We start from the raw sequence: 144,179 nt of genomic DNA, 5'->3' as shown, positions 1-144,179 counted from the left end.
TATCTGCTGAGGAGCAACGACATAGGTAGTTGCAGCATCTAATATAAATTGTGATCAATGTGTCAAAAAATGATGCTGCAATGTCGCAGCTCCACACAGGCAAGCGCAAATATCCGTGCAGTTATTGAATTAAAGATAATATGTCGCCTGACCTATGCTTCCATAAAAGGTGCAAGCAAAAACTATAATGACAATAAGACCTCATGGAGGATAATAAAGGTTTGGTACAAACAATGAACATTAAGTACAAGTGCTATAAATCATCAACCAACAATGAGTATAGGTGAAAAAAGTGAAGCATGAAGAGAGAAGCAAAGTTCAGGAGAGGAACGGCAGGGCTTACCGGACGGAAGAGTGTGAAGGGGACTGAGGACGGCTGCAAGGGCGCCTAGTTCCGCCGAAGCAGCTTGCTTAATGATAGTTATTTCACGTGTCTTTAATCATGGGGTCTCAGTGTGGCGTATGGGCAGCGATTGTCACTGGATTCCTCCACTCAGTCTGTGGCATGCTGTGTGCAGTGATTGTCACTGTGCATTCTTCCTCTCAATCTGTGGCATGCTGTGACATAGTGTGCAGTGATTGTCACTGTGGATTTCCCCTCTCTGTCTGTAACATAGGTGTGTATGCAGAAAATGGCAGCAAAATTGCTATGCCCAGGGAGCACACTGTAATTTTACTGTTATTTCTGGCATCGAGGTAGCACACATTGTGCAATTAGTGCAACCCATGTTGCCTAGGTAACGCGCACTGCACCAGAGTACCACACACAGCGCACAATGAGTCAGCATTAGAAACCCCAGAGGATTTTGTAAACTTTCCTTTGCTCCAGAAAAAGTATACCTATTCTTGTAGAACCTTGATATAGTGATATGATATACGTGTTAATGCTGAACTGTTGGTTTATAAGCACTGTCAATATTTGTCATTTCAGAGTCTCTCAGTCCCATGATCCCAAGCCCATTTCCTGTCATGCAAGGTTTGTTTCTCCGACTCTTCTTTTACCTCAATTTGCTGGTTTTCCCGCCATTTATTGTCTTGTGTTCCCTGTTATGCATCGGGCCTAAAAGCCAATGGTCACATGACAGACCTTACCTGCGGATACGTTATAATGAATGATGCTACATCCATACCTTAAAGAGAACCTGAGGTGGTAAAATAACGCTAAAAACCCCCCACACTACCTGATTTGGGGAGGGCGTGGGCTAGCCGGAACAGGTAGCATACATTTAGGCTGGATCCACACTATAAGTGCTTTTGTGAGCGCTTAGCGCTTGCTGAGCGCTTTTTAAAAAGCGCTCCAATTCACTTTCATTAAAATCACAGAATAAATTGCATGAAAGTCGCCACGTTAGCTATTGTGCGATCGTGGAAATTTTTACACGATTTTAATTAAATTAAATGGGAGTGATGTTTTAAAAAGCGCTAAGCAATCGCAAGCGCTCACAATAGCGCTTATAGTGTGGATCCAGCCTTAGTTTGTTTAAAAAAAAATGGCCGCGATCCCGGGGTCCTGATGCTGCGAGCTCTGCTCTGTGAGTCTCATCACAGAGCAGAGTACAGGGAGGCGGGGAATGGGCGGAGAAGAGGTAGTGTAGGGCCAATGACAGTTGGGGAAGGGGCGTTCCTAACACCAGAGGGGGGCGTTTTGCAGGAGTGCCTCTCCTTCAAGGGACGCCCGTTCCCCGTTAGTTCCGACAAGCTGCTTATCAGCGTTTTCTGGGGGTGACAGTGCAGCACAGGGGAGGCAGAGAGCGGAGCAGGTGGACACAGAGGCATGTCAGGGATCAGGGAACTTGCCTCTGTGTTCCATCTGCCCCCCTTGCACCACTTCGGGTATGCTTTAAAGAGAATTTGTACAATAACAAACATACCAATCGAGTCACTGTGATCTCCTGGATCCCTCTTTGCCATTTCCGCCGCTCCCCACCTTGCTCCTGGTTCTTAGTTGCCAGTGTTAGGCGGTGTTCACATATATATGCGTGTGTATGTATATACAGTAATATATATATATATATATATATATATATATATATATATATATATATATATATATATAATCATATTACAGAATTCTACACGCTTTTATTACATAGTGAACTATCTGCACTTCAGTCTGGGCTTCTCACAGTTTTTCAGCATGTGACAGGCAGCTCCCTCCCCCCTCAGCCTCACAAACTGCAGAGCAGAGAGTGAGGAGTAAACAAAGCACACAGAGCCTGCAGGGGGCGTGCATAACTTGTATTCATTACAAAAGAGGCAGCCCATTCCATTCCCTGTGTCAACAAAGCTTGACAAAGAAAAGATTAGATATATTACAGAGAAAGTGCAACTAGAAAAGTATGCAGTAATCCAGACCACATTAGAACCGGTATAGGAACTTATAGGGTAGAAGAAATAAGGCTGAAAATTTTGTTAGTCTCTTTAACATTTAAACCATGAATTAGAAGACCTATAGGCTTAACGGGAAAAAAAAGAGTTGACAAGTTCTTAGTACGTATGACTGAGGCATTCAGCCTTATTAGGAACACGTTTGCTTTATTTGAGGAATTGATGCGACATCTTACAGAGGTTCTTGCCTGTACTTTCTGAAACAAAATAACATTTTCTAGTGGCATTGCATTGTTACTGCGCAGGATTATATGAAACTATGGTCAAAAATCTACCCCTTCATTTCAGTTGGTTGTTTTTTTTTTTACTACGCCCAAAAATGTTGCTGCCCTAGGCAGCAGCCCATGTGCCTTTTCTGAATCTAAGCCTAGTTCCTGATTTACATAATCTAGCCTGGTCATTTCAGATTCATCCCTTGTGACTTGATGGCCTGAACGAAGTTACATAACAAAATTTGTTATTATGTGTGTATGACGTGTCTTCTTAAACAGAGCAGAGCATCGTTATTAACTGTTAGCAAGACTCTGCAGATATTTTTCACCCCAGTATACAAAAATCTCAGTTCAGTCAGATGTGCTAAGCTATATACTGTGTAGAGTGCTGCAAGAGATGTCAGTGCTATACGTAATATGAATATGGTAGGACGTTAGACTAATCTATGGTAGGATTAGATTGTGAGCTCCTCTGAGGACAGTCAGTAACATGACTATGTACTCTGTAAAGTGATACAGACGTTAGTGCTATATAAGTACATAATAATATGATAGGACATTAAACTGTTACTATGATAGGGATTAGATTGTGAGCTTCTGAGGACAGTCAGTGGCATGACTGTGTAAAATGCTTCAGGAGATGTCAGTGCTATATAAGTACATTAGGGCATAAGGGCATTAGACTAGAACTATGACAGGATTAGATTGTGAGCTCCTCTGAGGACAGGCTGTGACATGACTATGTACTCTGTAAAGTGCTGCAGAAGATGTCAGTGCTTTATAAGTACGTAATATGGTAGGACATTATACTATGACTATGGCAGGGATTCGATTGTGAGCTCCTCTGAGGACAGTCAATGATATAACTATGTACTCTGTAAAGTGCTGCAGAAGATGTCAATGCAAGGCTTGAAAAAGCAGAATGAATCTGTGATTGTCACTTTTTATCTTTTTATTTAACATTTTTTATTTAAACCCCTGCAGGTAAAGGATGGAAAAAGAAGATCAAAAGGAAAGAGGAGACAAACAACAAGTCGGTGAAAGGAGAGAAAAGTGGAAAAACGGAAGGTAAGCATCCGGCAGGAGATAACAGGGCTTATCAGCGTATGGAAATATCGTCAATATACCCATCCCTGCACTAGATACTGCCCTGGCCTTGTGCTGCTATTATTACCCTCTCTGGTTATCTGACATTGATACGGTATGTACAGTATGTAATCATCTGTGGATGGAATCCCCGGCTGCCAGCTGGCTCGTCAGCAAAAACACCCGACATACCAAACTCCTATCCTAATAAAAGTATATAGATAGTTTGTAATGTTTTAAGGTGCCCACTAATGATACAATTTTTATTATATAATCTTAACAAACCTATGTAGTAGAAGGGTAAACGGAGTTGAATATTTTTTGTATGGGTATCTTAGGTAAGCCTCACATTAGAAGTATTGTCTCGCACTCACTAATGGATCAAACCCATATTCTTTAAAGGAATACTTAAGTAAAAAAAAAAAAATGACATTTACTCACCTGGGGCATCCCTCAGCACCCCGAAGCTGGATGGTGCCCTCGCAGCCCCGCTCCGATCGTCCTGTCCCCGCCGGCGGCTACTTCCGGTTCGGCGGAAAATCAGCCGCGTTCCCAGCCTGTCGGCGGCTGTCGCCGAACCGGAAGTAGCCGCCGGCGGGGACAGGACGATCGGAGCGGGGCTGCGAGGGCACCATCCAGCTTCGGGGTGCTGAGGGATGCCCCAGGTGAGTAAATGTCATTTTTTTTTTTTTTTGACTTAAGTATTCCTTTAAGGGGAGTGCGACAGCTGAAAAGAGGGATGATGCCCTCTATGCAGTATTCTGTGCTGTCAGCGATGTGTATTCATCTATGCTGCTGACCTCAGATGAATACACATCGCTGACAGCGTGTTTAAGAGGAGCCAGACTCCCGAATTCCTATGCAGAATTTTTTGCACAGCAGCAAACAGATCTTTGCCTCAGAGCAGATATTGCCTTGGTAAAGGGGTCCTATGCGGCTCCGAAACCTTGGCCATATTTTTACATGGTACTAATAAAGATTGATTTTGGATGTGCCAGCTTTCTCCCTTGTTGAACCCTAATATTGCATAGAAATGGTAATATCGGACAAAAAAAGATGCATCATTAGTGGCCACCCTTGTGCATATCTGCTTGCCTATCCCTCTCACATGTGTTCAATAGCTGGTATTGGCATCAATCAAGGAAGCAATAATATTTCTATAGTGCTTTTCTCCCATTGGACTCAAAGCGCTTAGCCTCTCTCAGATTCAGTAGTTGGTAGTAGGATGAAGTATTCACACAACAAAAGTTATATTTCTGCAAATGCCAAACTAAACAGGTGGGTATTCAGTCTGGATTTGAACATGTCCAGGGATGGAGCTGTCCTGATCTGCTGAGGAAGGAGTTCCATAATGGGACCAAAAGTTTTCAGGTGGACTCTGGGTTTTTGCAGTCCCGTGCTGGTGCCGTTCAAAACTGTTTTCACAACAGCTGATTGGGGATGCTCTTGATAACCTTACCTCAGTACGTACAAAACAAAAGCACAACTGAGGCAGCATGATGGCTTGAAGGGAACCAAACACCACTTTTTTTTATCCTGCAGTTTCTCCTGGTTACTAATCGCTATTACTGCTACCATGTTTCCCCTTCCCCTTCTAGCTGCATTCATTTATCCAGGGGAAGGTGTGGAGATAGCATCTCTGACTTCTCTAAACTCTTTGAAGCACAACGTCCTATCCCCCCCCCCCAATACTGCTGATGAAAGCTTTTGTTTGCCCTCTGCTAATGTGTGCAATGAAATAATTACAACAGTCCGCATCTGCCTGTCATTTCTGTGGACAAGGAGGCCTAGGAAGTAGAGCAATACAACCCTCTGCTAAACCTTTAAATGTAAAAAGAGGTAAAGTTGATTTTTTTCTTTTTAGTAATGAGCCACCTTGTTAGCATGCATTGTTAATGTGCTATTGAGATGCCCTGGGTGCTAAAAATGGTGCTTGGCTCACTTTAAGCTGGCCATATACAGAGTGATGTGACCCAACAGATCTATCCCTCTCAGATCTTTATCTGATCAGAGAGGGATGTATCTAATTTAATCCCTCCGTATAGAAAGTCGCTGCGCAGTTCGCACTGCCTTGATGGGATTTTAGACTATGATAGGAACATTTAGCTTTTAATAGCATCTTATTGACCATCTTACTCCTAGAGCGCATAACAGGCATTTCGGCCCCTCAACAGAGATACTTGGGTATTTTTGTGTGTTTTTTTTAAACTTGTGTAGTTTGTGGGAGAGAAGTTGTGCATAGAAAACTGTTCATATACTACTGTGTACACCAATCAGCCAAGCACTGGTGATGTGAGTGACATCGACTGTTAGAACGACGCCTGCCAAGGAGATGGGATTTATAAGGAAGGAGGTGAGCTGTTGGTTCGTGAAGATAATATTTTGGAAGAGTCGAAAATGGGCAAATGTAAGGATCCCAGCAATTTTGATAAGGGTCAAACTGTGATGGATAGACCACTGGGCAGATTAGTCACGGTGTAAATGTTGACCCCTGGTCCACCACCAAAAGCACATAAACTGGGCATGTAAGTGTTCAAACTGGACCATGTAGCAATGGAAGAATATGGCCTGGTATGAAGAATCATGTTTTCTTTAGCTTCCGATTGCACCAACATCTCTAATCCTTAATCTCTGGCATATGCTGGAAAAACAAACCTGATCCATCGGGGCCACACCTTGCCACCTACAGGAGCTAAAGCATCTGCTGCTAATGTTTTGGTGTTGAATACCTCAGGACACCTCCAAAGGTCTTGTGGAGCTCATGTCTTGATCAGCAGGTCTGTTTTGGCAGCTAAAGGAATACCCTCGCAAATATTGGAGTAAATGGATTTTAAGCTGCCCATTAACTTTACAATATTTTCATCAGATGCAACTATTCGATTAGATTTGCGGGATTGAGAATGATTGGAAGGTAATTCATTGTTTGCATAAACCATAACGACTTTAGCACTTTCTGTCTTTCGCTCGACAACATTTTCTATTCCAATCAGCCATGAAATCGGTTTAGATCGATTTTCTCCACATACTGAGTGGTTTGCTGTTACAATTTTATCCTAAAAATCTAATAATAAGATTGCGTCTGAGGAAAATATTGTACTGTTAATGGGCACCCTTATGGAATGAGCTCAGAGATAGATTAAGGTGTAATGGGGCCACAGGGGTGCCTCTAGCCTTTTTGTCACTCCAGGCAAGAAAGCACACACACACACACCCCTTCTAACACACCTTCCACTTATTTATAATATCATAGGATGTTAAACTAAGTATGGTAGAGATTAGATTGTATGCTCCTCTGAGGACAGTCTGTGGCATGACTATGTACTCTGTAAAGTGCTGCAGAAGATGTCAGCACTACATAAATACATAATAATATGGTAGAACATTAGACTATGACTATGGCAGGATTAGATTGTGAGCTGCTCTGAGGACAGTCAGTGACATGACTATGTACTCTGTACTGTGCTGCAGAAGATGTCAGTGCTATATAAATACATAATAATAATATGGTAGGACATTATACTATGACTATGGTAGGATTAGATTGTGAGCCCCTGTGAGGACAGTCAGTGACATGACTATGTACTCTGTACTGTGCTGCAGAAGATGTCAGTGCTATATAAATACATAATAATAATATGGTAGGACATTAGACTATGACTATGGTAAGGATTAGACTGTGAGCCCCTGTGAGGACAGTCAGTGACATGACTATGTACTCTGCAAAGTGCTGCAAAGTGCTGCAGAAGATGTCAGTGCTATATAAATACATAATAATAATATGGTAGGACATTAGACTATGACTATGGTAAGGATTAGGCTGTAAGCCCCTGTGAGGACAGTCAGTGACATGACTTTGTGCTTTGCACTGTGCTGCAGAAGATGTCAGTGCTATATAAGTAAATTAATAGTAATAATATATATTTTTTTGAAGATTTTCAATTTTACTAAATATATATACAGAATTACAGATCAGATATAGAAAGAGAAAGACACTGAGCAATGTTAAAAATATATCATTAGAGTGTGAGCTCCTCTGAGGACAGTCAGTGACATGGCTATGTACTCTGTAAAGTGCTGCAGAAGATGTCAGTGTTATATAAACACATAATAATATGGTAGGACATTAGGCTATGACTATGGTAGGACTAGATTGTGAGCTCCTCTGAGGACAGTCAGTGACATGACTATGTACTATGTAAAGTGATGCAGAAGATGTCAGTGGTATATATATATATACATAATAATAACATGGTAGGTCATTCAGCTAGGACTATGGTAGGGATTAGATTGTGAGCTCCTCTGAGGACAGTCAGTGACATGAATATAAAGTTAATACAATCTGTACTGAAGATGAAAGCATTGTAAAATAACACATCATAATCTTAACACGTGTCAGCAATTACTATCTTATGAGAGAAGAAGGTGAGAGAGAAGGAAGGGAAAGACAGCAGTCTTTGAGAGAAGGCAGGTAGGGATAGTAAGAGATAGCAGATGCAGGAGCATCTGTTATCTCTTACTATCCCTAGAAGTGGAAGTGTCATATAAGAGAGGATGTAGAGGAAAAGGAGAGTGGGGAGAAGTAAGGCAAATAGAGGAATGTAGGAGGGACAGACACTGAAAAATGTGTGAGAGTCACAGGAGAATGAATAGTGAGAGAGATGTGTCTCACCATAGGCGGTCCAGTTCAGCAGGGCAGGGGTTAAAGCACTGGGAAGGGGGGTACAAGGAGGAGGGAGAGTGAGAGGAGCATTTGAGAAGCAAAGCAGAACAATAACAGGGCAGCCAGACACAGGAACTTTCAGCGGCAGGTCAGCTTGCTAATGTACAAATAGTATGGACCTTCCACAGTACTTCCATGTCTGCTTCTGTACTATGTGCTGTCCTTATCATTTAGCCTGGACAGTACTATAAAGCTGGCCATATACTGGCCCGATTTGCCACCGTTTCGACAGCAGATTCGATCACTGGGATCGAATCTGCTGCCAATCGTTCGCGCTACACGCCGAATTTCGATCCATTTCGTCCGATCCCGTCGATCGCTCCGTGCGGAAAATTACCGTCGATCGCCCGCGGGTAGGGAGCGCGTCGCTAGCGGCGTTCGAGTGCCTGACGACCGACACAATAGAGCCGCATACATTACCTGCTCCGCCGGCACGTCTACCCCCGGTCACCGCTGCTCCGTGTCCGTGCTGGTCTCCGGCATGCTTCAGTTCCTCCTGCCCGGCAGGAAGTTTAAACAGTAGAGGGCGCTCTACTGCTTAAACTTCCTGCCGGGCAGGAAGAAGTAAAGCATGCTGGACCTGGAGACCAGAGCGGAGAAGACAGCGGAGACCTGGGGACTGGAGTCGCGCCGGCGGAGCAGGTAATGCATGCGGGCGGGGGGAGCGGCGGCAGCACCACCACCACCGATTGTGAACGGTTTCAGGCTGAAATCGGTTCACAATCTGTTTGCAGTAAAGGTAGCCATACGATCCCTCTCTGATCAGATTCGATCAGAGAGGGATCTATCTGTTGGTCGAATCTGATGGCAAATCGACCAGTGTATGGCTACCTTAACTGGCTATTGTGCACCACTGAGAGATCAATCTAATCAGCTGCATATATGCAGATTAGAATCTGTAATCATGCAGCCTGGTGTAGTATTGTCCACAATGCAAATAGATAATATCAGCAGTTGCAGTAAGAGGAGCAGAGTGAGCAGAGTGCCTAGGTTCCTGATAAACTCACTCACTAATTACAACCAGGGAGCCTCCTCAGCTTGCCTGTATTCTGGAAGGGTGGATCAGAGCAGGACCTGTTTGAGGTTGTCTAGTGAGGGCTGGCAGGGGGGGCCAGTGTGGGGATAGATGAGGGACATATGCAGAACAGTAGCAGCACACTTGTTGGATGACAATACCCCATTCTCCTCCTGCAGCCGCCTCCCCCCCTCTCCTCCACCTGTTCTGTATGGGAGAGGAGTCTCGCTGTTTCTCCCTTTACAGTCAGGCAGATGGCAGTGCTCAGCTCACCTCTGTCACACACTCACAGCTGGATCGTGCAGGGCAGACAAGGGGGTGAGTTGTACTATCCGGCACACTGGAGTCTCTGAGAGTCACGCACGCTGGCTGAACAGGCGGGGGGCGGAGTTAGAGGCGGGACGCACGAGGTAATACAAAATATACCCGGGCAGCTCAGCTAGAAAGACTAGAGGGGGCGGAGCGGAAGAGTGGGAACAGCAGTGTATTGAAACGCTGCTTGCTTCTATTGGCTGGGCGGCATCGGGGGGAGTGAATAGAGGCAGACCAGTGGAGAATGGGTAGCACGTGGTGCGCTGTCCGTGCAAGCAATGTAAATAATGCACGGAGGAAATAGTAGCGGTGGTGACCACGGTCCCCCACAATTGCGCTTATCCCCTTCACAGCGCTCCAGGCAATCACCTATAATGGCCTGGTGATAGAGATGGCCCTGTGGGGCCATAGGCAAGGAAGTAGATTTGGGCCCTCTTTTGGTCCTTTTTGGTAAGCTGAAGCAGAGAGAGGTCAAAGAAAGTGGTAGGTGGGCCCCACTAGGCCCCAAGCACATGCCTAGGTTGCCTGGTGGGTGATCCCGCTCTGAATGAGATAAGTGGTCAACCAAGAAGATGTATATCTGGAAAGTAAATTCAGTATGTTATGTATTTATAGTGTACTGCATGTTTGAGCTATAACACCATATAACAGCTGCCCGTTAAATTGGACCTACCTGTGTTCTGCCCCTCGAATTACGAGTCCATTATGAGAGGCCCCTACTTATGTACTGCAGCTGCATTTCATTTTTCACTGAGGCAACCGAGTTGCACGGCTGAGCCAAGCATTCCTGTTTGCTGACAGTTCAGATCACATAAAATGCTTTTATTGTCCATTTTGATCTGGAAGTCACTATTTTAATAAAGAGTATATATGTATGTATACAGAGCCGGCCCTACCATGAAGCAGACTGAATCATGTGATGCAGGGCAGCAGACTGTAGGGGGCAGCATCAGCTCTACTCTCAGCTGATCTTTTTCAGTCTCCCCCCGTGCTCTGCTGCTTCTGCCTGATTCACAGAGCACAGAGTTTGCCTGCTGTAAGTCTGTGTGTTCTGGCACACAGATTCCGCTCCTGACAGGAAGCTGCGTGTGGTGCTGCAGAGCAAAGCAAAGGTCTGCCGCATGGAACGCAAGAGGTGAGTCTGCATTCCCTTTTGCGGCCGCTGCTACAATTTCTTTTTTTGTGCATAATTTTTTTAAAGGGACTCTGAAGTCTCATAAAAGTAATCTTTTTATTTCAAAAATGTGTTTAACATGATGGCCCTAACTAAAACGCTGAATCCCCACAGCTGTAATCGAACTAAATCCCCCCAAATTGACGCGTAAGGAGGCAGAGCTGCAGCTAAAAGCTCTGCCTCTTCCAGCAGCAAAATCCACGACCAAGAAAGTCGTGGCTTTTGCGGGGGAGAGGGAGGGGGGAGTTAGGGAGGATTTAGTTAGATTTCAGCAGCGGAGATGCAACGTTTTATTTAGCTAGGGCTATCATGTTACACACATTTTTGAAATAAAAAGATGATTTTTATGACATTTCAGTGTCTCTTTAAGCGATATTATTGCAAATGCTTATAAAATGGCGGCAAAGCTGTGGCTTTAAATGCTGGCCTTGTGTAGGAATTATTTTCTATACTTATGCGAGATTTATCTTCCAAGGTTATCTGACACTAATACAGCCTAGATAATCACTACATGGCATCGCTCACATTATTACTCTGCATGTCGCAGTTTTCTATAGATATCGTATCGTGCAGCAGAATTTTGAAGGACACCATATCTCAGGACTGAAGTTCATACAGGTATTAAGTTCAGAAGTGGATATTATATAGGATAAGTCCTAAGGTTCAAAAGTAAAACAAAGTTGAGTGTGAAATTAATTTTCTTTGTCTGCGATTCTTTAGTTCGACTTAAAATAACGTTATCCCACTTCTCAGCTATACCAATATTCTCTGCATGGCCACAAGTAAGTGGACATGTCAGCACCAAAACCACCCCATAAAAGATACCAGAGATCTCTTGCTTCATCCAGCAATTTTTTCTAGCAGTGGACTGGCAGAGCAACCATTCAAAGTGTGGACCTTTTCTTGGAGTTATATTCATCGCAAAAGTAGCCTGGGATTGGTTTTCTTCCACCGCCACACTTTACAATTGGCTGTATGCATTCAGGAAGTATTTTGACATTTGACAAACTCCACAAGCAGTCAGCCAGATGGTGCAGCATGACTCATCATTCGCTTCTCACTGCACAAACGGTCTGAAGGTATCCTGCTTTATACAAACTCATCGCAGGGAATTTCACATTGTAATATTAGCCTTGTGCACGGCAGAGTAATTTAGAACGATTATGTTTCACAACCAACAAGAAATACATTTCATGTGTAACATTATTCCACATGTAGCAATTCTGTTCTGTGAGTTATTAAGGCCTCCCTCTCCACGGCTGAGCTTTTATTCCTTTAAGATTTTTTTTTTCATCTAATAAATAGATTATTAAAGTGGACTTATACTCCACAAAATAAAAATTTCAATAAATATTCTTAGTGACATAAAAGAACATTTGAAAGCACTCCCGAGCATTTCCTGTGTGTAAAAATATTAATTTTACTACAAAGGCAGATCAATCTGTCTAATTAGTTCTAATCAGCAATTGTGACTAGACTACAGGAGAGCTTTGACAATACTGCTCTTCTTACAGTAAATACTAAAGCAGGACATTATTTAAGAACCACCTACAATACTGAATACAGGACGTTTTTTTTTTTTTTTTTAGATCAAACTACTCTCTGTGCAACAATATAAGTTCTATATCAGTGATGGCTAACCTTGGCACTCCAGCTGTGGTGGAACTACAAGTCCCATGAGGCTAGTGTGCTAAGGTTAGCCATCACTGTTCTATATGGTGATGTCTCTTCAGAAGTGCAGATTTGGTTCTGCGATATACTCCCATCAAGTATGCATGTATTTGTATTGCTGGATGTCTTGATTTTTTAACCTTTCATGTATCCATGTTCCCCACTGTTTGTTCTGTATTATGTAAAGCGTGGCAGAGCTGGCACGATATAAATACAAAATAATAAATTTTCAGGTCAATATGAAAACAGTAAGGGCTGAAACGCACACTGCAGAGCACTTTTCAATCCATCAGCATTGCATTTGCGTTTTTAGAAAGGCTCCCATATACTTGCATTAAAATCATGGCAAAGTCGCAGCGATCGCGATTTCTTGCAAGTCACTTAGATATTTTTTAAACAATGGCGCCAAAATAGAATAAGTTAAAAACTGTGTAAAAGGGAAGTAGTGGGGACTTGCCTCCCCAAATAGTTTCAAACAGTCGGTGTCCAGTTGAAAAAATTCTCTAAAGAACAGTTGACACCCATGCTAACCTAGAAATAAAAAACACATATATAAGTATATAAATACTAGTTCTGCTTACATAACAGATGTACTGCACTGTCCACGTTACGATTCCTGTGAATTTAATAAAGAAAAAGCGGAGAATCCTATTCTAGGCAGTTTCCATCTTTGTTACCTTAGACCTCCTGACATAATCTCCTCCCTCACTTTTTTTTGTCCTCTTGCTAATTGTGTAATCGTTACCCACCCTCCTCCCAGAGTCTTCAGACACTCCCACTGAGGTCTATACTACGAAGTGCACTGTCTTATGTCATTAGAGGTAGGGGGGAACTAAAGGGAAGAGGAGGAATATATATTAGATAAAAAGACCTCCAGCATGCAACTGTTTGGCAATGGCACTGAAAGGGCCAGTGCTCCTAAGGTATGTGATAACTCCAAACCATAACAGCAGAAAAAGTTTTAAAAGTTTTGAATGCAGGATTAGCATCTTTATCACTTAATACACTCAGACCAGTTGTTAAAATTTGATTTTTATGGTGACAATCAAAACATCTAAACAATGCACCGCGTTTCACAGGCATTCACCCGCTTCATCGGACAACAAAACGCAAGCAACACCCCAATAGATCAAAAAGTGCTCTGTAGTGTAGCTCAGCCATAACAACCAGCTGCTTGATTCTGGCCCAGCCACATGGAAAGCCCTACTGTCGTACGTCTGTGAAGACACACACTTTAATTAAGAGGCGCCCTCCTAATTTTGGCTGCTTATTTGAATATTTTATCTATACTGTAGGTCTTGCCTGTCCTTTGTTAGATTGATATTTTTTGTCCATTTTTAATTAAACAAAACAGTGGATGTGGAGATAGCATCAGCCTGTAAGATGCCAAGAGATATTCTATAACCCAATGCCTTATTATTACAATTACTGGATCTGTGTTGTGCTGTTACAAAGATTTAAGTACGGATAAAGTTTTCTTAGTCAAAAGCTGAGAAATCAGTCAATTCAAACTTTGCTGAATGATTTTCAAACTAACAAACATACTCATGTCAGCCAAGACATCTATGTCTGTGAATTAGATAATCCTAGGAAATCTGTCAATAAAATCGTGACTCCTAGTCAGTAGCAGTTAAAGATAGTAAATGCGATGCTAATAATTTTAAGCTGATGCAATTGTTATTTTAAACTTAATGCTAATTTAAGCAGCTTGCAACTGGACCAATCAAATTGTTGCGATTCAGATAGAAACGGTTGACCCTGTCACTAGTCGTTGGCGTTGGCTCTCCCAAGGGGTGGAGTTTAAGTGATTACAGGTCTTTACCAGAGCACCCTGCAAGGGATGATGGGCCACTACCACTAGTGGGCAACGGACTGCTTTGCTGCCGTCACGACCCTCAGGATTGCCCCACTAGTGACGAGAGAGAACAGCTGATACTGCCATGAGGAGGTCAGGATGAAGTAGCAAATTGATCATCAGAAGCATAGGTTATCCAAGATCGAGGCAAGCAGAGTTCACTCGTAAACGTTGGACAAGCCAAGGGTCAAGGCAGGCGGAGTTCACTCATAAAGGTTGGACAAGCCAAAAGGTCAAGGCAGGCGGAGTTCACTCATAAAGGTTGGACAAGCCAAGGGTCAAGGCAGGCGGAGTTCACTCATAAAGGTTGGACAAGCCAAAAGGTCAAGGCAGGCGGAGTTCACTCATAAAGGTTGGACAAGCCAAGGGTCAAGGCAGGCGGAGTTCACTCATAAAGGTTGGACAAGCCAAGGGTCAGGGCAGGCGGAGTTCAATCGTATTCCAGAAACTAGCTGAGGTCAATAGCAGGAGATCAAACAGGAAACAGGCTGGCAGAGTAACAGGTACAACTGCTGGCAAGCTGCAGGAACATACAGCGCTGGTGTTTAGGGCTGGTGAGTTTAAATAGCCAGTTTGGCGCCAACTAATGAACGCCGCACATGCGCACAAACGAACGCATTGGAACACTGCGTATGCGCGTACAACCATTCGCATGCAAATGGCCGTAAGCATTTGCACATGCGCGCATTCTAATTTGCAATGATTCCGCGCGGCAGGCATAAGAAATAGAGTACCAGTCATTCCTGCGCGAGTTCGTGTACAGAACCCTGGGGCGGACGACCACGAGAAGGGGGCCGGTGAGTGTGACACAAATGTAATAACTATTTGTGATGGGTCTAATTCTAAAAACACAACAAAATCGCATTGCGTTTTGCAGTGTAAAAGAACCAGTTCCATGTCGGGCATCATTGGAGGCCTTGAGGGGTCCACCAAGACTAGAAAACTAGCCTTGGTATTTAGTGGCAATGTTGTTCTCCATCTTGGTGATAACAGACCATAGAGCAGCGTGGCGAAAGAGTCGGGGAGGAATCACACTTGTGTCTGTGGGAACCGCAGATGATTTCCTGCTAATGTCTGGTGTGATTCCTGGTGCCTCCAGGTATCTCTATGAAACGGACCAGGACTTTTCTATAAAGAGCTGACCAGGGCTGGTGGCGCCAGTTAAGAGGCACTCATGACCTTGGATACTGCAGCTAAGGCACTTTCTGTATTGACCTGGAGAAGCGGGCCAGCACGCGTGAAACCAGGGCCAGATAGACCATCAGGCACTGCAGGCACATGCCTACAGGCGCCTGATGATGAAAAGGAGGCGCATTCCCCACCCTGAGCGCCTCCCTCCCTCCTTCCTTATGCAGAGTCCTGATGAGAGTGTAAATGAGAGGCTACTCACCCAGCTCTCGGCATTCCAATGATGAGATCTCCCTTCAGTCGGGGCACCTCTAGCTACTTAATAATGAGGGTACCTCTAGCTATCTAATAATTGGGGACACTTCTAGCTTATTAGTACTGAGGGTACTTCTGACTACCTAATACTAAGGGGCACCTGTAGCAAGGGAAGTAAGTGCGAAGTGACAGCTGGGGCAGCCAGCACTCTGGCAGAGCAGTTTGGTGGGGGTTTGTAGATTCATGGAGGGTAAAGCCTAAGGAGCCAGGACATCTGTGCCTATAAATCCAGGCCTGCGTGAAACGCGTTGTCTTTTAGTGCGTGAATACATAAAATACTTATACCTACCCTAGTGGTTTGTCCTTTAAGGAGGTAAGACCCTTTTTACTCCTAATATACAGGGCTGTGGAGTCGGTACAAAAATCTTCCGACTCCAACTCCGACTCCTCAGTTTCTGAAATAACGACTCTGACTCCAACTCCGACTCTGGGTACCGAAAATTGCTCAGACTCCGACTCCTCGACTCCGACTCCTTAGTCTAATACTTAACAGGGCTGTGGATTTTGTACAAAAATCATGCGACTCCGACTCCTCCGTTTCTGAAACCACGACTCCAACTCCGACCAAAATTACTCCGACTCCACAGCCCTGCTAATATATATATATATATATATATATATATATATATATATATATATATATATATATATATATACACACACACACACCTGATAGTAAAATATTGCCTCCAACTGTGTATTTTAATTTTAGACCAGTGTGATCCCTCCCTCAGAGTTTGTTTTTTATTGGCCAAGTAAATTTGCAAATATGAGGAATTGGATTTGAGTCACTACCAAGACTTGGCTAGGCTGGAAGGGTTAGTGTACAGGAAGTCCCCAGTTACGAGCTAGAGGCTGTAGGTTCATTCTTAACTTGAGGTTCTTAAAGAGAACCTGAGGCGGGGTAAAAGAAATGATACTTACCCGGTGCTTCCTCCAGCCCCATGACCACCGTTCCTTCCCTTGCTGCCGTTCTCCCGGGTGGCTCAGTAGAGCTCACAATCTAACCCCTACCATAGTTACATGTCTATGTCTATATTGTATAGTGTATGTATCGTAGTCTAGGGCCAATGTAGGGTGAAGCCAATTAACTTATCTGTATGGTTTTTGAGATGTGGGGGGAAACCTGAGTGCCCGGAGGAAACCTTCACAGACATGGGGAAGAGCATACAGAGTCCGTGCAGATAGTGCCCTGGCTGCGAACACTAAGAATCCAGCGCAGGAGACTTGGGCGCAGCCGGCGCCACCATAGGCCGTAATAGGAATTACAGCTATAGCAGCACACAGGGAGTAACTTCGGTGCCGTCAGAAGACGGAGCTGAAGTTACATTTAAAACACTGTAATTCCCCACTATCCATGGCGACCTGGAGGGGGAATAGTAATTAACACGGCTGGGAACTTGTGCGGCAGCAGGATCAGCCATATACCGGCTGTATCCTGCGCCCAAGTCTCCCGTGCCGATTCCTCTTGTACGCCCTAGCTGGGATTTGAACCGGTGTAAGGCGAGAGTGCCATCCACTATGCCACTGTGCTGCCCATTTCAATGAGGAATGGCATACATCTTTTTGTTTTTTTTATGCTCTGCAGAATTGTAGATGCCTCCTTAAAACGCAGCAGCCCCATAGACAATCATTATATGTGATTTTGTATTGTGGCTCCACAGTGTGTAGCAAGCACCAATAGGAAAGATTTGTATCAGACGTGCTCCGACCCCTATGGTCTGTACACATCAGACCATATCAGTAGCAAAATTCCCAAACGAGTCAGCACCGGCTTCAGTAGAAAATAGCTCTTTTATTGATTAAAATAGCATGACGTCAAGCATCAATCAGCAACAGCTCCGCTGTTTCGGTCGTCAAGCCCTTTCTCAAGCCAAGAAGCAAAGTCATAAGGACTTTGCTTCTTGAAGCAAAGTGTAATGACTTAGACAAAGTGTGATGACTTTGCTTCTTGGCTTGAGAAAGGGCTTGACGCCCGAAACAGCGGAGCTGTCGCTGATTGATGCTTGACATCATGCCATTTTAATCCATAAAAGAGCCATTTTCTACTGAAGACTGGGCTGACTCGTTTGGGAATTTTGTATTGTGGCAAAAAGCCAGCGAACTGCATAAGTGGGATCCCTGCTTGTTACAACTTTACCACCACTCCCAATCATGCCTCTAGACTAACTGGTCAGAAACAAAGCAGTGAATAGATAAGCAAAGTTGGACAAAGAAATGGATCTTAGTAAGCAGTCTGTCCGATGCAGAAGCCAAGAATAAGGTTTTTTTTTGTTTGTTTTTTAGCCTGGCTTGTTGACAACAAAAAAGAAAAACCGAGCTGTAATTTTCAAGCTCTGTATTATAGCAGTAGAGATTGACAAACCCCAAAACAACCAATCATAGAAACCTACAGGTATACTGTCCCCATTCAACAGGATTTTGCTCAAGCGTGCTCAGGGTGGGCAGATCAAGGTGTCCAATGTGCAAAGAAAGAGGTAATGTTCGGCAGTGCTGATAAGCTTTATTGAGTGTTGAACACGCTGGTGCAAACACACAGTGGTCAGATATGGATTAAGGTGTAATGGAGCCATAGGCAAGGTAATAGATTCGGGGCCTCCTTGTGGATCTTTTGGTAATCTGAAGTGGAGAGAGGTTGAAGAAGTGCCCCTGACACCCAGTGGGCCCCTGGCACCTGCCTAGGTTGCCTGGTGGATGATCCTGCTCTGGCAGTGGTACCTGTTAGATAAACAGACAATGGGTGTAGGGCACTGGCTTATGACTGACGGCCGTTTTGCTCCATAGGAGTGGCAATTCTGCCTCGAAAGAAGGGCCAGTGGAGTGAAACGACCGTCAACAATAAGCCAGTGCCATGCACCCACCTGCCAGTTCATCTAACAAGTACCACTTTGTATTTGCACCAGTGAGTTCAACACTTAATAAAGCTTGCCAGAAGTGATGGACATTCCCTCTTTCCTTGCACAATTTTTTTTTAGGTCTGATGGCCTATGGTCTATAAGGTCCCTGGGATTTGTCTAATACTAGATTACTGGCATGTTGACCAAGGTGATTGAATCTGCCAGAGAAATTTACTTGTGCATGGCTACTTAAACGTTCAGCTTACAATCACTGCTTTTTTTCCAAGGAAGATTGGACTACAGAGGACTAATTTGGCATGGCAAGCAGCTGCACATGTGCTAACCAGATAGCGTTCCCCCAGAATTGTTTTCCAGCTGTGTGTCATGAAAAAGAAGCCTGGTGGGGCGCAACGGGGGGGAATAGAGGATTGGCATAATTTGTTTTACAGCATAGGAGGATGAGGTGAGCTGATAACAGCCGGGTGCTCAGAAAAATTAGCCGGGTGGAGCACCTGGCTAAAAGAGCCTGGGGAGATCACTGAGATATGAGGAACAATAACACACTGATTCAATGGAGTATTCCATAATGTTATTGGATCAAACATTCATTAGGAATAATATTTTGTCATTTGTAACGTCTAAACCCTCCGTCTTTCCAAAGTTTTCTTTTGACTTCTACGTAGATGGTCCGATCCGACCACTGTCCTACTACCAGGGTATCAAGAAGACTCCAGAATGTCTTGGACATTCTGTAGTCTTCAGAGAAACAAGGGCGTTTCAAGGGGCTTTCCCACTGCGTATTGATATTTAAAAAAATAAAAAATCACTGTGACTCCTCCGTGATACGTTTATATAGCCAATTGGATTGTGAGAGCTCTTTTTGAAACCCCGAATTGTTTTCTCACAGAGCCGTACACTTGTGGGGCATGCGGAATTCAGTTCCAGTTTTACAACAACCTCCTGGAGCACATGCAGTCTCATGCCGGTGAGAAGAACTCACAATTCATTGTCATTTTATTTGTCAGTAAAGGTTTTTTATTTTATAATATTTAGCAAAGGTTTGTTGTTTCTATGGTTCGTAGGGAAAAACAATGTGTGGATGGCCCCAAGTTAGCTCAGGGCTCATGCACATTGCTGTTTGTGTTTTGCTCATCCTCCCTGTCATATCCTCCAAAGAAAACAAAATAAGCAATCCCGGTTAAAGTAGAATATAAAACGTTGACGAGTCAGTATAATTTGACCATTAACTGATAAGTGGACAAGAGCAAGTCTGTGCATATTGTACCCGGTCTACCTCCAGCATCAAATATGTGTCCTACAAAGGAAGGCCCCTTTGGGGTGTACCTCTTATGAAAGTTGACCTTTTTAATATTTTTAGACTGCATATTAGTTTTGGGACAGCAAACCAACCTGTTCAGTTTTCCTGGTAGGAATAGTGTGCTGCCCTGTAACTGCTATGCAGATACGGATGTTGAGAATGTCTGCTTCCATGCGAGACGCCTCACTCAGGTTTGTTGGTATTCCTTGTAAATTTTCCTTAAAAAATTACTGGAATCAAGACAAGGTCTATGTGCACAAGCTCATATTCCCAATCCAGTCTCTTCTCATTTATACTGAGATGCAGACCACCAAACAACCATCCTGGTAAGAAGAAGCAGAGAAAATCTCCCAAGAAGGGGTGGTCAGGAGACTTCCCTGGCCTGTATTATACTTGCCATTAAACGTTGGTGTTTGTGAAGGACATAACATTTATACGATCTAACCAACCAGAAGAGGTCCACTAAGATTTTTGTGTCATGTTTGTGTCCATCAGAACATTTTTCTCCATCTGTATCACCTGCTTATGGATTCCAATTCTCATGTCTTTTTGTCTTTCTTTCCACAGCTGATAATGAGAATAATATCCCCACCAATCCGCCCAGGTCACTGCCACCATCAGAGGAGAACTGGAAGGCTCAACCCCAAAGAAACAACATTAATAACAGTATGTTTCAATAAAAAATGAATAGGTTTTCTATGTAAAATGATATGTAAGCTAAGGGTCTTTATTATCAGCCACTGATTTCGTACACAGTATTCGTAGATGACTCCAGTGGTTATATAACTGTACAGGAGGTACTGGTTTTGCCTCTTCCATCCTGAGCCCTCCTCCGGTGGCTTCAGCAAGGGTATCTTTTTTTTTTTTTTCTCTAGCCTCAAATACCTGTTGAAATCAACAAGTCTTCAAGGCTGAAAGTACCCCTGAACTGAGAAGGGTGTTTGATTTACAGTAGGTAACATTTTGTGAATGGTGCTGTGACAGTACCCCCTGTGTCCCTCACTCTAGTCAGACGAAATCTCCAGCTGACCAGAACATCGACTGTGGGTGGAGAGGAACTGGCAGTTATCCTCCCTAGGAACACGCCCACCCTGTAATGCTTAGATCTTTTAAAAAAAAACACAACTCACATACGTCTGGTTCCATTCGCTATCTTTTCTACCGTGTCCTCTCATATTTCCCGGCATCTTCACCGCTATGGCGCTGACCAGGAAGTACTTTCAGGTTACTTCCGGGTCATCGCCTTGGCGATGAGGATACCGGCAGATATGAGAGGATACGGTGGCCGAACTGGAGAGATGACAGGCCGGAAAATATAGCGAAGGGAACTAGGAGTAGGTGAGTTGTTTTTTTTTTTTTGTTTGTTTTTTTAACAGGTCTAAAAATGTCAGTACAGTAGAACTTTAATGTGGAAGATACAGTGACCTACTCCCTGTTTCTGAAGACCCTGCAAAATGTTTACATAATTCTCCTTGAAAGATGGACAATGCAAACTAAAGTTCTAACCCTCGCCATCAATAAAGGGGGTATAAAGTAGAATTGCTGTTTGCTGTAAAGCTCAATAAAAAATGTCTCCGACTTGCTTATTGCCCTTATAGTTATCCTCCCTGTTTTAAGTCCAAAGTAATGTCATCTGTGCAGTAAAACAAAACTGTGTCGGAGTGCAATTATTGGTAGTAACAGACATTTACATGTTTGTTATCTCTTGGGCTACAACTTACAGTTTAGAGGAAGCTCTTACCTCTGGTCAATACATTTGTAGCAATAGGATGCACATCAGTGTAGTCCTTTCTTTACTTGGCAAACAGAAGCATCTCTCCTCTTTTTGTACATCAAGGTAAGAGTAGTAGAGACATTTTCCCGCCAACATAATCGCATGGTAAGGTTCCAGGTGAAAATAAATTGATCCATTTTAACCATATCAGGTACTTGTATATAACATGCTCCTGTTTGTAGACTTTAAGTAAACCTGTGAGCACAAAAAACTAAAAGGTTAGATACTTACCTCGGTAGGAGGAAGCCTCTGGATCCTAAAGAGGCTTCTCCCATCCTCCTCAGCCAGCCTGTTCCAGTGTTGTGAGCCCCGCACTAGCACCATCCCGCTCGTGCTCTAGTGGAAATGGCCTGGCCCGATTGGGTCCATGCTACTGCGCAGGCGGCTCGTGCCTTCACAGTTGCATGGGCCGGATTCAGATCTGCTAGAACAGGAGACATTGGTCCCTATTCAATTACCTTTTTCTACTTAGTTGTCTCTTAGATGATATTTTTACAACTTATCAATTATTAAATGTCCTTCAAGCAACCAGTGGCATGAAAAAACTCAGAATAATTCTGACAGCACTTTTTTCATTTTTATTTTTTGATACTTGTTCAATTGCATAATGCTGAAAAGTGATTTTAAAGAGAAGAGGGAAAATGATCTCCTAGGAGAAAACTAAGAAGAAAATTTGAATTGAATAGGGCCATTGACTGTAATTCTGCTGCAAGGAAAAAGTCCTACCATGGGATGATTGATGCAGATTTTTTAAACTTGTCCTCAGGATTTTCTGATTGGGGTTGATTCACAAAGCTTAATTATTTTTCACCTTAACTGTATTGCATGAGACAAATAAGGAGAGATAATTCATGAGATAAAAAGATAAGTCAATCATGAGTTAAGGTACAGAAGGAGAGATAAACCAAGAGTTAAGTTATTGAAGAAGAGATACAATTTGAGTTAATAAGGTGAGATAATTTAACAAAAAAAAACTTTGTGAATCACCCTACTTTTGAATTCTCCACACACACACAAAAAACAGTCCCCGTTATCCCTCAGGCATGCCAGTTAGTTGAGACTTCCAGTTGCCTGAGTTCCGGTTGACGGGGACTTTGCTGTACTTAGTTCAGTCTCTAGATTACTTCACCTGGGGACTCAGGATTCACCAAGGTACGCTTACACTGATTTCACTAAGGACATGTTTGACTACCTATAGATTAAAAAACACCATAAACAAATACTTTAAATACATTTAAAAAACAAAGACAAACTTTTTGTTGTTGTTGTCTTACCTACAGCGGCACCTACAACAGCAGTGTCTGCAGCTTCCCCACCGGCGGCAACCGTCAACAACTCAATTCCCGAAAAGGAACGTCAGCACATTGCGGAGCGGCTACTGAGAGTCATGTGTGCTGATCTAGGAGCGTTGAGTGTGGTCAACGGGAAGGACTTCCTAAAGCTGGCACAAACCCTCGTCGACACTGGAGCTCGCTACGGATCATTTTCCGTCAATGAAATTCTCGGGAACATGAACAGCCTTGCCATGAAACACTTACCTCGAATGTATAACCAAGTGAAAGTGAAAGTCACTTGTGCCCTGGGAAGCAATGTTTGCTTAGGTATCGGGGTGACTTGCCACTCACAGAGCGTGGGTTCTGACTCTTGTTATGTCCTCACAGCATATCAAGCGGAAGGGAATCAAATAAAACGTTATGTCCTGGGGATTAAGGATGTAGACATTAGAGAGAGCGGGGAATTTATCCATCAGTGGGTGCAAAATGTACTTTCTGAGTTCGTCATGTCGGAGATCAGGACCGTTTATGTCACGGACTGCAAAGTGAACTCTTCGGCATTCGCCAAAGCTGGGACTTGTCTTCGTTGCTCAGCATGTTCATTAAATTCTGTTGTACAAAGCGTGCTAAACAAACGCACCTTGCAGGCCCGTAATATGCATGATGTTATAGAACTTTTGAATGTCTCAGAAGAGCTGGCTGGGTCTACCTGTATCGCTAGGGAAACTTTTGGTTCACTTGAAGAAAGCTCTCCACCACCTTGTTGGAACTCTGTGACGGATTCCCTCTTGCTTGTTCATGAGCGGTATGAGCAGATCTGTGAATTTTACAGCCGGGCAAAAAAGACAAACGTAATCCAAAATCTAAACAAACATCTGCTGAGCAATTTAGCGGCGATCCTTGCCCCTGTGAAACAAGCCGTCATTGAACTTAGCAACGAACGCAAACCAACACTACAACTTGTTCTGCCGACCTATGTCAAGCTGGAGAAACTCTTCACCTCAAAAGCGAACGATGCAGGAGTTATCAGTAAACTGTGTCACCTCTTTCTCGAAGCTTTGAAGGAGAACTTCAAAGTTGAGTCTGCCCACAAAGTTGCTATGATTTTAGACCCTCAGCAAAAACTCCGGCCTGTCCCTCCATACCAACATGAGGAAATCGTTACTAAAGTCTGTGAATTAATTACTGAGGTCAGAGATGGGGTAGAAGAACCAGAGTTTGAGGCACCTCTTAAAAAGTCTAGACAATCTTCAGAGACAACCAAAGTTCAGGAGAATGACCGCATGGGGAAGAATGAAGTCTACAACTATTTACAGGAGCCTCTTTTTCAAACCACCCCCGACCTTTTCCAGTTCTGGTCCTCCGTTACCCAGAAACACACAAGACTTTCCAAACTTGCTTTCTGGCTGTTGGCAGTTCCAGCCGTTGGGGCTCGAAGTGAGTGCGTCAATATGTGTGAACAGGCCATGCTTATAAAAAAGAGAAGACTATTTAGCCCAGAAGACATAAATAAAGTCATGTTTCTGAAGTCAAATATGCTTTAAAGAGAAAGGACATTTAGAATAGGGGGTAAAATACTTCACCAATATAAAACACTGTTCCAAAAATGAAAAAAAGTGAATGACTATGGAACTCTTGTTAAAACACTGTGGACCTCAAACGTGGAGATGCTAGGAACCAAGTGCTTACTTTTTTATATTATAAAGAGACTGAAAGAGGATGTTCTGTTTTTTTTTTCCTTTTCTTTTTGTGACTAATGCTGAAAGTTTTAAGAGTAGTATCTAACGGTGGCGATGGTTCTTTAAGCTACAGGCAGCTGACTTCCAAAGTCACTTGAAATTAATTTCTACGTTTCTCAAACGACTGTTTCTCTCTATATATATTTATTTTCAGGGTATCGACAGGGCCTTACTAACATACTAGGTAAGGCATCTTAGAAAAAATTTCTGAAAAATACACATTTTGTTGGGAAAATACGAAGGAAGCTGTTTGGCTCCTTCAAGCAAATTTATGGATTGAAGTTTTGCATCTGCGTTTTTTTTGTTTTGTTTTTTTTAATTATTATTAATATTTGCTGATCTCTGCTACCCTTTTTGTTATTTGTTGGAAGAAACATCCATAACTACAGTTCATAGGATTGGTTTAACATTACTGAACTTTCTATTATTTTTCTAGAATGTTCATTCTGTAGACTACTGTACGTTAACTTGATTGTCCTAACACATTTTCTTGGTTTGTTAAGGTTTTTTGTTCTATCTGATGCACATAAACTTTTTTTATTTTATTTTTTATAGATTTTTTCCTTAATTTATGAACGGGATATAATGTAACCATTGGGGATTACAGGCAGTGACCGAGATTGTACTTGTGGTGTTTGGCACAATAGGATGTCCTCATCGCATCTGTAGCACAGCTCTCTTTTCACAGCACAGTGAGTCATGCACACTGAGAGATGTGGCGCCATCTGCTGCCTGGAGGGCAGTGTTGACATGGCTATGTTTTGGTTTTCTAGTTGGTATGCTCCTTTTTTTTTTCACCCGTAAAGTTTTCTTTTTTTCCTCTTGGTTAGTTTTGCTTGAGCACCGGTTAATTATACTGATACATCAGATCCACCATCCTTTGAATTAAAATAACGTTACCAAGAAACCATAATGAAAGTGCGCAAAATGTTCTTCAAAAATGTTTAAAAAGGAGATTTCAAAATGTTTGTTGTTTCAGTCATTAAAGGGAAATTGCAGTGTAATTTAGGTTTATTCACATGCTCACAGCACCAGATAAATACCATAAAGGACCATTCCAGTTAATAAAGTAAGCACTTAAAGTCAATGGGAACCGTGCTTTAAAAAAAAAAAAAAGCTAGATACTTGCATAAGGAGAGGGCAGATTCTGGGTCCTAATGAGCCTTCCGTCTCCTCTCCCTGTGCCCCTTCCAGCACAGGATCCCCTGTAGCAGCATTCGACCAATTCGGTCAAATGCTGCTGTCTTCGTTGCCGACAGGCCGCTCCATACTGCGCATGCGCGAGCACACTCTCTCATGCAAGCATTATGGAGCTGCCTGTCTTCGGGAGGACTCGGCTCCCAAAGACATCCAAAGTCCCCCACGGCAGGGGATTCAAGCGGGGAATCTAGCGCTGCTCCTAGGGCACCAGGAGAGGGAAGGCTCTATGGGACCCAGAGCCTTCCCTCTCCTTAGGTAAGTATCTGGCTTTTTCTTTTAAAGTACGTCTCCCAATTGTTTTGAAATCTGACACCATCAAAAGCATTTCCTGAACGGCAGTTTTACTGCCAAAATAATAAGATGCCAGCCTCCCTACTGCCTTGTACACTTTTTGCCAGTTAGACTGAGCAACTGCTGTTCAGGAAATTCATTTGAAAACAAAGAAAACCCTGAGAATCCCCGAGAGGCGATGGACTAGGCCCGGGGATGTCCAAACTTTTTATGCCAAGGGCCATATCTCCGTTTTTGAGAGTGCTAGGGTGCCGAACTAGCGAAACTAAACACAATTTTTGCTGATTGCCATTAGGTGTGACATTTTGCCAAATAAAACCTTTCCACTGGAAATAACCCATAAACCGTGTGCAGTTAGCACAGTGGCAGCTGCTAAACAGTGGCTGCCACTGCTGTTGGCCCCTGCATGCGGCACCCAGCTGTGCGGGCCACATGGAATTAACAACTGTAGAAAATGTTGGGGGCTAACCGTAATAGCTCAGCAGGCCACATTTGGCCCCCAGGCTGAACTTTGGACATCCTAGACTAGTACAAAACCTTTCGGTTCTGTCAGGTTTTAACTGCTTACCTTTTTCGCTGGAGTGGTCCTTGAAGTTTGTAGGACAAGTCACCCAGAGAAGACTGCTTGATCATATCGCTAGTATCACATTGAGTGTGAAAGCACAAGTACTGCACAGCACTACTAAGAAGGAAAGGGAAACATAGCCTGCATATGTAGTCAGCAAAAATGATTGCCCCAAAAATCTGTGTATTTACGAATAGTAAAATGATAAAAAGGGTTTTCAAATTAACTTTTAGTTAATCACATTCATGTGTGTATTTTAGGAAGCTTTAAATAGTCTAGATTTCTGCAGACCTTTTTCCAGAATGGCTTTCCTTTTCGGAATGTGGACCAGAACCCTGCACAGGACATAAAGAAAACAGAGAGAAATCCACTCTGTGTGTTTTTAGAGTCGAGTTATTATGCTTATTAAGGTTATTATGCTGTTGCTTATCTTTTAGAGTAGAGAGGAAGATTTGAGTTTAGGTCCACTTTAAATAACAGTCATTTTGTGGTAGTTCATATACATGAGCATACCTGTTTGTTGTTTGAAAATAGGTTTTCTCATTTGGGAAAGTTTGTGATGGCATCCAGGGAACTTTTATATCAAGAAGATTTAGGAGATTCAATTCCAAATTTTCATTTATGAAAATGGATTTGCTTTCATGAAACGGCAGCCATTTTGAGGCAGACCTAGGTTTTATGGGTTTGCATCGCTTTCTTGGTTTATCAATACAGCTCAAGACTGAAGGGATTCCCAGGAGTTACTGGTTGTTGGTGAACAGGTCTACTGAAGTCATTGGTGGTTGTTGGTGCTCAGCAAGCTACTAAGTCATGACTTTTGAGTTTAGGCCACAGCATTGTTAGATAAGTAGATCATTAGCCAATAAATATGGTGCACAATATGTGGAACTTTGAATGAGCTTGGGTTTAAATATGTTCAAGATCTATGACCTCGGTTAGCTACTTGAGTTGACCCGAGGGCAGCCATCTTTAACAGAAAGGTCTCTGTTAACCTGTGCCAGGGACCTTCTGTGATGTTTAACTCATAATTAACCGTACTTTTTAGGTGCTGACTTCATTAGAGACAGAATTTTTATTTAACCGATACGGAACCACATTTATTCCTTAGACAAACGTTCTTCTCGTGTTAGAACCAAAGCTTTTTCAAACTATGTTTAACCAAAGGCTAAAGATTCTCTCCTAAGAGGACGTGAAGAGCAGTGGAATTGTTTTTTTTTTTCAGCACGGTCTTTGGTTTGATACTTTATATTTTGTGTTTTAGTAGTATGTGAATTGATATCCCTTTTCCAGAAACAAAACAAACAAAACACTGTTAAAACTGATATTTACCTCGTTCGTAATGGTTTCTATATAGGAAATAATCACTTGTGAACTTGACATGTTTGGATTGCTGCAGCCTTGTACCTCATGAATCTAAAGGTGGCTTTGATTTGTGTTCCGGGGACAAAGTCTTATTGATGTCCCAACCTATTTTTTTATAGACGTTGATGGGAGGAAATGCAACCCAAGATCCTGGTTGATATGTCTTGCCTATACCCATCAGGTCTTCAGCTGTCCTTCAAACCAATAGAGAAGGATCTGGCACCATCCTTGATATGTATGCTGTATTATAGCTGTTAATGTTCTTAAAGTGATGACAAACAAGCAGAGATGTTTTGGAAGGAACAGCTTCTCTATCAAGCAGGATCCTGAACCCCCAAATTGTCTATCAAATTGAGGAGCTAAATTGTGGTTTAGGTGCCATTTGGTCATTTCCTCTGCAGTTTTAATATGTCTCAGTGGAGGTAAGGCTCTGGACAGTCCAGAGGCTTTCCCAATTTTCTTACATCCCTCGTTCCTGCGGTTGGCCAAATATGTTGTTCATGGCGGCACTCCCCTTTGCGTACAAGCACAACTTCACTGCATAGTTGCCGGGATTGTCTGTGTCGGCATAGTAGCACAAAGCCGCTCATGCACAACTGTTTCTTCTGTGCACCAATGGCTTTGTGCTACTGCGAAGGCGCGAAACTACTGGCACATGCTCAGTGCTTCTGTGTTTGCACATGGATAGGACTTCAGATTTGCTTTAAGGTTGATCGTTACATGACACAACTTTTTGCCCCACAGATTCATTTACATTGGTTGAATGTGAGTGAGTGATCCCTTTCACCTTATTTTGCATAGTTTGTCAATCAAAAGCGTTATCAAAAGTGATTGTACATTTTCGTCCATCAGCGAATGGTGCAGCAGCGGAGCTTTGGCTGCATAGTTTTGTCATACCCTCGAAGGTAGAAGGGTAGAGTTTTCACAGATTTTCAATCAGATTTTAGCAGATGGTATGGTCCAATGTGGTGCATTGATCAGTACCATCAGATAGTTTTGCTGTAGACCTTTGTAGCAACACAAAGGTAGAAGGGGAGAGGTTTGACTGATATTCAATCAGATTTTAGCAGATGGTATGGTCCAATGTGGTGCATTGATCAGTACCATCAGATAGTTTTGCTGTAGACCTTTGTAGCAACACAAAGGTAGAAGGGGAGAGGTTTGACTGATTTTCAATCAGATTTCAGCAGCTGGTATGGTCCAATGTGGTGCATTGATCAATGTTGTCAGATGTGGTTTAGCTGTAGACCTCTGTTTGACTAGCTTTCTAGTCAAGACCTGAAGCCTCCACATTGGTTGGTTGATGAGTTGGTAATCATTTCAAGCTGGTGCACATTTCATGTTAATTTTAAATAAAGTTACACAGCTTGGAATCGAAATAATGAAAATCGCAGGCGCTGCCTTTGGTTGGTCCATTTCTAAGCTGTATAACTTTGCATAAAATTAACAAAATGAACACAAAAATGATTGGCATCCTATTGAGCGTGTCTGTTCCACAAGTTTAAACTACTCATGTGAAAGTGGCCATCAGAACTGTAGGGGAGGCAGACAAAGTCCATTATTTCATCTAAGCTCCAATAATTGATGTCCAATGAAATGCAAATAATTCCAAGTTGTTGCAATTTTTTATGCTGATCCTGCACAACAAATTGCATCACCTTGGAATTATTTTCCTCTAACTTCATCCTTAGCCCTGATCAAAAGCATTGGGTCAGACTTACTAAGGTTCTGATGGCTGAAGACCACTAGAGATCATATATGATCCAGCAAACCTATTGTGGACTTTCGGAAAGTGGTCAACCTCATAGTTCTCACTGCGACTGCGGTTACATAGCTGCAAGTTCAGAAACCTTCAACTGCCCTTATTATGGTCCAATAGGACCCGGGTGAGGTTTGCAAATTCTTGGTGCTTAATAGCGGATCATTTCTTACAAATCCCAGCCAGACATGTTTTGGATCATTTTTGTTCTCAACTGATCTCCAACTTTAAGAATATCAGTAAAATCAGTCCTATTATACTATATAGGAAGGAGCCATTCTGATATATCTTACTACATAGAAGTTGGCCTAGATTTGAACACAAGGCCAGTGATTTGAAGCCATGCAGTGATTGCTATGTACTATGCGGTTTCTGTTGACAGACTTGGTGCTAGGCCGTATAATGTTTGCCTAAGCCTATTCTTCCCCCCACCCCCCCAATTAACAAAACACACCCATTATGACACCTAACCCTAAACCACTTACAAAGTTTCTTCCTGATGCCTAACCCTAGTCTTTCCCTTAATGAAAACCTCCTTTATCTGATTATTGTTCATCCCTCTCTCCTGCCTAACCTAAATTCTAATTTAAACACTGTTATAAAACGTGCACAGCAGTGCTAGTGCTGACTACCTCTGCACCGCCCTTTAATGCTTGCCGCAACTGCCTTTGGACTGTAGTTCTGTTATCTAATTAAGGCAGTCCTACTGTCTATTTTAGGATTTTTGGAAACTAAATAGCCTTAGCTGCAAAGATGGCGCCAGGAAAGATGATGCTAGTACCTCCAAAAACAGGAAGCGGTGAGCAATACAAGGCAGTGTTGAAAAAGTGTGGTTGTAAAACCCACTGCCTATGGCAAACAGCAGGGCTGGAAAAAGATGCAGGGAGTGCTATCTCTGCTGTTTGTTTTTTAGTTTAGGTTTAATTGGTTTTTAATCATCCTTTACCAATTAGCAGCTTCAGTAGAGTTATCTCATTTGAGATAAGTGCACTGCTTTTGACTTCAGTCTGCAGAGCTCATTGTGCTGTAAATTTTTGGAATGCTTTGATCTCTCTCTACTAGCAGAAAATAAAGAAACTGAAAGCAGAAGTCCTCTAATATTGTCTCACACTGACCCCTAGTGACAAGTGGCCAGAAATACACATTGCAGCAGTACTAATTAGAAGCAAGGAAATGTAACTAAGAAGCAATTAAAAAAAAAAGTGCTGAAATAAATAAAAGCCTGGATTACTTGCAAGCATCTAAATAAATTGGCTGCTAAAGGGTTAATAGTTGCTAAACTGTGACCAGTACTATCCTTTCATCCTCTTTATAAGCTCTTTCGTGCTTCATTTTACTGCTGTGAGCTTTTTGGCACCCAACTGCATAGCCAGAGTAGTTTTGGCATCCATCCCAGGCACGTCATCTTCTGCTGTACAACCAAAACAGGTGGTTATACCAAAGCACCTGCACCCAAACCACCTGCTCTATAGTACCCAATAGGAAGACCAGAAGGAGGAGGAGGACTAGTACCATCTTCAAAAATATCAGGACTGTGTAGCACTGTTTAAAATGTTTCCAAATTTAGCTTAGTCCATCTGTCACATGTCCCCTTTGTCCAGTTACTTGAGAAACTGCAAAATCCGACTTTACCCCCTATCCCAGCAACAATGACATGATAGACCATATTCTATTAAATACAGTTCCACTGTAATGAGATGCAAATAATTCTGTGTGCAGGCTGGACTTGGGCTAACCAAAAAAGGTATGGGTATAGATCAAAACTGTATATAATCTGCAGGAAATTTTCATGCAGACCAGAATTATTTGCATCTGACTGACCATCTCAATTCCACAGTAGGATTTTCTTTCTAGTGTTGAGGCCTGTTTGACACGTTTCAATACAGCAAGGCTGATAACCCGTGGTGCGCTGTATATGGTGGTTTCCAGGTGGTGGTGTCCCTGTGAGACTGAGCATCAGTATAGCTGGGACAGATGCCAGCCATTCAAACCAAAGGTGGGTAATGCTGAAATTGACCTTATCCATCAGGAGGGTTTCGGTGATCCTTGTAGTGATCTTGTACTCAAGATTACCTAGGTGAACAGAGAGACCAGGAGCCCAGTGGTGTAGTATTTATAAATGGGGAGTTATAAGTAAATACAGCTATACTCACAAGAGTGTGCTGCAGATCCCTGCAACCACCGTACAAGCCACTGGGAAATTAAACTTCCCAGCTCGGTTTTCCACGTCCTGCCGGAAGCTGGATGGTCGCTCTCCTGGGATTGTAGTTTGAGGGGGGAAAAAAATGATTACCTCCAAAGGAGTTTCCTCTGGATACTTGTAAGGATGGAGGCGCTGAAGTGTAAACATATATACTGTATAAACTTCTAATAGTTTAAGAATGAGAGGTAATTTCTTTCCTCTCCTAACGACAAAAACAGCAATAGTACTGGAAAAGTATTTATTCAAAACACAAAATATAAATGCGGGTACTAGCCTGCTTCCTCAGGACAAGACACAGTGCCTTGTAGCAAGGTGAATAGGATGCATACATGTGAAATCGCTACCGGGAGACTTGGGTGAAGGATACAGCCGATATACGGCTTATCCTGCTCCTGCACAAGTCCCGGCGGCGTTCATTACTATTCCCCCTCCAGGTCCACGTGGTTAGTGGGGAATGATGTAATTCTGCTTCCAGCTATTGCTAGCGGCTGAATTTCAGTGTTGTAAAATTAACTTCAGCTCCGTCTTCTGACTGCGCTGAAGTTACTCACTGAGCTCCGCTATAGCCGTAATTCCTATTATGGTCTATGGTGGCGCCGGCAGTACCCAAATCTCCTGCAATGTTAATACAGGTATCGGAATAGGATATGGGTAGGAAGTGGGCTAGTACCCATAAAAAGCGTGGTCTATTTTGTGTTTTGATTTAATCCTCTTCCAGTATTACTGATGTTTTTGTCATCAGTAGAAGAAACAGATTACCTCTCATTGTTATTGTAACTATTTGAAGTGTAATACATATATAATTACACTTGGGTGCCTCCAGTCTTACGATTATCTACAAGAACTGTGAGGTTAGGCATACTCATCATTTATTTTTGTTGTTGGCAAACACTGAAATTGTTTATAAATTTACTTTTTTTATATAGCAAATGCTCTGGGATTTTTTTTCCCCTGACTTTTTAATTTTTTTCTGTTTAGAAAAAAAAAGTTTCCACTTATTTTACGTTTTTAATCCAGACACCATCTGCTGTACATATATTAGCATTTAACACTGTAAATATCCAAAGCTATTCTGAACCCCCCTCCATGATAAACACTCCACTGTCTGTTCAAATTTTTGTCTCTTTGGCTGGAAGATTGTTTGTGTAAATTCGTGGACAGGAACTTTTGCAGTTCAGAGTTTTGAGACTATTGACTTTTGCACTGTGTTCAGGCTATCTCCAGATGGAAATATTCAGCACGTGGGGGGGAGATGGAGAAAAACAAATTTTTATTTTTGTATTGTGTAAATTCCTCCCAAAATTTCACATTTAAATATATAAAAATTCTAAATGTGAAGGAATTCTTTGTGGATGACCTTAAGGTAAACAATCTCTAACATTAAGATTTTTTTTTTCCGTGGACAAATTCTCTGTACATAGGAAGGAGTAAAGGCAATATTACACGATCTTTCCGCGTCTCGTGATAAGAGTTTGGCCAGAACGGAGCACCGTGGGCCGACTACGGAACATACACAAAAATAGATTTTCTAGACTGGGTTTTTTCTACAGGTATTAATGAATATTTTCTTAATCCTTTTTTCTGTTTTGTGTTTTAAGATTTCTTAATGCCGGTAGTGTGTTTATTTATACTTTTTTTAGTAACACAATATTTTTCTAAAACTTGCCATTCGCCCGCGTGGCACAGACAGTTAAATGACATGCTGTACGCTGGCTTCATGTACTGTATGTTACGGCAAAAATACTCTCTTCTAGAAAACTTCCTGTTAGAAATAGACTTGTTGGTGCAAATCAAAGAGTTGACAGATTAGCAATACTGCACTTCTGATACAATGCTTTATATGTTCAGTTATATTTCTTGTTTTTGTGCAGCTGTGGGTTGGAGTTTGGAAATTTGGAGTATAATCTTAAAAAAAAAAAAAAATCATTTTACTAATTCTTTTACTGAGTAAACCTTAAGTAAATTGTATTTTTAATGCACAAATTATACTTACTCTTGATTAAATTTAAATGTGACATTAAAGAGCATAGAATAGTATTTTAAAATGCACGTGGAAGTATTTAAATGGTTTACTTTCACTTTTTTTATTAATATAACTTGCGTTAGATTATTTTTTCATTTGTGAAACTCAACCTGTTAGTCTTTCAAGCAGATATAAATTTATTTCTTTATCTGTGCAATAAAAAATATTACAGTAACCGAGTTTTTGGACTGGGTGGCAGTTCAAGGACTATTCTAGCGAAAACATGTTACATTTAAAATGCATGGAAACGCACACAAATAAGAAGCAGGTTTCTTCCAAAGTAAAATGAGCCATAAATTACTTTTCTCCTATGTCACTTACAGTAGGTAGTAGAAATCTGACAGAACTGAAAGGTTTTGGGCTAGTAAATCCCTTCATGGGGGATTCCCAGCATGGCCTTTATTCTTTATAAAGACACTCCTTGAAAAAGATTTATACAAAGATGCTGGCCGGCTTCCCTGCACACTTTTTTTTAGCAGTCGAACTGAGCAACTGCCATTCATTTGGAAATAACAAAAACCCTGAAACCTCCCATGAGGAGATGGGCTAGTCCAAAACCTGTTGGTTCTGTCAGATTTCTGTTACCTTCTGTAAGTGACTGCAACATAGGAGAAAAGTAATTCATGCCTCATTTCACTCTGGAAGAAATGTACTTTGTATTTGTATGTGTTTACACATTATGCGTTTCGCAATAGTGGCCCTTTAATTCCTTTTTTGCAGGATATGGAGGAATATAATGCAAGCAATGAAGCAAAATTGTTATTTAAAAAAAAAAAACTTGCCACCAAAACCAGAGAGTTGGGCCCAAAAAAACGCAAAACATTTCTGTGTGCTGTTTAGTACAAAACCTAGTAAATATACAATTTGACATCCTCTTTAAAGTGAATGGGAACCACATTTTTAAAAAAATGAAGCAAATACTTCCCTAAGGAGAGGGAAGGCTCTGGGTCATATAGAGCCTTCCGTCTCCTCTCTCGGTGCTCTCTATCCTGGGCTGGCTCCCCCCCCATTTCAATCCCCCACCGAAAGGGTATTTGGAAGTATTCGGGAGCCGTGTCCTCCTGAAGACGTGCGGCTCCATACTGCACAGGCGTGAGCGTCCAAGAGAGCGTGCTTGCGCAGGCGCAGTACAGGGCCGCCCTTCTTCAGGAGCACTCGGGCTCCCTCAAGACTTCTAAAGCCTCCTTCGTCCGGGTAAAGCAGTATCTAATTTAGTCAAATACTGCTACCGGGCGAGCCAGCACCGGAACAACGGGACCAGGAGAGGAGCGGGAAGGCTCTATAGGACCCAGAGCCTTCCCTCTCCTTGGGTAAGTATCTGTCTTATTTTTTTAAATGTGGTTCCCATTCACTTTAAAGGACACCTAACTCGAGGCAAAGCTAACGAAGGTAGGCACAGAGGTATGTTCATGCTGGACTTAAATTATTATTTTTTCCAGCAGAATTTTTATCAGTATTGTATTATGGGTTTTAGAGTTTGCTGTAGTATGTTTTTTTTTTTTTTTTTTTTTTTTTTTTTAACTCCCCCCAATCTCCACCCCCCAGTCTGCACCTAAAATATTTAAAGAAGATAATGAGTGTTTATTCATATCTACCGGTCTGGTCTGTTTGCAGTGAAGCAAGCCTAGAGATGTGAGTAGGCACTTTGAGCTTTTCTGTACTTTTTTTTTTTTTCATTAAATTTTGTTATTAAAACTATACTGACATTTGACAAAGTTCTATATAAAAATTATATAAATATATATACAAACCTAAACCGTTTTGTTTTACCAGTCTGTTACTGATTTTAAAAAAAAATGGAAATATTTCTTGTATAGATTCCAAACTACCAGTTTGGTTGGCTATGTAGAAAATCAGAACCTATAGAAAAATTACAAAAAAAAAATCTTTATTACTTGTTGATGCAAGGATATTTTCTGATAACTGATGATGCCAAGATAGGAGACATATTGTAACTGTGAGAATGACCCAGTTGCTTGATGATTATCTTGTCTGTGTTGTATTTATGGTTTTACAATAAAATCCTGTTTAGATTTGTGTCCGTTTTGTGGGTGGGATGATGATGATGGATTTTATAGATTGTTTCAAAAACCCATTTCAGTTTATTTCTTACTAGCTTCACTTGAGCCCTTGAAACACATCTTAGAGATATAGGGTGCCAAAAAAAAATCTGTAATTTGCTGCAGACATTTTAATGGATTTTAACGGGATTGTCAGCCATAAAATCAAATTCCATTTACCCACTGCTCTGTGTTTATTAAGTAGTCTACATTGTGAGCATTCAAATATAATTATAAATGTGTCTGCTGTAAAGAATCTTATCTCAGTCAGCCTGGCTCTATACTGGTACATTGCCGAGGAGAAGGACGCTTGTTCTCTCCCCTCGCACATTCTTGCTCCTCACTGATTGGCTGTGGGCAGTTCAGTGTGACACGGGGCTGAAAAGGGAAATACACCTCACCCCTCTGCAAAAGCTGCTGAAATACATCTATTGCTTTGTAAACACATGCACGCAAAGCAGCTAGATATGACAGTGCAGTTTTTAGTGAAGGGCTCAGTGGGAAATAGTTCTGGCAATGCATACACCACTTCAAGAGAAAAGAGATTAAAGGGGAACTTCAGCCTAAACAAACATACGGTCATTAAGTTACATTAGTTATGTTAATTAAAATAGATGGGTAATATAATCTCTTACCCACCCTGTTTTAAAAGAACAGGCAAATATTTGTGGTTTCATGGGGGTAGCCATCTTTTTGGTTGAAAGGAGGTGACGGAGCATGAGACACGGTTCCAACTTTCCTGTGTCCTGATCACCCCTCCCAGCTGCGCGCGCTAGGCTTCAAAACTCAAATTTTAAAAAAAAGAAAATTGCACCAACACAGAAGAGCCAGAACAACAACATCAGAAATCCCATAATGCTTTGCACAGCATCAGGGAAAAAATGCCTGGGCAGTTTTTCTCTGCAGCTAAAAAATGAGGCTTGGGCATTAAAAACAAAGTTCTAATGCTGTGAAACTGTTAAAGAAACCCCAAGCCTTTTCAGTGCTGCTGAGTAGATTTTTAGTCTGGAGGTTCACTTTTAAGTGAGGAAATGACATCAGGATTAGCTTCAGTTAGAGATAAAGATTGAGAATGCCTGAAAGTTTTTTCATCTTTATTCACTATATAAGATTCACTGTAATCAAAACATGGGCAGTACAATACATACAGTATGTTACGCAAGTAAATCAAGTATTTATCTATTTGTTTTTTTTCCTGGGACAGTATGGCTGTCCCTCTTTCTTTAAAGTCAAAGGGGCCAAACAAGGCGGCTATTTACAACAGTGCTAACAAGCGTGCATGGTGCTGTACATAAACATGTACAATATTACAAATTGCCCCCCATAGCATAGCTCTGACTTGGGCTATACTATGGAGGACAATGTGTACCTAGTGGGATGTGTATGTTGTATAGCACTATTGTATATATGCATAGCACCTTCTGAAGAAGCCGTTTAGGCGAAATGTGATCTCATTAGGGGTTTATGTACAGCACCATGCATGTTTGTTAGCACTATTGTAAATAGCCTCCTTGCTTGGGATGTTTATGGGGACCTGTATATTAGTGAGGTGTCTGCAGTTGTGATACAGATTAACGATCCTATGCAGTCACACTCTGGCCCCACTCACTCCATATAGTGAATACAGCAACTAACCTATGGAATAGCTACCAGTGCCGGGACAAGGTCCTCCAGCACCCAAGGCTGAGACACCAAATTGCCCCCCCCCCCATTCATCACACACTGGTTACTATTAGAGTAAAGGCTCATACACACATCAGACTATAGTCTTTGGAAACTGAAAGAGCACAGACCAATCTTACCACCCTTCATGTAGTATGAGAGCCATACTCTACACAGTCTATTCTATGGAGCTGAACTCCACATCAGATAAAAAATCTTTGCAAGATGCTGCACACACAGATGCTGTACAGACACAAAAGATCAGTATCTGCAAAAGATCTGTTCCTGCCAAAAATCCATTCCTGCAAATTGCAATGATAGTCTATGAGATCTGCAGATCATCATACACACATGATTTAACTGACATTCATCTGCAGATCAAGCAATCATCCGCAGATCTGAAAATCCATCCTGGTGGATCTGATCTGCAGATGAATGTCAGTTAAATCATGTGTGTATGATGATCTGCAGATCTCATAGACTATCATTGCAATTTGCAGGAACGGATCTTTGGCAGGAACAGATCTTTTGCAGATACTGATCTTTTGTGTCTGTGAAGCATCTGTGTGTGCAGCATCTTGCAAAGATTTTTTTCGGATGTGGAGTTCAGCTCCATAGAAAAGACTGTGTAGGTGTGGCTCTCATACTACATGAAGGGTGGTAAGATTGGTCTGTGATCTTTCAGTTTCCAAAGACTATAGTCTGATGTGTGTATGCACCTTAAGAGGCGTCCCAGGGCCCCCAACACCCTAATCTCCAGTTATCTGCCTTGCAGTCACTGCCATGTATCCCCTTTTCTTATTTCTCTCTGCTACAAACACAGTACGGGAATGATAGCTGAGTGAGTTGTGCGTCCCCTCCTACACAGCGCCCTGAGGCTGGAGCCTCTCCTGCCTCGGCCCGGCCCTGATAGCTACACCCCCACTTGCTTACTTTCAAGTGGAGGGGGGGGGGGATCAGCCTGGACCCCCATAGTGGAAAATTGCCACTCCCTACTTAGCGTGTTCACTACAGCTACGCCATCACCTTGTGGCGTTTCATTTTAATCCGCTATAATAAAATGTATAATACTTTTTAATTACCTATAGGGCATGTCTTCTTAGACACGAGTGTATGCAACAAGCAAAGTTGCTGTGCACCATTACACCCAACTCTGCCATAAAAAATGTACAGCATAGTGCTCAGATTTGCTGTGTGTTGTCCTAGGTTGCTGGTAACTTTTTTTTCCAGAAATCAAAGACCGCACTCATTGGAGAGGGCTTGTCACCCTCCCTTTCCCTCTTCCTTTATGGAAAGGAAGTAGGATAAAGTATTCCAATTAGCCACATCGTGTACACACACACACACACACACACACACACACACACACACACACACACACACACACACACACACACACACACACACACACACACACACACACACACACACACACACACACACACACACACACACACACACACACACACACACACACACACACACACACACACACACACACACACACACACACACACACACACACACACACACACACACACACACACACACACGAACACACACAGTTAAAGGGCAACTGAAGCAAGAGGTTTATGGAGGCTGCCATATTTATTTCCTTTTAAGCAATACCAGTTGCCTGGCTATCATGCTAATCCTCCACCTCTAAGGGTACATACCCACATCAGACCATAGTCTTTGGAAAATGAAAGATCACAGACCAATTTTACCCCCTTCCATGTAGTCATACTCTACACAGTCTATTCTATTGTGCTGGTCTCCCCATCAGATAGAAATCTTTGCAAGATGCTGCACACATTCAAAAGATCAGTATCTGCAAAAGATCCGTCCCTGCAAAATGCATTCATAGTCTATATCTGCAGATCTCATACACACTTTAACAGACATTCATCTGCAGATCAGATCCACCAGGATGGATCTTCAGATCTGCAGATGATTGTCTGTTAAACAAGGTGTGTATGATGATCTGCAGATCTCATAGACTATAAATGCATTTTGCAGGGACGGATCTTTTGCAGGAACAGATCTTTTACAGGAATTGATCTGTTGCATGTGTACAGCATCTGTGTGTGCAGCATCTTGCAAAGATTTCTGTCTGATGTGGAGTTCAGCTCCATAGAATAGACTGTGTAGGTATGGCTCTCATACTACATGGAAGGGGGTAACATTGGTATGTGATCTTTCATTTCCCAAAGACTATAGTCTGATGTGTGTATGCACCTTAATACTGTTAGCCATAAACCCTGAAAAAGCATGCAGCAGATCAGGTGTTTGACATTGTCAGATCTGAAAGGTTAGCTTCATGCTTGTTTCTGGCATTATTCAGACACTACTGCATCTTAATAGACCAGCAGGACTGCCAGGCAACTGGTATTGTATAAAAGGAAATATGGCAGCCTCCATATATTTCTCACTTCAGTTGTCCTTGAAAGTGGAGCTGAACTCTTGCACAGGACACAAGGAAAAAAGAGAGAAATGCACCCTGTGTGTATTTAGAGAGAAGAGCCTGTCTAATTCCCCCTCATCTAAGAGTAACCAAGTGTAATTTGATCTCTCAGCTGTGTCAGCGCAGAAACTTGGCAGTGTCTGCTTCCTTACAAAGAAAAAAACCATCAGGAAGTAAACACACGGCAGATTTATTGGTAATCTTTTAAGCCCCATCTACACGATACGATTCTTTATACGATTTAATTACGATTCTATTTACGATCCGATTAAATCCGACATGTCCGATCAGAATTCGATTCAATTCAGTTCGATTTGCCATTGCAAACAATAGCAAATCGAATTGAATCGAATCCCGATCGGACATGTCTGATTTAATCGGATCGTAAATAGAATCGTAATTGAATCGTATAAAGAATCGTATCGTGTAGATGGGGCTTCAGAGCATAGAGGTAGTTGAGTTCAGGTTTGCTTTAATAGAAAAGAACACCACAGGATAATGCTTTAAACAATTCTCAATACAAATACTATAAAGTGTGGGTTGTCAGAGTACAGAAACCCCAATCCATGCTTTGAGCATCATTTCGACACTGGACGGGGGTGAGTTTCATTTAACTCCGATACTTCCTCCTTCCCGCTGCTCCGTGAACTGTCCAGGCGTGTACAGGGGCTACAGCTGAACAGTTAACGGACCCATGTCACCGCTAGAGATGGTCAGTGAGAAGCTGTCAAATGTCATATAAATTGTATGCAGCTTCAACACGGACCAATCACAGCTGACAGGAAGTTATGATTGGTCCAATTTCAAGCTGCATACAGTGTACATGAAATTTGAATGCAAGAACCTTATTTGCATTTCATTGATCATCTCTACTGACCACCTTGTGCAAATACACTGCTCTCCATCTGTCTGACACTGCCCTTGGGTTGTACTTGCCTCAGGAGGGGGAAGCCTCAGGGTCCCAATGAGGCTTCCCCCATTCCTGTAGCTGCGGGCAATCCAGCGCTGGCTACCCCGAAGCATCTTGCAATCCTCGCTCGATAAAGCTTGATATATTTACCTTCCCTGGCTCAAGCAGGTGGCGCTGTTGCAGCTCTGTCTCTCAGGAAACTTGCGCCTGCGCAGCAGAGCGGACCGAAAGCGATTGGCTATTTCTGCCTAACTGAGCGGAGAGCAGATACTGCGCTGGAGCTGGGAAGGTAAATATTTACATCCCACTGTTTGGAGGGGCACAAGACTGCCATGGGACACTGGAGGACGGGGTAAGCATTGATAGGATCCAGAGGCTTCCCCCCCCCCCCCCCCCCCCTCCAGGGGAACCTTTTTTTTATTTATTTTTTAGTTACAGGTTTTCTTTAAAGGGAACTGTGCAGGGTTGTTTTTTTCTTTTTTGTTCCCCCTTGAAGGGGAACTGAAGTAAGGCCCAGTGCACACTGAGCGGTTTTAGGTGCGATCCGCCGGCTGCATCTGCATGTACCTATGCTTAGCTAATGTATTTCAATGGGATGGTGCACACCAGCGGTTTGGATAAAAAACCAAACGTATCCCCTGCTGCACGTTTACATTGAGGACGAAACGCTTTGAAAAACGCTAGATCAGAGCAGTTTGCCAGGTGTATTTGTTACAGAAGCTTTTCAGTAACAGCTTTTACTGTAACAATATGTGTAATCTGCTACACAAAAACGCACCCAAAACCACTAGGTATGTTTAGAACACCTAAACATACCTGAAATCAGCTCCAAAAACTGCTAGCGGTTTTGGTGTGCACTGGGCCTAAGAGGTATACAGAGGCTGCCATATTTATTTCCTTTTAATCAATACCAGTTGCCTGGCAGCCCTGCTGGTCTATGTGGCTGCAGTAGTATCTGAATAACACCTGAAACAAGCATGCAGCTAATCTTGTCAGATCTGACATTGTCAGAAACACCTGATCTGCTGCATGCTTGTTCAGGGGCTATGGCTAATAGTATTAGAGGCAGAGGATCAGCAGGAGGAACTGGCATTGTTTAGATGTAAATAAATATGGCAGCTTCCATATCCCTCTCACTTCAGTTGTGAGCCACTTCAGTTGGCTGATGGTGTAATGGTTAAGGGCTCTGCCTCTGACACAGGAGACCAGGGTTCGAATCTCGGCTCTGCCTGTTCAGTAAGCCAGCACTAATTCAGTAGGAGACCTTTGGCAAGTCTCCCTTACACTGCTACTGCCAATAGAGCGCGCCCTAGTGGCTGCTGCTCTGCTCTGGCGCTTTGAGTCCGCAAGGAGAAAAGCGCAATATAAATGTTATTTGTCTTGTCTTGTCTTGTCTTGTCTAGTTGTCCTTTAAAGGGATTTTCATGATAGTGTGCCATCATAATTGGTGGATGTGAGAAACATCGCTGTAATCACATACATGGACTACATCTCCCAGAATGCATTGCGGCTGGCGCACATGTGAGTCTTTGCCAGGGCAGGAACTACAAAATTCAGCAGCTGTAGTCACTCCATAGAGAAGATGGCACAGCCTATATGGACAGGAAGCCAGAGGAGCAGCACCTCCAACAGGCAAGTGGTGACACTCACTGAAATCCTCCCTTATCACACTACCCTTATGGCAGGTATGTCAAACTCCAACCCTAAAGGGCCCAGGTCTTCACACATTTTTGGTGTAGCTCCATTTGCTTGATGGGACTGAATCAGGAAAGGTGGGGTTTACCAAGTAGAACACAATTCTCAGGCCAACTAATACTGGCAGGGCTATATCCCATGAGGAGTTTTACACCGGTGGCTTAAAGTGACACCACACACACAATACAATTGTTTTTATGGCAATTTGACTCACAAAAATTGTAAAATACATATAAAAATAAAAAGTACATTTCTTACTGAGTAAAGTAAGCCAAAACTAACTTTTCTCCTATGTTGCTGTCACTTACAGAAGTTAGTATAACTCTGACAGAACTAGCAGGTTTTAAACTAGCCCCTCTCCATAGATGGATTCTCAGCACAGCCTTTAGTCTTTATAAAGTAAGACCTTTAAAAAAAAAAAAAAAATTTAAATGCTGGCCAACCTCCCTGCACACTTTTTTTGGTCCAGTTGGATAGAACTGCCTTTCACGAAGTGATTTTGAAACTATACCGACAGGTTTTGGACTAGCCCATTTCCTCATCAGTGATAAGCATGGTTCTGTTATGTCAGATTTCTACTACCTACAGTAAGTGACAGCAACAGAGGAGAAAAATAAGTTATGGTTCATTTTACTCTGGAAGAAATTCAGTACTTATTCGTAAAATGTATAATGCACTTAAACACATACAATTTTCACAATAGAGATCCTTTAACTTGACAGTTGTACTTAAGGGCTCTTTCACACAGGGACGTTGTGTTGCAGGGGACGTTAAGGTCGCATAACGTCCCCGCAACGCATGGTGGTGCTAAAGTTGGACGCTACATAGACGCATTATGCATCTCTTGGTGCACCGCTTTCGTTCGATAGTGATAGAATGAAAACAGCACATGCATCAAGACTGGAGACCACGTAATCGGAACACTCCGCATCACGTGGTCCCGCCAGCCAATCGTCGCACAAAGCGGCCCCTCCAGGGAGAAAACACGTTATGTCAGCACAGTGCAGTGAATATTAATTAGCCATGTGGCTTGGCACAATAGCGGACTCTCCCCTCCTGCACTGAAAAAAAAAACATTACTGAGCATGTGCAAACAGTCTAACACAGCTAAAACCACGTATAACGCACAGCATGCTGCACTTTTATTGAACGTGCAGCGTTACACTGTAAAGCAACGGGGGCACTGTGAACAGCCCATTAATGTTTCATTGCTGTGAGTTGGGCTGCATTACAGGCTGCTCTAACGTGGGACTTTACCATCCCACTGTGAAAGCAGCCTTACTAAATGCAGTATTTTACTGAATGTTTTAGACCTGGTGTAAAAATGTTTTGTGAATTTAGAGTTCATGTCAAAATTACTAAAATGAAAGTGAGCCTGTTCAGTGAGTTTTTCTCCATAGAGAGTAGACTAGTTGGTCCCTGTAGGGAAGTTATATAGGCCAGGGAAAATTAGCCCTATTGTAATATAAAATACATTCTATTACATGAAGTGCAACACAAATCGTAAACTCTGGAAAATACCGATTTGTGTGGTATTCTCCTGAACTTTTACATGAATTCTCTGGATTTTAGAAAATACATTTGACTAGTGTTCCCTAACCCCGTTGTCGATGCCCACCAACAGTGCATGTTTTGTAGAAATCGACACAGGCACTTAACCACTTGCCGACCGCACGCTTATACCGTGCGTCAGCAAAGTGGCAGCTGCAGGGCCAGCGACGCGTCGCCAGCTGCAGGCTGATTAATCAGGAAGCAGCCGCTCGCGCGAGCGGCTGCTTCCTGTCAATTCACGGCGGGGGGCTCCGTGAATAGCCTGTGGGCTGCCGATGGCGGCTCGTAGGCTAAATGTAAATACAAGAGGAAATAATCCGCTTTGTTTACAATGTACGGCGCTGCTGCGCAGCAGCGCGGCGATCCCCGGCCAATCAGCGGCCGGGGATCGCCGCCATGTGACAGGGGACGTCCTGTCACTGGCTGCACAGGACGGATAGCGTCCTGTGCAGCCCCGATCACCGGGGGGACAGGTAGGAGAGGGAGGGGGGTGAATGTCGCCGCGGAGGGGGGCTTTGAGGTGCCCCCTCCCCCCGCAACTAGCCTGCCCACCAGACCGATCAGACCCCCCCCCCCCTGCACACCATCCCCATAGGGGGGAAAAAAGGGGGGGCGATCTGATCGCTCTGCATTAAACCTGATCTGTGCTGGGGCTGCAGAGCCCACCCAGCACAGATCACAAAAAATAACGCTGGTCCTTAAGGCGGGGGGGGGGGGGGGGGTAAAGGGTGGGTCCTCAAGTGGTTAATCAGCTCTGCTAAGACATCAACTACCTCACCTGTGAATGAGGTTTCCTGCAAAACATACTGTTGGTGGGTCTTGAGGACAGGGTTGGGGAACTCTGCTTTATACTACCTTACCAAATGGTTACTGAACAATTTTAGACCTATTTTACCAAATGTCACCCACATTGATAAATCTGCTTAGTGAATTTAAAAATAACATACCAAATGAGGCATTTTACTTGTCTTACAAAATGTACCTATGCCACACTAGGGGGCAGCCTTGTACTCCTGGTGTGTAGTGGTTCTAATCCCTTCTGTGTAAGCTCATCAAATGGATCTTTACTGACCATGATAATCATTTCCTATGTAGCTTGATGCTTGTACACTGAGATTTTCTGGCTATTACTGTCAGATTTCCATCCATTTTTCAATCAATTTCTGTTCACTACCATCAGAAATCAGATTGGACATGTTAGAAATATGTGATCAGACAGTAAATGTGCCAGAATATCTTAGTGTGTACCTAGCATTAGGCTGAAATCATACTATGCAGTAAAACCATGCATTTTCCACACTGCAATTTTTTTTTCTGTGTTTTTGTATGTGTTTGCATCTTAATGCATTTTGCATTTTAAATTCCCTTATTGGAATAAATTATAGTAACTTTTTATATACAAAAATTGCATGTAAAAATGCATTCATCAGTGTCTCTATTGAGACATTACCTTCAATTTACAAAGTGCTGTTCAGTGGACAAAAAAAAAAAAAATCAGGTCTGTAAAATATTGCATTCAGTATTGCAGATTTGTTGCAGCAGTAAGTCATATTCCAAACTGCATACAATTTGCATTTAAAGGATACCTGAAGTCATTTAAATTAAAAAACGCTCTAGTTCCTAATATAACGAAGTCCCTATCTAATAGTCCAGAGAATTCTGTAATCATCTTACATCCCTCCATTCAAGCACTGGGTCCCTCTAAACATATACAACAATGTTGAAAAAGTTAATCATGGCCATGCACTGATTACAAGCACAGCCGCACTGCAGCTGTGTGGGACACCTGGCCATGCCTGTGCAACTTTGTCCTTTGTACATGAGCAGCTTCATGCTACTGTGCAGGCGCACGCAGAACTTGTGCAGTGTTGCGCCATCCATACCCAGAGGGGAGCGCAGCTGCAAAGAAAGTCCTAACTGTCAGCAGATCAGGAAAGCTAGAACAAAACTGTACTGATGTAAGTATTCAATTTTTTTTTTAATCATCTACTTCAGGACACTGAAAAAAAAATATATTAGTATGTTGAACAGCTAAGAAATAAAACATTAGTAGCAGAGAAATAAGTCTAATATTTCCAGTACAGGAAAAGCTAAGACACTCCAGTTAGCTGCATAAAAAAAAAAAAAAGCCATTCAGCTTCATGACTTTCAGGCCTCTTTTTCATGAACGGTTGGGCTGTGTGTTCAGCAAGCAGTTACCAGGCAGTAGTGAGCAGTTGATAGCATTTCACTGCCCATCAACAGTCCATGGAAAAAGAGGCCTCAAAGGCGCAGAGAGCTGTCCTCTGAAGCTTGTTATCTCAACTGTCAGTGATTTTTTTTTTCTCAGTAGAGAAGGGGTTCAAAAGTTCATTTGCCTGCTCTGTAAAATCATTTAGAATGCTGAGTAATGCAGAAACTGCAAATATTAGAGAATGATGCTAGGTTATAAAAAAAAAACAAAATTAAAGCAAGATTATTTTGTTTGCTAATCTTCCTGAAGTTGAAAAAAAAAAAAAAGATAATTACTAGGTCTCTTTAAGATGGTCAAAATGCTAAAGTTCTGACACAAATCTGAAGCATTTCACAGATACCCTTAAAGAGGCACTTAAGTGAAAAAACAAACAACGAGTTCTACTCACCGGGGGCTTTTCTCAGCCCCCTGCAGCTGATCGGTGCCCTCGGCATCTCTCTGATCCTCCTGGTCCCGCCAGCGAACCACTTCCGGTTTTGCCGTCAGGAACCGACAGGCTGGGAACCAGAGTGATTCTTCGCATTCCCAGCAACAATAGCTATTGTTGCTGGGAACGCAAAGAATCACTCGCGTTCCCAGCCTGTCGAGTCCTGACGGCAAAACCGGAAGTGGTCGCCGGCAGGACCAGGAGGATCAGAGAGACACGCCGAGGGCAACGATCAGCTGCAGGGGGCTGAGAAAAGCCCCAGGTGAATAGAACTCTTTTTTTTCACTTAAGGTTCACTTTAAGGTGGCCACTAACTGTCCAATTTCTAGCAAAAAAGAAAATCGTTCGAGTGATCAGAAATTTTGATCGGATGAAAAATTGTTCACTACATCATCAATGAACCAATCTTTGCTTCCTATCAATCACAACCAACAAGAAAATCCGAATTTTGGTTTGACAAAAATCCAATCAGACGACCATTTTTATAATTGTTTGTAATAAATTGTGCCCATCAACTGAGATTATTTACAACCAATCCAATCAGAATTTCTGATCGCTCTAACTATTTTTCGCTAGAAATTGGACCATTAGTGGCCACCTTTAGTCTCTATAACTTCTAAATATTTAAAAAGGAATCAACAGATACTGTTGCCAAGTTCTTCAGTATAGATGGTCAAATAATGAACCAGCAAATTTGCCCACTGCCATAGGCACCCATGTTAATGTAAACCATTTGCCAGGAATAATTATAGCTGAATCATAGCTGAGCCACAAGGGGGCAGGCTTGGGCTTGAAAAGACACCAGAGAAGACAGACTCTGCTATAATCTTTCCATAGACTGAGTGCTCAGTCGGGGATTTTTATCAGAGGTGATAACAGTCAGATTAAACAGAGAACAATGAAACAAACAGCAGATCAAGTGTTTACTGTCATGTTCCCACTGATTTAGAAGGTAAAATACAAGAGGGTGCTTTAGCTCTGGTTCTCTTTAGAGAACTAGAGACGAAGCACCCTCATGTTCCCACTGATAAATGTAATAAAATACATGACAGTAAACGCCTACCCTGCTTTTGGTTTCATTCTTAGCTGCTTAATTATTCTATTAGCAGCTGTGATAAGAATCACCGACTGGCTCAGTCTAGGTTTGACATGGAATCATTATAGCTGAGTCACTCTTCTGTGGCGTCTTTTCAAGCCCAAGCCTGCCACCTCCTGGCTTAGATTTCCTGCTTTACTGAGAGCTGTGATGGCATGGGAGGGGCTGCTGCTGAGAGAGAAGCTCTGAAACAGAGCAATATGATCTGTGTGCCTCTGCATAAATGACTGCAGTTTCATTCCTATGAGAAACACTTCCTACAGGCAGCTGCACATCATACCAAAAAAGCACACAGATGAAAGGCTGCAGCAGCCTTTCTCATATAGCCTAGATAGCAGACTAGTCTCATATAGCCTAGACAGCACATCCAGAACAACTCATAACCCGGAAGCAGAAGGGATATGAGCCGGTGGCTTTATTTGATTTTTCCTGGAGCAATAATGGATAAAAAAAAAAAAACTAAAAAAGGCACACCAGAGCGGTGAAATTATCAGGTAGAGTATTCTTTACAAGCTATCGACTGATATGTTTATTTTGTGTGAAACATTCATCTCTGGTTCCCTTTAAAAACAGGCAAAAGTTTGTGATTTCATGAGGGCAGCCATCTTTTTGGTTGAAAGAAGGTGACAGGGAGGCATGAGACCGTTCCAACTGTCCTGATCGCCCCTTCCAGTTGCTAGGCAACGTGAACAACATAGGAAATCCCTTCATGCTTTGCACAGCATCAGGGGAAAAAAGCCCAGGCAGTTTTCTTTGATGGGGTGGAGCTTAGCTAAAAATGCAGCTAAAAATGAGACTTTGATGCTGTGAAACTTAACCTCCCCAGCGTTCTGATTACCCGCTGCCGTTTTTTTGCAGTTACTTTTTTATCATGTAGCCAGCCTAGCGCTAGCTACATTTCTCCCCCTCCCTGCTCGTTCCCTCCCAACCCTCCGATCACCGCCGGCGATCATGCCCATCAGGAAATCCCATTCTGAACGGGATTTCCGTGAGGGCTTCCGTCGCCATGGCGACGACCGGAATGACGCAAGACGTCATGATGTCACAGGGAGTCCCGATCCACCCCATAGTGCAGCCTGGAGGCGATTGGCCAGGCTGTGCAAGGAGTATGCAGGGGGGGGCCTGTATCGCAGTGGGTAATGGCGGACTGGTAAGACACGCAGCTAGCAAAGTGCTAGCCGCGGGTATAAAAAAAAATTGAAATGGGCCCACCAGGGCCTGAGAAATCCACCGCGGCGTTACTGGACGAGCTGAGCTCGTCCGTAACGCCCAGCAGGTTAAAGAAACACCAAGCCTTTTTAGTTCTGCTGAGTAGATTTTTAGTCTGGAGGTTCACTTTAATAGGATCCAGATGCTTACCCCTCCCAAGGTGAGGATTCCCCCATCTTCCTGCATCCCACAGGTGTCTCGCAAGGCCACTCCGAATGACTTATGTAAATATTTACCTTCCCCAGCTCCAGTGCAGACAATAGTTGCTCTCGGTTTAGGAAGAAATAGATCCTAGTTGGGACCACTTGGCTGCGCGAGTTGCCTGCACAGTAGAGCAGACCCAACTGGGATCGGCTATTTCCGCCTGATCAGAGTGCCGCTACTGCACCTACGTTGGAGCCATTGAAGGTAAATGTTGCAACAGCCTGACAAATTACTGGCTGTGGCTTCCAAGGGGCACAGCAAGACCAACATGGAAAGGAGGAGGACAGGGAAGCCTCAATAGGATCCAGATGCTTCCCCCTCCCGAGGTAAGTACCCCCCAGGGATCCTTTTTTTCAATACAGTGTCTCTAAGTGGTTGAAGAGGCCAATTACAGTATTTAAACTGCAGAATACAAACTCATTGGAGAAGGACTTTGAGTACTCAGCAACAAGTTATCATATTCAATGCCAAGCAACTGCATCTAAAGCAAAGAAAATTTTGGGATGCATTAAAAGGGAACTATAAACTTGGGATGCTAGCTTAACCTATCTTGGTTCCTGGACGTAGAAACTCCGTCCAGGAACCATGCACGCTCTCACGGCCGATCGCGCGCGTGTGCTCCCGGTTCGTTAGCCAGGCAATCATTGAATCGGGCTATGGTGCCCGATCACTGATTCCTCTCCCCCGCTGAAAAAGCGACAGCTTCTCTCGGAAGCTGCGCCTTTTCTGGCTGTTACCTCCCCCATGTGTCACTCTAAGCGTTTGTTACGCTTAGAGTGACATCATGCAAACAAACTCATGGCCGCCATCTTGTGGCCAAAAAGTAATACTACAACCAAAAGTAAAAAAAAATAAAATCATTTACATTTTAACCACTTCAGGACCACAGTCTTTTCGCCCCTTAAGGACCAGAGCCTTTTTCTCCATTCAGACCACTGCAGCTTTCACGGTTTATTGCTCGGTCATACAACCTACCACCTAAATGAATTTTACCTCCTTTTCTTGTCACTAATACAGCTTTCTTTTGCTGCTATTTGATTGCTGCTGCGAGTTTTAGTTTTTATTATATTCATCAAAAAATACATGAATTTTGGCAAAAAAAAATGACTTTTTTAACTTGCTGTGCTGACATTTTTCAAATAAAGTAAAATTTCCTATACATTTGAGCGCGAAAGTTATTCTGCTACATGTCTTTGATAAAAAAAAAACCATTCAGTGTATATTTATTGGATTGGGTAAAAGTTATAGCGTTTACAAACTATGGTGCCAAAAGTGAATTTTCCCATTTTCAAGCATCTCTGACTTTTCTGCGCACCTGTCAGGTTTCATGAGGGGCTAAAATTCCAGGATAGTACAAATACCCCCCAAATGACCCCATTTTGGAAAGAAGACATCCCAAAGTATTCAGTGAGAGGCATGGTGAGTTCATAGAAGATTTTATTTTTTGTCACAAGTTAGCGGAAAATGACACTTTCTGACAAAAAAAAGAAAAAAAAAAAAGTTTCCATTTCTTCTAACTTGCGACAAAAAAAAATGAAATCTGCCACAGACTCACTATGCTCCTCTCTGAATACCTTGAAGTGTCTACTTTCCAAAATGGGGTCATTTGTGGGGTGTGTTCACTGTCCTGGCATTTTGGGGGGTGCCTAATTGTAAGCACCCCTGTAAAGCCTAAAGATGCTCATTGGACTTTTGGCCCCTTAGCGCAGTTAGGCTGCAAAAAAGTGCCACACATGTGGTATTGCCGTACTCAGGAGAAGTAGTATAATGTGTTTTGGGGTGTATTTTTACACATACCCATGCTGGGTGGGAGAAATATCTCCGTAAATGACAATTGTTTAATTTTTTTTACACACAATTGTCTATAGAGATATTTCTCCCACTCAGCATGGGTATGTGTAAAAATACACCCCAAAACACATTATACTACTTCTCCTGAGTACGGCGATACCACATGTGTGGCACTTTTTTGCACCCTAACTGCGCTAAGGGGCCCAAAGTTCAATGAGTACCTTTAGGATTTCACAGGTCATTTTGAGAAATTTCGTTTCAAGACTACTCCTCACGGTTTAGGGCCCCTAAAATGCCAGGACAGTATAGGAACCCCACAAATTACCCCATTTTAGAAAGAAGACACCCCAAGGTATTCCGTTAGGAGGATGGTGAGTTCATAGAAGATTTTTTTTTTTTCACAAGTTAGCGGAAATTGATTTTAATTGTTTTTTTTTTTCACAAAGTGTCATTTTCCGCTAACTTGTGACAAAAAATAAAATCTTCTATGAACTCATCATACACCTAACAGAATACCTTGGGTGTCTTCTTTCTAAAATGGGGTCACTTGTGGGGTTCCTATACTGCCCTGGCATTTTAGGGGCCCTAAACCGTGAGGAGTAGTCTTGAACCCAAATGTCTCAAAATGACCTGTGAAATCCTAAAGGTACTCATTGGACTTTGGGCCCCTTAGCACAGTTAGGCTGCAAAAAAGTGTCACACATGTGGTATCGCCGTACTCAGAAGAAGTAGTATAATGTGTTTTGTGGTGTATTTTTACATATAACCATGCTGGGTGGGAGAAATCTCTGTAAATGACACATTTTTGATTTTTTTTTTTACACACAATTGTCCATTTACAGAGAGATTTCTCCCACCCAGCATGGGTATGTGTAAAAATACACCACAAAACACATTATACTACTTCTCCTGAGTATGGCGATACCACATGTGTGACACTTTTTTGCAGCCTAGGTGCGCTAAGGGGCCCAACGTCCTATTCACAGGTCATTTTGAGGCATTTGTTTTCTAGACTACTCCTCACGGTTTAGGGCCCCTAAAATGCCAGGGCAGTATAGGAACCCCACAAGTGACCCCATTTTAGAAAGAAGACACCCCAAGGTATTCTGTTAGGAGTATGGTGAGTTCATAGAAGATTTTATTTTTTGTCACAAGTTAGTGAAAAATGACACTTTGTGAAAAAAACAATAAAAATCCAATTTCCGCTAACTTTTGACAAAAAATAAAATCTATGAACTCATCATACCCCATTTTAGAAAGAAGACACCCCAAGGTATTCTGTTAGGTGTCACTTGTGGGGTTCCTATACTGCCCTGGCATTTTACGGGCCCAAAACTGTGAGTAGTCTGGAAACCAAATTTCTCAAAATGACCGTTCAGGGGTATAAGCATCTGCAAATTTTGATGACAGGTGGTCTATGAGGGGGCAAATTTTGTGGAACCGGTCATAAGCAGGGTGGCCTCTTAGATGACAGGATGTTTTGGGCCTGATCTGATGGATAGGAGTGCTAGGGGGGTGACAGGAGGTGATTGATGGGTGTCTCAAGGTGTGATTAGAGGGGGGAAATAGATGCAAGCAATGCACTAGCGAGGTGATCAGGGCTGGGGTCTGAGGACGTTCTGAGGTGTGGGCGGGTGATTGGGTGCCCGCAAGGGGCAGATTAGGGTCTAATCTGATGGGTAACCGTGACAGGTGGTGATAGGGGGTGATTGATGGGTAATTAGTGGGTGTTTAGAGGAGAGAAGAGATGTAAACACTGCACTTGGGAGGTGATCTGATGTCGGATCTGCGGGCGATCTATTGGTGTGGGTGGGTGATCAGATTGCCCGCAAGGGGCAGGTTAGGGGCTGATTGATGGGTGGCAGTGACAGGGGGTGATTGATGGGTGGCAGTGACAGGGGGTGATTGATAGGTGATTGACAGGTGATCAGTGGGTTATTACAGGGAATAACAGATGTAAATATTGCACTGGCGAATTGATAAGGGGGGGGGGGGTCTGAGGGCAATCTGAGCGTGTGGGCGGGTGATTGGGTGCCCGCAAGGGGTAGATTAGGGTCTAATCTGATGGGTAACAGTGACAGGTGGTGATAGGGGGTGATTGATGGGTGATTGATGGGTAATTAGTGGGTGTTTAGAGGAGAGAATAGATGTAAACAATGGATTTGGGAGGTGATCTGATGTCGGATCTGCGGGCGATCTATTGGTGTGGGGGGGTGATCAGATTGCCCGCAAGGGGCAGGTTAGGGGCTGATTGATGGGTGGCAGTGACAGGGGGTGATTGACGGGTGATTGACAGGTGATCAGGGGGGATAGATGCATATAGTACACGGGGGGGGGGGGTCTGGGGAGAATCTGAGGGGTGGGGGGTGAGCAGGAGGGGGCAGTGGGCAGGGGGGGGGGGAATAAAAAAAAAATAGCGTTGACAGATAGTGACAGGGAGTGATTGATGGGTGATTAGGGGGGTGACTGGGTGCAAACAGTGGTCTGGGGGGTGGGCAGGGGGGGTCTGAGGGGTGCTGTGGGCGATCAGGGGGCAGGGGGGGGGGAAATCAGTGTGCTTGGGTGCAGACTAGGGTGGCTGCAGCCTGCCCTGGTGGTTCCTCGGACACTGGGACCACCAGGGCAGGAGGCAGCCAGTATAATAGGCTTTGTATACATTACAAAGCCTATTATACATATGTGCAGCGGTGATCCGGGTGCTAGTAACCCGCCGGCGCTTCCGAACGGCCAGCGGGTTACTACGAGCGGTGGGCGGAGCCAGTCCCCGGCGGCTGATCGCGTCACGAATGACGCGATCGCCGCATAGCCACTCCCGCAGCCGCCCCCGCCGATGGGCGTATTGCGGTCGTTTGGGCCCGGACTTTGCCGCCGCCCATCGGCTGGGGGCGGTCCTCAAGTGGTTAAACCTATTGTTTACATCCCACCCTCCCAAAACTACCCAAATAAAATGTTTAATATAAAAAAAAAACCAAAAAAACATTACAATAAAAAAACAAAAACATGTAAATATTTACCTAAGGGTCTAAACTTTTTAAAAATCAATGTAAAGATGAAATATTTCTATATTTTTTTTATTTTAAACTTGTAAATAGTGAGATGCAAAACGGACAAAATGCACCTTTATTTCCGAATAAAATATTGTCGCCATACATTGTGATAGGGACATAATTTTAACGGTGTAATAACTGGGACATATGGGCAAATACAATACGTGACTTTTAATTATGGAGGCATGTATTATTTTAAAACTATAATGGCTGAAAACTGAGAAATGATGATTTTTTCCAGTTTTTTTCTTATTTTTCCTGTTAAAATGCATTTACCGTAAAGTGGCTCTTAGCAAAATGTACCCTCCAAAGAAAGCCTAATTGGTGGCGGAAAAAACAATATATAGATCAGTTCATTGTGATAAAGTTATAGGCTAATAAATGGGAGGTGAACATTTCTCAAGTGAAAACGACAGAACGTGAATGGGTTAACCTCCTTGCCGGTTTTCCCGGCCTGAGCTCGGGGTAGAAAAAAAGAAGCAGTTAGCGGTGATCCCGAGCTCAGGTCGGGGTAGGGAGTGCAGCGCTTTACCTGTAGTTGTTGAGTCCCGCGTGTAATCGTGCTGTGCAGTGGGACTCTAGCCTCTCTTCCCGGCAGTGTGGGGTCTTTCCCTGGCCGCCGGGATCCCCCATGTCCCCGCTATTCTTCCGGGGACCTGGCGGCCAATCGGAGCGGCGTGACGTCATCGGGGCGGGGCTAATATTTCAAACGAACTACTCTATATTAGAGAAATAGAGACGTTCCTTTATATGTATATTAGCGCCATCTTGTGGTCAAAGAGAACACTGCAGCGCAGGAGCCCAGGAAGGTACATTTTTTATTCTGCTGCAGATCTCCCTGCCAAAATAATTTTTTTCAGGTTTTAGGGTCTGAAAGAGTGGAAAAAAATTGCACCTCTTTTAGACCCGAAAATCTGGAAAGAATCAGAACGGCAAGGTGGTTAATATTGCCCCTGTTTAACTCTAGTAAGGCTGCATCTGGAATATGGAATTCAGTTCTGGGCGCTGCCTTACAGAAGGGATATTGCAGTTTCCGAGCAGGTGCAGAGACAAGCAACAAAATTGATGAGGGATGGAAGGTCTCACCAAGAAAGGTTAGATAAACTAGGCTTATTTAGTCTGGAGAAAAATACATCTTTGATGTATTTATACATGTTACTTAGATCCTAGGTTCTCAACGGTACACATACCCCAAGGGATACTTCAGATTGTTCCAGGGAGTACTCTGGCTTGATCAACTTAACCAAGAATAATCAATTTAAATAAAATGTATAATTTTCTAAAACTCTAAACACCAACAAATTTGTTTTTTAGCTAATTAAAAGCAATAGTAAATATGTACTACTATTAAATATGTATTTGTCAAGGGGTACTTGTGAGGTTTACTATGCTGGTGGTACTTGGTATGTACCCCTTGAAAACCCTGTACTCGCCAACAAAAGGTTGAGAAACACTGACTTAGATCTTCGAGGGTAGGGAATTTTTTTCCCCCTTTTGGTGTTAATTGGAACGTGAACACCTTCCAACAGGGATATCAACAGGGATATGTGAGGGTGCAGGCTAGTGTTGTACCCGATTTCTGATTTACCTTTTTTTGTGGTTGAACTTGAACATCTTTTTCAACCCAAATAACTATGTAACACAAAGAACACAAAAAAACGCAATTACAAAAACACAAAATGCTAAGAAAAAAACCCCTGAAAAACACTGCAGAAAAAACGCAGGCTGGGAGCACACGTGTGTGCAGAAAACCATAACTTGTATTTTACTTGTAGCAGAGCAAGGCCATCCTAGCTCGGGATCTGCAGTCTAGATGGACAGATTTATACAACCAGTCACTCCTTGTCACATCTCGGCACTCACAGGAAACTTTGATTAAATATTAACAAGTAACAGCCAGAGACAGGTAAGTAAATTTATTGCATAAACATTTATGACAGACACAGCTGAACTTTGGCACATCTGCAAAGCATTCTGGGAAAATACAGTCTGCTTAACAAAATCTGGCATGATGATCAAGTCAGTCCTCCGTTCATAAAAAAAACATGAACATAATTACAGTGTACAATTAACATACAGACATTTAAAGTTTACAATTAGCATGGAGACATTTAAGAAACAAAATTACATACAATTACAGCTGTAAGTTCAACTCTAGCCAAAACTGGCCAAGTTCTCATTGCAGACGTCAACAGTGACAGGAAGTGAGGCGTGCTGAAAAGGAAGTGAGGCATACAGGAATAGAAGTGAGGCATACAGGAATAGAAGTGAGACATACAGGAACAGGAAGTGAGGCATACAGAAACAAACAATAGAAACTTTGGTGACAACCGGTTGGAATCTGTGGCAGGTGTTCTCATTCAAGAAGTTGCCTCAGGGACAACTTAAGTGAGCGGAAAATGGAGGCTACCATATATACATTTGCTTTGAAACCATGCATGTCGCCTCGCTTTTTTGCTGATTTTTGGCCCCTAGTACGTTTAGCGATAGACCATGAACAAGCATGCAGCTGAGATTTTACATAAGTGTGACTGCATTTGCTGTATGTTAGTTTCAGCTGTGTAATTTGGACACAACCGATGCCTTAAAGATGAGCAGAACTGCCAGGCAACTGGTAATGTTAAATATGGCAGCCTCCATATCCCTCTTAATTTCCTCACTTCAGGTCCTCCTTTCACTTTCTGGAAGGGGCAGGTCACCGGAAGAGGGGTAAGGTTTCTACCAGTGGCATACATAGCAGTGAAAGCCTGATGGGTCCTAATACTTTCCTCACTATTCTGTAAGTTTTGCTTAGACTCCACATGAGGTCAATGTATGGGCCTGCTGATGGGTGCAGGACATACCATGTATTCAACTATCTCATGCACTCCAGATCACTGCAATTAGTAAGCAGGTAGATCTTTGCGGGCCATTTATAAAGTCACTGCTTTACAATTATTTTTTTTACATCTTTTACGAAAGGAACATTAAAACACTAAAGTTTTTTTTTTTCCAATCACCTTACTGTATTCATCCCAACGTGGCAAATTATAGCTTGTATGCAAAGTTAACCACAAATTTAACAGTTTGCAATAAGACCAATCAAAACTGACAGGAAGGGCATTTGATTTGCCCAAATGCAAACTCCATACAATCTGCATGCACAACGGAAAGGTAGTCATAAAGATGGCAGCCTCCATCTTCCATTCACTACAGTATTTACTTTTTTGAAAAGCTTTGATCTGCATGTTTATCTTGGCTCAGCTTCCCAAGTCATGAAACCCCAGGGCAGGCAGGTCAGCCAGGCAATGTCCCATAATTCCATCACAAAATCACTTTAAAAAGGAGAAGTCCATAAAGATCATTTAATCTGGCACCAGGGTTGCCAAATCATCAATTTAACTACGGACACATCTAAGTTATGAAGGTACTGGGGCTACTCAGATGCAGTTAAGGCACTGCTTATGTCTAGCCACAAGTCCTGTATAATGCATATCTGTATTTAAAAAGGATGAGTTGGCAACCCTGTCAAGCCTAGATTATTAACTGGAACTTCTACACCTTCGAGAGTAATATGGAGGCTGCCATATTTCCATTTACTTACATTTTCCTTTAAACAATGCACATTGCCTGGCTGTCCTGAGCCTCTAACACTTTTAGCCATGGACCCTGAACAAGCATGCAGGGGTTTTGACGTGTGAGTCTGGAATAACCACTTTGTTTCAGGTGTGTGATTAAGACACTGCTGATGCATGAAAGATCAGCAGGATGCCAGGTAACTGGTATTGTTTAATAGCAAATAAATATGGCAGCCATATCCCTCATGTTAAGGGTCCTTAAGGGACCACTATTGTGAAAATGACAAAATTTTAAATATATGGAAACACATACAAATGTGAAGTACGTTTCTTCCAGAGTAAAATGAACCACACTTTTTATGGATCATTTTACTCTGAAAGAAAAGTACTTCTCATGTGCATGCGTTTACATGTATTCTAAATTGTAGCATTTTTGCTATAGTGGTCCTTAAAAAAGGAAAAAAAATTCTGAATAAGTTACAAAAGTTTTAAACTCTAGCCAGCTGGCTAACTCCCATTAGGAGTCAGACGTCCAAACAAATTTGTAATATTGCTTCAAGGATAGGTGTTCTTGAAATACAAAATATGCCTGTGGGAAACAGCAGAGTCCCAAAGCAACTGGAGGTGTAATGGTGTGTACACACTTGAAAGTAATGAAAGATCTTCGATCAAATTTTACCACCTTCCATGTAGTATGAGAGCCATACTCTACACACAGTCTGTTCTATGGAGCTGAACTCCCCATCAGATAAAAATCTTTGCAAGACCCTGGACACAAACATGCTGTACACATGCAACAGATTAGTTCCTGAAAAAGATCCGTTCCTGCAAAATGCATGCCTAGTCTGATATCTGTAGATCCCAAACACACTTTGTTTAACAGACATTCATTTGCAGTTCAGATCCACCAGGATGGATCTTCAGTCTGCAGATAATTGTCAGATCTCCAGATGAATGTCTGTTAAACAAGGTGTGTATGAGATCTGCATATATAGACTATGAATGCAGGAACGGATCTTTTGCAGGAACAGATCTTTTGCAGATACTGATCTGTTGCATGTGTACAGCATCTTTGTGCGCAGGATCTTGCAAAGAGTTTATCTGATGAGGAGATCAGCTCAATAGAATAGAGTGTGTAGAGTATGCTCTTTCATTAATCTTTGTAGTGTGTACACACCATAAGAGTCAAAGTATCTTCCAGCTGAGAGGTTTTCAGCAGTGCTCCAGTGAAACACCATGCAGTCTTTTCAAAGCATAAAAACAACGTGAAAACCAATATTTAAAGATTACAACATATATTTTATATAACTAAGGGTATACTAGAATGTCCTAACATAACTGAGCACATAATTTGGGCACTTAAAGGGAACCTAAACTGAGAAGTATATGGATTTATTTATTTATTTATTTTAATACTATTTGCCTGACTCTCCTGCTGATCACGTGTCTAATACTTTCAGCCACAGCCCCTGAACAAGCATACAGATCAGGTGCTCTGACTGAAGTCAGACTGGATTAGCTGCATGCTTGTTTCAGGTGTGTGATTCAGCCACTATTACAGCCAAAGATGAGCAGGACTGCCAGGCAACTGGTATGGTTTAAAAGGAAACATCCATATCCTGCTCAGTTAAGGTTCCCTTTCACACTAATGTTCCTCAGTGCGGGTGGTGCCACCCTACACAGACCAAAATTATAGCCCAGGTTACCCCGAAACAGAAGATACATTCTGAGAACAACCAGTACAAGTGAATATAAATGGTGGGCTGGACAGAATAGATTTATCATGGGCCAAAGGTGCTTCCCACTTTCTTCCTTTGTCTGGATTCAGCTGGTGGGTGCGTCAGTCAGGTGTGACCCTCAAAGTAGGAGGAACAACAGATTACATTTCCTGTACTTCTTGCATTATAGAAAATACAGTGTATTTACATGAAAAGGTGGGACTTTGTTCACAGCGTTTGAGGTCTTACAACCACCTACTTCCTAACAGCAAATTGGCTTGACACAGCTGCAGGCAAGCACATGTTCGCAGGGAATTTGAAAAAAATTGTTCAAAAGTGAAATATTTACAATATACACTCAAAGTTACTTTTGAAATTTGGCTTTGAATTTAGTTTAGTCAACACAGCCATGATTTTTATGTAAGCTATTGAGATGTGCAATGTTCAAAGCTGATCACATGACTAAACAATAGTCTCCACTCCCAAGTCATGCATGTGTTCTGGCAGAGCGAGTACTTACACGGAAGTAAGGAATCCTTTGCAAAGTTCTTTGGTAAATTGATAGCCAGTAGAGCTTAATTAAAAAGGATGAGTACTTTCGATAGCCAGTAGATCTTAATTAAAAAGGATGGACTTCTTAAAAATGACCCCTCAGCCTCCAAATTAGCCCCCCCCCCCCCCCTAAGAACATGCCTTCACGTGTGCAGGTGACCTGGCAGTAGTGATGGTCATGTCTTGGAGAACTCATGAAGAAGAGTGTGGTTTGATCTGTTGATTGGAGATCACATCATGCTTTAGCACATGGATAGGTCTCGGATTTGCTCGTCATGATCATCACCTGACCAAACTGGTCACATACTTCTTCCTGGAATGTCCTAGACATGACCATCACTACCTGGCAGCTCACAGTACCTTGCTCTGTTTACAATGCAGAACCATGGAATAGTCTGATCTTGTTGCTGGGAGCAACTGTGCCTTAAACAACCTCTTCATGGAAACAAAGAGCCAGCATGGTACCCTGCATTGATCAGGAGCTGCAGTAAGGCAAATACACCACCAAAAGCTTGAGCAGTGAAGCTTCCAGTTGCTGATTGTGTAGACCGGTGGTTCTCAAACTTGTCCTCGTGACTCCCCAATGGTGCATGTTTTGCAGGCAACCTCACCTATGCACAGGTGGGGTAATTAGTGTCTCAGTGTCCCATCTAGGTGGATTCCATATAACTAATTACCTCAACTGTGCATAGCTGAGGTTACCTGCAAAACATGCACCATTGGGGAGTCACGAAGACCGGTTTAAGAAATATTGGTGTAGAGACAGTCGGGAGCACTTCCTTAGAGGCCAAACTTATTTTGGATGGTCAAGAAGATGGAAAATTTTACGCCCATTCAGCTTGAAAAATGAACCAAGCAAATACTAAAAGAGCAAAAAATCCGTAGAATTAGCATAAACATTTGCATCACCTCAACCATCCCCTGTACCCTGTATCCTTTTTAGATTGATAAAATTTTAATTGCTGAAAGCTGATTGGCCATTTCACTAAGGTTTGGAACACTGTCAGCCTATAAGCCACCTTCAGCCAGCCCACTGCGAATTGCCCATAAGCCACGTCTGGCAATATGACAATTATAAGCCACCTTTACCCAGTCACCTAGAGTCAGCCATAAGCCACCACTGGCCACTCTGCCACTTCTGGTGATCTCACTACAGTCATAAGCTACCACTAGCCATTCCAATACAGTCCGCCATAAGGCACTGTTGGCCACCCTGCCATGATAAGCCCATAAGCCACGTCTAGTGATCTCACTAGTTATAAGGCCCCTTGGCTATCCACCAGAGTCAGCCTTAAAGTGTACCTGAGGTCAGGTTTAACATGATGAGATAAACATGTGCATGTACAGTGCAAAACAAATAACCAGGCTGTATTACTTGTATTTTGCTGACCAAAAGTTAATTTTTAGGCATGGATGTGACAGCTTCTGTCTTGCTGGTACCTTGTCAGGAATATAATACATCTCATTGATAAGCAGATTACAGCTATAAAAGTTTTCCTGGCAGAATACAACTTCTGAGAGCAGACGGAGATAAAAGAAAAGGTCAATAGTTAATTTATATATTTTTAAGTAGGACACTTAATAGAACTCTGGGACACGTAATAGACTGCCACTGAGCAGAGAACACTACATTCAATCTACTTTGTAAATGTTTAAATATAAAACCATGGGATATCCAAAAAAAAGAAAAAAAAAAATGTAATTTTTAGAATTAGGAGGATAAATACAATTGTTTCGCTCATCGATTTTCACCTCGGGTTCACTTTAAGCCACCACTGGCTACCATGCCATGGACGGCCATAAGGCACTTCTGATGTGCTTACCACAGTCACAAGTCATCTCTACACATTCCACTAGAGCCAACCATGAGCCAACCTTAAACGATCCAACCAGGAAGCCATAAGCCACCTCTGGCGACGTCTCTGTAGTCAACAGAAGAATCTGGACTTTCCATTAACCACCAAGTTAGAGTCCATAGTCTTAAAGGCCTTATGTAAAAAAATAAATATTTCACATATTATCTCATTTACAGTTCTATTGGTTACAAATATTTCTCAATAAAGTCTCTGGTATAAAAAAAAACCACCGGTTTTAGATCCATGGACTCCGAGAGGTCATGCTATTCACCAGTCCAAGCCGTTTTCCTGGAAGTTAAGTCGAGGGCTGTTCTCGCTGTAGAATTGAGAGTACCAGCGGCGGTGTTTGGCAATAGCAGCATCCTCTTTTACCAGCATTGGCTTGCTGACATATTTCTTGTTGTTCCAGACCATCACGTCTCGTTCAAACTGGAAGAGATGATTTTTTTGTGTTTAATCTAAATGATCACCTTGTAGGAAACAGCACATGCCTCACACAGTCAACCATGTCAACTTTAAGGTCTGTCATGCGAGGGAAATTAAAAGTCGCCGTATTCGCTCACTCCCGCTTTGGCTTCACACATCCCACCACTAGTCTTGCCTCCTCAGCTCTGGCAACACCACTTTCACTTCGCTCCCTCCTGCCTCATACAACATAATAAGTCTGGTATGGCACGAAGGTAGTTTTGACACCAAAGCAGTCTTTGGAAGCCAGTGTTCTACTCGCTTGAGTAGAGTACCGAACAATCAAGACAAAAGTACCACAGTGTCAAAGTGACAACACTAGAACTCCTACCCTACACAAGCAGCAGATGACAAGACTATTGAGTATTTGGGGCAATCTCAGGCTTTTTCACATCGATGCTGGTCTTAAAGTAAACCTCCGGACTAAAAATCGACTCAGCACTGAAAAGGCCTGGTGTTTCTTTAACAGTATCACAGCATCAGAACTTTGTTTCGCTTATCCAAACCTCATTTTTAGCTGCACAGAAGAAAAACTGCCCGGGCTTTTTCCCCCTGATGCTGTGCAAAGCATGATGGGATTTCTGATGTTGCTCTCGTTCTGCTGTTTTGGTGCAAAAAATTTTTTTTGACATTTTGAATTTGACATTTGAAGCCTAGCGTGTGCAGCTGGGAGGGGTTATCAGGACAAAGGACAGTTGGAACTGTGTCTCCTGCTCCTTGTCACCTCCTTTCAACCAAAAAGATGGCTGCCCCCATGACAAAGATGGCAGCCCCCATGAATCACAAACATTTGACTGTTCTTTTAAAACAGTGTGGGTAAAAAAATTATATTACCTATCTATTCTAATTAGCATAACTAATGTAACTTAATGACAGTATGTTTGTTTAGGCTGAAGTTCCCCTTTAAGTGAGAATTTGTGGACTTAAACGGAAGGTCCAAGCAAAATAAAAAAATGAGTTTCACTTACCTGGGGCTGTTACCAGCCCCATGCAGCCATCCTGTGCCCACGCTGTAACTAAGTGATCCTCCAGTCTTCCGCTGGCAGCTAGTTTAGTTTTTGCCGACCTCTGAAGGTCGGGGGCCACATTGCGTACATTTTTTACACATTCCCGCTAGTGCAGGAACATTAACACATACATTGTTACGCGTTAGTGGTTCAATGCATAAATTTTTTACGCGTTGCACCACTAACGCGTAAAAACGTATGTGTTAATGTACCTGCACTAGCGGGAATGCGTAAAAATGTACGCAATGTGGCCCCCGACCTTCCGAGGTCGGCAAAAACTAAACTAGCTGCCAGCGGAAGACTGGAGGATCACTTAGTTACAGCGTGGGCACAGGATGGCTGCATGGGGCTGGTAACAGCCCCAGGTAAGTGAAACGCTTTGCTTGGACCTTCCCTTTAAGGGCACGTATTTTCATCCTTCGAGATTACGGGATTGAGGGTGTAGAATGGTTGTTAGTACACTGAAGGAGAATAGCATCTTGTGCCACGATAGCATTCGTATTTTAGCGATCCTCAGCCAATAAGCGCTCTCATCCTCAGTCACCACTAGGGATGATCACGGACATGAAAATTGTTCTGTGTTGATGCAAATTTTTATGCAAATGTATGCAGTATGAAAATGGACCAATTTAAACTTGGGTCTAAATTGATTTAACCATTTTCAAACTGCATACATTTGCATAAAAAATTTCCATAATTTCAGAACAATTTGCACCTCATTGATCATCCCTAGTCACCACACAGCATCCAGGCGTTCTGTACCTCTTCCCCTACTCTGGGCCCCCCCCCTCTAAAGCGGGATTGTCACCCATAAAATCAAATTACATTCACCCCCGCCACTGCTCTGTGTTCATTATGTAGTCTACATCCCTAAGCTGCATTGCAAGCATTCCAATATAATCAAATTTATCTTCTGTAATTAATCTCATCTCAGCCTGGCTCTATTCTGGTACATTGCCAGGGATAGGGAAGCTAGTCATCTCTCCTCCCACATTCCTGCTTCTCACTGATTGGCTGAGAGCAGTTCAGTGTCACATGAAGCTGAGAAGGGAAATACAACTCACCTCTCTGCAGAAGTTGCTGAAATACGATCTATGCTGTAGTTACATGTGTTTACACAGGCAGCAAGCTAAATATATGACCGTGCACTTTCTAGTACAGAGCTCAGTTGGGAAGAGTGTTACCAATACATACACCATTTCAGGCAAGAGGGGAAAAAAGTGTAAAGGAGGAAATTACATCAGGATTGGCTTCAGTCAGAGGCAGCGAAGATGGATAATGCCTGAAACCGTTCTGATTTACTGAATAAAATGCACTGAAATCAAAAACATGGACAGTACAAAACAGGTTATGTACAGTAAATACAAGTAGATCTGCTTATATATGGTTTTTTCCTAGGATAGCATGGCTGACCCTACTGCTTTAACCAAAGATTATGTTCATTTCAAGAGCAGCCTCAACATTTTCAAGCAAGCTCATAAATGTATTATTGGTCTGTGTTCCTGGAATCCTAGTTCTAATTTGCAGTGTAATGTGAGTATTTTTTTTTAGAATGTTGAGCGGAAACACCAAAACTAGCTGCTCAAAGCTGGCACAGCCCATTACTGAATGTGCTCATTTACAGCTACAACATTGTAAAAGATAAACAGCAGCCGTCTAACTGCAAGTCTTTGTGAAATATGACTCACTTTAAATACTAGGCTCACTTTAAATACTAGTTTCAGTAAAACTGCACTGAACTTCGGCAGGATAGTCACTCTCCACTTACAGTTTGATGGATTTGAAGAATGCAAGCTTGTCCCATTTAAAGGACACCTAAGTGAAGGGTGTATGGAGGCTGCCATATTTCCTTGTAAGCAATACCAGTTGCCTGGCTGCCCTGCTGACCATCTGCCGCTAATACTTTTAGCCACAGACCCTGAACAAGCATGCAGCAGATCAGGTGTTTGATATTGTCAGATATGACAAGATAGCTGCATGCTTGTTTCAGGTGTGAGTCAAACACTACTGCAGCCAAATGGATCAGCAGGGCTGCCAGGCAACTAGTATTGTTTAAAAGGAAACATATGGCAGCCTCCATATACTTCTCACCCATCGGGCTCTCTAAATTTAATTTCAGTGGGGAAATAATTTCACATTTGATGTCCTATAAATGTAGAGAATAGTAGAGATGGGCTCAGAGAAAAGTTTAGTTTTGAACAGATTTTGTACTTTAAAAATAAATAAATAACCCGTACCAGTTCAAAAGGACAACTGTAGTGAGGGATAGGAGGCTGCCATATGGATTTCCTTTTTAAGAATGCACATTGCCCGGCTGTCCTGCTGGTCCTCTGCCTCTAAGATTTTAGCCATATAGACCCTGAACAAGCATGCAGGTCAAAAGGTTGAACGTTTGACTGGAGTAGCCGCATATGCTGGTTTCCAGGCGTGTGATACAGACACTACTGATTCATTAAGGATCAGCAGCACAGCCAGGTAACTGGTATTGCTGAAACGTAAATAAATGTGGCAGCCTCCATATACTTTTCACTTCAGGCATCCTCTAAAGATCATTTATAAACATATACTGGCGCTCAGAGTGTGCTACTCAGAGAAGATTGAGTGCTACTACTATATACACCTAATTCAGAGTCCATAAACCACAGCTGATGCGGATGGTGAAAGTCCTTCCAGGTGGGAGCGCTCACCAAGCTATTAGGGCAGAGCTAAGTCCTTCCAGGGGGAGCGCTCACCAAGCTATTAGGGTAGAGCAAAGTCCTTCCAGGGGGAGCGCTCACCAAGCTATTAGGGTAGAGCTAAGTCCTTCCAGGGGGAGCGCTCACCAAGCTATTAGGGTAGAGCAAAGTCCTTCCACAGGGAGCGCTCACCAAGCTATTAGGGTAGAGCAAAGTCCTTCCAGGGGGAGCGCTCACCAAGCTATTAGGGTAGAGCAAAGTCCTTCCAGGTGGCACGCTCACCAAGCTATTAGGGTAGAGCAAAGTCCTTCCAGGTGGCACGCTCACCAAGCTATTAGGGTAGAGCAAAGTCCTTCCAGGGGGAGCGCTCACCAAGCTATTAGGGTAGAGCAAAGTCCTTCCAGGGGGAGCGCTCACCAAGCTATTAGGGTAGAGCAAAGTCCTTTCAGGTGGAGCGCTCACCAAGCTATTAGGGTAGAGCAAAGTCCTTCCAGGGGGAGCGCTCACCAAGCTATTAGGGTAGAGCAAAGTCCTTCCAGGTGGCGCGCTCACCAAGCTATTAGGGTAGAGCAAAGTCCTACCAGGGGGAGCGCTCACCAAGCTATTAGGGTAGAGCAAAGTCCTTCCAGGGGGAGCGCTCACCAAGCTATTAGGGTAGAGCAAAGTGCTTCCAGGGGGAGCGTTCACCAAGCTATTAGGGTAGAGCAAAGTCCTTCCAGGGGGAGTGCTCACCAAGCTATTAGAGTAGAGCAAAGTCCTTCCAGGGGGAGCGCTCACCAAGCTTTTAGGGTAGAGCAAAGTGCTTCCAGGGGGAGCGTTCACCAAGCTATTAGGGTAGAGCAAAGTCCTACCAGGGGGAGCGCTCACCAAGCTATTAGGGTAGAGCAAAGTCCTTCCAGGGGGAGCGCTCACCAAGCTATTAGGGTAGAGCAAAGTCCTTCCAGGGGGAGCGCTCACCAAGCTATTAGGGTAGAGCAAAGTCCTACCAGGGGGAGCGCTCACCAAGCTATTAGGGTAGAGCAAAGTCCTTCCAGGTGGCGCGCTCACCAAGCTATTAGGGTAGAGCAAAGTCCTTCCAGGTGGAGCGCTCACCAAGCTATTAGGGTAGAGCAAAGTCCTTCCAGGTGGCGCGCTCACCAAGCTATTAGGGTAGAGCAAAGTCCTTCCAGGTGGCGCGCTCACCAAGCTATTAGGGTAGAGCAAAGTCCTTCCAGGTGGCGCGCTCACCAAGCTATTAGGGTAGAGCAAAGTCCTTCCAGGTGGAGCGCTCACCAAGCTATTAGGGTAGAGCAAAGTCCTTCCAGGGGGAGCGCTCACCAAGCTATTAGGGTAGAGCAAAGTCCTTCCAGGTGGAGCGCTCACCAAGCTATTAGGGTAGAGCAAAGTCCTTCCAGGGGGAGCGCTCACCAAGCTATTAGGGTAGAGCAAAGTCCTTCCAGGTGGAGCGCTCACCAAGCTATTAGGGTAGAGCAAAGTCCTTCCAGGTGGAGCGCTCACCAAGCTATTAGGGTAGAGCAAAGTCCTTCCAGGGGGAGCGCTCACCAAGCTATTAGGGTAGAGCAAAGTCCTTCCAGGTGGAGCGCTCACCAAGCTATTAGGGTAGAGCAAAGTCCTTCCAGGGGGAGCGCTCACCAAGCTATTAGGGTAGAGCAAAGTCCTTCCAGGTGGAGCGCTCACCAAGCTATTAGGGTAGAGCAAAGTCCTTCCAGGGGGAGCGCTCACCAAGCTATTAGGGTACAGCAAAGTCCTTCCAGGGGGAGCGCTCACCAAGCTATTAGGGTAGAGCAAAGTCCTTCCAGGTGGAGCGCTCACCAAGCTATTAGGGTAGAGCAAAGTCCTTCCAGGGGGAGCGCTCACCAAGCTATTAGAGTATAGCAAAATTGGTAAACTAGAAAGGAGGCAGAAAGCGATGGAAGTAGTTAGACATAGTCCTATATATACACTGGTGTTTTTCACACATTACCCGCTTGCAGACTGCTCCATGCCCAATCGGCTTGGACACGGCAGCAGCCCCAGGACCGCTCAGCGCCAATTGGCGTGAAGTCCTTGGGCGGGGCTTTGAAGATTGCGTGCGCAGAGGCGCGCGCATCTCTGCTTGAATAGTCTCCCAGCAGCAATAGCCGCTAGGAGCCGTCTATTTACACTGTACAGCGCTGCGATCTAAGGCAGCGTGGTACTGGAGACAGCCGTGTCACTTGGCTGTCCCCAACAGAGCATCAGGAGCGATTGGGTGCCATAGGCTGATGCCTATGACAGCTGATCGCGGTGATAGGCTGGCAGGGGGAGGGCTAGGGATAAATAAATAAGTAAATTTACTAAAACAAACAAAACTAAAAACATCCCTGCAGCGATGAGAGCCCACCAACAGAAATATCTGTTGGTGGGCAGAAAAGGGGGGGGGGGGGGAGAATTCACTTGTGTGTCGAGTTGTACGGCTCTGCAGCGAGCCCTTCAAAACTGCAGTGGCCTACATTGTCAAAAAAAATTGCCTGGTCACTAGGGGAGTGTAATTCTATCTACAGTCCTCAAGTGGTTAAACGATTCATCAATGTCAGGGAAAAACATTAACATTCTCATCGCCCACCCCCCCCCCCCCCGCGACTCTCCGGATCCAAAGGGCAACAGCCCCCCGACTGCGCATCTGGGGTATAGACCACCCCACAGCCACTCGGAGATCCGCTTCCTTCATTTTAGATGTACCACTGATGTAGGTCAAGCTTTCAGTAGGTCAATATTCACTTGTGAGGCCTTGAAAGCTTTCCTTTAGGTGTTTATGCTTATTTCAGTGAATTAACTTTGTAACTTTCAGGAGTTCTTCCGAACTTCAGTTGTACATCTAAAAACGAAGGAAGTGGATCTCCAAGTGCCCAGCAGTTGTGCCTGAGAGGCTGTGGGGTGGTCTATACCCCAGATGCGCAGTTGGCCCCAGTGTCTTTTGGATCCGGTCAGTCTGCTGATGGGGGGGGGGGGGGGGGGGGGGGGAGCCTTAGATCAATTGAGTGGAACTGCATTCCCATTCATTGATCTCCAGGCTAATGGGCAGCGGCACGGGAGCGTGTGTGGGGCACACGTAGCAGCTATGTCCAAAAGGATTCACTAGTTAAAGGGCTATTGCAAAAAATTGTAAAATGTAGAATACTTGTAAACATACACATAGGAAGTAGGTTTCTTCCATTGTAAAATGAGGCATAAATTACATTTCTCCTATGTGCCTGTTGTAGAAATCTAAGAACTGACAGGTTTTGACTAGTCCATCTCTTCATGGGGGATTCTCAGCATGGCCTTTATTCTATATAAAGACATTCCCTGAAAGGCATTAATACAAAGATGCTGGCCAGCTTCCCTGCTTGCTGCACACTTTTTGGCTGTTGGATGGTGCAGCAGCCATTCACCAAATGCTTTAAAAAAAAAAATAAGCCTGAGAATCAACTATGAGGAGATGGGCTAGTCCAAAACCTGTCGGTTCTGTCAGACTTACTATCCACTGCAAGAGACAGCAACACAGGAGAAAATTTATGAAGAAATGTACTTATTTGCATGTTTCTGCACGCATTTAAAATTGTGCGATTTTTTACTACAGTGGTCCTTTAACCACTACAAGACCACATGTTTTAATACCCCTCTCCCCCCCCCCCCTCCAGTGACCAGGCGATTTTTTACACTTAAGCTCTGCGCAGCTTTGACAGTTCATAGCACGGCATTAATCTTATGTCCCTTTCTCCCCACCAACAGAGCTTTCTGTTGGTGGTATCTGATTGCTGCTGCCGCCATGACAATCAATTTTAATTTTTTTTTTTTTTTTTTTTTAAATAAGAGGCTATTTTTTCCTCCCTCCCTCTGAGATCCAATCACTACAATCACCTCTCATAGGCTGATTTTATTGTGAGCCACTCCAGGGGACAAGCTGAGTGAGAAAGCTGTCCCCCATACAGCGCTGCACTAGATCACAGCGCTGTACAAATGAAAATATCGGGTTTTTATTTATTTAATTTATTTTTACACAGCCTGCCAGCTCCAATCACGGCTGGCAGGCTGATCACAGATCCCCGCTGTGTCACTCTGCAGGGAAATCATGCGCATGCATTCCCTGCTAATCCCGCCTCCAGGACCTGCGTTAGGCAGTCCTGGGGAGCCACTCTGACTACCCATCGGTGTTAGGTGGTCGCAGAGCAGTTAAAGAGACACTGGAGAGAAAAAAAATGATATTATGATTTGTATGTGTAGTACAGCTAAGAAATAAAACATTAAGATCAGATACATCAGTCTAATTGTTACCAGTACAGGAAGAGTTAAACTCCAGTTATCTCTATGAAAAAAAGCCATTAAGCTCTATGACTTTCAAAGTCGTGGAGAGGGCTGTCTTCTGACTTTTATTATCTCAACTGTAAGTGAACAGTTTTCTTTTTCTCTGCCAGAGGAGAGGTCATTAGTTCAGACTGCTCTGAAAGAATAATTTTGAATGCTGAATGTTGTGTAATCTGTACATATTATAGAATGATGCAATGTTAGAAAACACACTATATACCGGAAAATAAAATATGAGAATATTTTCTTTGCTGCTAATCTTCTAGTAATTATTCATAGTACACAAACAATTCATTATAACATTTTTTTTTCGCTTCAGTGTCTAAGAAAAACCAAAACCTAAAAAAAGTTAGTTGAGAATGAGCAGAGTCAAGGCACAGAGTACATCTACAATGCTGGCCAGATCAGCAGTATTAGCTGCTCCATGTAGATGGAAATGTTACTAATCAACACATAGCTCATGTTTCCAAATACACTTGTTCCAGAAACTGAAGGGCTTAACCTCCTTAGCGGTAACCCAGAGCTACGGTCGTGGCAGAAAACCGCAGGTCAGATTGGTAACCCCGATCTGCACTCGGGGTAGCTGCCGGAGGCTCTATGCAGAGCAATGAGCGCAGCGAGCGTTTCAACTCACCTTCCGGGGGATCCCGATGACTGCCACCATTCTTCCACTCCTCTGAGACTGCTTCTCCCTGGTGGGGGCCAGCAATCTCACTTTAGGGTTGCAGCGCCACCCGGAGGACGGAGTAAAAGCTGCGGTGCTGGAGCCCAGGGAAAATTGCAAACAAAAATTGCAATGCTTCTAGACCCAACAATCCAGAAAGAATCAAAACCGCCAAGGGTGTTAAGGCTCATACACATGCTAAACAAAAGTCTTTTAAATGCACGATTAACAGCTTGAAAAAGAAGTTGGACAACTTTTGCCAAGACAAGGCGTCATCACTGACAAAGCTCCATATACACACCCAACAGCGGTCTTTTATGCAGCACAATTACCAAACAACTTTTGTTGTGAAACAAGTTGTAACGACCAAAAAAAAAAAAAAGTTGCTTGCTATTATTCAATTCTGTTGGATTGAAGTCTTATCAGTTTTATCAGTTGTGTGAATAGCAAACTTTTTTTTAATTTGTTTCAACTTTTTTCACAACAAAAGTGGTTTGATAATTTTGCTGCATAAAACAAACACACAGTTGAGCGTGTGTTTAAGAGGCGACCAACGACTGATAAGATGCAGCTCAAGTCAATCCAACAGTTGGATTGATTTGAGCTGCATCTAAAGGTGCGTACACATCTGATTTTTCCAAATGACTGGACGTTTGGACGTCAAATCGGGCGTGTGTACAAACTGTCATTCAGCTAATGGCGCTGCTTTTGACGGATCTGCTTGCCGGATCGGTCAAATCCAGTCTTCTCAGGTGATCGATCGTTTACACACGCCCGATTTGATGTCCAAACGACCTGTCGTTTGGAAAAATCAGACGTGTGTATGTACCTTTATCAGTTGTTCGTCGCCCCTTATCAGTGATAACTCCTTGTCTTGAAAAAAGTTGTCCAATTTAAAGTGGTTTGATAATTGTGCATTTAAAATACTTTAGTTGAGCTTTAAGTATGTGGCTTTACTCTCGTGTTTACATTAGTGATTCAGAGCAAGATATGTCAGGGGTATCCACTTTCACAGCTCTTCAGAGACTTGAAGGTGAAAAATAAATTCTCCCTTGGAAACAGGAGGCAAACAAGCTACGAGTGAATTAAACACGTACCTGTTACTGATGGCAATTTAAATACATTGGCCCATATGCAATCCACTTTCTCCTGAGTTATCTCCTAGGAGATTTTCATATTCTCTAAAATAACTTCAGCATTTTTGAAATTGAAAATATTACCCAAGTTAGTAAAAAAAAGTCACTATCCAAATTTTTAGGAATTTTCTTGCTTGCTGGTGGTTTAACCACTTCAGCCCGAGAGCAATTTTCACATACAGGCGCTGCTTCCATTCATTGGCCAATAACTTTATTACTACTTCTCACACCTAAATGATCTATACATTTTTTTTTTCAGGACAAATTAGGCTTTCAGTGTGTGGTAATTTTGTTTAGTAATCACCTTATTTTCTATGCATTTAAAAGGGAAAATAAGGGAAAAAATAGAAACAAACTATTTCTCCAATTACATCCATTATAGCTTTACATTAAACAGTGCTGACTATAAGTTAAAACCACTAATTTTATTTGCTCATCCATCCTGGTTATTGCAATATGTTCCTAGCACAATGTATGGTGACAATATTGTATTTGGAAATAAAGGTGTCTTTTCAGTTTTTTGCTTTCTCATTGTACACTACGGATGATTACAAGACCTTATTTTAAAAAATAGTAATATACCCTCATGGCATACATATTTAAAAAGCCAGGTTCCTAAAGTAACAATGTATTTTTTTTCTGTTATATTCTGTCACTTTGTTTTCATTTTACAAGTCTTTTATTTTGGTACAGAATATGCGAACTTTAATTTATTTTCATTCAGTTTGTGACTAAAAAGAATACAGGAGACATGGGCCTCAACCCTAAAAAACTCTTTAAACTGTATTCTATTACCTATCACGGTTAAAATGATACCACATATGTCTCTTGTAGCGTTGCTAAAACTTTCCCAAGTTTTATTAGAATTCTAAAAATAACTTTTTATGTTTGATTGAGTTTGTCCCTACCTATTTTTCATGTGAGGTGGGTCACAGCTTTTAGACACCAAAATTAATTGTACAACTTGTCCCTGTTAAAATGATACCACATATGCCTCATTTAGTAACAAACTAGAGGTGCACTCCACAAATACACTGGACAAATATATTCGTCCAGTTGTCTTTAAACCAGAAGTGAGTTATAAGGAGGCTGCCATATTTATTTTCTTTTAACCTCCCTGGCGGTTTATTAAAATCCGCCAGGGGGCAGCAAATACGTTTAATACGTTCAGCGGCATCCCCCCAGCCTGGAGGGCTTCCCCCGTCGCCATGGCGACGGGGCGGGATGACGTCACCGACGTCATGACGTCAAAGGGGAATCTGATCCACCCCACAGCGCTGCCTGGCACTGATTGGCCAGGCAGCGCACGGGGTCTGGGGGGGGCGGCTGCGGCGCGATGGATAGCGGCGGATCGGCGGGTAGCGGCGGCGATCGGAGGTTACACACAGCTAGCAAAGTGCTAGCTGCGTGTAACAAAAAAAAAAAAATTATGCAAATCGGCCCAGCGGGGCCTGAGCGGTGCCTCCCGGCGGCATAGCCCAACCTTTAGCTCGGGCTTACCGCCAGGGAGGTTAAGCAATACCAGTTGTCTGGCTGTCTTGCTGATCCTCTGGCCTAACACCTTCAGCCATACACCCTAAACAAGCATATTCATATCAGGTGTTTGACAATATTGGGCAGCACGGTGGCGTAGAGGTTAGCTCACTCGCCTTGCAGCGCTGGGTCCCCGGTTCGAATCCCAGCCAGGGCACTATCTGCAAAGAGTTTGTATGTTCTCTCCGTGTCTGCGTGGGTTTCCTCCGGGCACTCCGGTTTCCTCCCACATTCCAAAAACATACAGATAAGTTAATTAGCTCCCTCTAAAAAAAAATTGGCCCTAGACTACAGTACTTACACTACATAATATTGACATATGGCAATGGTAGGGATTAGATTGTGAGCTCCTTTGAGGGACAGTTAGTGACAAGATAGATATATATATATATATATATATATATATATATATATATATATATATATATATATATATATATATATATATATATATATATATATATATATATATATATACACTGTACAGCGCTGCGTAATATGTCAGTGCTATATAAATACTAAATAATAAAAAAAAAAAATAATATTGTCAAAACTAGTGAGATTAGCTGCATGCTTGTTTCAGGTGTGTGATTTAGGCACTAGTGCAGCCAAGTATTTCAGCAGGGCTGCCAGGTAACTGGTATTGTTTAAAGGAAATAAATATGGCACCCTCTATTCTGCCTTCCTAGTGCTGCCTATATTATCCACCTGGATGCATTCTGCCTTCCTAGCCACTTAAGGACCGCAGTCTTAAACCCACCTATTGGCCAGGCTATTTTTTACATTTAAGGCCACTGCAGCTTTAAGGGCTCGCTGGAGGGCTGCACAACTCAGAACACAAGTGATTCCCATTCCCTTTTCTGCCCACCAACAGATTTGTTGGTGGGCTATGATCGCTCCCAGGAGGTTTATTTTTTTGTAAAAAATTTTTTTAAATTATGCCTTTTTATCCCTCCCTCCGCCAGCTAATCAGCGCGATCGGCAGTCATAGGCTTCAGCCGCATTCATGCCAAATGGCGTGGAGTGGTCGGCAAGGGGCTAATACCACCTAGATTACCCGCCTGGCGGCATCCTGCCTTCCTAGTGCCGCCTGGCGGCATCCTGCCTTCCTAGTGCCGCCTGGCGGCATCCTGCCTTCCTAGTGCCGCCTGGATCACGCACTTTAATGCATTTTGCCTTCCTAGGCATACATATGAATTAGCCGCTGGGAGACTTAGGCGCAGGATAGAGCCGGTATGGCTTATCCTGCTGCTGCACAATTTCCCAGCGGCATTAAATACTTTTCCTCCTCTAGGTCCACATGGATAGTGCTATTGCTGGAAGGCGAATTGCAGTGTTTTAAGCAGCAACTTCAGCTCAGGCTTTTGACAGCGCCGAAGTAACTGTGCGCCGTTATAGCCATATTACAGTCTATGGTGACAGGTTGTGCCCAAATCTCCTGCGCTGTAATACCAGCGCTTGCTTCCTAGTGCCGTCTGGATTACCCACCTGGAGGCATCCTACCCTTCCTAGTGCCACCTGGAGGCATCCTACCCTTCCTAGTGCCACCTGGAGGCATCCTACCCTGCCTAGTGCCACCTGGAGGCATCCTACCCTGCCTAGTGCCACCTGGAGGCATCCTACCCTGCCTAGTGCTACCTGGAGGCATCCTACCCTTCCTAGATTACCCACCTGGATGCATTCTGCCTTGAGAATGAACTTTGGCACGATGGTGGGGATGCTCTTCTGGTAGTAGATGCTGTGGGACACTCTGTGCAGGAGCGGCTCCACCGGAGTCACACAGTGCAGGATGATGCCTCGGCCCAGGAAGGAATGGTTAAAGCTCAAGAACACGACTCCGGGTCCCACCTGCAGAGAGAAGAGGTTCCGGGTCAGGGAGGAGCTACAATGCACACCAGAGCCAAGGCAACTGCGGTGATCTCAGAGAAGACAGGAGTGATGCATCAAAACTGGACTAGATAGCGAGGCACCGAAGTGACAGAATCAGTGGTGTAGCCAAGGTGCTTTGGGCCCCAGTGCAAGTTTTACATTTACCCTCTGGTACAAGGGCCCCGGTGCCGTCGCAACCTCTGCATCTCGTATTACACCACTGAGTAGAACGCAGTAAGTTATTCAGGACCCCCACTTTTTTCACAAATTTTCTTGGTTTCAGCATCAGAAATACTTATAGCTGTATACTGGTATGTAGCCCCACCCTCCAAATGATGTCACAGCCTAGGCAGTTATGTGGAATTCCCCTCCAGCATCCCTGGAGACCACAGATTTCTCTACCGGCTTTAGAATGCTAAGTAAACATTCCGCAGAGGTGCACCTGCCAGCAGTAATGAGGTCTCCACTTGTGATACATTTCAGAATGGGAATCAGGGAGAGGAAAGATTTTACAATGGGCAAGCTCTGACTAAGGCCTGGAACCCACTAGGAGAGCTTTTCTGATTTGAAAAGCTCTTGCTAATGTAATGCTAGGGGTGTGATACCACTTGAGGGATGTGTTTTTATAAAAATCCCCCATAGCGTTGCATTAGCAAGAGCTTTTTCAAATCACTAGCGCTCAGAAAAGGCGGCTAGTGAGTTTGAGCCCTAAATGTACGAGTGAATATTCTTTGGGTGGTACTTTTTGCTAAAAATTTCTTCATTTCCTATCCATTTTAAAGGGAATTAAAAAACAATTTTTTCTTAGAAAAAGCCATTCTAGTTTGAAAATACAAAGCGCTACTGTAGATAAAACACTTTATTTGCTCATTTGTCCCGGTTCTTACAACATTTACATTATGTACAATGCATGGTGACAATAGTTTGTTTGGAAAAAAAATGTATTTTTTCAGTTTTGTGTTAATACTAAGTGGTAATTACAAGCCCTCATTTGCAAAAATAACAGTACCAGGGCTGTGGAGTCGGTACAAAAATCTTCCGACTCCAACTCAGACTCTGACTCCACAGTTTATGAAACCACGACTCAGACTCACACTCCGACTCCTCAAAATGGCTCCGACTCCTCGACTCAGACTCCTTAGTCTACTTAACAGGGCTGTGGATTTTGTGCAAAAATCATCCGACTACCGACTCAGACTCCTCAGTTGATGAAATCAACGACTCAGACTCCGGGTGCCCAAAATTGCACCGACTCCGACTCCACAGCCCTGAACAGTACATCACACACTTGACTTGCCCAGGGGTTGACTGACAATGTCAGAGGACAGCATAGAAAACCTAAAGATCAAGAGGCTCCCCCTCTTACATTTGTGCCTAAGTAAAGGAAAGAAAAAAAATTGGCCTCACCATTTAATCAGCTGGGAAAGTCTATGTTTGGCCACTTCACCAACTCTGCACAATGTGCTAATCTGGCGACCCTAGTACCATTACCTGCCCATTTGCTACTGGTGTTGTGCATATGGATCACACTGTCCAAGCAAGATTTGTCAATACTGCACTTCCCATTGGGGTGGAAGGAGAACACTTACCTGGCGGGCCACAACATTTACATCCAGCAGGGAGAAATGTTTCCCGAAGATATGCGATGCGTGGTGAAGAGTCATCTTCGAACAGTGCTTGTTGGGGGCTGGCTCCGCCTCCCACGTAACCTGGGGACGCAAGAGAGATGCGTAAAGATCACACTGCATGGGTCAGTGAAAAGATCTGGTCACAGCAAACACTAAACACTACCAGTTTACCAGCAATGGTAGAAAGTTTTAAATAAGGATGATGCTACGTATTGACCCACGGATGGCCAACATGGTTCCTTATTCATTCAAAATGTTGGCATCCATTGGTAGATGTTAAAGAGAAAAAAAAGGGCCCCGGGGAGGGGTGCTCACCTCGGGTGGGGGAAGCCTCTGGACACAACTGAGGCGTCCCCTGTCCCCGTCCCACAGTGGTTTCGCTGGGCCCCTCCAAAGCCACAGGGATAATTTGTCAGGCTGTGGCACAGTAGCGTCTGCAATATTTACCTTCTCCAGCGCAGGCGCAGTAGAGCAGACCCGGCCGGCTATTCTCACCCGATCACGAGCCGAGAGCCGCTACTGCGTCTGCGCTAGAGCCAGGGAAGGTAAATCTTTACATGGCCGCTGTTCAGAGCAGCCCAGCGAGACCACCATGGGACAGAGGATGATGGGGAAGCCTCAACCAAATCCAGATGCTTCCCCTTCCTGAGGCAAGTACCCCCCCAGGGGCCCTTTTTCGATACAGGTTTTCTTTAAGTCATTTGAAAAAATGTATCAGGCTATATGGGGGATGCACAAGCCGAACAGTTCATGTCCGTTCTTTAAAGGGAACCCAAGGTGAGAGTGATATGGAGGCAGACCGGTTTATTTTCCTTTAAATAATGCACATTGCCTGGCTGTCCTGCTGATCCTGTCTAATACTTTAAGCCATAGGCCCTGAACAAGCATGCAAATCAGACGCCTGACAAATCTGACAAGATTAGCTGCATGCATGTTTCAAGTGTGATTTAGACCCTACTGACCAGAAAGATCAGCAGGGCTGCCAGGCAACTAGTATGGTGTAAAAGGAAATATGGCAGCTTCCACAGGTCTCACATGCCGTGTTCTTTTGAAGGATCATTATTATGATTTATGAAGCGCCAACAAATTCAATGGTGCTGTACAGAGTAATAACAAAAGAGTATATGTAAAAGAGAAACAGAGAGCCCAATATAGTGTAGTAGATTGTTTAAGGGTGGGTATAATGTCAGAGTACAAATTTTATACTCACAAACCAGGGTTACCTCCAGACAACCACTGTGTAGGCAGGTGAGGAGATTGTCCTGTCCTCACTCAGGATTAAGAAGCCAATCTCTGTAGAAAGTAGAAAGAAGGGATATCCCCCTCCACAAGAGATGGATAATGACAAAAGTAGAACAGAGGCACCCCAAAAGAAAATCCTATTGTCTATTGTACCTGCTTCCTCAGGCAATAGACAAATAGGAGCATACAACAGCAATTGGTCCGGGATACACCTGGCGCCTGAGGCCCATTTGTCTATTGCCTGAGGAAGCAGGTACAAGCCTGTTAAACGCGTTGCGAACCCCCTGGAGTATGCCAATAAAGATTTTGTAATTTTGAATACTACAGTCTCTTGAGTCTGCTTGGAGGAGGCAAGTCCACCACTGCCCCATAAGCAATTTTAAACTTTTTAATTACTGGTTTTATTCTTTTGGCGCCTCGGTTCTACTTTTGTAAGAACAAACGGTGATTGTAAGAACAAGAGAGGCGATTGTAAGAACAAAAGGTGATTCTAGAAGAAGACAGAAGAAGATTGTAGGCAGATCTGAGATTGCGGTTGGGTTGGTATCTGGAAACTAGTGAGGAGATGTACAGGGGAGAGAGATTGTGGAGAGCTTTGTAGGTTAGTGTTAGGAAATTAAAATAGATCCTCTGGTTAATTGGCAGCCAATGATAACCCACCACAGTATATTGCTAAAGATCATTGGGCATGCTGATAGATTTTCACCTAAGGTTATCCCAATAAAAATCTAGCATCTGTACATAGTTGTCCCTCAGTAATGTCCCTTCCACTGTCTGGAGATAATATGAGAGAGGACAATAAACTTACCTATATCTTGGGGGTGGGAAGGAAACCCCTAGAAAGCATGAGATTCATTGTATTTTTTTCCCCCAAAATTTACATGCAACATATTCAGCTACAGATTGGCAGTAAGAATGATTGTCAACGAGAGCCCGTTCAGAAGTCATGCAAGAGTATGCAAATTGTGCATGCAAATTTATGCAAGCTGCAAATGGACCAACCCAATTCCACCTTTGCAGGATTCCATTGACTTTCAAATCTGTATAATTTTGCATGCAGTGTTTGCATAATCTTTCATTAAAAACCCTCCTGGCGGTTGATTTTTTTTTTTCCCAAATGGGCAGAAATTTTTATTTTTTATTTATTTTTTTTTGTTTCATGTAAAGCTACCAGAGTGGTAGCTACATGAAACACCACTAGAGGGCGCATGTGTTCCTCTAGTGCGATCGTCGCCGGCATCAATAGCAAACAGGGGAACGCGTATATAACGCGTTCACCTGTTTGGCTTCTCCTGTCGCCATGGCGACGATCGAAATGACGTCGTGGACATCAGCCGACGTCCTGACGTCAGACGCCTCAGATCCAGCCCATAGCGCTGCCTGGAACTCATTGGTCCGGGCAGCGCAGGGCTCTGGCGGGGGTGGGCCTCTTCCGCCGCTGCGTGCAGGCGATCGCCGCAGAGCGGCGGCGATCAAGCTGTGCACGCGGCTAGCAAAGTGCTAGCTGCGCGCACAGAACTTTAAATGGGGCAAATCGCCCCAGCAGGGGCCGAGATATCCTCCTGCGTGGCATAGCCCGAGCTCCGCTCGGGCTTACCGCCAGGAAGGTTAATTTGCACCTCATTGGCCATCCCTATCGGGCTGGTCTCTGCAGCTCTTCAATCCTGCCTATAATCTTGTAGGAAAGAACTCACCTTCCACGAGTGCTTGAAAAACTCAAATCTTGACTTGGTGTATCGGAGGTCCACCCCGCTGAACAGGCCCGGCTCATGCAGGAAGTCCAGGTGGGCAATGTCCGATGCGTTCTCTGGTATCTCCTGTAAACCGTGAACATCACATTATAGAATGATAAACGGCATACAATTTCTCAAGGAGGATCATAACCATAAACCCGCAGTACTACCACTGAATAGTCAACATTAATAGCAAAACAAAAACCCAAACCCAATTTCCTTACCACAAGGGGGAAGTCTCTGGGTCCTATAGAGCCTTAGTGTTCCTCACAATCACCACGTTCCTGCGCTGTCCCCCTTTAGCAGATTGAACCTACCGGTCAGAGACTGCGGAAGTCTTCGGGAGCCCAAGTGCTGCCGGAGACTGGTGGCTCCCGTGCTGCGCCTGCGTGAGCGCCCTCTCATGCACTCATGTATGGAGCTGTCTTTGTAAGCGCTCAAGCTCCAGAAGAGTTCTGAAGCCTCCCGCGCTGGCAGATTGGAACGAGGGTACCACGAGAAAAGCGGGGAGGCTCCATAGGACTGAGAAACTTCTCTCTCCATAGGAAAGTTTGTTTTTTTAAATTTATTTTTTAGTTCAACTTACATTTGCTTTAAATACCAGTTACCTGGCGGTCCTGCTGCTCTCTTTGGCTGCAGTAGTGTACAAATCCCGCACCTGAAATAAGCATGCAGCTAATCGTCATATTTTAGTCAGAAACACCTGATCTGCTTTTTCTTCTTTTTCTGTAGCGTTTCAGCTAGCGTTTTGCGGTTTTGTGAAGCGTTTTTGGTGTAGTAGATTTCATGTATTGTTACAGTAAAGCTGTTACTGAACAGCTACTGTAACAAAAACGCCTGGCAAACCACTCTGAAGTGCCGTATTTCAGAGCGGTTTGCGTTTTTCCTATACTTAACATTGAGGCAGAAACACATCCGCAATCTAAAATCTGCAGCAGCCCGGGAGTATGCGTTTCTGCAAAACGCCTCCCGCTCTGGTGTGCACCAGCCCATTGAAATACATTACCCTAGCGGATCCGCACCCGCAAGCAGATCGCAAACCGCAGCGGAAACGCTCCGGTGTGCACTAGGCCTGCATGTTTAGTCAGGGTCTATGGCTAAAAGAATTGGAAGCAGAGAATCAGCAGGACTGCCAGGCAACTGGTGTTTAAAAGAAATATGGCAGCCTCCATGTCCCACAAAAAAATAAAGTAGGCAACCTGATCCAGGGGTGTGGTGGTGGTGGTGGGGGGAGGGGTTAAGTTGAGCAGACCAGGTAGCCACAAAAACCGCAGCTCGTCAGGCGTTTTGAACAGGAAAACCCTCTCCCGTGTTTACCTCCAAGATGGGGACAAATGTCGCCAATCTCAGGGGGCTGTAGCATGTCTGTGGGGGGACACAGAGGCATGTCATGAGGCAGAGAACATGCCGGTGTCAGATCTGCCCCCCCCCCCCCCCTCACCACCTAAAACCACCTCGGGGTTCTCTATAAGGTGTCCCTTAAAAGCTTGGTCAAGCTGTGTGGTGCAATACACAGCTCAGGATAGACTCGGGACTAATCAGAAACATGTTAGTGAGAAGTTCAATCTCATCAGGGGTCCTCAAAGTTTTGTTTTTTTCAGAAAGTACTCCATAAAAAGAACCTATAAAAACGTGGCAGCAAGCCTCCTTACAAGTACACCATTCTGTTTCTGACCAACAACCTTACGGGCCTGTACACTGCTGCGCTTGCACCAAGCTTATAAAATTGCATGCGTTAGGTCTATATTGTACTTTTTTCCTGATTGGCTCCAAGTGCTTAAGCTGCAGCCACTAGGGTGCGCTCTATAGGCAGTAGCAGACTCCTTACTGTATAGGTGCTGGCTTACTGAAAAGGAAGAGCTGAGGTTTGACCTCTGGTCCCCGTGTCAGAACCATTGCAAGACTCAGCCACTCAACTATGCCACTGAATGACATGTGGCTGAAAATACCCCGTGAGATGGACCAAATGCTTCCCCCGAAGTACTGTTTTTTTCGGACTATAAGGCGCTCGACTATAGGATGAAGTGATATAGAGAGAAGGGGGAGGGGGGATTAAACAACCCGGTGAGTCAATAGTGCAGGGGCGTCTTATGGACCTCCTACGGACATGTGTACTTGCAAAATGGGGTGCCCAGCCAGTAGAGTACCAATATTCTTTTGTGCAGCGGTAATTCCAATAGTAAAATTTACTATCGATAATGCTAACCCTATTCTCATAGGAGTCCTCTCCTCTACTGATGCCTAACCCTAACACCCCCCCCCCCCCCCCCCCCCCCCAGCCTATACTCACTGTAACCAGAATGATCACAAGTCCTTAGTTTTAAGAATGCAGACTTGTTGTCCATAGCATTTTTGTAAGGGGGCTTTTTGGACCATTGTAGCCCCTTACACACTCCTAGGAGTTCTGGTTCGCCATGAGCTTGCTGGTTAGTTTGTACATTTGACTCTGGGAGAAAAGTACTTTGCGTTTTCATATATATTAAATTTTACAATTTTTCGTGACAGGGGTCCTTTAAAAGCAGCAGCAAGTATCCAAGACCCAGGCTCACCTGTATGTGTGAATTGACATAGTGCTCAGTCCGCCCCCGGTACACCCACTCCTTATTGGTGATCTCTTCTTGCTCCGGGATGCTCCACGTGGGCTCGGTACCATCGCAGTGATACCACACAAACACCATCCCGTTGAGCTCACAGCTTGGCCACTTCTTTATCTTGGCAAAGTCTGGCACTGAAACAAGAAACTTGTCAATCAGATCAGGTCAAAGTTTCAAAAACAGATAAAGCCTTTGGCATGAAAACAATTGTTGCCCTATCTCCGCTCGTCTTGATCTGTCTACCAGGGGTGTAACTAGAAATCAGTGGGCCCCCTGCAAAACTTTGGATGTCCCTCTCCCCTAGTTTCTGCACAGGTAAACTGAAAACCAATGTTATTCAATTGGCTAGTGCACACTTGAATGTGTTTTCCCCATGCCGATAAAGACAGCAATCAAGCACTGCAGGCATTCTTTCTATCAATTACATTAGCTTCTGTAATAAAACATGCATGTTTTCACACATACGGACACATTGTGTGCATAAACCGCACATAGAAAACTGACAGATTATTACACTCACTCTGTCCATCTCTGATGGAGCAGAACTGGCTCTGCAGACTTCTCCAGCATCACTAAAGTACACAGCACTTGGAGAGGTTGTAGGGCGCTGTACACAAGAGCCTGCTGCACACTGAATAGGGACTGTCTACAAATCTTTGCCTGCAACACTTTGCATGATTCCTTATCAGTGGCTGAGCAGATGCAGTCATAAGAACAATTGTGCAGAGAGCAGAACTTTTTTTTCTCTCCGTGCCCTTAGTTGTCAGTCTCAGAACAGAGAAAAGAAAATCCTTGCCCCACGAGGCCCCGTTGCTTATGGGCCTCCCTGCACTGCATCACTCGCAGGGTCTATTGTTCCGCCCCGGCTGTCTACCTATCCAGATAGACAACTTCACCCATTTCCTTTTAGCAGGTTGAGGCCTTACAATTGCTAATCATTAATTTCCTGCAAACTACAGCCGTCTACCTTCAGGCCTAGTTCACACTACAAGTCACAAGCACAATCGCTAAGCATTTATGTGAGCAATTTTTTTTTAAGCTGTTATGACACTGTGCGATTTGCGTTTTTTGCAAGCGATTTTGTAAGCATTTTTGTTTTGCGATTTGCAATTTCCTGTGTGCAGACAAACAGGAAGTGCAATCTTTGACCTGGAAGTGAATGTCTATTAAAGCCAATGGGTACCAGTTTAAAAATAAATAAAGTCAGATACTCACCTAAGGAGAGGGAAGGCTCGGTCCTAATGAGCCTTCCCTCTCTTCTTCAGGTGCCCTCGGTGCTGCGCTGGCTCCCCCGTACGCGTCCGCCGCCGCAGGCAGGGCTGTGGAGTCGGTCCAAAAATCCACCAACTCCGACTCCTCAGTTTAGGATTCTACCCTCTCCGACTCCTCGACTCAGACTCCTCTAATTTGCATATTACAATTTTGTTGATTAAAAGTATGTAACGTGAAATTCGTCTCTTAACTGCCAACGCTTAGGAATTTTACAAGACAACTGAAGTGAGAAGAATACAGTGGTGTGAAAAACTATTTGCCCCCTTCCTGATTTCTTATTCTTTTGCATGTTTGTCACACTTAAATGTTTCTGCTCATTAAAAACCGTTAACTATTAGTCAAAGATAACCTAATTGAACACAAAATGCAGTTTTAAATGATGGTTTTTATTATTTAGTGAGAAAAAAAAACTCCTAATCTACATGTCCCTGTGTGAAAAAGTGATTGCCCCCCCCTTGTTAAAAAATTACTTAAAGGTGGTTTATTACACCTGAGTTCAATTTCTGTAGTCACCCCCAGGCCTGATTACTGCCACACCTGTTTCAATCAAGAAATCACTTAAATAGGAGCTATCTGACACAGAGAAGTAGACCAAAAGCACCTCAAAAGCTAGACATCATGCCAAGATCCAAAGACATTCAGGAACAAATGAGAACAAAAGTACTGTAATTGAAATCTATCAGTCCGGTAAAGGTTATAAAGCCATTTCTAAAGCTTTGGGACTCCAGCGAACCACACTGAGAGCCATTATCCACAAATGGCAAAACATGGAACAGTGATGAACCTTCCCAGGAGTGACCGACCAAAATTACCCCAAGAGCGCAGAGAAAACTCATCCGAGAGGCCACAAAAGACCCCAGGACAACATCTAAAGAACTGCAGGCCTCACTTGCCTCAATTAAGGTTAGTGTTCACGACTCCACCATAAGAAAGAGACTGGGCAAAAACGGCCTGCATGGAAGATATCCAAGGCGCAAACCACTTTTAAGCAAAACGAACATTAGGGCTCGTCTCAATTTTGCTAAAAAAAACATCTCAATGATTGGCAAGACTTTGGGGAAAATACCTTGTGGACCGATGAGTCAAAAGTTGAACTTTTTGGAAGGTGCGTGTCCCGTTACATCTGGCGTAGAAGTAACAGCATTTCAGCAGAAGAACATCATACCAACAGTGAAATACGGTGGTGGTAGTGTGATGGTCTGGGGTTGTTTTGCTGCTTCAGGACCTGGAAGGCATGCTGTGATAGATGGAACCATGAATTCTACTGTCTGCCAAAAAATTCTGAAGGAGAATGTCCGGCCATCTGTTCGTCAACTCAAGCTGAAGCGATCTTGGATGCTGCAGCAGGACAATGACCCAAAACACACCAGCAAATTCACCTCTGAATGGCTGAAGAAAAACAAAATGAAGACTTTGGAGTGGCCTAGTCAAAGTCCTGAATCCTATTGAGATGTTGTGGCATGACCTTAAAAAGGCGGTTCATGCTAGAAAACCCTCAAATAAAGCTGAATTACAACAATTCTGCAAAGATGAGTGGGCCAAAATTCCTCCAGAGCGCTGTAAAAGACTCGTTGCAAGTTATCGCAAATGCTTGATTGCAGTTATTGCTGCTAAGGGTGACCCAACCAGTTATTAGGTTCAGGGGGTAATTTCTTTTTCACACAGGGCCATGTAGGTTTTGAGGTTTTTTTTCTCACTAAGTAATAAAAAACATCATTTAAAACTGCATTTTGTGTTTAATTATGTTATCTTTGACTAATAGTTAACGGTTTTTGATGAGCAGAAACATTTAAGTGAGACAAACATGCAAAAGAATAAGAAATCAGGAAGGGGGCAAATAGTTTTTCACACCATTGTATGTAGACTACTATATTTATTCCCTTTAGACTAAAACTAGTCCTTGGTAAGAGTACTTGTAAAAAGGTACAAACCGGAACAAAGAACATCTATTACGGTAGGCCCTAGGCAATGTAAGTGTGGGTGCATGTAAGAATTATGTGCAGGTACTCTGCAGGAGAATGAGGAGATTCTTCATGTACAATCTGAACCAGGTTTATGGGTGGCAGACAACACCTCTGTGTTCAATGTGCACAACATTCTCAGTGGATTCCCTGAAGCTCTGTGGGGAGTGCATACAGTATGTAGAGTATAGTACTACTGTGTAACAAAGTGAGACAGATGAAATTAAAGTTTTGTACATACCTGGTACTTCCTCCAGCCCCCTTCAGGCTAATCAGTCCCTCGCTGTCCTCCTCCGCCACCTGGATCTTCTGCTATGAGTCCAGGTACTTGAGCCAGTGTGGCGTAGTGCGCATGCACACACTCCGCCGCCGGGAGCGTACTACACCTGCGCAGCACTATTACGCAGGTGCAGAACACTCCTGGCTGTAGGAGCGGCACGTGGCTGGACTGTGCTGACTGGCTGAATTACCAGGACTCATAGCCAAAGATTCAGGTGGCGGAGGACAGCGAGGGACTGATTGGCCTGAAGGGAGCTGAAGGAAGACCCAGGTATGTATAAAACTTTACTTTTCATCCGTCTCAGGTACCCTTTAATTCATAGTCCCCAAACCAAATTTCAACATATCAAATTATTGGATTTCATGAGCAAAGGGAGTGCATACATTTGCATAAATCAGAAACAACGCAGAATTATTTCCATCTCATTGACCATCTCTATTAGTGACACAGCTACACATCAGGCTTTATTCTTACAGCATAGATGTTATTTTGTATAATATATATATATATATATATATATATATATATATATATATATATATATATATATATATATATATATATATATATATATATATATATATATATATATATATATATATATATATATATATATATATATATATATATATAAATATATAAATAAAATACATTAAAAATGTGTATATATACAGTAATAGCTGTGCTCAGTCCACAAAAATGAAATTAACCAATCAAATTTAGTTACTTGTGCTGCTTCAATAAAGCAGTCCCCGTATTTTTAAAGTCAGATATACACATCTGATTGTGACTGTATATATAATGTGTACACATGAATCATATATAAAAATATATATATAAATATATATATAAATATATATATAAATATATATATAAATAAATATATAAATATATAAATAAATATATATATAAATAAATATATATATAAATAAATATATATATAAATAAATATATATATAAATAAATATATATATAAATAAATATATATATAAATAAATATATATAAATATAAATATATATAAATATATATATAAATATATATATAAATATATATATAAATATATATATAAATATATATATAAATATATATATAAATATATATATAAATATATATATAAATATATATATAAATATATATATAAATATATATATAAATATATATATAAATATATATAAATATATATAAATATATATAAATATAAATATATATATATATATATAAATATATATATATATATAAATATATATATATATATATATATATATATATATATATATATATATATATATATATATATATATATATATATATATATATATATATATATATATATATATATATATATATATATATATATATATATATATATATATATATATATATATATATATATATATATATATATATATATATATATATATATATATATATATATGATTCCTGTGTACACATTATATATACAGTCACAATCAGATGTGTATATCTGACTTTAAAAATACGGGGACTGCTTTATTGAAGCAGCACAAGTAACTAAATTTGATTGGTTAATTTCATTTTTGTGGACTGAGCACAGCTATTACTGTATATATACACATTTTTAATGACTATTGTGAGCAATAGAACATTTTATCATATTTTCTATTTTAATTACAGTTACAAATTCATTAGGAGTCGGAGTCTGCATTTTTTTTCCCCGACTGACTCCAGACACCCAAAATTGCTCCGACTCCACGACTCTGACTCCGACTCCAAAGCCCTGGCCGCAGGGACTTCGGAGGTCTTCGGGAGCACTCGGGCTTCCGAAGACGGGCCGTGCCATACTACACACGCGCGATTGCGTCATAGAGGGAGCATACGTAGTATGGAGCGGGCCGTCTTCGGGAGCCCGAGTGCTCCCGAAAGCTCCCTTCAGCTGCGGAAATGGCAGTATTTGACCAAACTGGTCGAATACAGCTACTCGGGATCCTGCGCGGGACCGGGCACAGTGAGAGGAGAGGGAAGGCTCATTAGGACCGAGCCTTTCCTCTCCTTAGGCGAGTATCTGACTTTTATTTTTAAACTGGTACACATTCACTTTAAAGTACTTTTGCTTCAAAAACGCTTACAAAATCGCTGTTCTAAGTGCTTTTGAAAGTGATTGAGCTTCAATGTGAGGTACAGGAAGATCATCACACTCAGAAAATTGTGCAAGACCCATGTTTGCGATTGGAAAGAAAGCTCACTCATGTGAGTACACTCAACATTGGATTTCATTATATAAGCGCCTTTAAAACACTTAAAAAAGCTCATATAGTGTGAACAAACCCTTACTGGGGGGGGGGGGGGGGGGGGCTAGGCTCTAGCTACAAAATACTAGAAGGCACACTGCTACCCAACACTGCATGGCACCTCTTGCTTCCTATTATTGGGAGCACATCTTTCTAATGTTTTAGGGATACATCCAGCTACCCATATCCAGGGAAAGATTTGCTACCTACCTATACTGTGGAGACTCTTCTGGCTACCCAATACCAGGGTAGGGGGCACCTTTGGCTATATAATACCGTGGGCACACTTGGTTACCCAGAGGCGGGACAAGGTCCTTCAGCACCCAAGGCTGAGACACCAAAGTGCACCCCCCCCCCCCCATCCCTCCCACCCCAGCCGTCACACACTGATTGCTATTAGACTAATAGGTGCCCCAAGGCCCCCAACACCTTAATCTCTAGTTATCTGGCGTGCAGTCACTGTCATGTATCCCCTTTTATTTCTTTTTGCTTCAAACACAATTGGGAATGACAGCTGAATGAATTGTGTGCCCCCTCCTACACTGAGCCCTGAGGCTGGAGCCTCTCCAGCCTCTGCCTCAGCCCGGCCCTGTGGTTACCCAATACTGTGAGGCACCTCTTGCTACCTATTCTTGGGAGCAAGTCTACCTAATACTTTTTAGGGGGTACTTCCAGCTACCTATATTTTGGGGGCCCATCTAATTAATATTGCGAATTTGGGAACAATGCCAACTGAGGGGTCCATCTGTCTACTTATACTTGCAGAATACTAATTTCTAGGGGCACACTTGGCTATACAATACTACTGTCTGGGTTGGTGGTCAGCTGAGGAATTTACAGGACTACCAAATACTGCTAACTGGCAGGGTACACATCTGGCCACCAATATCTACAGGCACATTTTTTACAGGCTACTTTTTTTAATCACCTGGCAATTTTTTATATCTTGAGGCACGACGCTACTTAAAGTGGATCTGAGATATCTTGCACTGGGAGAAGGTTGCACAATAAACAACCTAGGCTAACCATCACTGGTGGGCGGGGCTTCATACCAATTTACAGCAATATATAAATATAGGAAGGGTTTCTGATGCCAATAACGGGATAATTCATGTAAACATTGGTATCCTGAATAATTCATTTCATTCTACTATATGTCACTTTAGTTCCTCTAATTCTTTAAAGAGGCTAACAATTTTCAGCCTTATTTCTTCTATCCTATAAGTTCCTATACCTGTTGTAATGTGGTCTGTCGTACTGCAGCCTTTCCTAGTTGCACAGTGGCTGTATTATCTCGGTTACATAATTTAATCTTTCCTCTGACTGCTTTGGTGAGCTCAGGCACTCAGGCAGGAATGTGCTACTCTGATAGGATAGAAGCTATACACACCCTCTCCACGCCCCCTGCAGGCTCTGTATGAGTCACAGACTGAGCGCCTCTCAGCCTATCACATGCCATGTCTTGTTTGTAAACACTGCCTAAAACTGGCAATTACAAGCCAGGATTGCAGCTGGGAGTGGCAGAAACAGCACAGAGGGGCCCAGGAGAACATAATGAATAGTAAGAATTTTAGAGTATAGATTCTCTTTAATCTAGTGGTATGTTTATGTAAATTTATCTGGACGCTGTCAAAATTCTGCCTAATTTTTTGTTCAATATTTTGTGTCCCAACCATTACTTTAACTCTTGGACATGGAGATCACTAGTGTGTCACAGGTAGTCACTGGAGTCGTTGTCCTCCATGATGAAGCTGGAGAATGTTAGACCTTGCGCTCCTCCACCTTCCGTTTGAGGATCCCCCACATATGCTCAATAGGGATTAAGTCTGAAGACCTGCCATCTGGGTTTGTGTGAGTACCCCTTCACCGCTACACTTACTGTACATTGTCCTTTGTATACCCATACTAACACTATAGCGCAGAGTTCCCCAACCCTGTCAAGGCACACCAACAGCACATGTTTTGCAGGAAACCGCAAACATGCACGGGTGAGGTAATTAGTGTCTCAGCAGAGCTGATTAACTACCTGTGTGGTTTCCACAAAACATGCACTGTTGGTGGTACTTGAGGACCGGGTTGTAGAACACTGCTATAGGGGGCTCCCAGCCTCTTCTGTTTCTTTACAGCAGGAGGAGGTGGCAGCATTTCAAGGCAGGCTGCACCAGATTGACCAACTGCATTGATGTGCTCACAGAGTGTTCCATACTAGACACTTCCTCCGCATTGAGGTATCCTCATGAAAGAGGATAGTTAGAAGTTAGGGTCTCTTCCATGAAACCTCATCGCGGTGGAAGAGTCTAGTATGGAACACTGTGCGCAAACTGTTTTTGAAAGCCAACATCCTCCATTTTGCTGCATCTGTTTTGAATGCAAGTTGTGAAACCTGCCTATATTTAGGCTCTGCACATCTATGCGGTTGTCAGATGCCGCCTGCCTTGGGAAGCGCTGCCACCTCTTCCTGCCCTATGGAAATGTAAGTTTACTTATAGCTAGCTGTGTCCATTAGCTATTTGAGTTTAATCTGAGTTTCGGGTTTAGTGCATAGTTTGCATTAGTTTTGAATACAAGGTGGGGTCAGGAACCTTTTTGGCTGAGAGAGCCATAAACTCCACATATATTTTAAAATGTATTTCCCTGAGAGCCATACAATATGTTTCAAACTGGGACAGTGCGCATGTGCAGCAGAGGGCTCACATCCCTGTTGCCATGGTGAGGTGTACGCAGTTGATCCCCTGAGCATCGGAAGTGTCAACACGTCTTCAGCAACATCAGCAATTTCCCAGAGAGCCAGAGAGGAGAAATACTGACTAATAGCTTGTACAATTAGCTAGCCGACTTGAGGGTTGATTCACTTTGTAGGGCGAGATCCCAGCACTTTGGCCCAATAGGCTGCCTGTCAAGCGACAGACAGCCTATTGGGCCAAAGTGCAGGGATCTCATCCTGTATAGTCTGCACCTGGCAGGGTCCAGAGTGGGACAATTGAAGCAGCTGTTCGTTTTTTTTGGGGGGGGGGGGTGCGAGTAAGTTAATCGTGCATGCTACAGCAGTAACATGCCTACTTTGAAGATTTTGCTTGCGCTGTCACACTAAGCTGTGCTGCTTGAGCAGTGTAGCTTAGTGAATCAACCCCGACTGATTTGTCTGTGAGCCAGATGTAGCCATCAAAAGTCACTTCTGGCTCCCGAGCCATAGGTTCCCTACCCCTATCTAAGGGCTCTGCACACCTCTGTTGGTAGTCATTTCAGATGCAGCCTGATTAGGAGTGCTGCCAAAGTCTCCCCGTTTGTCTGTTCCTTTATCTGAAACCCTACAGGTGACCTCACACCTCCCCCTTCTTCCTGACCTTTAGGGCTGGGTTCAACTACAAATCCCAACTAGCAATCACAATGCAAGTCTATAGCAATTATAGCATTTTCCCATATCCATATACTGTTCTAGCCAGTTCTACGCACCTTTTTCAGTGTACGGTATCCTAGCGCACTTTCCATCCTCTCCATGGAACTGCCAGCCGTGAAATGGGCACTCTATGCAGTCTCCGACCACTCTGCCTCCCACAGCGAGATTGGCACCAAGGTGAGGGCAGTAGGCATCCACCACGTAGGCCTTCCCTTCCAGGGTGCGGTACAGCGCCACCTGCTCACCTGCAGGAGCAACAGCAAGCAATTATACAGAGCCATCTCCCACACACAGGCCAGCATACGAGTGCATAATATACATATTACATTAAAAAATCCAAGCATGTGCTGTAGAAATAAAATGCGGAGCAGCTTCTACCCTTATGAGCTTACAATCTAGAGCAGTGCTGTCCAAATCACAGCTCTTGCTGATGCCCGTTTGCAACATCACTTCCCCGCCCACTACTCCCACCAGGTCCACCTCCTTTTCTTCACTTCCCAGAAATCAGGACGTTGATGCTCCACCCCCTCCAGACAGGGGTGTGACTACAAATGATAGGGCCCTCCCAGTAAAACTTTGATGGGCCCTGTAATGTTCAGAACCCTTCCTTTGCCTCCCCTTGGTGAGCCTCACAGCCTTGGGGCCCATTTCACAAGGTTGATCAAAGTGTGGCCATCAGGCCAAACATAACGTAAAGAGGGGGAACCCTTTGAGGCCCACAACTGATGGCTCCGAGGGACAGATTTGGCCCACAGGCTGGAGTTTGACATGTATGATGTAGTGGTGTACAAACCTTTAGTGCATGTAAATGTTTATGCTAATGTGTTGCTGTTTGGAGAAGACCAATCACACTTCGATTGTTTCACTTTCAAGCTGCACAAATTTACTTAGTTTGCATCACCTCAGCATTATCCCTACTTGTGGTAAGCAATAGGCTGTGGCATCATTTCGTTTGGATCAGCTGGAGCCAGAAATTGTGGCTGGCGGCCCGACAACCCTCCGTTGCAAACCTGTTCCTTCAGCTGTGTACACCACATGTTCCCAACTACTAGGTCACGTGGTCATGTGTCCCCACGCATTTCAGGGATGCCTACTTCAGGCGACACCCCTAGCTCATATACTCCTGAAGCTCCGTGTAGCCTCTGTAGCAGGGCTTAGGGTAATGCCATCTTGTGGCTAAAAATGAGATTACCACAAAATTTATATTTTCATTTAAAAAAAAAAAGCCATTTACTGTCATTTCTATTAAAGTGAGTCTAAAGCGAATCGGAAAAAAATAAATAAATTATACTCGCCTAAGGAGAGGAAAGGTTCTGGGTTCTGAGCCTTCCCTCTCCTCTCCCGCTCCCCTGCAGGCTTCTCTATCCAAACCTCACACAGCTTCAGAAGTCTTTGCGAGCACTGTACGAGTGCATGAGAGAGTGTGCTCGCGCATGCGCAGTACGGAGCGGCCCACGTTAGGGAGCACTGTACGAGTGCATGAGAGAGTGTGCTCGCGCATGCGCAGTACGGAGCAGCCCATCTTCGGGAGCACTGCACGAGTGCATGAGAGAGCATGAGAGTGCATGTGCAGTACGGAGCGGCCCATCTTAGGGAGCACTGCATGAGTGCATGAGAGAGTGCTCACGCATGCGCAGTACCGAGCGGCCCATCTTAGAGCTGGTCCACACTAGGTCCGGAAACTTATCCGTGGCTGCGTTTTTCAAACCTGATGAAAAACGGAGTCCCAGATACTAATGTTCAAAGTAGCAGCCAGCCTCACCCAAGTAAAAAACGGATCCGTCTGCGTTAGCGGGGACCCGTTTTCAAAACCTGAACGGAAGGTCCGGATCTGCTGCATTTTTACGCAACGGATCAGGACCATGGATACACGCAGGGGTAGTGAAAGCAATGAGAAAACGCATCTCCAGCTGCACAGGCAAAAACTGATGTGAAAACGGATAGCCCGAGCTTTATGATTGGCCCAAAAAATCCTCCCACTCCTTCCTAATGATAGAGACGTTTTCTGTCAGGGAAAAACCTGAACGGAAACTGATGCAAAACTGATGCAAAACTGATGCACTTTCATCAGTTTGCAGTACGGTGGGTACTTCCCCTAATCTTCCCCGGATCGGGACTGCAGTGTCCGTCCTGCAACTGTGTCTAGTGTGGACCTAGGGAGCACTGTACGAGTGCATGAGAGAGTGTGCTCACGCATGTGCAGTACCGAGCGGCCCATCTTAGGGAGCACTGCACGAGTGCATGAGAGTGTGCTCGCGCATGCACAGTACGGAGCGCCCCATCTTAGGGAGCACTGCACGAGTGCATGAATGCTCGCGCATGCGCAGTACGGAGCGGCCCATCTTAGGGAGCACTACACGAGTGCATGAGAGAGAGTGCTCGCGCATGCGCAGTACGGAGCGGCCCATCTTAGGGAGCACTGCACGAGTGCATGAGAGTGCTCGCACATGCGCAGTACAGAGAGGCCCATCTTAGGGAGCACTGCACGAGTGCATGAGAAAGTGCTCATGCATGCGCAGTACGAAGTGGCCCATCTTAGGGAGCACTGCACGAGTGCATGAGAGAGTGTGCTCGCGCATGCGCAGTACAGAGCGGCCCATCTTAGGGAGCACTCCTGCTCCCAAAGCCTACTGCAGTGGCAGAGAGCAGATCTCAGACCCATCAGTTGGAGACTGTCAAAACCCCTTAAAGGGATACTGTAGAGGGGGGGGGGGGGTCGGGGGAAAAAAGGAGTTGAAGTTACCGGTGGCTTCTAATGGTCCCCCACAGACATTCTGCGCCCACACATCCACTCCCCAATGCTCCGGCCCCGCCTCCGGTTCACTTCTGGAATTTCAGACTTTAAAGTCTGAAAACCACTGCACCTGCATTGCCGTGCCCTCGCTTCCCCTGATGGCACCAGGAGCGTACTGCACAGGCCCAGTATGGTCTGTGCCTGCGCAGTACGCTCCTGGTGACATCAGCAGGAACGAGGACACGGCAACGCAGGCGCAGTGGTTTTCAGACATTAACCTCCTTGGCGGTTAATTTTTTCTGCAAAAAGTGCAGAATTCCAAATTTTTTTTATTTTTTTTTTTAATGTTTCATGTAAAGCTACCAGAGTGGTAGCTACATGAAACACCACTAGAGGGCGCATGTGGCCCTCTAGTCAGATCGTCGCCGGCATCTATAGCAAACAGGGGAACGCGTATATAACGCGTTCCCCTGTTTGGCTTCTCCTGTCGCCATGGCGACGATCGGGATGACGTCATGGACGTCAGCCGACGTCCTGACGTCAGGCACACCCGATCCAGCCCATAGCGCTGCCCGGAACTCATTGATCCGGGCAGCGCAGGGCTCTGGCGGGGGGGGGCCCTCTTCAGCCGCTGCGTGCGGCCGATCGCCGCAGAGCGGCGGCGATCAAGCTATGCGCGCGGCTAGCAAAGTGCTGGCTGCGCGCACAGCAATTTACAGAACGAAAATCGCCCCACCGGGGGCTGAGATCTCCCCCTGCGCGGCATAGCCCGAGCTCAGCTCGGGCTTACCGCCAGGGAGGTTAAAGTCTGAAATTCCAGAAGTGAACCGGAGGCGGGGCCGGAGCATCGGTGAGTGGCTGCATGGGCGCAGGATGCCTGCAGGGGACCTTTAGAAGCCCCGGGTAAGTTCAATTCCTTTTCCTCCGACCCCCCTACAGTATCCCTTTAATTCTCCTTTTAAAATTGCATAACATTGATATGTACATAAATTTATTAAAAAAAAAAATTGTATTAACATACAAAACAAATTGGAATACAATCAGTAATATACAGTTTATAAAAGGAAAGTGGGACATTTGGAGATGTAAATTGCAGTTAAGGCAAATGTATACAGATTGTAATTAGACCAATCAAGATCAGTTACTGAATTGAATTAGTCCAATTACGAGCTGCATACATTTGCATAAAATATAAGCCAAGTACGTGCACATATACACTTCTTGGGGTGAGTGTGGAAGAAGGACAGGTTACAATCTAGAGGTCATGTGTGAGGAGACTGGGTACAGAGACTAGAAACAAATCCAACTTGCATGCAAATTTAATGCAAATGCAACAGTTGGACTTGGGTCAATTAAATGCACTTCCTGTCAGTTTGAATTGGCCCAAACCCAAGCAGCGTACAGGTTGCATAAAAATGTACATGGAAGTTAGAAAAATTAGTATTTCATTGACCATCTAAGGCAGGGGCGTCAAACAAATACAAAGTGGCCTGAAATTGAGCTCTGGGACTAAGTGATGGGCTGACCTCAATGTCTACTGGCCACCTCTCCAACCTTACCTGCCTTATACAATTCCCTGGTATCTAATGGAACCCCTCCCCTATACAGTTCCCTGGTGTCTAATGGCCCCCTCCTTCCCCTATACAGTTCCCTGTATTTTTTATATACTGTATTTTTTGTATGTTTTGAGTGACTAGAATCTGAATCAGCAGATTTTCAAAACACACGGATGCAGGTCGCTAAGGTAACAGCTCAGGGACCCAGCGCTGTACAGATGTCTCACTATGCTGCTGCCTCTAGCAATGCATCTGTCTCCAAACTGTGCGTCCTAGCAACCGCATCCAATCGCTACAGATTTACAGGCTGGGAAGAATGGTACACTACATGCCCAACTAGTGATGAAATATGGCAAATATGGTATCCTTGTACCTGTAGTTCACACTAGGTCCGGTAACGTATCCATGGCTCAGTTTTTAAAACCTGATGAAAACCAGAGCCACGGACAGCAATGTTAAAAATAGCAGCAGTCTTCACCCAAACAAAAAACTGATTTGTATGCGTTTGTGGGGACCAGTTTTCAAAACCAGAACTGAAGGTTCGGATTTTCTGCATTTTCCCGCAACGCATATGAATCCTGATACACGGAGGGGTAGCAGCAGGCTATAGGAAACCGGATCCCCCCCTACACAGGTAGTTTTGGACACAGTAACGGATCCATTTTCTGTGTCCCAGCCTGTGGGGAGAGAGGGGGGCCACCATCCTGGAGGGTGTTAGCCAGCACAGGGGTGACATCTCCCACCCTCGCTCACCTGGGTCTACCGTTCCCGCTCCTCCAGCTAGTTTCAAGAATTTAAACTATCTAATCAAATGTAGAAAGTGGCAGCGAGCGGGTAACTTACTTCCTTGTGTCCCACCCCTGCTGCGTCACTTCTTGTAATGTCGTCCAATGAACAGAGGTTCTTTATGTTACACACATACACAGATCCAGCCTCTCTCCTTCCCTGGCTGCCCTACACAGGCTAGCTGTAATTGTTCTGGCAGCAGGAGGGGTGGAGCTACAGCCTGTCTGTGTGTGCTCCTTCCCTCCCTTTCTACAGCATGTGAGAATAACCAAAGGTGATAAGTTGAGGCCTGGAGAGAAGACATCACTGATTGGTTTTGTGCTGATGAGTTTTCACTTGCCTTATTCACCAGCATGATCTAAGTGAATTGTGGCCACAGTGGTGAAGGCCAATTTCTTAAGCCTAGTACACCATGCAATTTCCTGTCAGATGGGTCAAAAATAATTTCCGACAGGTCCAATCTGATTTCCAATCGTTTTTCTGATCGATTTGCATAGACTTGATCAGAAAATTAACTTTTAATACAGAGTTCATGGTATGTATAAAGAATGGGGTAGAATACGGTATTAGCTAGGCCTTATTTTAACTTTGGCACTTTGTATTTTCTGCATTTACGCCCATTTTTCTTCTGTAAGATGTGTACAACAATTTTTGGAAACATATTCCCCTAAGATAGCCCAGATCATCATCAAAAAAAAAAAAAAAAAGTTATTCCTGTATCATTGCAACACAACTAAACACCATAATGGTCAGGAATTTTTAGGGGTAAAATCCCCAGAATGCAAAATGGTTACTCATTAAGATTTTAATGCTATTTTTTCCCAACAACATAAAGAGTTCCTACATGGCTGCATCCATTCGCTTCTTATTGCCAGTAGACTGGGAAACCCCTCCCCAGCACATGGCAGATCACCTGACTCAGCCCACCTCCTCCCACTGCTCACTACAGCTCTTGCAATTCCTTCCAGATCAGTGTTCTAATCTAAAGCATTTATCCCTCCCAGCAGGTTTAATAAAAAGAGTCACATGTTACCACCCTGCAATAAGAAAATGTTGCCATCGCTTTAATAAGCATACTGGGAGGGTGTGGGAAGAGTAAAAGTTTTATTACACACAAAAGCTAGAAAGGGAAGGATGGAACTTCATTGCTTTATCGGCAGTACTAACCACAACAACAAAAAATAAAATGAAAAATCTTCCAGTCTGCATTCCCTGGACTTGCTCACGTGGGTTATGTAGGGTGAAGTGGATTGGACAGATCACATACTAGCGTATCAAAGCACCCCTGAAGTGATGAAAATGAAGGCTGGCATTTATCAACTTAAGGCACATTGTCTGGCCGTCCTGCTAATCCCCTGCCTCTAAACCATTTAGCCATAGACCCTGAACAAGCATGCAGATCAGATGTTTCTGACGGAAGTCAGACTGCATTTGCCGCATGCTTGTTTCAGGTGTGCAATTCAGACACTAGTGAAACTAGAAATCTCAACAGTGCTGCAATGCAACTGCATACCTCCCAACTTTTGACATAAGAAATAGGCACACTTAAAGAGGAACTCCAGTGAAAAGAATGTAATAAAAAAGTGCTTCATTTTTAAAATTATGTATAAATGATTTAGTCAGCGTTTGCCCATTGTAAATTCTTTTAAATCCCTGATTTACATTCTGACATTAAATGGTGACATTTTTGCTGCTGGCAGGTGATGTAGCTGCTGCATGCTTTTTTTGGCAGTTGGAAACTGCTGTAAACAGCCATTTCCCACAATGCAACAAGGTTCACAGACGGGAAACTGCCAGGAGTACCACAGTCCTCAGAGTTTCTTGTGGGAGGGGTTTCACCACAATATCAGTCATACAGCGACCCCTGATGGTGTGTTTGTGAAAGGAATAGATTTCTCATGGGAAAGGGTGTATCGGCTACTGAGTGGGATAAAGTTCAATGCTTGGTCGGAGTTTCTCTTTAGGCCACACCCCTAATCACACCCCCAATGATGCATACCATAAAGATTTAAAAAATAGGTTTTATTTAAACCACACTGGTTCTTCCTATCCTGGCTTAAAAGGAAAAGGAAACCTCCATATCCCTCAGTGTAGGCTAACTTTAACCGCTTCAGCCCATGGGTTGTCTGTGCAGGCGCAGTATGCATGCACTCCCTCAGGAAGATGTGGCTGGGGCACGCGGTCACCAGGTGTAGTATGCCTGGGTCATGGGGCACTACTGTCAGCTAAATCTTCCCACAGGAATGCGTGCACACTCCGAGGGCATACTGCGCCTGCACAGACACTGACAACCAGGGCTTTGGAACAAGGGCCGGCTACAGATGAATGGAGACAGGCGGTAGGCCACGGGGAGGTGTACACCTCCCCACACAAACAGGGTGTCAGTTACTGAATCATTTAAAGTGAACTAGAGACGAAGCAACCTCATGTATTTTACCATATATATCAGTGGGAATATTAGAGAAAACACCTACCCTGCTCTCTGCTTCATCCTTCACTGCTCAGCCTGCTTCTTAGCAGCCCTGATAAAATCCCAAACTGAGTATTCAGTCTGGCTTTGGTCAGGAATTATGATAGCTGAGTCAGAGCCAGAAGGGGGCAGGATTGGGCTTGAAAACCTCAGAGAAGACAGACTCAGCTATAATGATTCCTGAGCAAAGTCAGACTGAATGCTCAGTTGGGGGTTTTATCAGGGCTGATAAGCAGGCTGAGCAGTGAAGGATGAAAGAGCAGGGTAGGTGTTTTCTCTAATGTTCCCACTGATATATATGGTAAAATACATGAGGGTGCTTCGTCTCTGGGTCACTTAAGGACTAAGGTATCCTTTAACCACATAAGGCCCACGGGCTTTAAACCCCCTAGTGACCAGACCATGTTTTACTAATTAGGCCATTGCAGCTTTAAGGGCTAGCTGCAGGGTCACAACTCAGCACACAAGTGATTTCCCCCCCCCCCCCTCACCCCCCTTTTCTGCCCACCAACAGAGCTCTCTGCTGGTGGGCTTTGATTGCACCCTCAATTTTTTTTTTTTAAATCAACATAGCTTTTTTTACCCTACCTCCCTCCGCCAGCCAGTCAGTACGATCGGCTGTCAGACTTCAGCCTATGACAGCACATCGCTGTCTTGCCACCCTTTGGAATGTCCCCAGTGCAGCGCTGCCGTAGATCGCAGCACTGTACATAGTAAATAGACAGCGGTTTCGCTGTCTAATAGTTTCCTAGCATGATCTCCTGCAAAACATGCCCCCCAGGACTGCATGTCGATCGGCGTTAGGCAGTCGTGGGGCCGCCGCCGCACTCCCGATTGGCATGAGGCAGTCATTAAAGGGTTAAAGGACACCTGAAGTGAGGGATATGGAGACTGCCAGATCTCACTTAGCAAGAAAGGTTGGACAAACATCGCTCATTTAGCTTGGAAAAGGGGAAATACAAAAGCTTGGTAGAGGAGCTTTTTGTCCCTAAGTTTGTACATCGGACAAGAGGATGTGATCTGTGTATATAGGAAAGTTTGTGTCATTTATAAAGGGGTCTTTCACAGTGAGTGGTTAAAGTCTGGAATATATTACCCCAGGAAGTAGTTAAAGAGGGTTCATATGCTCTCCTTGCCTTCAAGGGCATCCATGGCTATGATCACTAGGTAATTTCCAGTTGATCCAGGGATTTATCCAATTGCCATCTGGAGTCGGGAAGAAAGGTTTCCCTTTTAAGGCTAATTAGCGCCGGCCTTGTAAGGTTTTTAGCCCTCCCCTGGATCAACTGGGATATGTGCAGGTTCAGGACAGGTTTTTTTTCCCATCTAGTTGAACAGCTTATAATTAGACCAATGAAATGCTGATAGTTATCATCCCATGCTGCATACATTTGCATAACATTTGCATAAACTCAGTAATTAACATTCTGTGTATGTACAAACATCCGGTCGGTGTAGTCAAAGCAAATATAGAACCTGCCAGAAAAAAAAAATTAGGAGAGCCTTGTGTGTATAGAATGGATTAGCATGCTTATCAGATTGTTAAATGTAAGTAAAATAAATTAGGAAATCTGACTAAAGGGGCTCATTAATTGTTCAATTATTCAATCAAATTATTTGTTTTCAGACAATATGATCTGAAGCGGATTGGCTTTATTACCAATTCTGGATAGCATTGCTCCGGCCCTTAGGCCTCTTTTCCACGAACTGTTGAGCTGTGTGTTCAGCAAACCGTTACCAGGCAGCAGTGGGCAGTTACCAGGCAGCAGTGGGCAGTTGTGAGTTTGAGAGGCATATTCACTGCCTGTAAACAGGTGGAAAAGAGGCCTTACATAAATCCGAGGCGAAAATAAACTGAGAAACACTTGCATCTATCCTACTCCTACAAACGTCTTTCTAGAATTAGTTGTTTTTTATGCATCAGATAAGAAATAATTTTTTATTAAAAAAGCAGCTTAAAAACAGGAGGCAGTGGTGGACTTCCCTCCCCAGTGAAGACTCCATATAACCATGTCAGAAAAAAAAATTAAAATTATTTTATCACTCCAACAATGCTGCAATGCGTTTCATGGGTCTATAGCCCGCTGCCTCAGGCAATTAAAAAAAAAAAAAAAATAGTAGTAACTGATAAAACACAATAGACTAAGCAGTCCCAGGCCCGCATGAGGCCAGGTGATGCCACTTCCTCAGGTGGCATCCCTATCTCCCTGGCCACTGCTGGTTTCTGCAGGTGTGTTCTGGGTCTCTCCCTGGCTCGCTGGCTATCTATACTGGGAGAACCTGCCTGGCTACCTACACCGGGGCACCTATGCCTGGCAACCTACCTACACCGGGGCACCTATGCCTGGCTACCTACACCGAAGGTGTTATTTTGGGGGTGAGGTCGCACCATGGTTATAACATCCGGTGGCAGCAAAAAGGTCTAGAACTGGCGCCAATAAGGCATCATAAAAATAGGTGTTTGACCTATATAAATATATATAAAAATCTATAACTATATGCTATAGGTGTACGTCGGCACCAAAATAATAAGTCTCTAAAAAGTTTAAAAGTAGAGGAGGCAGTGGAAAAGAAAGGCTTTTTCCAACTGCCAAGCAAGTAATATCTCCCTCTGTGCATGGAACTCTCTGTAACAAATATCAGCCGTACAGACCCACAAGATTTGGGAAAAGGTAAAGATTTCTCATGGAACAGGTGGCATCAGCTACTAAGTGGAATGATGTGCAAGCAAGCCTTGATTAAAGTTACTCTAAAGGGAACCTGAACTCAGAATTTCCTCTCAGCTCTAAAAGATATGCAACAGTATAATCTTTAAAGAAAAAAAAAATTGTTTCAGCAATACAAATCCTACAATATCCTGCACCGTTTCTACTTCCTGCTTTCATGGAAGCAGACATTGTTAATCTGTGCTATCGAATGAGCTTGTCTGTCATGGCAGGTGACAGCTGAGGGATCAAGCTAGAGTTATTAGTCACAGATGGGGGGGGGGGGGGGAATTAGACAGGCTAAACTCTCCAAATACATACAGGGTGCATTTGTTTATGTTTTCCTTCTGTCCAGTGCAAGAGTTCAGCTCCACTTTAAGCATTGGCCTCAGAGCCTCTCGCGTACCACGCCTCAGAATAGAAAACACCCAAACAGCACTTTACAAGAATTTCCACAAGAGTTTATGAAGCCAATTTGGAATGTTTCTCTAGGAGTCTGAACTGATGGCTGGCTAGATAGGGCTGTGTAGCAGAAACTGAAAACAGGCTCTTTTCGCATTTCACTACATTTCTGTTAGAAGCGATCTTACTGTACAGGAGGAACTGGTTCTACCAGCTGCACTGACTGCTGGACAAAGGTTACCCTAGTGTATGAGGCCTGCTTCAGTAAAGTTACCCTAGGTTACTGAACATTGCTTTCACAGACCATTGTTTGGAAATACTGGATGAACAGGAGGCGCTGGGTGTTACTGATGGTCAAGTAAGATCCATCTTCATAATAAAACCGCATACAGAGCTGACAGATCTCCTGGTTCCACACAAAGGCATTAAAACATCCCCTACATTTCAAGTCTGTATACAGAGACTATTGCTAGGAAATGCTGGATAAACAGGTGGTGGCGGGGGGGGGGGGGGGGGGGGGGGGTATTAGCGGCCAGTTGCAGCTAGCTTCTCATTAAATCCACCTATAGCCTGTATGTCAAGATTGTGCATATAAACAGATCTATATTCCAATTATGGCCTGTTCACACCAAGAGCGCTCAGAGCTTTCAATACTCGCTAGAGTTTTGAAAAGTGCTTGGCTAATGTGTTTGTATGGCCTAGTTCACACCAGAATGTTGTGATTTTTTTTTAACCAAATGCGGGTCCTGACTCCTGACGAGTTTTTGGAGGCGATTACAGTACGCCTCAATGTAGAGTATAGGAAAACTGAAATCTCAAAAATCCCTGACTAATGGGATTTTCAAAGAGTTTTTGCCAAAAGCTGTTTACTTCCAGGTCAAAGCATACTGTGTACTTCCTGTTTTGCCAAAATACAAAATCGCTAAACACAAACACGCCACAACCGCTAATCATAAATAGAAAATCGCTAGCCAAATGCTGGGAGTCGCTACAGCAAATTGCTACAAAAAGTGCTAAGCGTTTGCGATTAAGCTAGCTAGTGAGCTAGTCCTATTAGAAATAAAAAAATATTGATACACCTAATTTTTTGGAATAGCCATATCAATCCATACCTTGCACTAAAACAGCTAGCTGTATATTGGAGAAGTATGGCTCTAAAACTAAAGCAAACCTGTAGTGGGCAGGGGGAAAGTTTAGGTTGCATCCACAGATCAATTTTGATTGGCCAATAACTGGCCAATGCTACCACTTCCATGTAGTATTAGGATAAACAGATTATGAATGCTATGAGCAGATTGTGTAGGCAAGTAATCATACTACATGGAGGTAGTAAAATTGGCCAATATTGGATGTGTGTATGTACCTTTAGATAGTAGTTGGAAGCCCCTATATGGTCCAGTGACCTACAGCATCAACAGGGAGCCCACCATTCTAGCAATAGGTCCCTCTTCATTTTTTGGCCTTGCAAGCTTTGTAACAAAATGGGCCAGTGGTTAGCGCTCTCGCCTTGCAGCGTTGGGCCCTTGGTTCGAATACCAGCCAGGGCATTATCTGCATTGAGTTTGTATGTTCTCCCCGTGTGTGTGGGTTTCCTCCAGACACTTAGTTTCCTCTCACATTCTCTAAACTGGCCCTAGACTACAATACATACACTACATGATACATAGACATATGAGAATGGTAGGGGGATTGGATTGCGAGCTCCCCTGAGGGACAATTGACAATATAAATAATCATAATGCAAAACTCACACTGAGGGCCCTTTTCCACCAGCGCGTTTGCGCTGGCTGAATCGCAAAAATGCAAACCGCTAGCGATTTTACAATCGCTACGGTTTGCTTTTTAACATAGGAATCGCGGTAGGTCATTTCCACTACCGCGATTCGTTTTTGCCGGGAACGCAAACGCGCGGCGGATCGATAATTGCCGCGATTTTGCTATGCAGAGCATAGCAAAATCGCGGCCGCGAACGTCGGTGAATCGCCGGTAATTGCGATTCAGCAATCGCTAGCGTTCAGCGTGAACGCTAGCAATTGCTAGTGGAAAAGGGCCCTAAGGGCTCGATTCACAAAGCGGTGCTAACCCAGTTAGAGACTTTAGGCGTGATAACCATTGCACCACGCTGGTGAAAAGCCAGTTTAGGCGTGATAAGTTTAGGCAAGTTTAGATCGCGCGCAAAGTCCCGTACGCAAAGCAGCGCCATTAAACTCTATGCAAAGTGCACCAGATTTTGCTAGCGCAAAACTTTTGATCAGCTGTGCACTGCAGTGCTAACCCAGTTGGTGCTTAAACTTATCACGCCTAACTTATCACGCCTAAACTGAGTTTAGGCGTGATAAAGGGCTTTTCACCAGCGTGCTAACTGTTAGCACCGCTTTGTGAATCAAGCCCTAAGGCTCCCTGCACAATGCAAATCCATTTTGCGATTCCAATTCACAATGCCGATTTTCCCTGAATGCAATCAACAGAAAAACAGAGGAAAGAACGCAGCATGTAGCAACGATTAAAAAAAAAAAATAAATAAAATAAAAAAATAAATCAGAATCTGATGCAGTGTGCAGGGAGCCTAACAGTGAAACATTTTCATTGACTGTATGCTTCACTGTCTACGACGCATCGCGCATGGAACATGCCGCATCACTTTACTGCTCTGTTGCTGCAGTTATAAGGAACACAAAGGCCACTATGTGACCCCAGCCTTCAGATGCGTTTCACACTTATGGCAGGAAAAAACGGGATTTTTCAAATGCGAGATTTAGCATCTGATTTTACATTTTGCATAAACGTTCGCATGCAAATTTTAAGTAGGTATAAGCAAAAAATTGCAATGCAAAGTATCTTCTAAATCGCATGCGATTTTTTTCTGCCTACTCATCGACTTACATCACACACACACACACACACACACACACACACACACACACACACACACTTTGAAAATGGGAATGACCCCATAACAGCTTCAAGGTCAGCACACCATTACACTAATATTGCCCATGTGAGCCATAGGGAAACCTGGACATTGCCTTGCTCATCAGTTGTCCTTTCAGCTTTAACTGACAGCAACTGGTTTATTTCAGTTCTGACTAAGAGCTCTTTCACACTTGGACGTTGCGTTTGATGCGACGTTAAGGTTGCATAATGTGCCCCTAATGCAACGCATGTTAGCTTTGAAGTTGGACGTTACATTGAACTGCGTTATGAGTTTCTTGATGCGTAATTTATGCATACTTTGACGCATACCGATCGAACGAAAACGGCGCATGCGGCACATTTAAAAACAAACATTACTGAGCATGTGCAAACATTGTAACGCAGCGATATAGGAGTATAACGCACAGCATGCTGCACTTTCATTTAACGTGCTGCGTTACACTCAACGCAACGTGGGCACTGTGAACAGCCCATTGATTTTTCATTGTGAGTTGGGCTGCGTTACAGGCTGCTGTACTGTGAAAGTAGCCTAAATCTGGTCGGAACTGGAAGACATCGTAAGAAGGAAAATGATGAGCTGAGAGGAACTTTCGGCGAGGTATGTAATACTAATTTGTAGGTACATCATGTGTATTTTAATTTTACTCGGGTCAGGATCACGTTAAGCCCAATTACATGCTAGCAGTTACATGTTCCATGTGCGAATCTATAAAGCCTGGTACGCAGCCAAATTTTAGATTGGCCAACTTCTTCCATGTAGTATGAACGTTTACCAACATTTGTAACTTTTAGCTTATGCACAACTATTACGAGAAAAACATTGTTTAATTCCCAAAGGCAGCAATACACCGCGACACTGAGCTACAAGTGGGAGAAGAATAACAAATAAGAACAGTTAAACTTCCTCCTATAAAAGGTGGCGACTAACCGTACAATTTCTAGTGAAAAATTGACTATTTAGAAATTCTGATCAGATTGGTTGTAAATCTCCATTTATGGGCACAATCAATTATAAACGATTATAAAAATAGTCGTCCAACTGGATTTTAGTAGTCCCTTACACACTCCAATGAGTTCTGGGTCACCATGAGCTTGCTGGTTAGTCTGTCCCCCTTAATGAAACCAAAATTTGGATTTTCTTATTGGTTGCGATAGATAGGAAGCAAAGATTGGTACGTTGGTGTAGTGAGCGATTTTTCTTCCAATCAGAATTATCTGAACGCTCGACCGATTTTTCGCTAGAAATTGGATTGTTATTGGACACATTAAGTAACGAATCTGCCGAGTTTCCTTGGAGGTGAGAGGGGCGGGGAAACGCTGCCCATCTTAATGGCTTTGCCATCCAAATCACACTGCTGTGCCAATCAGGACAGCATGTTGCAGAATTATGCAGCCTGCAGCCAAGGCCGGATTTACACTTTTGTGCCCCTAGGCTGTACATGTCAAACTCTACCTCAGCCTTCAAAAACTTGCCCTCCAAATGGTTTCCCTACTCAATTATGTTTGGCCTACACTAGACCACAAAGGATGCAATATTGAAGGTAAAGCCCTAGATCACCAGGCAAGCCATATGGGAGAGGGAGGGGCAAAGCACTAAACACCAGGAAGCTCTATAGGCAAAAGAGGGTGGTCACTGAACAGCTGGGAATGGTATATGGGAGGGAAGAGGCATTAGAAACAAGAGGACTGTAAAAGGGACGGAGGAGGGCCACTAGACACCAGGGAGCTTTATTAGGGAGTGTAGCACTAGACATTGAAGTTGGCCCGCAACTTGGTCTCAGTGTTTAATTTTGGCCCATTTTGAATTTCAGTTTGACACTCCTGCCCTAGGCCAAGTATACTGTGGCTCCACTTTCTTGAGCAGCAACGCCCCCCATTCCATTTGCAGCCCCCATTCCATGTGTGCCACCCATGTACTGTACCTCGTTTCTTTCATTAGCCTCTCCCTTGGGCATCAGTTTCCCCTTTTCATGTGTTGCTCCTCATTTTCAGCCTCTATCATACGTTGCAACCCTTTTTTCATTTTCAGGTGCCCCCTTGGGCTGCTGCCACCTAAGGCCCAGACCACTGTGGCCTTTTACATAAATCTGGCTCTGCCTGCAGCTGAACTCTATAGTCTGCCATGGAACACCTTAGTGCAGTGACGCCTAACCTTGGCACTCCAGCTGTCTTGGAACTATAAATCCCACGAGGCATTGCAATACTCTGACAGCTCCAAGCATAATTCGGTGAGGCAGAGGCATGATGGGATTTGTAGTTTTGTCACAGCTGGAGTGCCAAGGTTAGCCATCACTGCCTCTGCGATTTGAGCTGTGGCTACGCAGCACAATGGGAGCCACGGCCAAATCGGAACAGGCCGCAGCTCCTGGTGGAAACCAAAAGGTATTCAGATCCACTTTCACAAGTCATTGACAATTAGGTACTTTCCACCCCAAAAAAAAAAAAAAATACTCAAAAAAAAATACAAAAACAACAACAACAACAACAACAGACAGATGTGGTATAGACATTCATCCCCAAAACAAGCATATTTATAGTAAAAACTAATCCATAATGCATCATAAAGACACCTATCAGTTATATGCAATAAACTGCATTCAAGTAAAGTACCAACTAAGGCGCTATGGGCCCCAGTGCAAGTTTCACATTGGGGCCCTCCAAGTACTCTATACATAATTGATACGCCGCGCCAAAAACCTTCCAAGGACAGCCACAGTGTCAGAAGTGCAAGAAGGGGATGGGGACAGTTTATTAATGATTATGATTCAAAGCATCTATAGAAGTGCTTATTACCAGCACAGGACCAATAGAGAGTGAATACTGCGGTTGAGGGAGGGCTACTCTGGCCCAAGGGCCCTGGTGCCATCACAAACTGCACCGCCTATTGCCACACCACTGTACAGTACTCCAAACACAAGAGGTAGCTCAATGTATAACATTCAATTTATAGCAACATACAAACCAAAAAAAAAAAAAAAAAAAAAAAAAAAAAAAAAAATCACAAGTCAGTTGCTTGCAGAACCGTAAAATAAATCCACCAACAGATACAAAAATGAGGTTAGAGCAAACCTGAAGTGAAAATAAACTTGCTACATTATATTGTGCAGTACTAATGGTAAATAGAAAATAATTATTTTCTAGAATAGAATGGTAAATAGAACATTAATAACCAAACATTGGTAACCAAACATGGGTTCAAAATGTCTTGGGTTTAAAATTAAATTACATTCTTAAACCAAAAATAAAAAAGTGATGCAAGTCAGCCGTGTAAAATCTGGGTAATTTAGCCGCAAAACAAAAATTACCCTTTGAAATTCAGTATTAAAATGTTATCAGCAGTCTTTTCGCATCTAAAAAAGTGTTTTGGCCCATTTACTTTTTACAATGTCAACTGTATTCTTGCTGTTTGAGAACATCATTTGCATAACTAGCTTTTTAACACTTGCTGTACAGGAAAACAAAGATCAAGCAATTTCTAAGGACTAGTACTATATGTAAAATCACAAACACTGGTCCACATGACAGCCCAGGGGCCCCAGGTCTCTCTCACTCACTGGGGCCCCCAAACCACCATGCGACACCTAGAGGAAGTGCGGGCAAGCCCTGTTGCAGTTGGCATTCAATTTAGAGGTGGTGGAGTGAGTTCCCTGGAGGTGAGAGGTCCAGGGCTTGCCCGCACTTCCCTCTAGGTGTCGCATGGTGGTTTGGGGGCCCCAGTGAGTGAGAGAGACCTGGACAGAAACTTACTTCCATACCTGACTAACTTTTTCAGGCATAGAGGGAAAAAAAAAAAAAATTCTACCTCATGTCACCTTGGTTGTCCTTTAAGTGCATGGCTTGCAGTAATTCCCTGTTGCCCAAGCATCGAATCATACTTCCAGTGCAGCAGACGGCATAGACTCATTGCTACTGCGGGTCTTTCCTTGCTGTAAAATAGGGTAACACATCACACATCACAAAAAGGGGCCTCAAGTACATCTTAAAAATGAGGCCCTGATCAATTTGCATGATGTATTTCTCTAATTTTATGGTGTGGCACTTCCCATTTGTGCAGTATAAGTTGTTGGCCTCTACTCATACCCATTGTAAATGGGCTTCCCTATTTTCTGCTCTGACAACAGATAACGGGTAAATGTCAAAATGGGGAAGGCATGCCAAGAAAAGCAAGTCACTACAAACAGGTCACTATATTCACAAAGTAACAAGAGGAAGTCCCTCCCCATGACATCAAAACTTCCCGCTATCCTTAACCACTTGAGAACCCAGCCTTTACCCCCAGCGCTGTTTTTTATGATCTGTGCTGGGTGGGCTCTGCAGCCCCCAGCACAGATCAGATTGCATGCAGAGCGATCAGATTGCCCCCTTTTTTTCCCCCCTATGGGGATGAGGTGCAGGGGGGGGGGGTCTGATCGCTCCTGCCGGCTGGCATGTTGCGGGGGGGGGGCACCTCAAAGCCCCCCCCTGCGGCAAGATTCCCCCCTCCCTCTTCTCCTTGTCCCCCCTGGTGATCTGGGCTGCACAGGACGCTATCCGTTCTGTGCAGCCAGTGTCAGGATGTCCTGTCACATGGCGGTGATCCCCGGCCGCTGATTGGCCGGGGATCGCCGATCTGCCTTACGGCGCTGCTGCACAGCAGCGCCGTTCAATGTAAACAGAGAAACGTCTCCTGCTTCTACATTTGGTCTGCGAGCTGCGATCAGTGGCTCGCAGGCTATTCACGGAGACCCGCTCCGTGATCTAACAGGAAACGGCCGCTCACGTGATCAGCCTTTCCTGATTAATTAGGGAGACACCTGGCGACGCAGATGTGCGTCGCTGGTCCTCCAGCTACCACTTTGCCGCCGCACGGTATGAGTGTGCGGTCGGCAAGTGCTTAAAGGGAATCTGAAGTGAAAAAAAACGTATGATAGAATGAATTGTATGTGTAATACAGCTAAGAAATAGAACATTCGTAGCACAGTTGCCATTCGTAACTTCAGTTGCCATCTACGCAAAGGAGCTTCTCTGAACTCTCCAACTGGACTTGGGTCGGCTACAGTGCTGTTTTCTGAAGCGCTTATCTCAGCATGTCTCCCACTGTTGCTCATTTAAGGTTTTACTGCCAGGAAGTTCAAAGGGTCATTAGCTCGTCTCCATTTAAAATACTGAGTTTAATTTGTAAACTTCAAGTGGGGGGGGGGGGGGGTGGTGCTTTGGTGTCACTTTAACCTCCCTGGCATTCCATTTCCCCAGGGTTTCTGTGCAAAAAGTGAGCCAATTAATTTTCATAACTTTTTCCTGTAACTTGCCAAAAATGTGTCAAGCAAGGGTCTAGTATACAGTGCAGGAGAGTATAAACATGTATGTACGTCAATACTGTTCGCAGCATGTTTTGTGTTGACCTGTATAACCTTTGATACCGTCAGGGAGGTTAAAGGAGTCATCAGGGAAAATAAAATAAGTGCTACTTACCGGAGGCTTCCTCCAGCCCAAAGCTCCCAGCAGCATGTCCCTCGCCGCAGCTCTTATTTTATTAATTTTTCCCCTGATGACTCCTTTAAAGTGAACCTGAGGTGAGTTACATGGAGGCAGCCATATTTATTTCCAGTTGCCTGGCTGTAATGCTGATCCTCTGCCTAATGCTTTTAGCCACAGACCCTGAACAAGCATGCAGCAGATCAGGCGTTTGATGTTAATGTCAGATCTGTACCCAGTTGAAAATTGTCCCAGTCGCGATTCCTCTGAAGGCTCTGAAATCCCTTGCACCACCAAGTGCTTCTGAAGATGAGATCATCCGCACTATGCAAGGACGGACCCCGACATGTGCAGCACAAAACAACTCTTTGGAAGTACTTGGGGGAGCAACGGAACAAGGAGGATGGAGAGAGGACCAGGAAGGCTCTATGGGATCCAAAGCCTTCCCTCTTAGGTGAGCGTCTAACTTTAGCGGCAACCACAAGCTAGACTCTGGTGGAAAACCGCAGCTCAGACCTGTAACCCCAAGCTACACTCGTGGTAGCCGCCGGGCAGTCCATGTAGAGCATTGCGTGCAGCGGGCGATTTCACTCACCTCCTGGGGGATCCAGACGCTGGCAGCCATTCCACTTCCTAACCAGGAAGCCTCTGCATCCCCCTGGTGAGATCGCAGACTCATGACGACAGCCAGCAATCTCACTATAGGGTTACAGCGCTACCCAGAGGACTGAGGGAAAACTGCAGCACTGGAGCTCAGGGAGGTGATTACGTGCTGGGGCTGCTCCAGGCTCTTGTAGGATTTTTCCTCTCTTTTAGGGTCTAATAGCACACGAAAAAAATTGTGCCACTTTTAGACCCTAAAATCAGGAAGGAATCATACCGCCAGGGAGGGTAAAGGGCATTTAAACAAGAATATGGAGGCGGCCATATTTATTCCCTTTTAACGTGATCCCGAGCCAAAGCAAGCTGGTATGAACAGCTCACTGACCCATCCTTCAAGGCAAATAGTTTCATTGACCAATAAAGAAGCCAGGAGCTGACTCGGAAAGTTTCAGTAGTCTTTCGGAAAGTTTCCGAACAAAAAGACAACTTTACTTACGGTAACGTCTTTTCCAGTAGTCAGAAGGACAGCACCCCTGGATGAGACTTGTCTCCCTCCCAATCGTGGACAGGAACTGCAAAAGAAAGATTTGCATAACAAATAGGCAGCCATATATAAGCTACTAGCTTACCCTCAGTACTTCAGTTAATACAAAAGATGACACGGACCGGTATAAATGCCTACTTACATAATTATTATTCCACCCAAAAATAGGGCGGGTTGCAGGGGTGCTGTCCTTCTGACTACTGGAAAAGACGTTACCGTAAGTAAAGTTGTCTTTCCCAGAACGTCATTGGACAGCACCCCTGGATGAGACGATGTACCAGATATGAGATCTAGGGCGGGACCACTGCCTGCAGTACTTTTCTTCCAAAAGATAAATCTGCTGCGGCTGAGATGTTTAGGCGATAATGCCTCACAAAGGTATTGTGACTTGACCAGGTAGCAGCTCTGCATATCTGTTCTATTGATGCCCCTGACCTCTCTGCCCAGGAAGTCGATATTCCTCTTGTAGAATGAGCTCTAATTGAAGACCCTAACTGCTTCCCTTGAGCTTGATATGCCAATGTAATAGCCTGTCTGATCCATCGTGCTAGAGTCGTTTTGGACGCCTTGTTGCCTCTTTGTTTCCCAGCAAATAGAATGAACATTGCGTCAGTTTTTCTCCATGGACCTGTTCTCTCCATATATTGTATAAGACATCTCCTCACATCCAGGCAATGAAGTCTCTTTTCCTTGTCATTGTTAGGATTCTCACAAAAGGAAGGAAGGAAGATTTCTTGATTCCTGTGAAATGAGGAAACAACCTTTGGTAGAAACGCTGCATCCGTGCGTAACGTAATTCTATCTTCAGAAATGACGCAGTAGGGCTCTTTAATAGACAATGCCTGTAATTCACCTATTCTTCTAGCTGAAGTAATAGCTAGCAGGAAAATGGTTTTTAGAGTAAGAAATTTATCCGAAATCTGTGATAATGGTTCAAAAGGGGCTTCACATAACCCCTGTAAGACAGTATTTAAATCCCATGAGGGTATTCTGGACCTGATTGCTGGTTTCAGTCTCTTTAAAGCTTGGAAGAATCTTAAAATTAGATTTTCTTCTGCCAGCCGTCTTTCTAGAAATACGCTTAGAGCAGATACCTGTACCTTCAGAGTGCTTATACTAAGCCCCTTCTTGTATCCACACTGAAGAAATTCTAATACGGATTTAAGTGATGTATTGTCACAAGATCTTTCCGAGCACCATTCGTTAAACACTCTCCAGGCCTTTTGGTATATTACTCGAGTCACCTTCTTCCTACTCTGTATCAAAGTTTCTGATAATTCGTCTGAAAAGCCTTTGGACTTCAGGATGCCCCATTCAGCTTCCAGGCTGAAAGGTGAAGGCTGTTTAAACTCGGATGCCACACTGGACCCTGGGACAACAAGTGAGGTATGGGAGGAAAGACTATCGGATCTGTAACCGCTAGTGTTCTTAGTGACGTGAACCATGGTCTCTTTGGCCATAGTGGAGCTATCAGGATTACTCGAGCCTTGTCCTGAATAATCTTTTTTATTACTCGTGGTAGCAATGGTATTGGAGGAAATGCATACATCAGTAACTCTCCCCAATTGATCGAGAAGGCGTCTACTTTCCAAGGTAGGTCCTCTGGAAACAGGGCACAAAATTGTTGACATTTCGCATTCGCTCTCCTTGCAAATAGGTCTACTTCTGGGCAACCCCATTGTAACGTCACTTGCTGAAAAACTTCCAGATCTAGTGACCACTCGTTCGAGTCTAACTTCCTCCTGCTGAGGTAGTCCGCCAAGTGGTTTGAGGTTCCCTTTAAATGTATCGCAGTTAATGATAAAAGATTTCTCTCCGACCAGAATAGGATCTTTGCCGTCTTTTCCCATAAGGATTGACTCCTCGTGCCCCCTTGCCTGTTCAGGAAAGCTACAACGCTCCTGTTGTCTGTTCTTATTCTGACATGAGAATTCTCTATTAGGGGGCCGAAATGTAGTAAGGCTTGCCATACTGCTTGCAACTCTCTGTTGTTCGATGACTGTGACCTTATTGTCATATTCCATGATCCTTGAGCCGGCAGAGAATTGAAGTGGGCTCCCCAACCCCACAAACTGGCATCGGTTGTGATTGTATTCTGTTGTGGATAATTCCATAGATGACCTGGAGATAGATGATCCAGACGTTGCCACCAGATAAGGGAAGTCTTTACACTTTGTGGAATGATGATCTTCTTGTCTAGAGTCACCAGAGACCTGTTCCAAGATTTCAAAATCCATATTTGTAGAAATCTCGCATGGAACTGTCCCCACTGGATCGCCGGAAAGGCAGAGGTTAGAAGTCCTAGAAGAGCCATGGCTTTTCTTAGCGATATGCTTCTTAATTTCTGAAATGAGAAAATACTATTAAAAATAGCAATGATCTTCCTATCAGGTAACAACAGTTTCTCTTCTCTGGTAGAAATATTGAAACCCAAAAATTCTAGACACTGGGAAGGAATCAGAGCAGACTTTTCCCAATTAATTAACCAACCTAACTCCTGGAGGACGCCCAGAGTTATAAAAAGCTGATCATTAACGGATTTTTCAGAAGAACCCCATAATAAAAAATCATCAAGGTAACCGACAATATTAACGTGTCTTAACCTGAGAAGAGCTAATACTTCAGACATAACCTTAGTAAATAGCCATGGGGCAGACGATAGTCCGAAAGGCAAGGCATTAAATTGAAAATGTCTTACCTCTCCTTCCATCCACACGGCAAACCTCAGGTATTGTTGGCAGGATAAATGGATTGGTAGATGTAGATACGCATCCTTCAGGTCTAGGGATGCCAAAAAATCGTCCTTCTGTAAAAGATGAACCACAGATCGAATATTGTCCATCCTGAACTTCCTGTATTTGACTTTTAGATTCAATTTCTTTAGGTTTAGAATCAATCGATAGGCTCCCTGAGGCTTTTTTACCAGGAAGATTGGGGAGTAGAATCCCTGTTCTCTTTGACATGCTGGAACCTGTCGAATTACTCCTTTCTGAAGAAGAGACTTTACTTCTGACTGGAGGGCTACTAATAAGGCTGGGTTTTTTGGACAAGGTGTTAAGACAAAGTTTTGAGGGGGGAGATGTTCGAACTCTATTCTGTAACCTTCTAATATTATGTTTAGTAACCATTGATTGGTGAATAGTTGTTGCCATATTTCGTAAAAGTTGGTGATTCTCCCCCCCACCGGAATGATGGCGTCATTGTTTGTTTGTCTTTTTAGTATTAGTAGCGGTATTGCGGGGTCCTTGTTGCCTGTAAGGAGCCCATCTTCTACCCCTGGAGGATTTACTATCCGTTTCATTTTTAGCGGGGGCCCGAAATGGCCGTTTATTCTGAAAGGGGCGCTTCTTTGGGAAATTTTTCTTATTATCTGCTGTACGATCTAGTGTATCGTCCAGCTTAGACCCAAACAGAAGATCTCCTTCACAGGGGATACCACAAAGCTTAGATCTGGATGAGTTATCCCCATTCCATGTCTTAACCCATACTCCCCTTCTAGCTGAGTTCACTAGTGCGGTGGTACGGGCTGTTAATTTAACCGTATCGTCTGCTGCATCAACCATAAAATCTGAGGCATTAGTGATTTTAGGAAAGTCATTAAGGATTTCTTCCCTAGACACCCCATTTGCTATTTTATACTGTAATTCTGCCAACCAAGACTTCAGAGATCGACTCACTGCTGTCGATGCTACTGCCGGTTTAAAAGTTAATGAAGCAGACTCCCAAGCCCTACGCAAAACATTATCCATTTTCTTGTCTATTGGGTCTTTAAGGTTTCCGAAATCCTCAAACATAAGGTCTGATTTTCTTGAAACCCTGGAAAAGGACGGATCTAGTTTTTGGCGGAGGGCCCCAATAAGCCTGGTCATCAGGAGAAAAAGGATAACGCTTAGATAAAGATTTTGGCCAAAAGGCCCTTTTCTCAGGATTTTGCCACTCTTTCTTGATCAAAGTTTTAAGAGTAGAATGGACCGGGATGAACCTGGATTGGGGGTCCGCCAATCCCTCATACATTTGGTCAAGGGGTGACAAGGGTTTTTGCTCTGATTTAATACCCATTGTTTCATGCATGGATGTCAAAAGATCCTTCATTAATTCTGTAGAAAAAGCAAACTTTTGTGGTTTTTCAGTCTTATCCATCTCCTCCCCCTCAGATATTTCATCTAATGCAGAAATTTCTCCCTCAGAAAATTGAGAACCTTCTACCTCACTATCTCTGCTTCTCCTAGCCTGCACAGGAGTACGAGATAAAGGAATTGGAGATAAACCACTGACATTAAGGTTAACAGGAACCTCATTGCTAGGACCAGGCATTTCAGCAGGGCTGGGAGCTACAGTCTGAGAAGAAATGGCAGAATCTTTAATTTCCTTGATGGCTGAAGACATTTCTGACCGCATCCATCCCATCAGATCCTTAAAGATTACTGGTGATTCATCCTTAACCAGTTTGTTTGTACAATCCTGGCACAGCTTTTTTGAGGTAGAGGATGACAAGCGAGAGGAGCAAATGGCACATTTCTTCACAGATTTACTAGATCCACTAGACTGTGTGGAAGATTTGTCAGATTTGTCCTGTTTTCCAGGCTTTTCATGTTTTTCTGGCTAAAAAACATAATAACAAACCAACCATTAGTACCCTCTCTAGTATATATAAAAATACACATATATACACACTGTACAATTTGTACATAAGTACTTGCCAGAGAGGTATCTTGGGCTGGCCTGGCAGACTGCGCAGGAGCTGACCCAGAAGCGTCCTCCATGCTCACTTTAGACAACCAGAGTGAGTCAGGAAACAGATTTAAATAATCATCACATGACACAAAGAAATGCAAACAGCCACCTGAATACTCAGTTCATTAGCATGTTTCTCATTTGCATAAGCCTTTCAAAGGTTAGCCAGCCGCGGCACCTGCCGCTTAATTGCTTAAGCGTATTAGCATAATTATCCCCCTTCTGCGGCACCTGCCGCCTGTAAACCGTTACCTTAGCGGATCAGCTGATGCTGATCCGCAATGACCGCCGCGGCCGCCTGCCGCCTGATCTGAGTCACACTGGACGCTGCGCGTGACGACTTCCGGGAAGACCCGGAAGTACCTTGTCTCCCAAGCGCGCCTGCGCTATATCTCCGCTGCCTTGCACGGAGAAGCCTCCTCCACGCTGCAGGGCTCCCACTGTCACCTGAATCAGCCTAACTGGAGCCCTGAAAGACGTTGCCCCTGAACACCTGTCAAGGATAGCACTCTGGAGACCTCTCCTCTGCATTCCGTCCGGGACAGGAAACTGAACTGAAGTACTGAGGGTAAGCTAGTAGCTTATATATGGCTGCCTATTTGTTATGCAAATCTTTCTTTTGCAGTTCCTGTCCACGATTGGGAGGGAGACAAGTCTCATCCAGGGGTGCTGTCCAATGACGTTCTGGGAAAAAGTGTTTGGTACCCCGGCAGTTTTTTTCCCAGCAGGTGGGAGGTGGTATGGGAGGTAAGGGGAGGCTGTCATCTCATTGGTGCTGGCTGATGAGGATGCACTGGGGGTTGGGGATCACTGCAGGGCCACCAAGGCCATGACTGCTGGTGAGAATCTGGAGTGCTGGGGCATCCGGGTGCTGTGACCTCGCATCCAGCAAGGACGTATCTGTACTGCAACTGCATAGCCTCTGGCACTCCCTCCGTGCTGCACGCGTTCTGATGGGAGGCAATGCAGGGCCAGAGGCAGCATGGAGCCGGACACCTGGCTTACAAGATGGCAGATATTACAGCTGTTGGTTAGACTGGTTGTGTATTCTCTGAAGTCCCGCATGGCAGTGCATCAGCACCAATGGAGTGAGACGTTAGACATGACAACTCCTCTTAATGATTAGAAAAATATGGCAAGAGGCGCTCCAAGCAAGATGATTGTAATCAAACTTTATGCTGCTCAGCAACCACCTCCGCTGCTGTGATTAAGGTAGATCCTCTTCACCTTTACATATATTGTCATGCAGCAACACAGCACCAGGATTTATGTTGTCCTAAGCATGCACAAGATTCCATCCACCTCCAGAGATGTGCACCTTCACTCTGCATTCCTATAGTGCAATTGAATGCACTCAAAAAAGAGGAAGTGGAGAAGAGTTTCTCAGTGGATATATAAAAGACAAGTTTTATTCAAAACAAGGCACAGTAGGTACAGAAGTTGAACACTCACATCAGGAGGGTCCTACGCCTCTATAGGACCCCCTCCTGGAAATCTCGCTTCCCACCCGTGTGGTACTCTGGGCCATAAAGTGATCAGTGGTGTCAAGCCCGCTCTCGTCCCGACTAGTTTCGGCCTTTCGCCATCATCAGGGGATACGGGATACGTATGGGCGGGGACTGTACCAAAACTTTGGTTCTGCAGTGGGCTTTTCAGAAAACCACTGTACACCATCTTAATATGACATCAGTCCGAGGTATACGGCAAAATAAGACGTGACACTAATTCAACCAGGGCAGCAGTGAGAAGTCAACACCTCGCTGTAACCCTAGCATGCACTCCTCGGCAACCACTCCAGCAACAGCACAAATCATTCCTCGGGAATCCCAACAGCACAAATCATTCCTTGGCAACCACAACAGCACAAATCATTCCTTGGCAACCACAACAGGAATGCGGTCACCGCAACACACCATGGTTACCTGACAAATGACCGCATTACAAAAGGGTATTCCTGCAGGTCCAGCATTCACCTGGACAAATTACAACTTGTACTGCACACTTAAAGAGGCCCTGTAGTGACAGTGGGATGCAGTAAATTATACAGGATACCCATTTGTATGGTAATTTTCCTGGTTTCAGCGTCAGCAACAATTCCTATATCTATATATTGATATGTAACCCTACCCTCCAAGTGATGTCATAGCCTAGGCTGTTTAGCTATGAAATTATCCTCCCAAAGCATATATTTTCTACTGGCTTTAGAACTCATTAAACAAACATTCCACAGAGATCACATGACAGGCGTAAAAGGAAAAATGATATATTGATAATTAAATCAGGCAGAGGAAACATTTTACAATGGGCAAACAGCAGTTAGTTATGGATGATCACAGATATGCACATTGTTCCAAGTTGATGCAAAGTTATGCAGATTTTATGCAAATATATGCAGCTTGAAAATATACCAATCAATTTAAACCTGGGGTTAGATTGATTGGTCCATTTTCAAACTGCATACATTTGCATAAAAAAAAAACTGCATAACTTCCAAACAATTTGAATCTCATTGGTCATCCTTACTGGTAGCGCCTCCATGCTCTGGACACTACGCTGACAGCAAACCTTCTCATTGGTGTGCCATCTTAGATGAGCTGCACTACCTGAGCCATTTGTTTGGGTTGTAGTTGTAGACGCCGTCTTGTGCTACCACTAGAGTGAAAGCACCGCCAACATTCAAAAGTGACCAAAACATCAGTCAGAAAGCATTGTGGTGATTCTCCGCTCAGGACCTCAATCAGCCAGCAGTGCAGGAAAACCGGCTGCTCGAACCCACAAATCCGTATAGTGAAAGTTAAGTCCGCACAATGGCCTCAATTCACTAAGATCATGCTAGAGATAATAAGGCAAGAGAAAACTTACCTCCACACGTGAGAGAGTTATCTTACCTCTTCATTCCTTAAGTCAGCGTTTTCAACCAGTGTCCCGCGGCACACTAGTGTGCCAAGGAACGTTGCCTGGTGTGCCGTCCTCTTATCCCCCCACCCGCACGTCCCCGCGGCCGCTGCTGCTATTACCTTAGCAGCGGCGGCTCTCCCCTCTCCAGCGCATGTGTTTATTCTAGCAGCGTATCTCCTGGCTGCTCTGTGTGTGATGCGCAGGAGGCAGGGCTCGGTTTCCATAGTAACGGCGATACATATCGCCGTTACAGGAAGCCGCTGCCCTGTTTCCTTCCGCATCACACAGAGCAGCCGGAGATACGCTGCTTGAAACATACACGCGCCGGAGAGGGGAGGGGCGGCAGCTGTTAAGGTAATAACAGCGGCGGGGAGGGGCGGGGGGGGGTGAACTATACCGGGGCACTATACTGACTATCCTGGGGCACTATTCTGGGGCACTATACTAGCTATACTGGGGGGCTATACTGGGGCGCTATACTAGCTATACTGGGGCGCTATACTAGCTATACTGGGGCGCTATACTGGGGCGCTATACTGGGGCACTATACTAGCTATACTGGGGCACTATACTAGCTATACTGGGGCACTATACTAGCTATACTGGGGCACTATACTAGCTATACTGGGGCGCTATACTAGCTATACTGGGGGGCTATACTAGCTATACTGGGGGGCTATACTGGGGCACTATACTAGCTATACTGGGGGGCTATACTGGGGCACTATACTAGCTACACTGGGGCACTATACTAGCTACACTGGGGCACTATACTAGCTACACTGGGGCACTATACTAGCTACACTGGGGCACTATACTAGCTACACTGGGGCACTATACTAGCTACACTGGGGCACTATACTAGCTACACTGAGGCACTATACTAGCTACACTGAGGCAACTAAACTCCCTACACTGGGGCAACTATGCTAGCTATGCAGCCGCACCCCAGGCATCCCCCCCCCCCCCCCCCATAGCCTGCTGCGCACGGCACTGTCCACTAGGTCGCGCAAACAACCCCCCCCCCCCCTTCCCCGGAGAAAAATTTGGTCCGACAGTGTTCCCTGGGCTGGAAAAGGTTGGGAACCACTGCCTTAAGTTACCTCTCCTCTGTAGTTAATTTACCTCCTCTGTAGTCATTTTCACATGCAGCTAACTAACAGCTTGTCTTTAACTCTGGAGTTATTTTAAGGATTGGAGAGTTAATTTAAAGACAGAAGAGTTAACTTTAGGCTTGCATGAGGTAAAATGTTTCCTGAATACTACATGCCTTATCACCATGGTAACAACTCTAGAAGAGTTATTAAAGACAGGAGATAAGCTTAGTGAATTGAGGCCATTGTCTGTTGAAATAAAATGGCTTTAGTAGATCAGGCACATATAAAGTAGACATCCAAACACCACATGCTGACATGTTTCGGACGCAACACCGTCCTTAATCATATTAAGATGCTATGCTAATGCTACAATTAACCTTCCTGGCGGTAAGCCCGAGCTGAGCTCGGGCTATGCCGCGCAGGAGGATATCTCAGCCCCTGGTGGGGCGATTCGCCCCATTTAAAGTGCTATACGCGCAGCTAGCACTTTTCTAGCCGCGCGTACAGCTTGATCGCCGCTGCTCTGCGACGATCGCGCACACGCAGAGGCGGAAGAGGTCCCCCCGCCAGAGCCCTGTGCTGCCCGGACCAATGAGTTCCAGGCAGCGCTATGGGCTGGATCGGAGGCATCTGACGTCAGGACATCGGCTGACGTCCATGACGTCATTCCGATCGTCGCCATGGCGACAGGAGAAGCCAAACAGGGGAACGCGTTATATACGCGTTCCCGTGTGCTATTGATGCCGGCGACGATCGCACTAGAGGGACACATGCGCCCTCTAGTGGTGTTTCATGTAGCTACCACTCTGGTAGCTTTACATGAAACAAAACAAAACAACAACAACAACAAAAAAAAAAAGGATTTCTGCCTATTTGGCAGAATACATGAACCACCAGGAGGGTTAAGGTCTGTGTTACGTCTGAAACATGTCAGCATGTGGTGTTTGGATATCCTACTTGATATGTGCCTGATCTAATAAAGCCATTTTATTTCAATCAACAGGAAGCATAGGAACTGAGAAGTGGTCTGTGGTCACCACCTGCAGAACAGCTCCTTTAGGGCCCATTTCCACTTGTGTGGTGCGAATTGCCACGGAAAACATTCGCATGCGGATGCGAATGCGAATTTTGCATGCATTTATATGCGAATTTTCATGCAAATGCACACGAATTCGCATGAATGACGCTGTATGCGAATTTAACCATGGCAGTGCCTGTGTGCTTTTCAATTGATTCCGTGCGAATTCGCATGAAAAAATCACATACGCCCGCATAGCGGTATGCGAATTCTGATGGCTCTGCCATGCGAATTTTTGATGCAAACGAAAACGCTCAGTTTTCCTGACAAGTGGAAACCGCCCCATTCACTTGTGATGGCTATGCGAATTCGCATGCAGCAAACGCATATGAATTCGCAATAGTGGAAATGGGCCCTTACTGGGAAGGTCTTGCTAATTGCCAATCATTTCCACCTGTTGTCGATTTCATTTGCACAACAGCATGTGAAACTGCCTGTCAGTTTTGCTACCTAAATGCACACTTTGATTTCACAGAAGTGTGATTGACTTGGGGTTACATTGGACTCTTCACAATCATTTACCGCATGCGGAAAACTAATTTGTGACCAAAATAAGACCATGTTGGCATTCACAAATGTCTCCTTTTTTCACGAGGAAATTGTGCAGTAAAAGTGCGCAAATGTAGAAAGTAACCGCAAGAGTTGGTAATGTCCGCAAAAGATCCAAATTTACAATGAAAACTGGCGCATTATTTCTGCCTTAAGTACCGATTTTTATCACCTACAAGTAGCTGGTGATATATTTACCCATCGACTTAAATGGAGTCTGGAGGCTTAAGGTATTTGCTGGACTTCGAAAATGTTTTGGGGGACAACTTTTTAATGCTACTTTTTCACATGGGGGGGGGGGGAATCACTGAACACTGGCGATTTTTCCGCGGAACAGGCCCAGACTTACTACACTAGTGCTTTTAAAAAGCACTAGTGTGAGCGTTTTGCCGAAATTGCTGCAAAACGCTCAAGTGTGAATAGGCCCTTATACCCCCTAGTGACCAGGCTATTTTTACAATTAAGGCCACTGCAGCTTTAAGGCCTCGCTGGAGGGCTGCACAACTCCGCACACAAGTGATGCCCCCCCTTTTCTGCCTACCAACAGAGCATTCTGTTGGTGGGCTATGATCGCTCCCAGCCTCCCAGGATGTAGAATTATATACACAAATCTACATTTCCTTTTTTAATACTAAAATTGCCTATTTTTTTATCCCTCGCTCCCCCGGCCACTCAATCAGCACGATCGGCTGTCATAGGCTTCAGTCTATGACAGCGGATCGCTACCCTGCCGCCCAGGGGGACAGCCATGTCACACTGCATAGATCGCAGCGCTGTACACAGTAAATAGAAGGTGGTTTCGCCGTCTAACAGTCTCCTAGCAGCAATCGCCACTGGGAGGCTTCCGTCATACAAGCGTGGATGAGCACGCATGATCCCCTGCAATCTCCGCCCCTAGCACTTCATGCCAGTTGAAGTGGAGTGGTCCTGAGGCTGCCGCTGCGTTCAAGGAGGCAAGGAGGAGGCAGCGAAGGTCTCAAGCCTAGGGCTCCACCTGCCTGTAGAAGTCTATTGCAGTGTGAAGGTGTGTGACCTGAAGGATTTGACATGCTTTTTATATTACAAGTTTTCAGCAGCCGCCTCCCTGTCTACAGAGACCAGAGCGGACTCAGGTGATGTAATCACGGCCTTTATACAGCCTGGCAACCATCAGACTAGCTTCACATAGACCTGCAGGAACATACACAGATAAGGAAAGTGTCTAGGCCAGTTATACATGGGAGCCAGAAAAACCGGTAAAAAAGGTTGACCTATAACACTAAGGTAGTTAAGGGGAAGCATGCTTTCCTCTCAGTCAATTAGGATTTCAAGGTATCAAATGCCTGTGCTGTAATTAACCTAAAGTGGCAATAAGTGTCTTAGTCACTACATAACTGAGACACTTTGTACTCACCAAGACTTATGTAAACAGCAGCAGTATGTGGCCCAGAGAGTTTCATTTTTGGGCCCCAGTGCAAGCTTTACATGCCTCCCCCCCAAGCACTTTATACATAATTGATACAGCGCACTAAAACCTGCCAAGGATTTCCACAGTGTCGGAGGTGAAATTAGGAGAGTGGAAACAGTTTGTTAATGATAACTACTATTTAAAGCATGTATAGAAGTGATTATTACCAGCACAGGACCAATAGAGAGCTAATCTTGTGCTTGAGGGGGGGGGGGGGGGGCAGATGCGGTTGCTGCCTCTACAAGCCCTATTGCTAAGCCACTGGGCAAGTATTGATACTTTTTAAAAAAAATTCTACAGTAGCTGCCATCACTTAAAGGAGAACTTCAGCCTAAACAAACATACTGTCATTAAAGCGGAATATAACCCTGCATTTCAACTTTGCTCTAAAACATTATTTACAGCATATTATATGCAACCAGCATTTTTTTTTTTACTAGACCAGCATTGGAAGGGTTACACAGAGTTTTAAAGTTCCTGGAGATTTCTGCAGACATATCCGAAGCTGAAATAGATACATTTTAATAATAATTCCTTTATAATAATAATAATTCCTTTTTTTGTATAGCGCCTTTCTCCTGTCGGACTCAAAGCGCTTGCGAGGCAGCCACTAGAGCGCACTCAGTAGGCAGTAGCAGTGTTAGGGAGACTTGCCCAATGAACTCCTTACTGAATAGGTGCTGGCTTACTGAGTAGGAAGAGCCAGGATTTGAACCCAGGACTCCTACATCAGAGGCAGAGCCCTTAACCATTATACTATCCAGCCACTTTGTTTACATAAATGTATCTAAGTGTTGAATGTTACACACTTTGGCTGTCCTCCAGCTCAGTCAGAGAGAGCGAGTAACATTCAACACTTAGATACATTTTGTTTACATAAATGTATCTAAGTGTTGAATGTTACTCGCTCTCTCTGAAGCTAAATACACATGAGGCACGGATGTCTGCAGTTGCATGGAGACAAGCAACAGTTGAAAGTCTCCAGCAACGACAGTTGTATACAAGCAACGATTGTATATACGCGGCAACAACCTGTCTGCAACATAGCGGAAACTGTTGCTCAGCAACTTCTGTCGCAGGTTCAATGAACTGTCGGACTCACAACAGTTGCTAGAGACTAGCACACACACGACCGCACCGACTTGAGACTAGGGACGGTTGCTGCAACAGCTGTTGCCGGGGATTGAACAAGTCAATCGCCTGGAGACAGCTCTGATTAGCAACAGTTGCTTGCGCGCGCCTCATACACATGGAGGACTTGTTGCCGCAGCATGCGCGCACCATGTGTTTCCAGCTACAGTTGTAGCCCGTGTGTATGGGCCTTTACTGAGCTGGAGGACAGCCAAAGTGTGTAACATTCAACACTTAGATACATTTATGTAAACAAAATGTATCTATTTCAGCTTCGGATATGTCTGCAGAAATCTCCAGGAACTTTAAAACTCTGTGTAACCCTTCCAATGCTGGTCTAGTAAAAAAAAAAAATGCTGGTTGCATATAATATGCTGTAAATAATGTTTTAGAGCAAAGTTGAAATGCAGGGTTATATTCCGCCTTAAGTTACATTAGTTACGTTAATTAAACTAGATGGGTAACGATCTTACCCACCCTGTTTTAATTGCACAGGCAAAGGTTTGTGATTTCATAGGGCAGCCATCTTTTTGGTTGAAAGGTGACACTGAGCATGAGAATTCCAATTGTCCTGTGTCCTGATCACCCCTCCCAGTTGCTAAGCAACAAGAACATCAGAAATCCCATCATGCTTTGCAAAGCATCAGGGGAAACATGCCCGGGAAGTTTTCTTTGATGGGGCGGAGCTTAGCTTCTGTGCAGCTAAAAATGAGACTTTGGTAAGAAAAGTTCTGATGCTGTGAAACTGTTGAACACCAAGCCTTATCAGTGCTGCTGAGTAGATTTTTAGTCTGGAGGTTGACTAACCACCTGAACTCAGCTCGTCCTGTAACACCGTGGTGGATTGCTCGGGCCCTGGTGGGCCAATTTGAATTTTTTTTTTAAACACGCAGCTAGCACTTTGCTAGCTGCGTGTTTCTCCGATCACCGCCGATGCGCCGCTACCTGCCACGTAACAGGCCACTCCCTGCCCCCCCCCCCCCGAGACCCCGTGTGCAGCATAGCCAATCAGTGGTAGGCAGCGCTGAGGGGCGGTTCAGGACTCCCTCTGACGTCGATGATGTCATTCAGTTCGTCGCCATGGCAACGGGGAAGCCCTGAAGGAAATCACGTTCAGAACAGGATTTCCTGATGGGCATGATCGCCGGCGGCGATCAGAAGGGTGGGAGGGAGGAAGCAGGGAGGGGGGAATCATGTAGCTAGCGCTAGGCTAGCTACAGGATAAAAAAAACAAATTAGGTTAAACCTATTCAGATTCAGAATGCCAGGCAGGTTAATATGGCTATAAATAGATAATGGCACTGGCAAGTGAAGAAATAGTAATTGTATTTTCCAATGGCAGATAGAATACGAACTTCATTTCCACGAAGCCGCATTTCACTGACACATTGTTGCAAATCTAATGAGCTCTGCCTACGCAATCGATTAACGATCACGTCCCAAGGTGGTCTGGTAGACCACTCAAATTGCACAAAAAACTGTCAGTAATGGTTTAAATTTTGCCATCATTTGTAGTTCTATTGTGAGTGATAATTGTGTGAACCATTTATGATTTGTTTCTAGCAAACAATCTAGTGTGTATACATAGCTTAACTAATTCGGACCAAAGCCTCAGAGGCTTTTTTCCCCCAGTTTTTCACTTCCAGATCAGGGATTGGCTCAGTGATCAGGTGGCCAGGAGCCAATGAAAACAGCTCCTGACGGATGCGCAGGCACATCAGTTGCGCTCTTGCGCGAAAGAAGGCAGTTGCGGTCTAAGGGGGTCCAGGGAAGCAGTGATGGTGTCCAGGGGACGTGGGCAGCCTCTGGATCCTCTTCATAGAGTCGTAACGAATTTATTGCCGATTTACAGCGATGCGAGGCAATGCGGTGATCGCCTCGCACCAGAAACGCCAGTGGAAACAATGCCAGGGATGCAAGGCGATGCGGTGATCGGCTTGCATCAGAGGCACCAGTGGAAACGGGCCCTTACATCTTTCAGCCAGTGCTGAAAGAAATGTCAAAGGATCTGCAGGAAAAGGTAGTTCGAACTCTATAAAAAACAGGAAAGGGATAAGGAAATATCCAAGGAATTATGAGTGTCAATAAGCAGTATACAAACTAAATTAAGAAGTGAAAAATGATGTGTTCTGCTGAAACCAAACCACAGTGAGGTAGAACAGATTTCAGCCACAACTGCCAGAAAAATTGTTTGGGATGCAAGGATAACCCCACATATAACTTCAGGAGAAATACAAGTCTGAAAAAATTTGGTGTGGCACAATAAGGTGGCCCTTGAATAAAGATGCAAAAATAAAGATGGGCTGCATGGTCCGGTTGCCAGCCAAAAGCCATTACTATGCAAATGGCAAAAAAAAAAAAAAAGTATTCCACTTACAATATGCCAGACACCACAGAGACAGGCTTCAAACCTTCTGGCACAAAGTCATTCGGAGTGATGAGAATACAACTAAACTTACCAGAAGCATAGATACATTTCGAGAGGAGTCAACAAAGCCTACGATGAAAGGTATACCATTCCTACTGTGAAACAGAATTGATGGCAATGTGAATGCTGTAAGTTATCAAAAGATACTGGATGAAAATTTGCACTCATCAGCCAGGAAGCTGAGCATGGGACGTACTTGGACATCCCAATATGACAGTAATCCAAAACACAAGGCCAAGTTGACCTGTCATTGGCTACTGCGAAGTAAAGTGAAGGGTCTGGAGTGGCCATCTCAGCCATGCAGAATGCTCCACACCGCCAATAACTCTTCAAGTCAACCCAAGGAGGCCCAAGAAATCGCTCAGAAAATGGTACATGTAGCAAGTTTGCGATTTCAAGAAAATCGAAACGCTAACATGTGAACACTGTCATAGGATATCATTACACAAATCTCTTTTAGGGCGATTTGCAAAGTCGCCAGCACTAAAAAGAAAAAAAAAAAATAAGCACTCATCGTGTGGCCAAGCCCTTAAAGAGGAACGGTCACGAAAATCTTAAAATTTAAAACACATACAAATAAGTACGTTTCTTCCAGAGTAAAATGAGCCATAAATTATTTTTCTCCTATGTTGCCGTCACTTACAGTAGGTAGTAGAAATCTGACATTACGGACAGGTTTTGGGCTAGTCCATTTCTTCATGCAGAATTCTCAGCATGGCCTTTTTTCTATGCAAAGACACTCCCTGAAACAGTTATACAAAGATGCTGGCCAGCCTCCCAGCTCGCTGTACACTTTTGGCAGTTGGACGGAGCAACTGCCATTCACAACAACCCCCCATGAGAAGATGGGCTAGTCCAAAATCTGTTGGTAATGTCAGATTTCAACTACTTACTGTAAGTGACAGCAACATAGGAGAAAAGTAATTTACAGAAGGCTGCAGGAGCAGGACAGTGGGCAGGAACACGGGCAAGCTATGCATGAGCAGAGGTGCATGGCCGGCCAGATTACCGGTGGCTTATAGGACAATGGAGCAACCAAAGATAACCATGAGAGCCCACGCACTTCATGGAGCTGGAGGAAGCCCCAGGTAAGTAAATATCCAGGCTGTGGAGTGAGTACAAAAATACACCGACTCTAATTTGCATATTACAATCTTGGGGATTGAAAGTTTGTACCATAAAATGCATCTCTTAACTGCTTACGCTTAGAAATAAAAAAAAAAAAAAACGACAACTGAAGTGAGATGGATATGGAGACTGTCATATTTATTCCCTTTTAAACAATACCAGTTACCTGGCTAGATGGCTGATCTTCTGCCTCTAATACTTTTAGTCAGACTAAAACTAGTCCTTGGTAAGAGTACTTTTAGCAGATACAGACCGGAACAAAGAGCATCTATCAGGCCCTAGGCAATGTAAGTGTGAGTACATGTAAGAATGATGTGCAGGTACTCTGCAGGGGAATGAGAAGATTCTTCCTCTATTACACATTCTTTATGCACAATCTAAACCAGGTTTATGGGTGATAGACAACACCTGTGTTCAATGTGCACAACATTCTCAGTGGATTCCCTGCAGCTCTGTGGGGAGTGCATATGTAGAGTATAGTACTACTGTGTAACAAAGTAAACCTGAGAGATTAAATTTAAGTTGTATACATACCTGGTGCTTCCTCCAGCCGCCTTCAGGATAATCAATCCCTCACTGTCCTCCTCCGCCACCTGGATCTTCTGCTATGGGTCTAGGTACTTGAGCCTGTCAGGCGTAGTGCGCATAGACACTCCGCCGCAGGGATCATTCTACACCTGCGCAGCACTATTGCGCAGGCGCAAAATGCTCCTGACTGTAGGAGCGGCACGTGGCCGGACTGCACCGATTGGCTAAATTACTTGGACTCATATCAGAAGATCCAGGTGGTGGAGGTGGACAGCGAGGGACTGATTGGCCTGAAGGGGGCTGGAGGAAGCCCAAGGTATGTATAAAACTTTTCATTTCATCTGTCTCAGGTACCCTTTAATTCGTAGCCACCAATCCAAATTTTAAAGACATCAAATTATTTGATTTCATGAGCAAAGAGAGTGCATACATTTGCATAAACCAGCATCAATGCAGAATTATTTCCATCTCATTGACCATCTCTATTAGTGACACGGCTACACATTAGGCTTTATACTTACAGCATAGATGTTATTTAGTATATATGTTACGGCCAGAACCCGAAGTTTGGCCAGAACTAGAAGTGGCCGGCCACTTCGGGTTCTGGCCGGCCAATGTGCGAACTGGCCGCTGCACTGCGGCCAATGTGAGAAATGCAACAATTCCTGTAAGGTTAATGTGATGTTGTGGCCGCAGCGCAGCGGGCAAATGTATCACATCTTACTTTATTCAATGACATTAAGCCGCCCGGCTTTTTCTCTGCCTCTCTCCTCCCCCCCGCCTCTCTCTCCTCCCCCCGCCTCTCTCTCTTCTTCTCTTATGGGCAGCCGGGCGGGGACACGCGTGTCCCTCCGGAGTCGTTCGTCGCGGCAGGGGAATCCTGCCGTTCTTGCAGAGCGGGTGCTGGCAGAAGCGATGTCTGCAGCCTCCCCGCTCTGCTCTCCTGCCGCGACGAACGACTCTCCTGGACACGCGTGTCCCCGCCCGGCTGCCCATAAGAGAAGGAAGAGAGAGAGGCGAGGGGAGGAGAGAGAGGCGAGAGGAAGAGAGAAAGCGGGGAAAAAGCCGGTCGGCTTAATGTCATTGAATAAAGTAAGATGTGTGATACATTTGCCCGCTGCGCTGCGGCCACAACATCCCATTAACTTTACAGGAATTGTTGCATTTCTCACATTGGCCGCAGCGCAGCGGCCAGTTCGCACATTGGCCGGCCAGAACCCGAAGTGGCCGGCCACTTCTAGTTCTGGCCAAACTTCGGGTTCTGGCCGTAACATATATAAGAGATTCCTGTGTACACATCATATATACAGTCACAATCAGATGTGTATATCTGAGTTTAAAAATACAGGGCCTGCTTTATTGAAGCAGCACAAGTAACTATTTGATTGGTTTATATCATTTTTGTAGACTAAGCAGTTACTACTGTATGAGTATATATTATGACATTTTCATATTGTCTATTAATTACAGTATAAAGTAGTCGGTGCATTTTTTCCCTGACTAGCTCCAGGTACCCAAAATTGCTCCGACTCCACCGCCCTGTAAATATCCACATTATAGGAGGGGTCTGGTTTCCTTTAACAGATTGTTATGCATTTACATAGCACAGACATCTTCCATAGCACTGTACAGAGTATATTGTCTTGACACTGAAAGTGTATCAGAGCTGGTATAAAGCTAACATTTTATACGTACCTGGGGGTTCCTCCAGGCCCATACGCACGGATCGATCCCACGCCGCCGTCCTCAGTCTTCTGCAGCTCTGGTACCGAGTCCAGTCACGTCAGTCGGTGCCAGGCTGACGTAAGTGAAGTGCGCTCTTTGCGCATCTCTGCAGCAGCCGCTAGAGAGATACATAGAGGGCGCACTTCTGTGTAGACTGGCTCCAACTGGCTCAAGTGATGGAACCGGTATTAGAGCTGCAGAAGGCGGAGGACGGCGGCATGGGGTCGATCTGTGCGTATGGGCCTGGAGGAACCCCCAGGTACGTATAAAACGTTATCTTTATACCAGCTCTGGTTTCCTTTTAAGCGTACCTGAACTCATAACTTCCTCTGCTCTAAAAGATAAATGGCAATTACCCAGAAAAACATTTCTTTGTTACAGCCAATACAGACCATACAATAAATCTGCAGTGTCTACTTCCTGCTTTCATGGATGCAGTGTTCACAAATTAGCTACTCTACCGAGGCAACCAGCTGACATGGCAGAGATCAAATTACAGTTGTGATTAGTCATAGATGACTCACTACGCCTCCCAGATGCCCCAAGATAAGTTGCTGGCCAAAATCTTCAATATTACTGAGCAGCAAGCAGAAGCCACAGGGCTATATATCAAAAAAGTTTCCCAATAAATATGCAGCCCAATATCAAACTAAACTGGGAAACAGAGGGAAATATCAGGCCATGTCTCTGCAAAGACTTATGCTGGGTCTTCCCATATATTTCATTATACAACATAGTGATGCAATGCATACTGTTGCTATGGCGAGGGGAGGAAGGATGCAAATGACAGAGCACTTGGCAGGTGGGGTAAGAAGGGGAACAATGCAGTCAGTCATTGCCTTTGCAAGATCCAACACACTGGAACTTAAGCAGCAGTGGGTAGTAACAGTGGGGTGCAGAGGCTTCTCCAATCACAGCACCCTCTAAACTACAGCACCAAATGTTGTGATAGGCCAAATAGTGTGAAATTTCCCCATGAGGTTTCCAGGGCTGTGGAGTCTGTACAAAAATCATTTGACTCTCAACTCCCTCGGCCCGTTTATGAAACCACCAATTCAGACTCAAACTCCAGGTACCCAAAATTGCTCCGTATAAGACTCTTCGACACCACAGCCCTGCTTCTTACAGCCCCCCATAGTCTGTCAGCTCCCTTGATGTTTGCCAGGTCCCATCTGCTAGGCCCCCGTCAGCACCATAGTCAGTGACTCAGCTCAGTCACTAATTACTGCATACAGGCAGTCTTTGCGGCGTTCAACTTATGAGTATGCGTGCCCCCCCCCCCCCTCTACCACACTTCCCGATTTGGAATGATCGCACAGCACCCTACTATTTACTCTGCTTCATTCTAATGTTCTCAGTCAAAGCATATGCAACAACTTGAGACAAGACATGGGGCAGCTCAACACAACGCACTGGCTGCGAGTCTTGCCAACAAACTGCTCACCCTCAGTCAGCCGTCCAACATTCCTCCTTAGTCAGGACTGCAGTGCCCCCCCTCCTTCCCTCTGCTGTGCAAGTCGAGTGAAACACTGCTGCTCTCCTGCCTCCCCCTCCTCACTCACTGTCAAACTCCTCACAAAGCACAACAAGCTGCTTTTCACCAATTATGACCTCTTCACCTTGCTCTCCTACTCTGACTGTATGCTGTTAGTGTAAACACTGTACAAACACGCTGCCCCTGTAATCTCTGCACCTGATGCAAATGTTTCACCTTGCTTCATGAGAGAATCGGACCTGACAGTACTGGTCCAAGCCCTGTCCTATAGAGCCACATCAATCCCTGCCATGCACTGATGAGGACCAGATACTCTGACTGCATGCTATGAGTATAAACACACAGTACAAACATGCTGCCTCTAATCTCTACACCTAATGCAAATGCTTCACCTTGCTTCATGAGAGAACTGGGCTTTGAGGGCCCGTTTCCACTTGTGCGGTGCAAATTCGTTGTGGAAAAAAATTTGCATGCGGATGCTCATTTTACTGCAAATTCGCGTACGTTTTCGCAGTTTTTGTAAGTATGCGAATTTAACCATGTCAGTGGCTGTGTGCTTTTACATTGATTTTAGGCGAAAACGTACGCGAATTCGCATGGAAAATTCGCATAGCGAAAACGCATGCAAATTTCCTGTTACATTGTATGCGAATCGCACACCGCGAATTCTGATGGCTCTGCTGTGCAGATTTTTCCTGCACAGAAAAACCTTCCGTTTTCCCAACAAGTGTAAACAGGCTAATCAAGTTGTATTGGTTGTGCGAATCTGCGTGTAGAAAACTCATGCAGATTTGCAATAGTGGAAACGGGTCCTCACTGTGAACTGCACAGGAGCACAGAGGATCAGACAGGAAGGACATTGAGGGACAACAGGCGGGAGGAAGCCCCAAGTAAAAATCCTTTCCTCACATTCGTCTCAGCTTTACTTTGACAGCTAACAGTACAACACTGTACTGCTGCAGTGCAAGCCAGGCACCCACTCCCCGCACTGAATTAGCATACACTATTACACAGAGCAAGCTGGTAAATCAGGTCCTGCAGATTTGGGACCAAGTACACTGTAGAAGCAGTTTCCAAAGACACTCAAGAACAATATGAACTGCAACAAATGGAGCAGTTCTGCATTGCAAGGAGGAGGTTACGCTGGAATTTGTAGTGCCACCCACGAGAACTTAAAATCAGCTTTTTTTTTGTCAAAATCTTATTGAGATCAAACAGCCGGCATACATAAAACAGAATGGGCTCTATTCTCAAAGAGGCCAAATCACCGCAAAATATTACCGCAAAATTACCGCCAGCGGTAAAAATCTCCGCATTTTTTCTGCATTCACTAAAATTTTCCGCATGTTTTCCGCATGCGGTAAAAAGAGTGCGGAAACAGCAATTAAACGTGCGGTAAACATGCGGTAAATGTGCGGTAAAAATGCGGTAACAAAGTTGCATGAAAAATAGTTTAAACAAAAAATTTCAAAGTCCACCAAGCACAGCACTTAAGCCTCCAGACATCATTAAAATCAATGGGATGCGAAATATATCACCTACTACTTGTAGGTGGTAAAAAAAAAAAAAAAAAACACGGTAATTAACGCTGAAATAATGCGCCTAAAATATTTTGTGAATATGTTTTTTTGGCGAAAATACCGAATTTTGCGGAACTTTTTCCGCATTACTACCGCACATTTACCGCATATTTACCGCATGCAAATTTTGTGAATCTCAACATGGCGATGTTTTGGTCGCAAATTTCCCACACTGACTTTACCGCATGCGGGAAGTCATTGAGAATAGAGCCCAATATGAAACAGAAGCTCAACTGAAATAGCAAACAGGATGAATATCCTCACACAGATGGCAAAATATACAGGGGACACCTATCCCATTAAGTTTATATTCAAACAAGTATATTATATTATTATTATTATTAATTGTATTTATAAAGCGCCAACATATTACGCAGCGCCAACATATTACGCAGCAGTATATAAAACTATACAATCAACCTTGTAGAGCCAATAGGTTTGCTCCTCAACAAACGTTAATGAATGCATAGGAGAAAACCTATAATGGATGAACAAATACAACAACAACAAAAAGCAGCAATCTTTTAAAGGGGTATGAAACTCAAAACTCATTTTTGCTCTTAAAGGATACGTCCAAGCAGATTAAAAAAAACAAAAATCCACTTACCTGTGGCTTCCTCAAGCCCCTGTTAGCCGTCCTGTGCCCTCGCTGCAGCTCTGGTGGCTCTCGGTCTCCTCCGCTGCAGAGGGTCAGCTTCTTCTGCTCTCCAGCATGCGGCTCACGTGGTCAGGCTGACGTCTTTAGGACGCAGTACAGTCTGGATGAAGTCAGCGCGACTCCGTAAGCTGCACGGTGGAGCGCAGAAAGCGGCGACCCAGAAGCCGAGCTGGCAAGGTCAGCATCTGCAGCGCAGGACACCGGGAGCCACTGGAGCTGCGGCGAGGGCAGAGGACGGCTGCCAGGGGCTGGAGGAAGCCCCAGGTAAGTGGATTTTTGTTTTTTAATCTGCTTGGACGTATCCTTTAAACATTAAACACTGCTAAACCTGAAGACCGACATTATGTTACTATGAAGAATGTGGTTTACACTTCCTTAACAGTATAGAGATGGAATGAATTGCTGCTGCAAACAAAAACGTAGAGAAAGTTCTCAGCTATTCTGCATTGTTTACACAGCTTAGTATAACTGAACACAATCATTTTCAGCAGCAATGGTGATCTTATCAATAAACTTTTGAGTGTAGTACGTCTCAGTATTAACCCTTCCATTATACTTTGTTTTCAGGTTCACTATAAACAGCATAGAACTAATAGCAAACAAATAAAAGTAGATACTTACCTATGGAGAGGGAAGGTCTTAATCTCAGAGCCTTCCCGGTCCTCATTTGTCCCAGCGCTGGGCCTCAGTGCAGTATTTGACCAGCTTGGTCAAATAAGTCTTTGGCCCTCCTCACACGAGCGGATCTATACTGCGCACATGCAAGTCCACGCTCACGCATGTGCAGTAAGGATGAGCGCTGGAAGCACCACTTTCGAAGACTGCAGAAAAGTCCTGAAGGTGCATGACTGCAACAGGCAATGGCAGTGGAGCAACGGGACAGAGGGGACCAGGAAGGCTCAATGGGATCCAGAGCCTTTCCTCTACATAGGCAAGTATCTAACACTTCAGGATTGCTGTAATGTCGTAGCTTAGACCCTAGATGCACTGAGATGAAACTCTGATATCAAGTTGAACAAACTTTTCTGGGTATTCAGGTATTAAGCATCTATTTTTATCAAACAGTGCCAATTGGCCATGCAAGGGCCAACTAAGAACAAAGTCTCATGCTGGAAGTTGTAGCCCACAATGGAGATGCTGGGAGCAGTAGTAGTGGACATTCCGTGAGCAGTATTCCCCTGCACACAGCGGTCATGCTGCGAGCAGCGATCCGCCCCCTGCTGCAGACAGTGGTCATGCTGGGAGCAGCGGTCCGCCCCCTGCTGCACACAGTGGTCATGCTGGGAGCAGCAGGCCCCCCCCTGCTGCACACAGTGGTCATGCTGGGAGCAGTGATCTGCCCCCCTGCTGCACACAGTGGTCATGCTGGGAGCAGCGGTCCACCCCCTGCTGCACACAGTGGTCATGCTGGGAGCAGCGGGCCCCCCCCTGCTGCACACAGTGGTCATGCTGGGAGCAGCGATCCGCCCCCCCCTGCTGCACACAGTGGTCATGCTGGGAGCAGCTGTCTGCCCCCCTGCTGCACACAGTGGTCATGCTGAGAGCAGCGGTCCACCCCCTGCTGCACACAGTGGTCATGCTGAGAGCAGCGGTCCGCCCCCTGCTGCACACAGTGGTCATGCTGAGAGCAGCGGCCCCCCCTGCTGCACACAGTGGAGATGCCCCCCTGCTGCACACAGTGGAGATGCTGGGAGCAGACCCCCCCTGCTGCACACAGTGGAGATGCTGGGAGCAGACCCCCCCCCCCCCGCTGCTGCACACAGTGGCCATGCTGGAAGCAGTAGTCCCCCCTGCACACAGTGGCCATGCTGGAAGCAGTAGTCCCCCCTGCACACAGTGGCCATGCTGGAAGCAGTAGTCCCCCCTGCACACAGTGGCCATGCTGGAAGCAGTAGTCCCCCCTGCACAGTGGCCATGCTGGAAGCAGTAGTCCCCCCTGCACACAGTGGTCATGCTGGAAGCAGTAGTCCCCCCTGCACACAGTGGTCATGCTGGAAGCAGTAGTCCCCCCTGCACACAGTGGTCATGCTGGAAGCAGTAGTCCCCCCTGCACACAGTGGTCATGCTGGAAGCAGTAGTCCCCCCTGCACACAGTGGTCATGCTGGAAGCAGTAGTCCCCCCTGCACACATTGGTCATGCTGGAAGCAGTAGGCCCCCCTGCACACATTGGTCATGCTGGAAGCAGTAGGCCCCCCTGCACACAGTGGTCATGCTGGAAGCAGCAGACCCCCCCCCCTCCTGCACACAGTGGAGATGCTGGGAGCAGCAGACCCCCCCCCCCCCCCTGCACACAGTGGAGATGCTGGGAGCAGCAGCCCCCCCCTGCACACAGTGGAGATGCTGGGAGCAGCAGTCCCCCCCCCCCTGCACACAGTGGAGATGCTGGGAGCAGCAGCCCCCCCCCCCCTGCACACAGTGGAGATGCTGGGAGCAGCAGCCCCCCCCCCCCCCCCTGCACACAGTGGAGATGCTGGGAGCAGCAGCCCCCCCCCCCTGCACACAGTGGAGATGCTGGGAGCAGCAGTCCCCCCCCTGCACACAGTGGAGATGCTGGGAGCAGCAGTCCCCCTCCTGCACACAGTGGAGATGCTGGAAGCAGCAGTCCGCCTCCTGCACACAGTGGAGATGCTGGGAGCAGCAGTCCCCCTCCTGCACACAGTGGAGATGCTGGGAGCAGCAGTCCCCCTCCTGCACACAGTGGAGATGCTGGGAGCAGCAGTCCCCCTCCTGCACACAGTGGAGATGCTGGGAGCAGCAGTCCCCCTCCTGCACACAGTGGAGATGCTGGGAGCAGCAGTCCCCCTCCTGCACACAGTGGAGATGCTGGGAGCAGCAGTCCCCCTCCTGCACACAGTGGAGATGCTGGGAGCAGCAGTCCCCCTCCTGCACACAGTGGAGATGCTGGGAGCAGCAGTCCCCCTCCTGCACACAGTGGAGATGCTGGGAGCAGCAGTCCCCCTCCTGCACACAGTGGAGATGCTGGGAGCAGCAGTCCCCCTCCTGCACACAGTGGAGATGCTGGGAGCAGCAGTCCCCCTCCTGCACACAGTGGAGATGCTGGGAGCAGCAGTCCCCCTCCTGCACACAGTGGAGATGCTGGGAGCAGCAGTCCCCCTCCTGCACACAGTGGAGATGCTGGGAGCAGCAGTCCCCCTCCTGCACACAGTGGAGATGCTGGGAGCAGCAGTCCCCCTCCTGCACACAGTGGAGATGCTGGGAGCAGTAGTCCCCCCCCCCCTGCCCACAGTGGAGATGCTGGGAGCAGTAGTCCCCCTGCCCACAGTGGAGATGCTGGGAGCAGTAGTGCTCCTGCACACAGTGGAGATGCTGGGAGCAGTAGTGCTCCTGAGTCCTGCACACAGTGGAGATGCTGGGAGCAGTAGTCCCCCTCCTGCACACAGTGGAGATGCTGGGAGCAGTAGTCCCCCTCCTGCACACAGTGGAGATGCTGGGAGCAGTAGTCCCCCTCCTGCACACAGTGGAGATGCTGGGAGCAGTAGTCCCCCTCCTGCACACAGTGGAGATGCTGGGAGCAGTAGTCCCCCTCCTGCACACAGTGGAGATGCTGGGAGCAGTAGTCCCCCTCCTGCACACAGTGGAGATGCTGGGAGCAGTAGTCCCCCTCCTGCACACAGTGGAGATGCTGGGAGCAGTAGTCCCCCTCCTGCACACAGTGGAGATGCTGGGAGTAGTAGTGTTAGCAGTGAGATCACACAGACGTACCGCAGACAGTGAGGTTATGCACGGTCCCGGGCAGCAGGCGGTGCGAGTCGATCAGCTGGTACCAGCCATTGGGGTAGACAGGCGGCAGGTCCCCCTTCTTCCTCCTCCTCCGCACCAGGTTAGCGGTGTAAGCTCGGTCCCGCCCCCTCTCCGGGATGTACCCCACCTCATCCGGGCCCCGCAGCAGCTCCAGGGGACGTCCCAGCAGCCGCCATCCCCAGCCCGCCAGCGGCAGCAGCAGGAGCAGCCCCGCCGCCAGCACGGGGGACAGCGGGCTCCGGGGGTACTCCGAGGGGAGGCGGGGCAGCAGCTGCGCACTCAGCAGCAGGCTGGCGGCACTGGCCAGAAGCACGGCGCCCAGAACACACAGCACCGCCAGGGACAGCAGCGAGCGCGGGACCGACTCCATGCCACCGGCGTGCTGCCACCGAGTGTCCCCGCCCCGCCCTCTCCTCCACTTATCACCTGTCTCCATGGCTACTCGCCCAGCCCCTGCTCACCTGTGTGCACCTGACCCCGCCCCGCCTGGCCCGGAGCTCCAGCTTCTCACATGGCTTCTTAGCGTCCAGCCCCGCCTACCTCCATTCCGCCCCGCCCACTCTGCCTCTCATCCCGTCTCAGTGGAAACCTGCCCCGCCCCGCACTCAGCTGTCTGCAGCCCGCCCCGTATCCTCCCTCACCTACTGTTTCTATGGCAACCCGCTCCGCCCCACACGCTTTCTCCTCACCTGCCCAAATCCATGGCAACCGCTTCATCCAGTCCACATCTTTACGCGCTGCTGGTACTGACACCTCCACTGACACCGGTGCCACATGCACTGTGAAATGTTCTGCACTGACGCACTGATAGTTCCACTGCACTGACACCTCTACTTTCTACACTGGTGCTACTCATTATCTGTACTGACACCAGGGGAGGACTGGCCAGGGGGGAAGGGGGGAGATTTCCCCCCAGGCTGCCTCTCCTTTAATGATTTAGGGCTGGCCGATCCACCAACTGCTTCGATAATTATCCAATCGGATGAAAATCTGTGCCGCCACAAGCATGCCCAATCAAGAATTTGACTTATTTTGGGTGGAAAGTAGTTGAATTTATCAATCTGAGATGGTGGGAAATCTCGGGCCGATGTATTAAGTGCGATAATAACAAACTATGTACGCAGTGGAAACCCTGGCGTTTTCCCTCAAAATCTATTATGTACTCCACGGTGCCTGTGCATTTATACTTTACCTGTCATGCTGTCCCTCTAGTATCCTTGCTGTATTTCTGCATTGGCATGACCATTATATACCAGTATATAGCACGTGGGGCGCATGTGACGTCATTTGGGCTGGGGCTGCCATGAAACCGGGCCTCTAGTTTGTGTTTTCCCTCCAGGCCAAAAGGTCCCAGTCCTCCCCTGACTGACACTCCCCTTTGCCATCACTGACACCGCTTCAACCTGCACTGATGTCACTGCTATATGCACTGCTATCTTCACTGACACCAGTGCTTCCTCCACTGCTACCTTCATGGTCAACACTGCTCCCTCCACTGACACCACTTCTGCCTACACTGGCACAACTGCTCCCTCCACTGACACCACTGCTGCCTACACTGACACCACTGCTACGGTACCTACACTGACGCCAATGCTACCTCCACTGACACCAGTACTTCCTCCACTGCTATCTACACTGACACAACTGCTCCCTCCACTGACACCACTGCCGCCTACACTGATACCACTGCTGCCTACACTGACACAACTGCTACCTACACTGACGCCAATGCTACCTCCACTGACACCAGTGCTTCCTCCACTGCTATCTTCACGGTCATCACTGCTCCCTCCACTGACACCACTTCTGCCTACACTGACACAACTGCTCCCTCCACTGACACCACTGCTGTCTACACTGACACAACTGCTCCCTCCACTGACACCACTGCTACCTCCACTGACACCAATGCTCCCTCCACTGACACCACTGCTCCCTCCACTGACACCACTGCTTCTGCTTCTTCCACCACTAACATCGCTGCTGCTACCTTCACTGACACCACTGCTACCTCCACTGGCCTCACTGCTACCTACACTGACACCACTGCTTCCTCCACCGACACCACTGCTTCCTCCACTGACACCACTGCTTCCTCCACCACTAACATTGCTGCTACCTTCACTGACACCACTGCTACCTCCACTGGCCTCACTGCTACCTACACTGCCACCACTGCTTCCTACACTGACACCACTTCTTCCTCCACTGGCCTCACTGCTACCTACACTGACACCACTGCTACCTACACTGACACCACTGCTGCCTTCACCGACACACCACTGCTTCCTCCACTGACACCACTGCTTCCTCCACCACTAACATCGCTGCTGCCTTCACTGACAACACTGCTTCCTCCACTGGCCTCACTGCTACCTACACTGACACCACTGCTTCCACCACTGGCACCACTGCTACCTCCACTGACACCACTGCTACCTCCACTGACACCACTGCTTCCTCCACTGACACAACTGCTTCCTCCACTAACATCGCTGCTACGTACATTGACACCACTGCTTTCTCCACTGACACCACTGCTATCTCCACTGCCACCACTGCTACCTACACTGACACCACTGCTTCCTCCACTGACACCACTGCTCTCCCCACTGGCCTCACTTCTTCCCACACTGACACCACTGCTTCCTCCACTGACACCACTGCTACCTCCACTGCCACCACTGCTTCATCCACTAACATCGCTGCTACGTACATTGACACCACTGCTTTCTCCACTGACACCACTGCTACCTCCACTGACACCACCACTGAAACCACTGCTTCCTCCACTGGCCTCATTGCTACCTACACTGACTCCACTGCTACGTCCACTGACACCACTGCTACCTACACTGACACCACTGCTTCCTCCACTGACACCAATGCTGCATCTGCTGACACCACTGCTTCCTCCACTGACACCACTGCTGCCTCCACTGACACCACTGCTACCTCCACTGGCCTCACTGCTACCTACACTGCCACCACTGCTTCCTCCACTGACACCACTGCTGCATCTGCTAACACCACTGCTTCCTCCACTGACACTACTGCTTTCTCCACTGGCCTCACTGCTACCTACACTGACACCACTGCTTCCTCCACTGGCCTCACTGCTACCTACACTGACACCACTGCTACTTCCACTGGCCTCACTGCTCCCTCCACTGACACCACTGCTACCTACAGTGACACTACTGCTACCTCCACTGACAGCACTGCCTTCTCCACTGACACCACTGCTACCTACAGTAATACTACTGCTACATCCACTGAAATCACTGCTTCCTATACTGACACCACTGCTACCTACAGTGACACCACGGCTTTCTCCACTGACACTACCGCTACCTCCACTGATACCACTGCTCCCTCCGCTAATACTACTGCTTCCTCCACTGACACCACTGCTTCCTCCACTGACACCACTGCTAGTTCTTCCTCCACTGACACCACTGTCACCTACACTGACACCACTGCTTCCCCCACTGACACCACTGTCACCTACACTGACACCACTGCTAGTTCTTCCTCCACTGACACCACTGTCACCTACACTGACACCACTGCTTCCCCCACTGACACCACTGTCACCTACACTGACACCACTGCTTTGCCCACTGACATTACTGCTACTGAAACTGACACCACTGCTACCGAAACTGACACTACCGCTACCTCCACTAATACCACTGCTCCCTCCGCTAATACTACTGCTTCCTCCACTGACACCACTGCTTCCTCCACTGACACCACTGCTAGTGCTTCCTCCACTGACACCACTGTCACCTGCATTGACACCGCTGCTACTTCCACTGACACCAATGCTTCCCCCACTGACACCACTGTCACCTACACTGACACCACTGCTTTGCCAACTGACATTACTGCTACCGAAACTGACACCACTGCTCCCTCCACTGGCCTCACTGCTCCCTCCACTGACACAACTGCTACCTACAGTGACACTACTGCTATCTCCATTGACACCACTGCCTCCTCCACTGACACCACTGCTACCTACAGTAATACTACTGCTACATCCACTGAAACCACTGCTTCCTCTACTGACACCACTGCTGCCTCCACTGACACCACTGCTTTCTCCAGTAACACCACTGCTTCCTATACTGACACCACTGCTACCTACAGTGACACCACGGCTTTCTCCACTGACACTACCGCTACCTCCACTGATACCACTGCTCCCTCCGCTAATACTACTGCTTCCTCCACTGACACCACTGCTTTCTCCACTGACACCACTGCTTCCTCCACTGACACCACTGCTAGTTCTTCCTCCACTGACACCACTGTCACCTACACTGACACCACTGCTTCCCCCACTGACACCACTGTCACCTACATTGACACCACTGCTTTGCCCACTGACATTACTGCTACCGAAACTGACACCACTGCTACCGAAACTGACACCAAACTTCTACCTACACTGACACCACTGCACTGCCACCTATGCCACCTGCACTGATATTTATAACGTCCTACACTGACACTTCTGGTTTTGTTGACAGTTCCCATTACCTGCACCCAGATGTCTACCTTCTGCACTGGCAATGCTCATTAACTGCCCTGCACTGACATGTCCTTTGCCTTCCCTGACACCATTTCCACCTGCTGATGTTGCTGCTATATGCACTGACTCCTTTGTGGGGGGGGGAGGGGGCACACTGGATTTTCAGCTTACCACAGACAATTTTGCCTTTTGCAGTGTTGTGCTTATTTTGCAGAATTCAGCCTACGTTCAGCTGACTGTCGGCAATGGGAGTTGCATGCAAAATGTGCGATAAAATAGTGCAAGTAGCAATTTTTTTTCATGCATGTGGGGGGGGGGGGGGGGGACACTGGATTTTCAGCTTACCACAGACAATTTTGCCTTTTGCAGTGTTGTGCTTATTTTGCAGAATTCAGCCTACGTTCAGCTGACTGTCGGCAATGGGAGTTGCATGCAAAATGTGCGATAAAATAGTGCAAGTAGCAATTTTTTTTCATGCATGTGGGAACTGCACTGTGACCCAGCATATCGATTAACATGGGCTGTCTCATCTGATGAGTTCTGCATGAAAAGGAGCGCAGTCGTGATATTTAGGAGGGTCCCAGAAAGTGGAAGAGGTCTGGAGGACAGCGCGGGAAGCCCCTGGAGGATCCGAAAGCTTCCCTCTCCTTAGGTACGGTAAGTATTTTATTTTTGACTCTTTAACCACTTCACCACTGAGGGGTTTTACCCCTTGAGCACCAGAGCAATTTTCACCTTTCAGCGCTCCTTCCATTAATTCGTCTATAACTTTATCATTACTTATCGCAATGAAATGAACTATATCTTGTTTTTTTTCGCTACCAATAAGTCTTTCTTTAGGTGGGACATTATGGCAAGAATTATTTTATTCTAAATGTGTTTTAATGGTCAAATAGGAAAAAATGTGGGAAAAAAATCATTATTTTT

General features: G+C 44.7%; 2 protein-coding genes across 6 annotated transcripts in view; one reads left to right on the top strand and one right to left on the bottom strand.

Annotated features, from left to right (window-relative positions):
- ZNF618 (zinc finger protein 618) overlaps positions 1-36,254 on the top strand; it is a 223,820-nt gene extending 187,566 nt beyond the window's left edge. For 4 of the 5 annotated variants that reach the window (XM_068248675.1, XM_068248672.1, XM_068248673.1 and 1 more), the window contains 5 exons: positions 932-976; positions 3,585-3,668; positions 19,621-19,698; positions 20,599-20,697; positions 23,086-36,254. In XM_068248675.1, the coding sequence (XP_068104776.1) occupies positions 932-976; positions 3,585-3,668; positions 19,621-19,698; positions 20,599-20,697; positions 23,086-24,623 (1,844 nt within the window). In that variant the 3' untranslated portion in view covers positions 24,624-36,254. The remainder of the gene's footprint in view (positions 1-931; positions 977-3,584; positions 3,669-19,620; positions 19,699-20,598; positions 20,698-23,085) is intronic. The other variant, XM_068248674.1, reaches the window with a different exon arrangement.
- A 24,253-nt stretch (positions 36,255-60,507) lies between these two features.
- Positions 60,508-139,118, bottom strand: LOC137527779 (cholesterol 7-desaturase nvd-like). Its single transcript, XM_068248670.1, has 7 exons — positions 138,671-139,118; positions 92,339-92,527; positions 83,060-83,238; positions 80,472-80,594; positions 77,497-77,616; positions 75,710-75,886; positions 60,508-62,682 (listed from the first exon to the last, which is right to left on the bottom strand). The coding sequence occupies exons 1-7, from the start codon at positions 139,077-139,079 to the stop codon at positions 62,521-62,523; spliced, it is 1,359 nt and encodes a 452-aa protein (XP_068104771.1). The 5' UTR covers positions 139,080-139,118; the 3' UTR covers positions 60,508-62,520.
- Positions 139,119-144,179: the final 5,061 nt, after the last annotated feature.

Source organism: Hyperolius riggenbachi, chromosome 8, assembly GCF_040937935.1.
Source record: "Hyperolius riggenbachi isolate aHypRig1 chromosome 8, aHypRig1.pri, whole genome shotgun sequence".
NCBI classification, from domain to species: Eukaryota; Metazoa; Chordata; class Amphibia; order Anura; family Hyperoliidae; genus Hyperolius; species Hyperolius riggenbachi.
This window is presented reverse-complemented; position numbering and strand designations above follow the sequence as displayed.

Coding starts and splice junctions, on each gene's coding strand:
- LOC137527779 (XM_068248670.1), bottom strand. CDS start 139,079: ATGGAGTCGGTCCCGCGCTCGCTGCTGTCCCTGGCGGTGCTGTGTGTT. Junction 80,595..83,059: donor ATGTCAATTCACACATACAG/GTGAGCCTGGGT, acceptor CACGGTTTACAG/GAGATACCAGAGAACGCATC. Junction 62,683..75,709: donor TCAAGGCAGAATGCATCCAG/GTGGGTAATCTA, acceptor CATCTCTTCCAG/TTTGAACGAGACGTGATGGT.